Source organism: Hirsutella rhossiliensis (assembly GCF_020360975.1).
Source record: "Hirsutella rhossiliensis strain HR02 chromosome Unknown scaffold00001, whole genome shotgun sequence".
Classification (NCBI taxonomy): domain Eukaryota; kingdom Fungi; phylum Ascomycota; class Sordariomycetes; order Hypocreales; family Ophiocordycipitaceae; genus Hirsutella; species Hirsutella rhossiliensis.
The window spans coordinates 8,094,736-8,230,901 of record NW_025408667.1 but is presented as its reverse complement, the minus strand read 5'-3'; the positions used below and the strand labels follow the sequence as shown (position 1 = coordinate 8,230,901).

At 52.0% G+C, this 136,166-nt stretch overlaps 32 protein-coding genes across 32 annotated transcripts; 21 read left to right on the top strand and 11 right to left on the bottom strand.

The window, feature by feature from the left end:
* Window positions 1-1,258: 1,258 nt before the first annotated feature.
* Window positions 1,259-5,240, bottom strand: HRG_01155 (acyl transferase domain-containing protein; the record flags this gene model as incomplete). Its single annotated transcript, XM_044859626.1, has 3 exons — window positions 1,259-1,286; window positions 1,361-5,073; window positions 5,145-5,240. The coding sequence occupies 3 exons, from the start codon at window positions 5,238-5,240 to the stop codon at window positions 1,259-1,261; spliced, it is 3,837 nt and encodes a 1,278-aa protein (XP_044726026.1).
* A 1,799-nt stretch (window positions 5,241-7,039) lies between these two features.
* Window positions 7,040-8,009, bottom strand: HRG_01154 (polyprenyl synthetase domain-containing protein; the record flags this gene model as incomplete). The annotated part of the gene is made up of 3 exons (XM_044859625.1): window positions 7,040-7,472; window positions 7,536-7,862; window positions 7,915-8,009. 3 exons carry the CDS (start codon window positions 8,007-8,009, stop codon window positions 7,040-7,042), a joined length of 855 nt encoding a protein of 284 aa, XP_044726025.1.
* Window positions 8,010-13,086: 5,077 nt separating this feature from the next.
* HRG_01153 (ubiA prenyltransferase family domain-containing protein) lies at window positions 13,087-13,977 on the bottom strand (the record flags this gene model as incomplete). Its single annotated transcript, XM_044859624.1, has 4 exons — window positions 13,087-13,122; window positions 13,185-13,461; window positions 13,534-13,828; window positions 13,884-13,977. 4 exons carry the CDS (start codon window positions 13,975-13,977, stop codon window positions 13,087-13,089), a joined length of 702 nt encoding a protein of 233 aa, XP_044726024.1.
* A 1,070-nt stretch (window positions 13,978-15,047) lies between these two features.
* HRG_01152 (enoyl-(Acyl carrier protein) reductase domain-containing protein) lies at window positions 15,048-15,910 on the top strand (the record flags this gene model as incomplete). Its single annotated transcript, XM_044859623.1, has 2 exons — window positions 15,048-15,528; window positions 15,588-15,910. The coding sequence occupies 2 exons, from the start codon at window positions 15,048-15,050 to the stop codon at window positions 15,908-15,910; spliced, it is 804 nt and encodes a 267-aa protein (XP_044726023.1).
* A 479-nt stretch (window positions 15,911-16,389) lies between these two features.
* On the top strand, window positions 16,390-17,196 carry HRG_01151 (terpene cyclase atmB; the record flags this gene model as incomplete). Its single annotated transcript, XM_044859622.1, has 3 exons — window positions 16,390-16,619; window positions 16,689-16,907; window positions 16,980-17,196. The coding sequence occupies 3 exons, from the start codon at window positions 16,390-16,392 to the stop codon at window positions 17,194-17,196; spliced, it is 666 nt and encodes a 221-aa protein (XP_044726022.1).
* A 445-nt stretch (window positions 17,197-17,641) lies between these two features.
* On the bottom strand, window positions 17,642-19,079 carry HRG_01150 (FAD binding domain-containing protein; the record flags this gene model as incomplete). Its single annotated transcript, XM_044859621.1, has 5 exons — window positions 17,642-17,671; window positions 17,775-17,936; window positions 18,000-18,370; window positions 18,420-18,703; window positions 18,766-19,079. The coding sequence occupies 5 exons, from the start codon at window positions 19,077-19,079 to the stop codon at window positions 17,642-17,644; spliced, it is 1,161 nt and encodes a 386-aa protein (XP_044726021.1).
* A 3,320-nt stretch (window positions 19,080-22,399) lies between these two features.
* On the top strand, window positions 22,400-24,533 carry HRG_01149 (carbamoyl-phosphate synthase L chain, ATP binding domain-containing protein; the record flags this gene model as incomplete). The annotated part of the gene is made up of 13 exons (XM_044859620.1): window positions 22,400-22,532; window positions 22,598-22,646; window positions 22,698-22,760; window positions 22,823-22,893; window positions 22,953-23,097; window positions 23,186-23,223; window positions 23,283-23,397; window positions 23,479-23,506; window positions 23,573-23,681; window positions 23,733-23,811; window positions 23,876-24,336; window positions 24,425-24,443; window positions 24,506-24,533. The coding sequence occupies 13 exons, from the start codon at window positions 22,400-22,402 to the stop codon at window positions 24,531-24,533; spliced, it is 1,338 nt and encodes a 445-aa protein (XP_044726020.1).
* A 290-nt stretch (window positions 24,534-24,823) lies between these two features.
* Window positions 24,824-26,891, top strand: HRG_01148 (conserved carboxylase domain-containing protein; the record flags this gene model as incomplete). Its single annotated transcript, XM_044859619.1, has 6 exons — window positions 24,824-24,862; window positions 24,928-24,950; window positions 25,031-25,084; window positions 25,142-26,463; window positions 26,549-26,700; window positions 26,769-26,891. The coding sequence occupies 6 exons, from the start codon at window positions 24,824-24,826 to the stop codon at window positions 26,889-26,891; spliced, it is 1,713 nt and encodes a 570-aa protein (XP_044726019.1).
* Window positions 26,892-28,934: 2,043 nt separating this feature from the next.
* On the top strand, window positions 28,935-30,983 carry HRG_01147 (major facilitator superfamily domain-containing protein; the record flags this gene model as incomplete). Its single annotated transcript, XM_044859618.1, has 6 exons — window positions 28,935-29,141; window positions 29,202-29,302; window positions 29,421-29,756; window positions 29,846-30,328; window positions 30,398-30,486; window positions 30,613-30,983. 6 exons carry the CDS (start codon window positions 28,935-28,937, stop codon window positions 30,981-30,983), a joined length of 1,587 nt encoding a protein of 528 aa, XP_044726018.1.
* Window positions 30,984-32,863: 1,880 nt separating this feature from the next.
* HRG_01146 (permease for cytosine/purines, uracil, thiamine, allantoin) lies at window positions 32,864-34,476 on the top strand (the record flags this gene model as incomplete). The annotated part of the gene is made up of 9 exons (XM_044859617.1): window positions 32,864-32,904; window positions 32,984-33,087; window positions 33,149-33,246; window positions 33,306-33,423; window positions 33,482-33,583; window positions 33,637-33,820; window positions 33,892-34,276; window positions 34,331-34,423; window positions 34,468-34,476. The coding sequence occupies 9 exons, from the start codon at window positions 32,864-32,866 to the stop codon at window positions 34,474-34,476; spliced, it is 1,134 nt and encodes a 377-aa protein (XP_044726017.1).
* Window positions 34,477-34,541: 65 nt separating this feature from the next.
* HRG_01145 (permease for cytosine/purines, uracil, thiamine, allantoin) lies at window positions 34,542-35,081 on the top strand (the record flags this gene model as incomplete). The annotated part of the gene is made up of 3 exons (XM_044859616.1): window positions 34,542-34,576; window positions 34,636-34,790; window positions 34,846-35,081. 3 exons carry the CDS (start codon window positions 34,542-34,544, stop codon window positions 35,079-35,081), a joined length of 426 nt encoding a protein of 141 aa, XP_044726016.1.
* A 370-nt stretch (window positions 35,082-35,451) lies between these two features.
* HRG_01144 (putative gas1-like protein) lies at window positions 35,452-36,784 on the bottom strand (the record flags this gene model as incomplete). Its single annotated transcript, XM_044859615.1, has 5 exons — window positions 35,452-36,098; window positions 36,154-36,262; window positions 36,317-36,388; window positions 36,437-36,609; window positions 36,667-36,784. The coding sequence occupies 5 exons, from the start codon at window positions 36,782-36,784 to the stop codon at window positions 35,452-35,454; spliced, it is 1,119 nt and encodes a 372-aa protein (XP_044726015.1).
* A 2,703-nt stretch (window positions 36,785-39,487) lies between these two features.
* Window positions 39,488-40,552, top strand: HRG_01143 (2OG-Fe(II) oxygenase superfamily domain-containing protein; the record flags this gene model as incomplete). Its single annotated transcript, XM_044859614.1, has 2 exons — window positions 39,488-39,676; window positions 39,725-40,552. The coding sequence occupies 2 exons, from the start codon at window positions 39,488-39,490 to the stop codon at window positions 40,550-40,552; spliced, it is 1,017 nt and encodes a 338-aa protein (XP_044726014.1).
* Window positions 40,553-41,226: 674 nt separating this feature from the next.
* On the top strand, window positions 41,227-42,860 carry HRG_01142 (major facilitator superfamily domain-containing protein; the record flags this gene model as incomplete). The annotated part of the gene is made up of 3 exons (XM_044859613.1): window positions 41,227-41,410; window positions 41,479-41,911; window positions 41,966-42,860. The coding sequence occupies 3 exons, from the start codon at window positions 41,227-41,229 to the stop codon at window positions 42,858-42,860; spliced, it is 1,512 nt and encodes a 503-aa protein (XP_044726013.1).
* Window positions 42,861-45,024: 2,164 nt separating this feature from the next.
* On the top strand, window positions 45,025-45,555 carry HRG_01141 (hydrophobic surface binding protein A domain-containing protein; the record flags this gene model as incomplete). Its single annotated transcript, XM_044859612.1, has 1 exon — window positions 45,025-45,555. The coding sequence occupies one exon, from the start codon at window positions 45,025-45,027 to the stop codon at window positions 45,553-45,555; it is 531 nt and encodes a 176-aa protein (XP_044726012.1).
* Window positions 45,556-46,931: 1,376 nt separating this feature from the next.
* HRG_01140 (major facilitator superfamily domain-containing protein) lies at window positions 46,932-48,893 on the top strand (the record flags this gene model as incomplete). Its single annotated transcript, XM_044859611.1, has 4 exons — window positions 46,932-47,213; window positions 47,299-47,651; window positions 47,750-48,146; window positions 48,204-48,893. 4 exons carry the CDS (start codon window positions 46,932-46,934, stop codon window positions 48,891-48,893), a joined length of 1,722 nt encoding a protein of 573 aa, XP_044726011.1.
* Window positions 48,894-52,025: 3,132 nt separating this feature from the next.
* On the top strand, window positions 52,026-53,803 carry HRG_01139 (beta-1,3-endoglucanase; the record flags this gene model as incomplete). Its single annotated transcript, XM_044859610.1, has 6 exons — window positions 52,026-52,154; window positions 52,213-52,478; window positions 52,535-52,797; window positions 52,861-53,393; window positions 53,480-53,595; window positions 53,641-53,803. The coding sequence occupies 6 exons, from the start codon at window positions 52,026-52,028 to the stop codon at window positions 53,801-53,803; spliced, it is 1,470 nt and encodes a 489-aa protein (XP_044726010.1).
* Window positions 53,804-60,551: 6,748 nt separating this feature from the next.
* HRG_01138 (uncharacterized protein) lies at window positions 60,552-61,165 on the top strand (the record flags this gene model as incomplete). Its single annotated transcript, XM_044859609.1, has 2 exons — window positions 60,552-60,702; window positions 60,753-61,165. 2 exons carry the CDS (start codon window positions 60,552-60,554, stop codon window positions 61,163-61,165), a joined length of 564 nt encoding a protein of 187 aa, XP_044726009.1.
* Window positions 61,166-62,225: 1,060 nt separating this feature from the next.
* Window positions 62,226-62,921, top strand: HRG_01137 (prokaryotic phospholipase a2 domain-containing protein; the record flags this gene model as incomplete). The annotated part of the gene is made up of 2 exons (XM_044859608.1): window positions 62,226-62,566; window positions 62,708-62,921. The coding sequence occupies 2 exons, from the start codon at window positions 62,226-62,228 to the stop codon at window positions 62,919-62,921; spliced, it is 555 nt and encodes a 184-aa protein (XP_044726008.1).
* Window positions 62,922-63,384: 463 nt separating this feature from the next.
* HRG_01136 (serine carboxypeptidase domain-containing protein) lies at window positions 63,385-65,298 on the bottom strand (the record flags this gene model as incomplete). Its single annotated transcript, XM_044859607.1, has 3 exons — window positions 63,385-64,701; window positions 64,820-65,001; window positions 65,088-65,298. The coding sequence occupies 3 exons, from the start codon at window positions 65,296-65,298 to the stop codon at window positions 63,385-63,387; spliced, it is 1,710 nt and encodes a 569-aa protein (XP_044726007.1).
* A 5,115-nt stretch (window positions 65,299-70,413) lies between these two features.
* On the top strand, window positions 70,414-72,164 carry HRG_01135 (endonuclease/Exonuclease/phosphatase family domain-containing protein; the record flags this gene model as incomplete). Its single annotated transcript, XM_044859606.1, has 2 exons — window positions 70,414-70,440; window positions 70,548-72,164. The coding sequence occupies 2 exons, from the start codon at window positions 70,414-70,416 to the stop codon at window positions 72,162-72,164; spliced, it is 1,644 nt and encodes a 547-aa protein (XP_044726006.1).
* A 710-nt stretch (window positions 72,165-72,874) lies between these two features.
* Window positions 72,875-74,983, top strand: HRG_01134 (pre-mRNA-splicing factor cwf19; the record flags this gene model as incomplete). The annotated part of the gene is made up of 2 exons (XM_044859605.1): window positions 72,875-72,978; window positions 73,051-74,983. 2 exons carry the CDS (start codon window positions 72,875-72,877, stop codon window positions 74,981-74,983), a joined length of 2,037 nt encoding a protein of 678 aa, XP_044726005.1.
* Window positions 74,984-75,399: 416 nt separating this feature from the next.
* HRG_01133 (alpha/beta hydrolase fold domain-containing protein) lies at window positions 75,400-78,452 on the bottom strand (the record flags this gene model as incomplete). The annotated part of the gene is made up of 4 exons (XM_044859604.1): window positions 75,400-76,331; window positions 76,394-76,695; window positions 76,756-78,041; window positions 78,102-78,452. The coding sequence occupies 4 exons, from the start codon at window positions 78,450-78,452 to the stop codon at window positions 75,400-75,402; spliced, it is 2,871 nt and encodes a 956-aa protein (XP_044726004.1).
* Window positions 78,453-81,171: 2,719 nt separating this feature from the next.
* HRG_01132 (mitochondrial outer membrane protein) lies at window positions 81,172-83,409 on the bottom strand (the record flags this gene model as incomplete). The annotated part of the gene is made up of 2 exons (XM_044859603.1): window positions 81,172-81,472; window positions 81,536-83,409. 2 exons carry the CDS (start codon window positions 83,407-83,409, stop codon window positions 81,172-81,174), a joined length of 2,175 nt encoding a protein of 724 aa, XP_044726003.1.
* A 1,196-nt stretch (window positions 83,410-84,605) lies between these two features.
* On the top strand, window positions 84,606-85,053 carry HRG_01131 (DSS1/SEM1 family domain-containing protein; the record flags this gene model as incomplete). Its single annotated transcript, XM_044859602.1, has 3 exons — window positions 84,606-84,738; window positions 84,814-84,922; window positions 85,014-85,053. 3 exons carry the CDS (start codon window positions 84,606-84,608, stop codon window positions 85,051-85,053), a joined length of 282 nt encoding a protein of 93 aa, XP_044726002.1.
* Window positions 85,054-85,444: 391 nt separating this feature from the next.
* Window positions 85,445-86,816, bottom strand: HRG_01130 (phosphoglycerate kinase domain-containing protein; the record flags this gene model as incomplete). Its single annotated transcript, XM_044859601.1, has 3 exons — window positions 85,445-86,211; window positions 86,276-86,696; window positions 86,751-86,816. 3 exons carry the CDS (start codon window positions 86,814-86,816, stop codon window positions 85,445-85,447), a joined length of 1,254 nt encoding a protein of 417 aa, XP_044726001.1.
* Window positions 86,817-87,615: 799 nt separating this feature from the next.
* On the bottom strand, window positions 87,616-88,757 carry HRG_01129 (mpv17 / PMP22 family domain-containing protein; the record flags this gene model as incomplete). The annotated part of the gene is made up of 4 exons (XM_044859600.1): window positions 87,616-87,681; window positions 87,749-88,293; window positions 88,411-88,501; window positions 88,689-88,757. The coding sequence occupies 4 exons, from the start codon at window positions 88,755-88,757 to the stop codon at window positions 87,616-87,618; spliced, it is 771 nt and encodes a 256-aa protein (XP_044726000.1).
* Window positions 88,758-90,438: 1,681 nt separating this feature from the next.
* HRG_01128 (lysM domain-containing protein) lies at window positions 90,439-92,386 on the top strand (the record flags this gene model as incomplete). Its single annotated transcript, XM_044859599.1, has 7 exons — window positions 90,439-90,821; window positions 90,882-91,100; window positions 91,173-91,454; window positions 91,512-91,571; window positions 91,634-91,696; window positions 91,754-92,130; window positions 92,358-92,386. The coding sequence occupies 7 exons, from the start codon at window positions 90,439-90,441 to the stop codon at window positions 92,384-92,386; spliced, it is 1,413 nt and encodes a 470-aa protein (XP_044725999.1).
* A 3,045-nt stretch (window positions 92,387-95,431) lies between these two features.
* HRG_01127 (glycosyl hydrolases family 18 domain-containing protein) lies at window positions 95,432-99,359 on the top strand (the record flags this gene model as incomplete). The annotated part of the gene is made up of 10 exons (XM_044859598.1): window positions 95,432-95,621; window positions 95,674-95,760; window positions 95,824-96,041; window positions 96,133-96,768; window positions 97,396-97,449; window positions 97,510-97,669; window positions 97,736-98,388; window positions 98,455-98,534; window positions 98,638-98,929; window positions 99,021-99,359. The coding sequence occupies 10 exons, from the start codon at window positions 95,432-95,434 to the stop codon at window positions 99,357-99,359; spliced, it is 2,709 nt and encodes a 902-aa protein (XP_044725998.1).
* A 98-nt stretch (window positions 99,360-99,457) lies between these two features.
* Window positions 99,458-101,141, bottom strand: HRG_01126 (uncharacterized protein; the record flags this gene model as incomplete). The annotated part of the gene is made up of 4 exons (XM_044859597.1): window positions 99,458-99,918; window positions 100,154-100,640; window positions 100,722-100,916; window positions 101,064-101,141. 4 exons carry the CDS (start codon window positions 101,139-101,141, stop codon window positions 99,458-99,460), a joined length of 1,221 nt encoding a protein of 406 aa, XP_044725997.1.
* Window positions 101,142-102,329: 1,188 nt separating this feature from the next.
* On the top strand, window positions 102,330-104,396 carry HRG_01125 (bacteriodes thetaiotaomicron symbiotic chitinase; the record flags this gene model as incomplete). The annotated part of the gene is made up of 7 exons (XM_044859596.1): window positions 102,330-102,349; window positions 102,430-102,860; window positions 102,936-103,022; window positions 103,090-103,446; window positions 103,508-103,606; window positions 103,683-104,111; window positions 104,188-104,396. 7 exons carry the CDS (start codon window positions 102,330-102,332, stop codon window positions 104,394-104,396), a joined length of 1,632 nt encoding a protein of 543 aa, XP_044725996.1.
* A 1,019-nt stretch (window positions 104,397-105,415) lies between these two features.
* Window positions 105,416-108,264, top strand: HRG_01124 (OPT oligopeptide transporter protein; the record flags this gene model as incomplete). Its single annotated transcript, XM_044859595.1, has 6 exons — window positions 105,416-106,640; window positions 106,686-106,906; window positions 106,955-107,005; window positions 107,051-107,614; window positions 107,671-107,808; window positions 107,875-108,264. 6 exons carry the CDS (start codon window positions 105,416-105,418, stop codon window positions 108,262-108,264), a joined length of 2,589 nt encoding a protein of 862 aa, XP_044725995.1.
* Between the last annotated feature and the right edge of the window lie 27,902 nt (window positions 108,265-136,166).

The window sequence follows — 136,166 nt, the reverse complement described above, 5'->3', positions numbered from 1 at the left end:
GGGGCGAGATATCAGGCCTGTGTGTTCCAACATCTCATGGAACCGAGATACCAGCCTTGCGTGCTTTGGCGTGCAAGAGATCGGAGGCAACGAGTCTCCTTCTCGCAGGGTGTCCAGGTTACATCCCAAAGTGCTGAAAGCCTCCAAAATATACGCAATCACCAGGGACATCTGCTTTTGATACACTCCCGAGAAAAATCCTGCGAATCCAGTCTTTTTGGCAAACAAGCTGGTCTCCTGCTTGAGGTGACCGAACTCCAGAGCTGCCTGAGTGATAAATTCTCTTGGCTCTTTGGAGGTATCGTGGCTTCCTGTCGCGACAACGACATGTTTGAAGCCGCCGTTGTGCTCACTGAGGGCCCTGGAGTTTGGCTTGCTCTTTGTGGCTATAACTGACGACGGGCTGGAATCCAATTGGCCAGCTAGGTTTTGACAGAGAACCATCTCACAGAGGTCTGAGAATGTCGTGTTCTCGTCAAGATTCGTCAGGCTAGTTCTCTTGCCATAGATGTTTTCAATGTCTGACTGAAGCTGTATGGCAACCAACGAGTCCAGGCCGACCGCCCCCAAGGGGGTAGATGGTGAGATTCCTTGGGAACAGTCCAGATGATCCTTGAGAAGGCTGAAGAGAGCAGTGGCTTGCTTCTCGTTGGACGTATTCGAGCCAATTGGCAGCAGACTTCGCTTGGAGGAAGCGCTGGAAGAGTCCATGTCCTTGTCATCATCGCTCGGGGTGAGCTGAGATATGCTGGAAAGAGAACCGCTCCGACGCACATTCCCGCTGAGGAGATCAGCATGCAAGTCACCTATCTGTTTCTGGGGGGTGTTTTCAGTATTCTGGGAGCCAAAAGCACCATCGATGGCAGACGTCATGACCGTTGAGGCACTCCATGTGCCTTTCGGCGCCTTCTCGTCCAAAGTCTTCAAAAACAGGCTTTCTTTGGCTTGGCCGACTCCATTCAATCCTTCGAGCGCCCTCTGTAGGGATCTGAGGGGAACTTGTACGAATCTGGCTCCCAAAATTGCTAGGGAGAGTGTCTTGTGGCCTGCCATAAACACAAAGATGTCGCTCACAACAGTCTTGGCATCTTCGCGATCCAGGCAGGAAAGGACTGTCCAATGGTCTTCGGGATATAAAGCCGGGTCTCCAGGGCAAGCTTGGGGAACAATGGCGTCAAATCCGCTGCAGATATATGTGCGACCGTCCACACAGTCCCCCAGACTGCTTGCATGGAGTTCTGCCATAAGCAAGAAGTTATCAAAGACAGGCGGGCTGAGCAATGCCCCTGCACCACATTGTGATGCGACGGCAGGCGCGGCGACATCGCCCACGGCCTCGAGACCCTTTGATGTGATGGACCGAATTCCAAAGTAGCTGTCGGCGTAGCTTGCCACCCGGCCCACGACCTTCTTGACAAACGCGCCCTGCACAACCGAGGCGCTGCGATCCTCACGTAGTTGCTCACACCGATGATAAAGGCCACGAAGAAATGGCCGGCGAGGCCCAAGACATGTTCGACTTTGTTCCTGCCATCCAATGGTTCCTGATGCCTGGAGTTTGAAATTTTGGCCTTCGTCTTCATTATGCGAGTAGCTTTCCACGACAAAGTACCATCTCGAGCTTGTTCGTTTCCGCAAAGTCAAGCGGAGTCGTTTCTGAAGGTCTAGGCCGAATGGTGCATGCAGTTTCACGTCGCCCACCTCCACGGATAGAGAAGAAGCACTGCCAGATGGCGCGTGCATCGGAAGCAGGCTGAAAGCGCGAGCAGCCGATTCTATGTAAACCGAAGCGGGAGCCAGGATACGCCCGAAGACGGTTCTCCCTCGCACAAAGGTGGTGTATTCCTCGCTTTGTTGGTTGATGGAAAACTCGATAACCTCTGCATCGAGATCTTGCATATTTCCATCCAGAGAGACCAACTTTGGAGCCTCCTGCGCTGACTGCTGCTGGTTCGCGCCTTCGAGCGCTGAATTCTTGACTTTGTCAACGATAGATAGCCACTGTCGAGACTTTTCAAATTGATACGGAGGCAGCTCCAACGGCACGAAACAGCATCTCTGGGAGGCATGGTACAGCCAGAATTGCACCCGGACCCCCTCGCGCCATAGACCAAGCGTCGCATCGGCGAGAGAAGTCACCGGCTCCGGGTCGTCAAGCCGGGCCGAGTGAAAGGAATGGGCTGAGCGTTCGGGGGCAGGGCGGCCGGTGAGCGCGCGGCGGGCCATGGTAACGCCGGTAGACCCAGACCCTGCCTCGAGCCATACGCAGGGCCCCAGACGTTGCTCTATTCTGGTTATGGCATCAGCGAAGTAGACGGGCTCGCGGGATTGTCGAGCAATCAGCTCGGGGGTAATGCTGTCCCAGCTCCCCAATGATTTCGAGCAGGGCTCGATGGGGATGCCGGGACGATGCAGGACGAGCCCTTTGATAAGCTGGTGGTACTCTTGCATGATGCAGTCAACCATCTCCGAGTGAAACCCATGGGTGACAGCCAGCCGTTTGACAGGAACGTCTCTGGAGCGAGCGGCGTCCTCGAAAGCGGTGACGGCCGCTCTCGTCCCCGCCACAACATGGTGCGTCGAGGAATTGTAGCACGCAACCTCAACTCTATCACTCCGGGGCAGCGACTGCGCAACGGCCTGCAGGATTGCAGCATCCGCATCCACGCTGAGCATAGAGCCTCGTTCCGGGCCCCATTTGCCCTGAATCAGTGACGCTCGGCCAGAAATCATCTTCAAGGCGTCACGCAGGCTGAGCACACCGCTCACACAGAGAGCCGTCAGCTGACCGAGGCTGTGGCCGACCACGGCCTTGATCTCCAGACCCGCGTCGATCCACGAATGGGCGACTGCGTATTGCAGTGAGAACATCATGCAGTGCAGGTCAGCTAGGTCGTCGATAGGCTCCGAGTCAAATATGCGAGGAAACAGACTTTGAAGACTCAATGTCTGCAAGGTGCGGTCGCATCGATCCAGGTGACGCTGCAGCAAGATGGAGTTGAGGTAGGCAACATGGCTAAGACGAACCTGCCGGCCCGTCTGGCCCGCGAAAACGAGCACGACGGGTTTTGGAGTGCCTTGTGGCCTCTGTGACTTGAATTGGTCGTCTTGAGCCTGCAACGAGAGCTGGCTCTTCAGTTCGCTAATCGAGCTGGCCGAGAACACGGTGCGGTAACAGAGAGTGTGGTTCTGGCGTTGGGCTAGGCAGAAGGCAACACTCGGGGGCAAGGCATCGCCGAGGGCACCATGCCGAGTCTCGATGAAGTGTAAGAGTGTGCGGCAGTATAGGCGCAGGCTGGCGGCGGAGTGAGCAGAAATGAGGATTGGGTACTGGGGAGGCTTTTCCGTCAACAATGTCCGCTCGGATGGTGCTGGCGGAGCCTGACAAACAATCATGGCTGCGTTGGTCCCCGAAGCACCGTAGTTGTTGACCAATGCCGCTCGAAAGGACTCTTTCCAAGGCCCAAGACGTGTGGGGATTTCCATGTTGGCCTCATCCAGCGAAGGTATGGCCGGGTTTAGAACCGAGAAATTGGCCTGGGGCGGAATCAGGCGATGCTGTAGCATTAAGAGAACCTTGACGACAGCCGCCAGACCCGACGCTGCCTCGCCATGACCCACGTTCCCCTTTACAGAGCCGAAGCGGAGAGGCGGCGATCCCAATCGAATTCGGCCTCCAAAAACTTGTCGAATGCTCTGGGACTCGACGGGATCGCCCTTTTTGGTGCCGGTGCCGTGTGCCTCGACGTACGACACATGGAGCGGGCCCATCCCGGCCTTCTGGAGCACGCACCGGTATAGATGGCTTTGTGATTCCGACGACGGCAGCGTGATGGAGCGACTTCCTTTGTTGTTGTTGATGGCCGACGCCGCCAGGACACCGAGGATGCAGTCGTTGTCTGCCACTGCCGACGAGAGCTTCTTGAGTAGAACAAAGCCTCCGCCTTCGCCGCGACAGTATCCGTTTGCGCCCGCGTCAAAGGGCCGGCACTGGCCTGTTGGGCTTAAGAACGATGCCGCGGCCAGGTTTTGATGCGACCGAGACTGCGCGGTCGTCAGATTGACGCCTCCAGCCAGTGCCATAGAGCACTCTCCCGACTGGATGGCTTTGCATGCTGTGTGGATTGCCACTGCAGAAGACGAACATGCCGTATCTACCAGCATAGACGGGCCGGTGAGGCCGAAGAAGTGGCTGATCCGGCCGCTCGCAAAGGCACGCGCTGTGCCGGTGAAGGAGAACGCGGTTGCGGCTTGGGCATTGACGTTGTCCTCGTAGTCACACGACGACATACCGAGATAGCAACCTACGTTGTCCGTCGCCGACGACGACGGGTTAAAATGCCCCCCTGATTCCAGTGCCTCGTAGGCGAGATGAAGAGCGAGCCGGTGCTGCGGATCCATGTACTCGGCTTCGCGAGGGGATTTGCGGAAGAAGGTAAAGTCAAAGGAGCCCGCGGCCGCCAGAGAACTACCCGTCTTCCTGTCTCTGATCGTGTCCCAGAACTCTTGCAGGGTCTCCGAGCCAGGGAACCGACACGATGCCCCGATTATGGCAATGGAGTCATCAGGATATCCGTGGTTTGAACCTTCGATTGGCAAGGGGCGAACGACTTGTAGAGGGCAAAGGGCCAGGGCAGATCGGGGAATGCAGTCAACCGGGCCCAAGACCAGCACTCTTGCTTTGATCTCAACACGTGAAGCCGTAGCTCCCTGGGCCATGGCTGCCACCGACTTCGTCATTGTGGTATACCAGTCAGCCTGCTCGACTAGGATGCACTGCAGAGCCATCTCGTGGAGCGGCACCTCGTCCGTCACCACACGTCCATCGTCATTCCGCCTCAAGGGCACCAGGGGCCGATTTTGCTGAGGAAACTGGAGCATGGGCAGGGTGGCACAGAGATCGACCAACTTCCGGAACGCAGCGTGGTGTCCCTGGTGATGAAAGCGGCCTTGCAGGCCTATTTTCTTGGCCACAGCACCCTTCTCTTCGAGATGTCTCATCAAAGGCGTCGCTGCCCCTTTGGGGGCTGTGATGGTTGCGCTACAGATGTCCATCCGGACGCCCATGTAGGCCTGGTCGCAAGTTAGCCAGGTGTAGCATCTGGGATGCTCGATTGTCTCCGCATGCTTTCGAGCGCTCTTACCTGGGGGTAGCTGTCAAGCACGGCTTTGAACGACTCATCTCCCTCACCTCGCGGCCAGCGCGCACTGAGGGAGATGGTCGATTCTGGCGACTCCATCTCGTCGAGATCTACAAAAGCTCCGACGCACAAGGCTAGCCTCACAGCAATAGCACCATGCTTGGCCACCTCTGTCCTATTTTTTGAGCACGCGAGCGCAATAGCGGAGAGGAGTCCGACACAGAGTCCTTGAATGCCTCCATCGCGGACGTTTCCCAAGTTGCTGCTGTGTGCATCCCGGCGTGCATGCTCGTCGTTCTCGTCCCCGTCGTGATTGTTCAAATAGGTCGTATATTCCGTGATATGTGCGAGGACGGTCAACACTGCTAGGAGCGTGCTCCTCGATGTTCGCCCAGCCGTGGACATAGCGCAAGAGTTGCCACATGTGAGCCATTCAGCTAAGTTTTGAAGCAACGGCGCTGCATCGACATGCTGAAGAGAAGGTTCTTTCGCGACAAGCAACGACCAGAGATGGGGGAGTTCTGCGACTCCATCCCTTAAGTCTGCCAGGTGCGGGTTGTGGATGAGACTTGAGCGTAGGCGAGACAGGTAGGCATCGTCAGGATTTGGTATTATCGAGCCGCAGATAAGCAAGGACGGCAACTCTGCGGGCATGATCTCGGCCAACATGTTGCGAGTATTCGGAGAGAAGCTTGAAGGCAATGCCGTCCGTCTATGTGTACAAGTTGAAGCTTGATGCTACCAGAACCCGCAATCGCCTTTAGCTGTCTATATACCCAGCCTTTGGGGAGGTGAGAAAGAGCCAGGCATCGTGCAAAGCTTACGGCACTTTGAGCATTACTTGATTTACACCGTGCAGTCATACGAGCATGAGAGCCGCGGCCTCTCATCTCGACACGACAGGGGATTCAAGGCTGTGCGGAGCAGACTCAAAGTTGCCGACATCAGCCACTACAACAATTTCCGTTTGTGCTCCACGGCGATGTTGTCAGGTTACATGGCACCTTGGCAGACAGGGGAAATGTTCGGGAAAGCATAGAGGGGATTTGTCCTTTACCATCGCAAATGGGCCGATTGGGTTACTCGCTACGGTTGTAGCCGGGCCCAGGGTGGCGCGACATCTCTTGGTACAACGCCGTGTCCCGATTGCTGGTAACTATTTATGGGTTCGGCGCGTTTCCCAGAGACTAGATCTTTGGAAGTATCCTTCTTGGCAAATGATCCACCCTGCGTGCCGGTGTTGTTAATGTCATCCAAGGTTTGCTCTGAGGCGAAGGAATGATGGCGACGCGCTCCACAGACCCGCTGACCTTACCGGTCAGTATCGCTCTGTTTGTATAACACGATACAGCGCCTGAGTGCTGCTGTTTGTCCCACTTGCTTCAGACTTTGCGGGTTAACGCCCTCTCCTTGTGACAAACGATAGCTACGTGATACGACTGAGCGCCACCGCGGCGGCGAAGGGTGGCACTTGAGCGAGCGCAAAGCGTTGGAGGGAAGTCCTAGCAGGGGGCCAGGGGCCTTTCAAAGGGTATGCATATAGCGAACTGGAATTTGCTGTTTTCTCCGAGCTGTCTTTCTGTTGTAGAACATAACACTTCGTCTTAAATGGACATACCAGGCCGACCAGACGTCAGATTCTAAGATCTCACGCCGATAGGCCGATGGTTAGCATGCTCAAGACTGTATGGTATCACGTGCAGCGTCTTCCGAAGGTTGAGGAACACGCCCTCGTGAAATCTCTCCTAAGATGGCTAGAGGGCAGCAATGCTATTATTTGCCTGTGAAAGAGATGAACCCTTCGTGTAGTTGAGTTCATAATTAAGTACAAGCACGAAATCTTCTGCCCATAGACTGTCCCCAGGTTCTGCAAATACATGTTTAAATGCACTGTCAGATTAGCTGCCTTGCGATGCACCAGTTCTCTGTTGCGGTAGCCCACATCCCTCAAGTCCAAGCATTCCCAAGATGTGGTCAATGACCTTGACATGTTCATCGGAACTGTCGCCCATGCTTTCCACCAGTGCTCTGGCCTCGGCAGTCAGTTCCGCAAGCTTTCGCCGGCAATGATCAAACGAGCCAGTCGACTCAATGTACTCAACTGCAAACAGCTTAACATCGGGGTCCGTTGTTCGCTGCTTCAAGATGCTGGAGAGCTGGATGTTTGCAGGATTCGAGCGGATGCTGTGGATAATGGGGAACGAGAATTTCCCCTCAGTAAGGTCTTCGCCAAATCCCTTATTCTTAATGTACGCGTCGCTCTGGAGGTTAAAGTAGTCATCCCGGATCTGGAAAATGACCCCCAGCACGTTGACTAGGGGAACATAGTCCCTGGCAAGAATGCAGAGACGTCAGCGCTTTCCCTCCCGTTGTCGCCGTTCTGAAAGTACTCACCGGTTGGATTTACTCGCCAATTGCATCAGCCTCACTGCCAGCCTAAACAGCCCCCCCGTCTTATTGGAGACCATTGTGAAGTACTCTTGTTCGGTGGGACAAATGGAGGCATCTCTCCAATAAATGTCCATACCTTGTCCGCGATGTAGGTTCAGTAGCTCCTCGGTGAATACTTCGTACGCTCGCGGGTCTCCCAACTTGGGAAGCTCCTGTTGAACCAGAAAGAATGCATAGTTGGCAGCGTTGATTGTTTGAGCGATTCCGAAGATGCTGTGAGAGACTGGCAGCCCGCGACGGAGCTTAGAGGAATCTTGAATGTCGTCAATTCTAGAGACGGCAGTCAGCAATTGCAGATAGATGCCTTCCGATGCCTACACACAAGAGGGATGCATTATGAAGCAGTGTGACGATGCGCTTGATGACATCCAGCTTATCGTCGGGAATCTGAAGCCACTGGTTGAAAGCTGACATCATCTTGCCCCTAACATCTTTGCCAGGCAGATCAAGAAGATAGTTGAGTGGAGCGCGGATTATCTGCGAGCATGTCCCTTATTAGAACCGACGGAATGTTTCAGTCTCGCCAAAATATGGGGTTGAATACGAAGGCCGACATACTTCTTCGTGCTCAGTACATGACACCGAGTCCACGAGTGGTCCTTGGCTTGTCCAACAGGCTTTCTCCGTGGTTGATAGCTTCTGCGAGTAGACGGGGGATGTTGGTTGGGACCAGGGTGGTTTTCCATATATGGAAAGGTGTGCAATCCATACTGGAGTATCGCCCCACATTTATTGCAAGTATTGCAATACACCTTTCCATTCTTGGTCCGTGCGCATCCCGCAACAGCTCACCTATATGGTCTCGGCAAAACGTGCCAAACACGACATGAATCAATGAAAAATCAAGGAACAGTTAACGTGAACGTAATGACAGACGACCGGTTAAGGGGATGCCAAGCAGAAATTTGCTCCTTTGCAGGAAACAGGCGTAGAAGTTGAGCCAGGATTTTACCCAAAATCTGGGGACCCGCCACCACCCTCGGCCCCTTGCAAGATATCGTTCTTGAGCCAATGCTTTAAGCATTCTCCCTTTTCGACTTGTTTCGCGTCCAATTGGGCTCTTTCCATGAGATTGTGCGACGCGCCCCTGAGAACACCCGCTCAGGTTCATCACTCATCGCCGGCATTGATAGGATGTCTATGGCCATTTGTGATAGCTTGTGCCATCGTTTTCTCTGTTGCTCTTGAAGCCACCATGACAAGGCCGTCGTCGGCGTAATGTCGTACGGATCACATGAAATGTAATCTTCGTACTCGTCCTGGCTTGACGGTCGAGTGCAATTCTGCAGGTTCCTTGAAATGCGATCAAACGCGTCAAGGTCCTCGTCATCATCGTCATCTAGTAAATGTTGCGAGAGGCGCCATCCACAGTGTCTCGGTATGTGAGCCAAAGGTCTTTGACCTGTTTGAACGCAGGTTTTGCCACTTCTTCTTCAATTTGCCTGGATGTATGTTGTGCGATAGCTGGGATGAAGGATCAAGGCAGCTGCATAATAGGGCGATGCTTCTGTCTTGCTATAATATTTGTCAAAGACTTCCCACCCTCGTTTGATCCTAAAGGACAGCTCGGTGTCTGATTTGTACGAGACCTATTGCACCATCTCAGCGCTTGCACAAGGAGATCAGAGGAATGGAAGGCATGGTACCAGGGCTTCATCAAAGCATCGGATCAAGACGTCCATCGTGAAGAGCACTTTGTCCAGGGTCGCATGATCCCCTTGTGTTGCTAATGTCGCTCGGGCGAACGGTTGAAGGATCTTCTCAATTATTCGGAGCCGGGCCCAATCTTCCGGCAATAGAAAATCTGCAGAAAGATCTTCGAAATGATTCTTGGTGTAGGTGTCCAGAGCGCTGGCAGTTTCCTGCTGAGTGGCAACATGCAGCATTTGATACCAGCTATTCCACCTCGTACGATTGTCAAGTGGAATGCCCCTCTCAGCGAGTTCCATAAACTCTCCACTGCGTCCTGATGAACTCCGGATGTTGACAACCAGGTTGTGGAGCTTACCAAGTGGTCCAAGGCGGCGAAATTCGGTGCGCTGCCTTTGAACTTTGCCAGGTCATCTGCGTCTTCGCATATTTCGCCCTCTTTCAAGTCAATAGAATTCTGGAACAGGAAAGCTTGAACTGCCAAGTTGATAACGTGGCCTAGGCATCGGAGGCGGTGAACTTCAGGATCCCATTTGACGCCCTCTTCCTTGAGATACGTGCTCACTGCCCGGCAGAGGTGTCATTCGTGCTCGAATTATCCCCAACGATGCTTCAAGGCGTCGCAGAATACCAAAGTCCCGCAAGATGGGAAGAAGTGTAACGAATTGCTCCTCCCCGGAATGGTTCGCCACAGGCCGAAGTGCAAGGAGAGCTTTCCGTCGTGCTTCTTGTGCGTGGTCAACAAAGTGGGAGCAAACTCCGAGAAGAAGGAGCCGATTGGGGGACGTCCAAATGTCAAGCGAGAGGTGAACCTTGGATTTTGCTGACTGGAGCTTCATTCGCACGATATCCTTGGCCGACTGGAAATGATTGTCGATAATTCGTGGAATAGTCGAGTGGGCGGAAGGGAGATAGTCCTTCGCGACCGGGTTCAAGGTCGAAATGAAGAGGTGAAATTCGCGGGATTCGACAATTCGATAAGGAAGGTTTCGTGCGACGATCAGCAAAGCTAAGGCTTTGTTTATCTTGTCTTGGTCCAGGTAGCGTTTGAAGACCTCCGACTCAATCTCCGTTGTGCGGCCCAAGTCCCGTGCTTGCTGGTAGAGTTGCTCAAACCCCTCAAAGATGGACGATTGAAGAGGAGTCAAATCTTCCACGACTCGAATATCGTGCTTTCCCTCCAGATGTTTTCGAAAGTTAGTGGTAACTGAAGTTCTGTACGGGTTTGTCTGGGGACAATGACTGCAATAGAGAAGGCGATTTCGGCCCTTAAACTCTTCCTCCCCCTCTGCTGCAACGCGAGCATGCTTCCACGTTGCGATAGCCGCTTTGCCTCTTGTATTGCGAGATCTTGATGTCGTAGAGTCCGACAAAATAGATTCAGCATCGAAGAAGGATAACGTACTTGCAGTATCCATAGTTCGACAACTGACTCGTCCGACGCGTTGGTGCAAAATGGTGGGGAAAGCGATTTGTGTTTGTGTGGGAATTAGCGGTGTTCAAGGCCCTCAGACCCCTGGACGATGGCGCTGTAGGGGTCCCGGTCAGTGGCGCAATTTGGCCAATTATCGACTGAGTATTGAAATACTATGGATCCATATCCATACCCTGTCCATGCCATAGTATGGAAAGGGTATTTCCATACTTGGGTATGGAAAACCACCCTGGTTGGGACATGGTGAGAACCTCGCCTAATAGAGTTGAGTCTAACAAATTATCGGCGACGAACAATTTTTTGTTACTCTGGTGTGTCTAAATATCTGGCATTGCTTCAAGTCCTATATTAGAACCAGGATTCCTGCTACACAGCAGCGTGCGCTTGTACGGGAACGATGGGAAAGCGCCTAGGAAACCTAGAATCCCCCGAAGTAACGTGAGTGCCCGTTACCCAGACATTATTTTTCAGGGGCCCAAAGGCTTTAGTAAGGTATGGATCTTTTGGGTACCTCGGCCACTTCGTACAGACCTCACGCCGAGCAGCGTACTACCAGGCTGCTTATGGCCTGATCTCTCTGTACACGTCTTTTGATCTGCGCTCTCTACACAATGCTACCTTGTGCTCACACTTACCATATAGCACTCGGGGTGGTTTGAAGTATGAGAGCATGAGGTAGGCCCATACTTGCAACCTTCGGGCTTTCAAAGGGATGCCTCGACTCAGCCCCATGCTTGGCTTAGGTGGGCTTCCGGAGCTCTCCCACTCGGTGCAGACGCTGAACATTATGCGGGCAGAGGTGCAGACCCATCAGAGCTACAATTGGCCCGCGCGGGCGCGAGACGCAACTGCCGTTCACGGCCCCTGCTCTGTGAACGGGAAACCATATTGTCAGGACAAGAAAGGGCCTATAATACGCGTTAGTAACACCTCTATTGGGGGTGCCCTCATTTTGCATAGTGTAGCGGTATTTTACCAGCTTGACACATATATTAATTATATGGCAACGCTCTGGTTCCTGCTGTTGCACACTACAACTCGCAGTGTGCGGCACGGCAGGTCTTGCTATTGAAGCCACTTCCTGGCCGTAAGAGATCGTCCTAGTAGGAACAGCTTCGCCCCCACCCTCGACGTAGTCGATTCAAACTCCGGCTGCCGACGTCCCTGGTTTCGGCGGAAATTATGTCGGTGGCGCCTCCATCTGACCGGCCCCGTTGGAAGCGCGTCAACGCCTCGAAGCAGGAAGATAAGTCGCCGCATCAGCTGCTGTAAAAGCGCCGATCGATGTAAGCAGCGGTGGGTGTCAGCAATCAAGGTGTGAGACAAGGACCGCGCCTCCGTCGCTGCTCGATTTCACTATTTTTGGTACTTCACCGAAAGATATAGCTGACATTTCACCAAGCGTAATCTTGTACGTATCCCAGTCCTGTCATTGGTTAAGTTAATACTCTCGACGTGTAAATTCCGAGCTGTGCCGTAATTAGTTTCCCGTGGTGATTGAACTTGAGTGAACGAAATTATCCGGTCGACAGAGTCATTGGTAGCCAAAGCTGGGAATAATTTAAAAAGCGCGGGGACATGCTTTCCATTGCCAAACCGCTCGCTTTGTCTGTCAATATCTACCCTGCAGCCAGACTACGTCTGAAAAAGGCAATTGAGCGCCTCACTGAACAGAAGCTGTCGATGCTTCATACCTCTGCGGAGGTGGCTCCTGGCCGTCTCTATTAAACTCAAGGTGCCTACTGGACATGACGTAGAGGCCGACCAACAACTGACAAGCGAGGCAAAACGGCGAGCGTGGGAAAAACGCTAAGCGAGTGATCCTGATAACTTGAGTGTCCTCTCGCAAGAGCGCCGGGGATTGCCTTTACCGGCAATTAGTGGAATTTACGATCTCGTTCATATTAGCCACGGGCGCCCCTGGTTAGTGATGGCGCGCAAAACTTGGTTTACACAAACACTGATATGAAGCTTCTTGGATTTATCTTAGGAGTTCGTTCCTGTCCTGCTAGGACTTGAGAAAGATGGTCGCGCCCCCCAAGGGTGAAGCCTTTGTTTAAAAGAATGCCTATAACCAGAAGTGACCGAAAAAAAGGTTTGGGGATACTGCTAGAGTAACTTCCCTAGGCTGGGCTGATGACCTTCTTAACCAAGTCACTACAAACACATTCTGGGAACGATTATTGTATAAAATAAATATTTTAGAAGACGGGAGAAAAACGCCTCACGTTATCGTTGAGAAATACCTCAATCGCGCACGCGATGATCGTCCAGACGCCGAGGATAAAGTTGCTTTTGTGCAGGGACCCTCCGCTTGCAGGCTGCTGTGGGTCGAATCGAACCAGCTGTACCACCAAAGCCGCGGTCCAAACCCCCATCCAACTTATCCAGAGCCACATAGAGCGGAATTCAGCAAGGTATAGAGGCAAGCACGCTAGGATCGGACTGACGAGCAGCACGAGCAATACATGAGTATGCCTTCCTGCAATGTTGTAGAAGGAATTCACGTTCAACTTTCGATCGTCAACCACGTCCTGATAGCTATATGCCGTGTTCAGGTAAATGGTCCAGAAGAATACCATGATGCAGAGAGGCAGGCACTGGTGGGCTGTCTCGGAGAAGGATTCGTGTTGGCCGTAAATGGCGGCCCGTCCTGGGATGGCGGGCCAGGCGATCGTAAGAGCCAGGATGTACTGTGGGTAGATACGCAGCGTCCGGGCGACCGGTCGTTTACCAAATGGATAAAGAATTGATGCAACCATAACGGGCACGAAATGTTTCCATCTGTTCGCGCCACAGTCAGACCGGCCAATGATTAGAGGGTGGCGCCAAAGGAAATAGAGGAACAGAACTTACACGTCCTTGCCACCGAGAAGTACTTCAAGCACACCCCAAGACAGGGCCGCTTGTAATACCATCCATATCATGGCCTCAGTCGTGGTGACCTTACCCGATGCCAGGGGACGGTCCTTGGTGCGAGAAACATTGGCGTCAATATCTCGATCAATCCAGTCGTTCCAAACCATGCCAGCACCGCAAAACAGGTACGCGGCAAGGAAGCATAAAGTAGTCTGTCGAAAGACGAAGGCAGGCGAAGTTGCCGAGCGTTGATCAGCGAGTTCGGCCGCGCCTGCCAACAACACGGACCACGCTTGATTTGGCTCTGTCAGGTCCGGGTTCAACTCAGTGCAGGGATCAGATCTTACCTCCGGCGAAAGTCGTAAAGATAGGATTGTACTTGTTGAATCGAGATAGCCTGAGGAGATGACGAAATAGCTGCCTATTTGCTGTGGCTGCCATGGTTAGATTCCCGTGTTGCTGGATGCTGCCACTCCAAGCTGCAGATAAACCAGGTTGGCTTTTTAGCAAAGGTCAGATATCAGACGGCCTCTCTTGTATCTCAGAAGCAAAACGCGGTTCTGATAGTGATATTTTGTGTATGATCACTGTCTGATGTCCCGCATTGCCCAGGACCGTCCCCCTCCACCAGCGTTTAGTTTAAGCTGCGGGAACTGGGTTTATGAATCGCCCTTAGATGGAAGTGACCTCGAGCGCTTTTGGCATACCCAAGAAACAAGGATTGGAACTCGGTACTCTTGTTTCCCGGCGACATTGCACTAGAGGCCCACCCTATGAGACTGGACGTGGTGCCATACGTGTAATCGTTTATTGACCTATGACCTGCGATCTCCATAGCATCCGAGGCGTGAAACACCCAGTTTCAACGAGGTAGTTTCCCAAACCAGTTAGCCTGGATGGGATGCTCGTTCACGTCGAAGGAGCAGCCCTGTCACCGACAGAATATAGTATGACTACATGTGGGGTTTCTTTGACCTGCTTGCTCCATCCCCAAGCGAGGCAAGTTTCTAGACGATGTGTGGAACGTCAGAGAAGAGCCATGTGTCGGCGAGTTTATTAAACGGCCGCCATCGCTTACTATCGGTGAATTAGCGTTTTCGATCGGTGAATAAGCTCTCATTGTCGGCGAGTACTGGATGAGTGAGGGTCTTGATACTCATCTCGGAACCGGTCGAAGCCTACGACGCTCGACTGTTTGTCGAGTAGCAAAACAAGGACCCAGCGAGGATTCAGTTCTACAAACCGGGTAATAAAACTCTTTGTTATGTCTACTGCCTACCACCACCTGGGACCCTGTAGATGCATACCACTACAGCCCAGCGTATAAAATGTCACTCTGTGTATTCCCTTTCAAGTAGGCGAGTATACCGTAGGAAACACGAAAGCACCACTGTACAGCTCCCTTTACGTGAACGGCATCAGCACGCGGAACCGAATGATTGTATAACATACAACCTATCTTTCTACCCTGCTCTAATCTTATCGCTATTCTTTGAAGCCACAATCGCGCGATGTTAGTGCCCAGAAGCGAGTCGGCTGCCCTAGTCGGGAAAACCTGTCTTGTCACGGGAGGAGCTGGCGGGCTTGGGAAAGCAATCGCGGCGGCGTTTCTCATCGCCGGTGCCAACGTCGTCATTTGCGACATCAACGATGAACGAATAAAGCAGACTTCGGCCGAGATGGCGGAAATCGGTTCCCTGACCGCCGTGACGGCCGACATTACAAGCCGGAGCGCCATGAAACATCTGTTCGAGGAGATCGCCGGCAAATTTGGGACGTTGGATATCCTGATCAATAATGCCGCCGTCATGGACCGCTTCGAGCCAGTGGGCGACCTCGATCTCGAACTGTGGGACACGGTGATGGGGGTAAACCTAACAGCTCCGTTCCTGCTCAGCAAATTGGCCGTGTGCAGCATGTTGCAGAAACCGAATCCAGATGGGTGCATCATTAACATTGCATCCGCAGCAGCCAAAGCCGGCTGGCTTGCAGGCAAGCCTTCCACTCGCCCGGTATTACGCAGACATGCAGAGGCTAATAGCTTGGTTTAGGGGCGGCGTATACGGCAAGCAAGCATGGCTTAGTCGGGCTGACCAAGAGCACTGCTGCTTTCTACGGTCCCAAGGGCATTCGCTGTCATGCATTGATACTGGGCGTCATGATCGAGACTAACATAAGTGATGCTTTCCGGACTGGGTGCCACCCGGAAGGACGCCAGAAGGTAGCAGAGATCCTCTCGTGCCTGAAGCCACAGCCTTGTGATGCCGAGGAGGTGGCCGCATTGTGTGTGTCCTTGTCCAACGGGCCGGGGTGGAATGTGGTCAATGGGGGTGTGATCGCCGTGGATCATGGATGGACAAACGTGGTGGGCTAGCAAAACCTAATCTACCAGAGTTCCACTGGCCTGCCGATTTTACCGTCCCATGTCCAGGCAAGCCGGTTAGGCTCTATTTCGTGCACAGAGGGCCGTGTTAATAGAGCAACAGGGCTTGCTGCGTGGTGATTTCCGCGCGTATCATAGCCCGGAACTCCGTGGAGACCAGTGTTTGCTCGGGGACGTTTGCCGTGTGGAATACGTCGTATGACCCCTAATGCAGAGTGCGATGCGGTGACTTCGGAGCTCGTCCCACTCAATCGCTCAAAAAACCCCGAACCCTCGCTCAACTTGCCGAGATGACAGAAGGCTTGCCAACAAGTAGCCGGGTGAAACTTTTCCACATCTGCCTTCATATTTGGACAAAGTAGTTGCTACAACTCAAGGCACCCATCTGCAATCCGCACTTTTCTCATTGTTCGACTTCGGAATCACTGTATATCCAAAATCCAACGTTTACTGCAACACGTCTCGCAAACATGAACGTTGCTGACCTATCCCGGGCGCCCCCCGAGTATCATGATGTTGCCTGGATTGCCGACACCTGCAAACTACTGATGGGCGTTGGCTGGACGACCAACTATGTCGGCATGATTTACAAATCTCTGCGGGATCAGACCTACGGCATGGCCTTGATGCCACTATGCTGCAATTTCGCTTGGGAACTGACTTATGCTTTGATCTACCCGTTCGGTAGCGACCTGGAGAAGTGGGTTCATTACACGGGGCTGGTGCTGAATTGCGGCGTCATGTACACCGCCATCAAAAATGCACCGAGAGAATGGGCCCACGCGCCACTGGTACAAAGGAATATCCCCATAATCTTCATTGTCTGTGTTGCGGGCTGGATGTCAGCGCATCTGGCGCTGGCCGCACAGATCGGGCCCGCTCTGGCCCAGGCTTGGAGCGCTTACGGCTGCCAGCTCCTCTTGACTGTTGGAGGGTTAAGCCAACTGATCAGTCGAGGGCACTCGCGTGGAGCATCATACTTCCTATGGTACGTCCAAAGCAACCCCCGTCTACCGTGTTGGAACGAAATAGAAGTCTTATGGGCCAACTTGCTTGCAAGGTTCTCCCGATTCTTTGGGTCCCTAGTTATTGTGCCCCAGGATGTTGTCCGGTACAGATACTGGAGGAGAGATCACGAGTTCATGGCTTCTCCCTTTTACATTTGGTTCGTCTGCACGTTCCTCTTGCTAGACGGGTCGTATGGCATCTGCCTCTGGTACGTTCGTCGATTCGAGCGGGAAGAGGCTGCGGCCAAAAGTTCAAAGAAGACGACGTAAACCATCGACAACTATACTTTTTCTGTCGAAGGCAGACAATCAGGGTTTCTGTGACTGGTGTGGAAGGGCGGCAGATATGGCGTCTTGGGCATATACGAAGTAAATAGGACAATCTAGATGTTGGGAAGAGGAAAAGAGGTCATCACTGGAGAGCAGGGCCGGCCCACTAGCTCAGACGAATACGGCACGGCAGTGTATCTGGAAGACTATGGGCCATCTCAATATAAGCGAGGAGAATTGTTGCGAAACTTGGCATCAAGTCAAGGGATCTTTTCCTCAAGTCACTACCTGTAAGCAAAAAATATTTTCACCATGATCAACAGCAACAACAGGTGCGTTGCCACAATCCAGGGTCCAACCCCAGTCCGCTTGGTCCTATACTTCTTCCAACCCGGAAACGAAGATCGCGGCAAGGGTATAAAATCCAAAGCTGCGGCATCCGCAATCATGTTGAAAGGCCGGCTTTCGAAGTGACCTGCGAAATATGGCATTAGATACCTCCCCACAATATTTGGAATGAGTCCATCTTGCGCATGGACTCGTGTAACAATCCATGACATGCTACAGATATGAGCCACTCTCGATAAGTGCATGTGGTTGAAGCGGCGCAGCAGGGCATCAAGCTCCTTATATGTTGGCTTCGTGGCGTTTTTCTTCCCCAGGCAGTCGCGTAGCAGGTTGGAAAGGACGGCAACGTCTTCAATGGCGCAGTTGGCGCCTTGTCCGAGGTTGACTGTCATCTGGTAATCGGCCACCGGTCAGCATCCATGAATGAGCTTGGGGTCGGGCAAAAGATACTATACCTTGTGCATGCTGTCGCCGATGCATACCAAACGGCCGAAAGACCAAGTCTGAAAGACCTTCTCTTCCAAAGCGACCATGTTGAAGATCTGTTGATTCCGCCACACATGCCCGAATCGGACGTCTTTTGCAATTGGGGCATCCGCCAGTTGCAAGCATTGTGCGGCAGCCTGCTCGGAGGTAAAGCGAGGGGCATCGCCATACTTGTATTTCTGGTCAAGCTTTTGTATCAAGAACCAGAAGACTAGCCCATCTTTGGACGGGATCACCACCAAAGTTCGACCATAGTAGATGCGCATGACTTGCTCTCCGGGCTTGAGCTCAGGCATCCCCGTAGAAATGCCGAAACAGCAGGAGTACTCGACCGACATGCCTGGAATACATCATCAGCCAGACAATTTGCAGCGCAGCAAGGGACTTACTGCTCCTTTCGCTCGCCGAGATCTCAGCTAGTCCTGACGAGCTGGACAAGCGCCACATTTCACTCCGGGTTCTACTATGCACTCCGTCTGCCCCAACAACCATGTCACCCTCGTACACATCTCCGTCTAGGGTCCTGACTCGGACGCCGCTTTTCCCGTCCCCTGTCTGTTGATCAATGCTGGAGACTGTCTTGTTGACCCTGGCTTCGGCCTTATCGGGCAAGGCATCGTACAAAATCTCTAGCAGTTTCCGTCTTTCCAAGAAGGCAATAGGGTATCCAAAGCTGTGATAGGCTGGATTAGTGACGGACCGATAAACTGCAGGAGTGGAGGGGGACGTAGGCACTTTTCAAGTATCTTCTTCGGATAAGGACTGCTAAAGTGGAAGCCATCTTGGAAACGAATATTGGTAGCCCCGAGAGGTGCAGTGGCCCGCTCGATGGCCCCATATAGTCCAAGTTGGTCCAACACGCGAGCTCCGTTTGGTAGGATCCCAATCGACGCTCCTTCTTGCGGTGCAATAGTCGATCGTTTCTCTAGGATTGTGTAATCCACTCCGATTTTATGCAGGCTGTGAGCCAGCGTGAGGCCTGTGACGGAGCCTCCGACAATGATGACTTTGAATCGTTCTTGTGACATCTCTTGGTCTGTTGCATGCATGACTTGGATGGCAACTGGGACGGACGATGGGCCAGGCTCTGGGTAACACGGTGCCTTTTCGTACAATGTTGGTCGACGCCCCCAAATCCTTGAAACTAATGAAATGACCTGCCGATTTTCGGCGAACTGTCGACGACGATTACGTCACAGTATTCGGTTTTCATGTACATGCGTAGAGCTCTGGGCAAGGTATATTGAACTGAACCCTATAGAAGCGGCGTATTAATTAATGATCCTCTATTTCAGAGCCGTGGCACCACGGGATGCGGGTTGCAGTCGTATGACGCCAACCCGCTATCTCATCGGCGCATTTAAAAGGACATGCAGCATATGAACCTGTTATTGCCACGTGAGTAAGTTACATGCATATAATTGATTCTCTGACATAGGTGGGACGGTGGAGACAAATCTTCGCACGGGGAGTTGCTATCTTGACATATCAGACATATTTTCCTTATGCGCGACTTGATGGGCCAAACGGCGTCGCCGTGCTGCAGATTACGCTTCCGGTGGTTTCAAGCATAGCGACACTCCAGGCACGCTGCCGTGCACGAAGTCGTTTGCGGACTTGCCCCTCCCCCTGTCAGGGCGGAGGAGACTCCAGTAACGGTAAGAACGACGTTGGCTGCAAGTGTCGAACTTCTTATGCCGTCTGACCCGGTGACAACCCTATCGGGAACTCTACGGGCTCTTAATTCATAGAAGCTTATGACTATTGGGTTGTATAGTCCCCTTGAAGTGATGACGAACGATAGCGATAGCGAAGAAACGTAGGCTTTAGACTAGGGTACATCCAAAGCATGTGTGAAGTTTGGACAACTTCCGCGACCAGAGAAACGGGGCCCAAATCGCTGCGGGAAGTTTTAGGCCTAACGAATCGAAGTCTGCCCTCGATATGTTATCTAACACGCGTTTATTCTAGAGCTCTGAAGTAATATCTTAATCCCCAGCCCAAATCTCCCGATAGCTGCGTCTTACGGGTTCCTGACGGTCGGCCTCCCTAATAAAAGGTTGGGGGTGCTGCTATTAAGCCATTTTTTTATATTTCAGCCGTTCTTCATCTTTCGGTAGTGCCCAGTATCGTGCCCGGCCGTTCTATTGGACCTAAGGTACCAATAATAGAGAGTGAGGTCGTCTCCCGCAATCAGTTTGGCCGGAGCACTTGCCCAGGGGTGAATGCCTACTGTCTTGTATCTTTGTTAATTGAGAGTGGCCTGGGCTGTCTCCTTGGTAGTCTGTAGGTCGATCCAGTCTGGGCCAGGCTCTTCTATGTCTATTACCCTAGTTTAGTGCCGAGACGGGCTCTGCTGGCCCTTGACTCCGAGATTGGTTCTGTGTTAGTATTAGTCACCTCGAGTGTGCGGTCGAGTCCATCAAGGCTCGTCAGTTTAGCTTCAATCCTAGGCCTTTCGTCATCTTGACCCCCTGACAAAGGAGCGGCGGCACCCAGGAAGACGAAGGAGAGAACAGAAAGGAGCTTCATGATGGCTTAGGAAAATAATATACAGAGTTGTAAGGGATGCTAGCGAGTCTGATGGCAAAGAGACGAGAAAGTCTCTAGATAAGTCAACGATAGTCGAGCTATAGTATAGTGGTCGGAAAGTTGAAGTAGGCTGATAATATATTTAGGAAGGAAAAGCAAGACATTCGCGTTGCTTGATATTTTTATTCCATTTACAAGTTCATGTGTCGATATTACCCCCAAGTCTTAATTCTCGCACTCACAGTTGTACACCAAGGCTTGAAATAAATCATGGGGGCCGAGATATGAGTTGAGATAGTCCTATACTGCGGAATATTAATCAAGCTCATGAGCAAAATATGGTGTCTGGCTTTGGGCGGAGACATGGCCAGGTCAATGTGGTAGACAAGCATAATATAGACGAGTGCGATATTGCCTTGGAAGGTGACGACAGGAAAGAGTGCTACTCCAATCGGGAGAACCCGGCCCGACTAGGGGTCACCAACGCCAGCTCCTGAGGGCGCAATGACTCCGAATGCATTTACGAAAGGCTAGTGATGGCCATTTGGCAATGCAGGTTGTGGCTCCCAAGATTCATTTGCGGTGGGCCTCGAAATAAGTGTGTGTTATTAGGCAAATCGAGTTATTTTACTCATACGAACTGCCTACCGCCTATGGCCATCCGTCGGGTAGAGTAATCGTCAACCTAGGCACGCCTCCCGTGAAACGTGTCAGAGCATCTCGAGCCAGATGGCCGCGCACAGCTCAAGCTAGTTCTTGGGCATGCAAATCGGCAAGATTCTCAATGTGCTCACTCGGAGCGTTGTCTCACCCCAAGGCGGACGTGCCTCACCACACGACCTGGCCGTCTCCGTAGTGTGGTGCCGGGTTGTGGTTTTGCATCTTGGCCAGCTGGCGCGAGATGTTGCTGCAGCCAACCTAGGCATGTTCAATGTACTAAACCCTTTCCCCGGTAGTGGTGTTATACTCGTCCCCTCGTTCAATGAAGGCAGGGAGGTCACAGGGAGCATACCGGCTCTCCGGCGTTCTTGTCGTTACCGAGTATACCTTCTTCCTATTGAATTTCGGACTGAAATATCTCACTCCCTAGCCCCCGCCGCGCCTGCGCCGCGAAGGCCATTATTAGCTAAGCCAGAACTCCGTCCCTCGCGTCTCCAAACCCTTGGTTTCACCTATAAGTCGACTGATTCTGAAAGAGATAAGTGTCTGTCCCCAAAATCCGCGATCTCACTCTACAAGTGGTAAGACCTGCGGTTTCTTTCCCGAGGTAAATTATGTAGAGTGAATGGCATGTAAGAGTGAGAAGTTGAATGCATCAGCCGTTAAAGGCTACAAGAAGAAACTCTGCTGTACATGGCTCGTCTTGATGTAGCTGACATTTGTCGTGGCTCACCGGTGTATAGCACAAATGCACTAGGGCATTATCACTTGCGATAGATACTTCTCCGTATAGATCTAGAATCTCAGTCCCAAATAGAACCCCTGTCTTTAATTCGCTATCTTTGATCGGCAGTGCCACGTCACTGTGAGACGTTGCAATGCGCCCAGTCGGCTTCCCTATTTGAACTTTCCGTGCCGTTTCCGAGGCATTTAGCATCCTTGGTCAAAGTCCAGACCCAAGAGGCCTTCGCTTCTTAATATGGCTTGTTCAGCATGGGTGCGACTTGCTTCACGGCATGATGTCACGTTACTCACGTATATGCACGACGGACCAGCCTGAGGTGTTGGGCCTGCCCAACTGTTTATATACGGCCTGGGCTCCGCAAAAACTGCATTACTTTCTTCAGCTTCGCCGAGCATCTCTGCCTGGTCACTGTATCCAACCACATCTCGCGACATGGCGCACCACAAGGTCCTCGTCGCCAACCGAGGCGAGATCTCAAGTAGAATCGTTACAGCGGCTGGAGAAGTGGGCATGTCGACGATGGTCATTTATTCCGAGCAGGACCGTCTGGCTGGTTATCTCCAAAGTTCGCTTCCCGCTATCAGTGTCCTCTCCCCTTGGTCTCGTGCAGTCAGCTAAAGTGATCCTCAGGGGCCGACGCCTGCTTTCAGATTGGCGAATCTGGCGATTTGGGCCCATTGTATGTCCTGGCCCCTTTGAAACCTGATACGGGCTTAACGATTGCTCGTAGGGAGGCGTATCTGGACGGTGCCCGCATCGTGAACATTGCAAAGCAGCACCATGCTGATCTGGTGTGCGTGCATACACCTGAATTGGCCCAAGCTTTGCCTAGGAGAGACTCTCATGGTCGAGCAGTCATCCAGGCTATGGTTTTCTCTCTGAGAATGTCGAGTTTGCGGCCCAGGTGCGCGAAGCGGGCCTCACATGTAAATCCCGTGCAACCTCAATTGACTGAGACGATTATGCAGCTGATTGGTTCTCGCAGTCGTCGGACCGCCTACAGAAATCATCAGGAAAATGGGCGACAAGGTAGCGGCTCGACAGATTGCTCAGAGTCTTGACATCCCAACCATCCCGGGCACCAATGGCCCATTGAAGGACCTGCTAGAGGCGTACGAGTTTGCAGAGGAGTATGTTACATTCTGTGACCCTTCAGATTGCGCTTTGTCCATCTTTCCCATGCAACTACAGGCAACTGAAATCACAAAACGGGGCTAGACACGGATATCCCGTCGTCGTCAAGGCCAATTTCGGAGGTGAGGCCCGTGGGCATTGACGCGGGTGCAAGGGAGATTCACCTCACTGACATCCGAAGGCGGTGGCCGGGGAATGCGAGTAATCCGTCGGAAGGAAGATATCGAAGAAGCCATTGCCGCCAGTCAATCAGAAGCTCGCGCAGCGTTCGGAAACGGCGCCGTCTACATGGAACGGTCAGTCTTCGCTACATGCATTGGCAATTGAGCGTGGCCAACGTTTGGAGAGTCCAACCGCTAACATTTCTGCGAGCGTAGTTATCTGTGTCGCCCAAAGCATATCGAGGTCCAGATTCTCAGCGATGGGCACGGAAATCATGTTCATCTCTTCGAGCGCGATTGTAGCGTCCAGCGCAATCACCAGAAAATCATTGAATTTGCGCCGGCCGCCAACATTTCGCCTGCCGTGCGGCGGGGCGTTCTGGATGCTGCCATTCGGTTGGCAAAGGGAATAAACTATGGCAAGTGACTGCTTCCTAACAAGCTACCGTGGGTGGTTCTTAACCCGGCAGCAACTGTAGAGAATGCCGGGACCGTCGAATTCCTAGTCGAGGGCGAACAGCTCTACTTCATTGAGATGAACCCTCGCATGTACGTTGGACTTAGGGAGTAATTGGGGACTGACGTCTGCTATACTAAGAATCACCTCTGACAGTCAAGTCGAGCATACGGTCACGGAAGAAATCACTGGAATCGACATTGTCAGTGCGCAGCTGCGAATTGCCTGCGGAGCCACGCTCAAAGAGTTGGGCTTAGCTCAAGACAAGATTCATCGCACCGGGTTCGCCGTCCAGTGTCGTGTCAACACGGAAATTCCCTCACAGGGGTTCCGCCCCGATTCTGGCACAATCCGGGGATGTCGCCTGCCAACCGGCAGAGGCGTGCGCCTTGACCACAGCGAATGCTTCCTGGGCGCGAGCATCAGCCCATACTACGATTCGCTTCTGGTCAAATGCATATGCTCTGGCGCTGACATGGCATCCACTGTGAAACGAGCGATACGTGCCCTCAAAGAGTTTCAGATTCTTGGCGTTCAAACCAACATTGCATTTCTGGTTCGCCTACTCGAAGATCCAACGTTTGCCAAGGGCAACTGCTGGACCTCATTTGTCGAAAGTACTCCGACATTGTTTTATCCGGAAGCCCCGGATGACCAGGCAGAGGGCTTGATGCGCTTCTTGGCGACTGCGGCTGTGAACGGTAGCCAAGTTCAAGGACAAACGGTATGAGCAGGGCCAATCAGCCCCAAACCAATACTTGCTCCATCTCTCTCACAGATTTTTAGAAACCACCCGGGCTCAGGCGAGATATAGACATTGGTCATTTAACGGATCCGGAAACGGGCGAAGCGATCGATTGCGCCGAGCCATGTCGTCAGGGATGGCGTGACATCCTCACACGAGAGGGACCGCGTGAATTCGCGCGCCAAGTTCGAACTCATTCCAACACTCTCATCTCCGATACAACATGGCGCGATGGGCAGCAATCTCTCCTAGCGACTCGGGTGCGGAGCAACGACTTAGAGGCGATTGCTAAATATACTAGCCATGCTTACCGGGAAGCCTATAGTCTAGAAAGCTGGGGAGGGGCAACGTTTGACGTGATGTTGCGCTTCCTGTACGAGGATCCATGGGAGCGTCTGGTTCGTTGTGTCCAGTTCCTTTTATCTATTGCCATGGTCATGATAAAACTGACGGGCCGCTTTAGCGAAAGCTCCGGAAACTTGTGCCGTACGTGCTCATCTCTCAGTTTCCGTCAATCAATTCACCCTTGGCCGGCAACATTTGCTAATCGCTCATACAAACATTAGAAACATCCCATTCCAGATGCTCCTCCGGAGTACGAACGGGGTCGCTTATTCTTCGTAAAGCTGCTGATTCCCGGTTCCACAGAGTTCGGAGACTGACAAAGACGTGTCTAGTCTCCCCGATAATGCTCTCTTTCACTTTGTCAAGCTCGCAAAAGACACAGGAGTCGACATCTTCCGGGTATTTGATAGCCTAAACGACTTGGAGAATTTGAAAATCGGCATCGATGCTGTTCATGCGGCCGGCGGACTCGTCGAAGGAGCCGTTATGTACACTGGTGATATGCTGAACCCGAGAAGCAAATACGATCTCAAGTACTACATGGGAGTTGTCGATTGCCTGGTCGAATATGGGTCTCACGTCATCGCCGTCAAGTCCATGTCCGGTGTTATGAAGCCGGCAGCAGGCCGAGCGTTGGTCCGGGCCATTCGAACCAAGTACCCCGAGATGCCCATCCACATGCACACGCACGACACCAATGGTGCCGGAGTGGCCACGATGCTCGCCTGTGTTGAGGAAGGTGCGGATATCGTCGACACAGCGGTAGACAGTCTCTCGGGGGCCACGTCCCAGCCCGCAGCCAGTGCCATGGTCGTGGCGCTGGAGAACTCGGGCTTTGACTCGAGATTATCACTCCATCAGCTCCAAGTAATTGATGCCTATTGGGCACAGCTTCGACTGATGTACGCGGGATTCGACGCCGACTTGCGATCTCCCGACCCAACGGTCTATAGGCACGAGATTCCAGGAGGCCAATACTCGAACCTCATCTTCCAGGCTCGCCAGAACGGGCTTGGGAACCAGTGGGCCGAGACGCTCAAGGCGTACGAAGATGCGAATCACCTCCTCGGTGACATCATCAAAGCCACCCCGACGTCGAAAGCCGTTGGAGACCTGGCCCAGTTCATGGTCGACCGCAAGCTGTCTGCAGTGGACATACAGCAACGGGCGTCGACGCTAGACTTCCCCAAGTCTGTTGTTGAGTACTTTGAGGGCCTGATGGGTCGTCCTTTTGATGGATTCCCGGAGCCTCTTCGCACCCATGTGCTTCGCGGCCAGAGGGACGTGGTCAAGAAGAGGCCCGGATTGACAATGGACTCGGTCGACTTCGACCGCGTCCGCCGGCACATTGCTGCCATGTTCCCCGGATCTCCTGTAACCGAGTACGATGTGGCCAGCTACGTGATGTTTCCGCAGGTCTATATGGAATTTCGACAGGCGCGGCGGAATTTCGGTGACCTCACCGCGCTCCGCACGCCCGACTTTCTGTCACCTCCGGAGATAGGCCAAGAAGTACGACTGCCGAAGGGTGGTGACCGGGACGTCATTGCGGAGATGGTGGCGATCCGGCCCCTGGAAAGCGCAACAGGGATGCGTGATGTGCTCTTCCGGCTGAACGGAGAGTTCTGCTCAGTAGCTGTTCGAGACGTCAAGGGTGGGTTCTCCCCGGCTTTCCTGTCCTTGACTGCATGATCTCCCGTCCACTGCGCTGCTCACTGTGAGCTGACGCAACGGGTCAGCCACGCCAAGACGAAAGCTGCCAAAGGCCGACGTGCATGCTGAGGGTGAGGTGGCGGCCCCCATGGCAGGGGCCGTTGTTCGAGTGATTGCCCAAGACGGACAAACCGTCAAGGTCGGGCAGACACTATTGACTGTGGGCGCCATGAAGATGGTATGTAAAGCCAGCTGCCGCAGGTCCTCCACTGCCTTCTCGGACGTTACTCAACGAGTCGGATACAGGAGGTCAATGTTAGTTCACCAGTCAGCGGACGGATCGACACAATTGCCGCGGTCGCCGGGGACGCGGTGGACAAGGGCGACTTGCTGGTCCGGATTGCACCATACGCGGTCAACGGACGGTAGAGAGGGCCCAATGCCATGGGACTTTTGCTGCGGGTTCAAGGGGTTGCACCGATTCAACAGAACGCCTCAATCCGTACGTGGCTGAGACATTGATCCTGGGCTGCGGTAAGGAATACTACTGTACGCGTCCCTCTGTGCCGCCTGTGACATCACTCGATACCTCGAGGTCCTTGGAAAGCTGGCTATTATCTTATGAGCTGTCCTAGGTGTCCAGCACGCCATCGGCATATTTAAGTGTACCTGTGCTGTGGCCGTTGGGTCTTTTTCCTGACCGACGACGTTGGAGACTGGCTACGTTGGACATTCGTTTTTTCCAGATGACCAACATGGCATCCCTTCCATTCCCGGCGGCTTTAGAGGGATGAGCATATCGTCTTGCTTTTCACCTGTGTCCTCCCGTGGACTTCTCTGGCCGTACGTGTGTAATGTACGGATACAGGCCAACTACTTCTTGCGTACGAAGTACAAAGCAGGGATGCAAATGGCGTAAAGAACAGCCGCATCAAGAAGTACCAAGGTCAAACACTCCGAAGCTGGAAAACGATGAGTGAGACATGGCGGCCATTTGGACAGCTGTGCCGCCGCGGCTAGTATGCACGAATCCAGACAAGGGAACCAACGAACCATGGCTACTCTAATGCTGTGAGACCTTGAAGTCCCCCAGTTTTCCCACTTCAGTGTTACCTGTCGAGACACCTGGCCAGAGTCATTTTCGTAGGCAGTATCACTAAGAAGTAAGGCAGCGCATCGATACGCCTTACGGCTCGTTAGCGGACCTCGAAAGGCACTGCACCGAGAAGGCGGCAAGGTCGATCTTTTGCCGGTTGTCGCGATACCGAGACACAACACTGCGCCGCGTCAACTTGACATCAGAGCCATGTACGGATGATACATGGTGCCAGCCCGCAGAACGATGGCGAAATTAGGGAGCACAACCTGTCACTTGGACCTTGTCAGGTGGCAGGGGAGGGAGGCACTTCTCCAGCCGGGCTTCTTCTACGTACTATAAGCCCGGCTCAAGAGTAGGCACTCATAAGTTACTCCGTGCATGTAGCCCGCTGTTCCGGCGTGAATCGATTCGTCGCAGATCAAATGGTTGACGAAGCAGTGCCGTGTGGTTCCATTGCACTCTGGCCGATGTAGCAGTCTGCAGCCGTGTCTGGAACAGAAAGCCGCCGCATGGAGACGTCAGAAGGGCGGGATCGACTTGTAGCATAAGCTTCATGTTTGGCCATGAAGAACCCCCGAGTGGGTTTTACTAAATGTCTCGCTCAACCCACTGCCCAGGATACATCTCCTTGCAACACATGGGACTCTGTGCAGGAGCGTGATTCGAGGATCATCACCTAATATGGCGCGAAAGGCCCTAAGCCGATGTAAGACCAACAGCAGCGCTGTGCACCCGGATGGCGACAATTGACGAGCTGATTGGCCAACGGATGGGTCAATGAAGTGTAATACGGCCTCCTGAGTGCCCCGTCCGGGTCGGCAGTCAGCCACGCGGTCTAGACAGTTTGAATGTTCCTTTTCGTGGTCCAAAGAGCCAGGCCTTTCAGCTGACACTTTTTGCCGCTCCTTGCCTGATCAATGTTGGCTCCCGAGTACACATCAACAGTTTGGAATACATTACTTATCCTTGTGTGCAATGTTGGTTACGAGGTGCATTACGAAGTAGATATATATCTCTGTCGACACCTGCCTTGGACTTCCCCGATGGCATCTTCCGTCCAGTCACCGACATCACCAACTCCCACATATTCCTTCTTTTCCTTCCCGTCCCGACCCGGGAGTTAGCGTACATCGCGGATGGGAAAGCGCCACTAATGTATCCGTAGTCGCTTCCTACTTAAAGTGAGGGAGGGATTGACGATCGCGAGGATTTTTCCTCAGCCTAGGCCTCCAGTCCGAGGGCCGAGCATGTCTTGTCGGCGCCTGTAGCGTCCACCTTGGACTACCTCCCATTGCTGCATCATTCATCCATCGGCGTATGCCCAAGATACGCCCATCCGAGTTCCCCTTGAGCCTGACCCGGACGACCTTACAATGCGGGCGAGCAAGCTGGCTCTCGCGACCGAGGAGTCGCCCCTCCTGGGAAATGCAAGCAATGGCTCGTATCAAGCATCCTCTCGCTCTCCAGCCGATGTCGAAGACGGTCGCAACAACGCGCTCAAAGGGACCGATGAGCCCAAAGATGGCGACCCGGTCATGGCCAAGAAGATGCACCTAATACTTCCCGCTGTGGGTGTCGGGGTAAGCTTATGGTGTCCCTGTACACCCGATTATTCACCTGATGCTGACCGAGGAGTCAAGATCTATCTGGTCGCAATTGATCAGCTCCTAGCCGTTGCGACGGGCACGAAGATTGGCAATGAGCTCAACTCGCTCAACAACATAAGCTGGATCGCCACCTCGTAAGCAGTTTTGGTTTCTCACTCTTCTTTAGTGCATACATCCTTCTCCGTCCTTCCTCCTGTCGTCTTGGGAAAGCTTCACAGGCTAAAACAACACCTTCTTGACTGTGTGGTGTAGCTACTTTCTCACCCTCACAAGCTGTCAGCCCTTGTACGGCAAGCTCAGTGACATCTTCGGCCGGAAAGAGTGCCTGCTCTTTGCCTATGCCGTCTTTGGCGTCGGCTGCTTGGGCTGCGGCCTCGCGCAAAACATGCTCCAGCTGTGTGCCTTCCGCGCGCTCGCTGGGATCGGCGGCGGTGGCATGAACTCCGTCGTGGCTATCCTCCTCTCTGACATTGTGCCCCTGAGAGATCGTGGCATCTGGCAAGGCTACATCAACATCATCTTTGCCGCCGGCACCTCGACTGGAGCTCCACTCGGCGGAATTGCAGCCGACTATCTCGGTTGGCGCTGGTATGGTGGCCCGTGATCCCGACGAGAACCGCTCGGGGGAAGCAGCCTGGCATTGGGGCGCGAGAGGCTAATCATCAGACTCATACAAGGTCCTTTATCTTGCAAACGCCGCTTTGCGTGGTTGCATGGCTTGCCGTCTACTTCGTTCTCGACATCCCGCCTACGTCGCACGACCATTGGCTCGCCAAGCTGCGACGAATCGATTTCCTGGGGGCTTTCACCCTCGTCCTGGCCGTCGTCGCCCTTCTCGCCGGGCTAGATTTCGGCTCTAATTTCGGCTGGTCTCACCTCTTCACCATCGTGTCTCTGTGCCTGACCTTGCCTCTGTCCGCCCTCTTCATCTTTGTTGAAACCAGAGTCGCTACTAATCCTTTCGCCCCGGGTCGCATCATCTTCGACCCCAACATACTGGCATGCTACCTCGCCAACTTTTTCGGGTCGGCCGGCTACTTCGGCATCTTATTCTTCCTGCCACTCTATTTCCAGGCTGTGGAGGGCTTCAGCGCGACCATGAGCGGCGTCCTGCTTGTGCCCGCCATGATTTTCAGCGTCGTCGCCTCACTTGGGGGCGGGTGGATTGTGAAGAAAACCGGGAGATTTTACTGGGTCACAGTTGGATCTTATGGCGTGCTTTTCGTCAGCGTGTTCCCCATTATTCTATCGGTCTGGCATAGGTTTACCCCGGGCGAGACGATTGGGCTCATAATGACAGCCATTGGTGGAGGTTCCGGTAAGGGTCCTTCTTCTGCAGCCATTCTTGGGACCAGATATTACTTCACGACGCTTCCCCATTGACCTGGACCAGCGATTGGCTTCCGCTTGAAACTTGCGCGCTCACTGACCATCAAACACTCAGGTATGACGACCACGCTAGTTGGCCTCCTCGCCCACGCACGCCCCAAAGACAGCGCCATGGTCGTTGCCTGCTCGTACCTCTTCCGATCTCTTGGGTCCAGCATTGGCATCAGTGTCAACTCTGCTGTGCTTCAGCAGACCCTTAGACTACAGCTGTTTGCGCGCTTGGATAGCGGGACGGAGGCGCGTGAGATCGAGGAGAGGGTTCGTCAGAGCCTCGACTGCATCAAGGAGCTTCCTGGCCAAGTGGCCGAGCAGGTGAGGGCCAGTTACCAGGTAGCCACACTCGGCGCTTTGATGCCAACTCTGTTCTTTGTTACAGTCAGCTTCATAGTAACGTTTTGGGTGAAGGAAAAGGTCCTCAAAAGGTAGCAATACGAGAAAACTTGGTAGCTAATTACAGGGGTGATAAGGGGGGATTAATAGTAATTGTGACAATCGCAAAGGGAACTCTCGTGACAAGATTGCTACCTAATGATTTAAACATAACCACCGGCTAAAAAGAGAAAGCTTATTGTAGGCAGCGGAATAGTCAATCTGTCGACTTCGTGATACAAGCTTTCAGCCTACCAGAGTAGAAGTAGGAGAGCTTAAACTTCTGGACGTATTTTGTGGAAACTTGGACACCTCCATTTACCCGTTGGCTGGGCGCTGCCTACGCCTTTTCGACTTAACAATAGAGTGAGCAGCAAGTTAGCCCCCCCTAATAAGGCTACCCGCTGAGGGCCTGGCTAATAACGGGTATTAAGCAATAGGCTTCGCGCGCCTGCTTCCCCGGTTATAATAAGCTTTTGCCGTTTGGGTGCTGTCTTAGCACCTGCATGCATTCTACGGAGTACGTATACCAATGTGTAAACACAACTCCTTAAGGACAGACGTGAGCACCAGACCTTTGTGCGCCCCGTCCGGCTAATCGTGACAGCTCCCCCTGCATGCTCTGCTCCTTTGCCCAGAGGACTGACTCTCCCTTCTTACTCATGCGGTCTACCTAGGTATGCGTACCGAAATCTAGCGAGGATCAGTGCAGTGCTCATAAGCTATGTGTAAGTATCATGCTCCCTTTAACTGCGGAGGAACAGCCCCCAGGTCACGGCCTCCACAGTAGATAGAGCAAACCATCCCACGCCTACGGAGTACTTTCTTCGTATCGTGTCAACACGAAGGCCTCTAGGAGCTAGGATTAGGGCCTTGTAGCAGCGGTACTATAAGGCGCCACCCCTACTTCAATTACGATGGCAGTTCAGTGATTAATACTGCTTAGCACGTAGCCATCTAATTCGTCAAAATCCCTGTTCCTCCGCAGTTATGGATGGGCGCTCCCTGTCAGACTACCGGTATGTACATTGTGCAGTCAGCGGCACAAACTGCGGATACGGAGTACCATGTATCAAGTATGGAGTACATGTATGAATACCGGTGCATACATATGAATTTATCAACATATCTACTGTACAATACTCTACTTCCTGTATGGGTGTGGGCGAGAAACGGATCATAGCATGACAAGATCCGCTTCTCAGTGGATTCACAACTGATTAGCGTTTTGAGAAAATTTCTTCCGGCGTATTAGTACATATATGTGCTACCAGTATACTCCATGTGGCCTTGCGTGCAAGCATGCGTGGCAGATTGTACATACGAAGCGGATTTCATACCTCCGATACCCATCTCACGGAACCATGTAATTATGCGCTTGCCCATCTTTCAAGGGATGTTTGGTATATCGGGCAGAACCATTCAGTTGATCACAAATAAGGATGATGACTGCAGTTATCGCACCTCTCAGACCAGAATGCCCGGTCGCCTTCGAAACTTGAGCCGTTGTTGGCCTGGGCCGTAAAGTGTGCTTGATTTGCAGTTTCATGTGAGACAAAGCGATGGGAAGGAAGCATAACAGTTTATACATGCTCAACAACTTGATGCTCTTTATCTCCGGGCCCTTCCGGGCTCACGACGATTGTTCTCCCGGCAGCCACGGCTAATATTTCGTACCCGTATGTACATATCCAACCTCTCTGCCTGGCCCTGTGTCTATTGGTCGCTCGAAGGGCCAGCTCAGTCGGCCGTATAATTAGACGCGCATGATGCAGTGTAACGGTGAGAAGTAAGCTCACTACGGAGCAGCCCTGCGGCGCGCGGAGGAGTGGACCGCCAATGCAATAATAAAGCCCTACGGCGCCGGTTTTGCAAGGCCCTCAACGGTGCGCTTACCCTCATTGAACATTGAAGTTGTCGCACCGCATGTCTGAGCGATGGGCGTAGACTGGACTGCAGCCAAGCAGAAGCTTGAATGGTAGCTTCTCACTCTCATGCTTGATGTGCTTGTGCCCAGCTAATTGAGCGATGCGCAACGCAACGCAACGCAATTAAAGTCCTCGCGACAATGATGCTCATTATGAGAACACCACCTGGTGTAATCGAGACCTGATCCCGATTCCACCGGCGAGGCGAACGTTCGGAGTCTTGTCATATCTCGGTAAGAGGCAGCTTGCGCATCATTGCGCGGCTCAGTCCCCATAGCTCATCTACAATGTCAGGTTACTGGACCGTGTCCGGATCCAACATCTCAGCATGGTCAACGGGGAGCACTCTCCTGGCGTTTGGGCTCAGCCCTCAGCAAGCCATTGGTACCGTGGTATGTCTGCGTATTCTGACATCCGACACTCATGACGCACTCACCAAGTTTCATCAAAGATTGTCGGCGGCTTCATGACGGGATTGCTTGCCGTGGCCTGTGGCTGGATGGGCGAACTCCATCACATAGGATTCACAGTCTGCAGCCGGTTCTCTTGGGGAATGCGTGGCTCTTACTGTCAGTCTGCTCTTTTGACCCGGGCCCCAGCCATCCTTCCTAAATGTCAAGCTTCTAGTTCCGGTCATCATCCGCGTGTTTGTCGGTAGCATCTGGTTCGGCCTGCAGGCGTTCTGGGGCGGTCAGGCCACGAGGGTCGCAATTGGGGCCTTGATCCCGGGTAAGAGGCTCATCCCAGATTCCCACCTCTGTTCATGGACTAAACAATGGCAGGCTTTGCGCATCTTCCCAACTCCTTTGACCCAAACTCTCACCTACAAACGAACGACTTTATTGGGCTGATCGTTTGGATGTGCTTGTTTGTGCCTGGCGTTCTTATTCGGCCAGAGAAGCTGCAGACTGGCTTTGTGATTTGTTTCGTCCTTTTCTGCTGCTCCTGCTTTGGGCTTCTTATCTGGTAAGTCGACTCGGTCCCATGTGACTCACGAGGCGCCCTGAACAATGCTCATCAGTTCCTCGAACTTGAAGGGCTGTATCTCAGGTTCGCGGTCCCGGTACAATGTTCCAAGAAGATGGCACTGCGCCAAACATCGGATGGGCATTCATGTACGGAATCACATCCATCTTGGGCGCCTGGGGTGGCGGTACCCTTGGTCAGTCAGATTGGACGAGGTATGCCAGTCGCAGATACGCGCCGACCGCGTCTCAGCTTTTCGCAAGCCCCATAACCATCTCCGTGACCGCAATCATTGGCATCGTCGTCACCAGCGCTTCGCATGATCTACTGGGAGGAGCGCTTCAGTGGAACCCCATCCACCTCCTGGCCAAGATCCAGGACCACTACGAGTCATCATCCGGAGCCCGCGCAGGAGTCTTCTTTGCCAGCACCGGGCTGGTATGCTCACAACTCTCGGTACTAACACTCTGTCTTTCGCAAGAGTCATGGCATTCGCTGACTGTGATTCAGATCTCGCTGGTACTGAATGCCATGAGCTGTGGCATGGATATGGCTGGCCTATGGCCCAAGTATATCAATATCAGACGAGGTGCATACATCATGGCGATTATAGGAATAGCAACACAGTGAGTGTCTTCCCCCCAAAGCTCATCTAGACAACGAACTAATGGAATGCGGGCCGTGGCAATTGTTGACATCCGCGACCCAATTCTTGGCGGTCATGAGCGGATTCGGTGTCTTCATAGCGCCTGCAACGTAAGTCGTCGTCTCCCATAAACAAAACACCCGCGGGCAGCGTAGTAACCAAAGTTTAGCGGAATTTTGTTGGCAGACTATCACGCCGTTCGAAAATACAAGCTCAAGCTCAAAGACCTATACGTGGGCGACGCATCTTCCATCTACTGGTTCAATCATGGCTGCAACTGGCGAGCCTTTGCAGCATTTGTCGCCGGCGTGTGGCCGCTCCTGCGTAAGTTGCCCCTCAGCGTGCTGCGGACAACAAGTAGGCTAACAGAAGCATCTAGCGGGCCTAGTCGGAACCGTCAACGCAGACGCATCCGCATCTTTCGCCGGGTGGATTCGTCTTTATAACTTAACCTTTCTCGTCGGCCTCTTTATCAGTTTTGCTGTCTTCTGGTTGCTTAATCTCGTGTTCCCCGTTCCAGGGCTTGGCGAAGAAGGGCCTTTTCAAGCAAACGGGTCCAGATATGAGGTCGCGGACCCCGAGTCTCCAGTTGAGGTAGAGAATAAGCATTTGTAGGAGAGATAGTGGCGGGGAATGCAAGACAGAAGACCCACGCAGAGCGAAAGAGACTCCTATAGCCTGGTTGAGACTTGACTGCCAAATCAGTGGCGGCTGTGGAGCTGGTAGCTAACGTCGTTTCGTTGGGGAACGATCCGACGACGACAACGATGACTGGCAATATTTTACTACGCTCTTTATCGAGGGGAAAGGAATTGGACCCGCTGGATAAGGGGTTGAACTAGAGCAGTCCATATATATAACTGGTACGTAATATATGCAGCTTTTGCCGACTTTGGAATCTACATGTACGAGAAATGTGTATCTAAACAGATGGCGTAGGCTTGCTCATGAAGCCCCGTGTATATCCGGTATTGCCGTTTTTGGATTACCACTCCCGCCGTTCCCTCTGCCTCCTCTGCTGATTCTTCTGGTTCTTCTTCTGGTTTTTCTTCTGGCTCTTCTTCTGGTTCTTCTTCTGATTTTTCCCCTGGTTTTTCTGTTGATTCTTCTGTGCGTTGGCCTGCCCTCCTCCATTTCCTCCTTGGTCCCTTCCCCCACCTCCTCCGCGAACTCCTCCTTGCCCGGGGCTTCCACCACCACCTCCGCCACCACCTCCTCCCTGGCCCTTGTTGATGTTGTTGTTATTGTTGTTTTTATTGTTGTTGTTGTTGTTGTTGTTGTTGTTGTTACTGTTGTCGTTGTTGTCATTGTTGTTGTTGTTGCTCACGTCTGGTGTCTCCTGAGGAAACTCTTTGGTCACAACCTTATTCGCAAGGATGGATTCCACGGCAGCACGGTTCTGCTCAGCCTCGTCGGATCCAGCAACCTCGTTTGCCTTGACGGCCGTGCCGAAATCAGCTTGGTCCTGCTGCACTTGATCAAGTACGTCTTCCAGTTTATTTGCTGTGCTGATTTGTGCGGGCGAGTTGTTTCCCCCTTTGGTATCGGTCTGCTGCACTGCGAAACAACCTCCGAATGGTCCAGCCAAAGCGTTATTGCGACAGCGGATGGTGCATATGTTGCCGGTGGATCCTGGCGAAGTTCAGCGTCGAGGGGCATGTCTTTGGATATGATGGCCGAGACTCACCGCCCTCGCACTTGAAATTGTCGGGCATTTGAACATTGATATCGAATGCCTCGGCCTTGGCTTGCGAGAAACCGTTGGTTCCGGGCACGTTGTTTGAGACTGTGAGATTCTTTGTACAACGTCAGCCTAGTTCCGCGTTTGAAATTCCATGTCCGGCTCTCACCGTGAACTCGATGCCGGTGTTGCCGGACTGGTCCATATCGCAAGTGTAGGGGCCAGCACCATCGGCGTTGACCTGGTGAATTGTCACCTGGAGGCTGCTACCTGACTGCACTTGGGTGACCTGTCCAGCTGCCAGGGCATTCTCCGTGTTCTCTCCAACGTCAATGTTTCCTGTCAGCTGCGTGCGACCGCACTGATTGACGACATTGGTCTTGATTTCCTGATCACGGATAATGGTAGTGTCTTGCTGGCAAGGGCTGATGGTGATGCAGTTGCGGGCAATGGAAGGGTCGACTGGGGAGCGTTGAGGTCAGCCATGGTTCAATACACAGACGAGTCATTATTAACAACCTTGAAATCCAACACTGGGAGGAGATCCCTTTTCTCCTTGAGCATTGACGATGACCCCATGGCATCTAGCCAGGGTGAACATCAAGGGAGCAACGACAATAACTGAAGAGAAGGCCATGATGAAGAAGATTTAAGAAATGTGCCCGCACAGATGAGTGAAAGATTTGCGAAGAAAGAAAAAAGAACACGGGCTCGGGTCACTGGGACCTCGAGAAAGAGAAAGAATGGTGAGATGATTAAGGGAACACTGCCAAGAAGAGATCTAGGCACGGCGTGAGCATACGCGCACACATATATATACACACATGGAAGTTTGCCCGCACAGATGATTGCCTGTGTGCAAGCCTAGGGGTTTCGTCTGATGGCTAAACGTCAGCGAGGATCGGATGCTACACGGTTCGTTACATCGTGTTGGCCGACATGCGGGACGTTGTGTTAAGGGGTTGGTGTTTTGCTTCATGACGATGCCAGCGTCGGGGTTCGGGGAATCCTGGGACAGCTCTGTCGAAGACGACCAGGTTTTATAACCCACGGTGGTAAGCTCCCATGGCATGCATGGGGACCAGCATGCAAAGTCCAAAGCTCGGAGACTGGTCTTTTGAATCTTGATGACGAAGGTGAAGGGCCTTGACAGCTTAACGCGGAGTGGGAGATGGGCAACGGCAAGCTCGTGAGTGCTTCAATGACAGCCAGGTCCCGAGATGGAACCTGGCTCCGCCGGGGGATTCCACAAATTGCAAAACGTCACGGACTTGCAGGCGGCAAGTATGAAGACGGCGGAGCTGACCACAGAGTCGAACATGCCGGTCGTCGTGGTCAACCTCGGGACTGCCGGTCCGCATGGCCAGGGTGGGTTCTGGAAGCTACCCTTCTGTTCCGCAAGCACAGGCGGAGCACGGACATGACTAGCAGACGATCGCAAGGAACACCCGCGGTGTGCTCCTTTCCCAAACGGCTGGGATCGACCTGTCCACGGCCGGCCGCAAAGATCGCCTGTTGTTGCAGGCTCCCGTGTTTCATCACCACCCAAGGCCAAGCAAGTCATTCGACTGCGAGGAGCTGGACCATGGGGGAAACGTAGATGGATGGTTCGGTCATTGCGACCGAGACCCGGGAATGAATCGCGCTATCGTCTATTGCCGTGGAGTGATGATTGATGCGTTGCATGGCGGTGATTCAAAGGACGGGGAGGAGCGAAGACGTCAAGTCTGGATCCATTCGAAGACCGAGCGGGTTCAGTCCCACCGCTGGGCAAATCCCACCCGAGATTGAGGTTGAGCAAGTGTTTTGTGTGCGCACGTCTGCTGCACATCCGTAGCTTGCGCCCTTTACAGCCAGACAGTTCGTTGCTCTAGAGGGCGCCGATCCCCTTGGTTGGATCTTCAGACGGCACACCGGGATGTGCCAAACACGGAGGTTGAGCGCCATCTGCATCTTGCCAGACGTGAGGCCGGGCCCGGGTGAGCAACTTGGTGACGACAGGAGAATGCCGGCACCGACATGTTTCTTGGCAGCTTGATTTACGCTGAGAGACCACCCCCTCCTCCTCTGGACTCCTCTCGACTCCTCTCGACTCCTCTCGACTCCTCTCGACTCCTCTGCAGCCGAGTTTTTCTTGTGCCTGGTCCGAGTCATTGATTCAGTTCACTCGGCCCCCTCTAGCCCAATTCTCGGCAAAAGCGCCCGAGGGGCGAGACGGCTGAAGACGAGGGCCCCGCCTCCAGCAGTCGCACTGTGCCCGAGGCTTGGGTCCAAGTTCGCCGATCATGACGACGCCCTTGAACAGATCAGGCAAGTGCCAGGGCATTGGTGCTATAGGGGTAAGGAGCATTTACTGTACAGAGTACGGATAGATAGTATAGGCACGGGACGTTGCCGGGCGCCCGCCTCGGTCCCGCGAGTACGAATACATAGACCAGGTACAGTACGGATACCTAGGTAGCAGTCGATCGGTGACGGGCAAGGCCGGGAAGAGGAATCTTGCCTCGTGGATAATTAAAGGACGTCTTCCCACCATGGGAGACTGGCGGCTGATCTATGCAGTTTCCGGTACGCGTATTCGTATTTCATCCCGAGTACATAAACGAGTGAACACACTGTAGGTAAGGTACCTTGGGTACGGTATGGATCAGTAGAGGTACACACCAAGTACTACCTACACAGTACGGATACATGCCGGTAATATCAATCTGGTACAGCGATCAAGGGTGAAGGCATCGGAATTCTGCCACCTACCATGAACCAATGTACGTCATGTACGTCGGCAAACTTCGTGTGCCGCTCCCTTACGTCCGTACTGTATGTTCTGCACTGCAGCACCGTCTGCATCTCGAGGCGGAAAAAAAATGCATAGTAAGTACCTGTATGCTGAAACTTGGCGAGCAGTCCAAGAGATGATTGGTGGCGTCATGTCCAATGCGGTTCAGTTTTACATAGGCCCGGCCCTTGGGTTCTGGGACAATCAATCCTTGACTTCCGTCTCAACACTTTGAGGCCAGCAGTGGCTTGCTCCACTCCCACGCCTCGGGTTGCCAACTAACCAATTTCACCTCGCGCGGCGGGAACCGAGAGGGCCGGCCCAAGGGCAGATCATCTCATAACATATCATAACATAGGTTACGTGTTGATAAACGGCGGAAAAGACTCAATCTTCCCGCAGGCTAGGGGAAACTCAACGCCGTGACGGACCGGAGCTGCCATCTGAGCCTTGGACTCGGAGTCTTATCTTGCACTGGGCTCGTGAACCCTCACCGCGGCTCGGATGTCAAGCTCGGTTCGCCTGATATTCCAACGTACTCGACACATCATTGCGCCCTTGGTCATGGCCGCATCGACAACGGCCCGGTGCTCGGGCATTCCCATTGTCGACTTGGCGCCCCTCGAATCCGATAGTCCTCGGGAGCTAGAGGAGACGGCGGCAAGGCTCTACGACGCCTTCAAGAACGTTGGGTTTGCCTACGTCAAGAATCACGGCGTGCCGCAGGACGTCGTCGACGAAGCATTTGCATGGGTATGGCGTTCCCGATGCCCACTCGACAGCAGCCTCTAATGTCAGCAGAGCCGCAAGTTCTTTGCCCTGCCGCAGAGCGTCAAGGACAAGGCCCCCCATCCGCCATACGGGTGGCACCATCGAGGCTACTCGGGCGTCGGTGTGGAGAAGACGACGCAAATGATGTTTGACGACGAGGACATCTCCGAGTCACGCAAGGTGCCCGACTGCAAAGAGTCGTTTGAGATTGGCAGTGACGAGAACGCGCGGATGCCCAACATCTGGCCGCCCGAGCACGAGGTACCGGGATTCAGGGAGTTCTTCGGGCGCTTCTACGACGCTTGCTACGGCGTCGAGGTGAAGCTGTTGAAGGCCATTGCCGTGGGCATGGGCCTGGACGAGGGCTACTTTTTGGACTACCACTCCAAGACGAACAACCAGATCCGGCTCCTGCACTACCCGCCGGTGGACGCGTCTCTGCTCGGCGAGGGCAAGGTCGAGTGCATCGGGGCGCACACCGACTTTGGGACCATGACGCTGCTCTTCCAGGACGAGGTGGGCGGGCTCGAGGTCGAGGACATTTCGGACAAGGGCAGGTTCAACCCGGCGCCGTACATGGACGGGACCGTCGTCGTCAACATTGGCGACCTGCTGATGCGATGGAGCAACGACGAGCTCAAGTCGACGCTGCACCGCGTGCGCACGCCGGCGGACCAAGGCAGAGCCCTCGGGCAGCGGATGACGCGGGCGAGATACTCGATCCCGTACTTTGTCTGCGCCGACGGCGACCGGACCATCGACTGCGTGCCGGGGTGTTTCGGACCGGGTCGGCCCAAGAAGTACGCGCCCATCAACTGCGACGAGTATGTGGACATGCGCATGAACGCCTTGTACTGAGAGGGCGGCGGCGGCGGCGGCGGCGGCGGCGACGGCTGGGACCGAGGAGAAAGGTAGGTGGTGGCGAGCGCAGTGGGAAGGGCATTTGCGACCATTGTCCCGGCTAGGTATCCACCTACCTACCTACCTAAGTAATTACCTGCCTGCCTACCAAGTACTGTACCTTTCTTTTTTCACTCCTCCTTTTTATATCCTATATCCGGCGGTCGGAATAACACGCCCGGCGGCCACGTGACGGCCAAGCTTCAAACGCCTCCTCTTCTTCATCGAGAACCTTGCCAACCGCCCTCGCCAACCGCCGTTCGTCGACGGAAACCGTCGGTCGCTGCGCCTTCTCGTCAACATGATTGCAAGCAGCAGCCTGATGCTTAGTAATTGGCCATTCGTCATCTCGGCCCTCCCACCCGTCACCGCAGCAGCCAGCAAATCTTTTCGCCCAACCAGGCAGGCCTTCTCAGCTGGCTTTGCCGTGTCTCGCTCGTTTCATCGCCCGTGCCGTCGCCCGTGTCGTCGCCCGTGTCGTCCTCTTCTGTCGCTTCTGTCGCTTCTAGTCCGCGCCAATGTCTCCTTGACAAACCCTCGCCATCGAAGCTCGACTGTGAGCTCCTCGGGCCTTTGACCACCCCCCCCCCCCCCCCCTTCTGTCTCCCGCTGCCACATGTGTCCGCCTCATGATGGCCGATGACCGAGAGAAAATCGTGCAAAAACCATCGACCCAAAACGGCCCGGCCCACGACGACGGCCATGACCTCCGGCGCCAATCGACCGGTGCTCGGACCATCTGGGCCTCGGAGTCGCTCTCCATGCCCCGGGAGGCCTTCTTCGTCTTTGTGATTTGCATGGCGCAGTTTTGTACTCGTGAGTCCAATTCACCACGTCTCCCCCCCACTGACATTCGATGAGTACCCTGACATGCGATGCAACAGAAGCTGCATTCATGGGCACGCTGGTCCTCTTGCGCATAATCGGGCAAACCTTCAACGTCACCAGCCCGCCGCATCTCGCATGGCTCGTCGCCGGCTATTCTTTGACTGTCGGCACCTTCATCATGTTCTCGGGCCGGCTCGGCGATGTCTTTGGGTACAAGCGCATGCTGATTGTCGGCTTCTGCTGGTTTTCTCTGTGGTCTCTCGTCGCCGGCCTGAGTGTCTTTTCCAGCTTCAAGCTCGCCGTCTTCGCTCGCGTCATCCAGGGTATTGGGCCCGCCATCTGCCTCCCGAATGCCCTCGCCATCCTCGGCACTGCCTACCCCCCGGGCCACCGCAAGGCCATGGTGTTTGCCTTTTTTGGCGCAGTCGCCCCCATCGGCGGCGTCTGTGGCGGTCTGTTTGCTTCGCTGCTCACGCTGGCGTGGTGGCCGTGGGCGCTCTGGGCAATGGCCATTTGGCTTGCCATTCTCGCTGTCGCCGCAAGCATTGCCATCCCGCAGTTGCCACGAAAGACGGTCCCGACTCAGGGGTGCAAGGCTTGGGTGCGAGTCCTGGACCTGCCCGGTGCTTTCGTCGGCGTTGTCGCCCTCATTCTCTTCAACTTTGCCTGGACCCAAGCTCCCATCGACGGCTGGGCCACTGCGACGGTCCTCGTTCCCCTGATCCTCGGCATGCTTCTCTTCGCCGCCTTCATCTTCATCGAAGCCAGACTCAGCCCGATGCCCCTGCTGCCGTTTGATGCCGTCAACGCCGAGGTCGCCTTCGTTTTGGCCGCCGTCGTCTGCGGGTGGGCCACCTTTGGCATCTGGACCCTCTATCTGGTCCAGATCATGCAGGACATTCGACACCTCTCACCCCTGCTGACGACAGCTTGGTTTAGTCCCGTCACCGTCTCGGGCGCCGTGGCTGCCGTCGTGACCGGCAAGCTCCTCGGCCCTCTGCAGGTCAAGCCCGCAGCAGTCATGACGCTTGCGCTTCTCGCTTTTACCGTCGGTGCCATTCTGACTGCTTTCGCTCCGGCTGACCAGACGTACTGGGGGCAGATATTTGTGTCCATTTGCGTTACTCCTTGGGGCATGGACATGAGTTTCCCTGCCGCCACCCTCATCGTCTCAAACGCCGTGCCAAAGGAGCACCAAGGCATCGGAGCAAGCTTGGTCAACACCGTCGTCAATTATGGCATCGCTCTTGGCGTCGGATTTGCCGGCACCGTCGAGTCGCATGTTCACCGCGGCGGACTCACCAGCGCAGACAGGCTTGTGGGATTTCAGGGGGCGCTTTACACGGGCGTTGGGCTTGCCGGCTTGGGTCTCGTCGTGTCCCTCGTCTTTCTCTGCAGAGAGACCTTGATATCGAGGAGAGGACATGATGGTGCCTAATGCTGCTTTTATTTGCTTACAGCGATGCATGTCTAGAGCTGGATCATGATCATGACTGGGGGAGTAGCGAGGGTTGGGCAACCTGTTTGGGCAAAAAGTTTGCATCAAGAAAGATGGGCGTGGGGATCTTTATACTGGTTGACATTAAACGGTTTGAGCCGGAAACTTGAGCATAGATGAGAAAGCTCGTCTTCACTTGCCTAGGTGAATATCTCAACCAGCACTTACCTTCAAGGGAGTTGGAGCGCCCCTTGGTCATCGGGAATATGAGCGATTCGCATGCTGTTTGTGCAATCAGTTACCGGATGACGACAGCTAACACGGTGAGAGGCCTTGCTGCTTGATCCGCCAGCTGTGGAGCTCCGTATTTGCCGAACAACTGCCGCCTGGTAAGTTAGAGTCATTTATGAATATGATTCGAGGCTAAGAGAACAAGGAGAAACTCCGGGTTCCTATATAATTAAACCGTCAGCTGAAACACGATAACCTAAAGAAGGATGCATATTGTCCGAGACAAATAGCCGCATCCAATAATTTGGCTCAACGTAGACGGCTTATACCAAGTCTTGGTCCTGGGTATATGGCAAAAAAGATTCATGCTAAGTGGTTTAGGAGTATACTCTAGGCCACATAAGGAGCCTCTTCTGGTGTTCATCAACCCAGCTTGCATTTCTGCCGTGGCCTGCAACCAACCCCACCACTTTAATCCGCGGTTCAATCGACTCGAGGCATGTAGCGGATGCGTACAACTTGACCGAGTCACTACATGTATGTTTCGGTGGACTCGTCCATCAAGTTGCTATAGCTGCTGCTGAAGAGGCTGAACTTGGTCAATAATCTGCCAACTCCATCCGGCGAGTACTATTGGGAGGTGAAGGAAGAAGTCACTCCGGCTACCAGTCTGCTCTCAAGGACAAGACGCGTTTGAACCATCTCTTCCTGCAGCTGAAATAGGACATAAAGGTCGGGAAAGTCCCTGCAACCCCCCGGATAGTCTCTTGGCGGGCTTGACGCTGTCTCACAATGTTGAGGAAGTTATTTTGAACTCGGGCCTTCTTGAGGCCTCTCGGAGTTGATACTTCCTCGTGGCCAGGGGAGCTATTCCAACAGGCTAGATCAATGCAGCATGCACATCGATTCCGTGGACATCACCCACTGGATCACAGGCAATTTCTTGTCTCATCTCAATTTTGCTTTCCTCTTGCTCTCGGCAAACTGAGTAAGGCGCCACAAGCATCTTGGCTTGCTCTTGACCTCTGCATCTTAGTGTGTCACCATGACATACACCGAGTGTTGGAGTCGGCAGTCAAGCTCGCGATCCGCGCCCGTTTTGGAGAAAGCGGGCATGCGGATTATATATTCCATCCGCATGGCGCTTGCATGACGCTGCGCAACTGTCCCGTGTCTGAAGCAATGCCGCCCTGCCGACCTCTACAACTCCTTGCCCAATCGGATCTTTACCTCAGGACCACGAGGAACATATGCAGAGGGAAGGGGAATCTTAACCCGAGCAGCAAGCATGTGCGGACTGTAAAGGCCTGGAGGCAGATCCGGCGTCGGAGCATCGAATACCGAACACGCTCTCTGCCAAGTACAAAGACTACAATGTAGGATTTACACGGAGTGCCTGCGAACACGCTGGTGGCTCGGCATCACATGTCTCTGCTATTATTTCCGCCTCTCCGGAGCTTCCATCGTGTGATAAATGACTTGGCCGTCCAATGCCAATGCTCTGTTTGACCTGACATGCACTTATCAGGTTGTTGTCAGTTGTGTTTCCCCGCAACCTTGACACGGGTTGCCGTGATTCTGGGGCACGGTCAAGACTCGGCCGCCGCGCCCCACCGATTTATCGACTTCACGCTGCAACACCTTCCGTACTTGGAAATTGGAGCTGGTCGGGCTCGAAGTCATGTCATTTTGCAGCCTCGGCGGCTCGTGCCTCACGCCAGGCGCAAACACAGCTTTTTAAACAGTCCAGCAACTATATAAGGAGTCTTTGTAGGCCGTGGACTCTCCGAATTCTACTCTCCTCACTGCTTTCGGTAGATTCCTTGTCCATTTCAAGTGACAGCAACCAGCTTTCTATCCGCTTGTTTCAAGCACCACCGCTTTCTTTCTGCAAAGGCTTAGAAGAGTCTCCGACCGGTTCGCGCAAGCAATCATGAAGTACTCCGCCCCTCTCGCCCTCGTATGCCTCGCTGCTGGCGCGTTCGCCGGGCCTGTCGTCGAACGCGACATCAAGATCGTCACCGGAGTTTTGACCAAGGTCCAGGCCGACATTGACGCTCTGGTCACCACCGTCAAGGCCTTCAAGGGTGACGTGGGAGGCGTAATTTCAAAGGCCGAGTCGCTCGTTGCCACCATCAACTCCGGCACCACACTTGTCCAAGGCTCTCCCAACCTGGAGCTCGCCGAGGCCCTCCAGTTGTTGCCCGCCGTTGAAAGCCTGCGGGACCACGGGGGTATTCTCTCCAAGGAGCTCGTGGCCAGACGCTCGGTGGTCCAAGCCGCAGGGCAGTGCGGCCGGACGCGGACTCAGATCGACCATATCGTTTCGTCCAGCAGCCAGCTCGTCGCCGCCTTCGTATCCAAGATTCCGCAGGCGGCCCAGGATATCGCCCATCGCAAGGCATCAGAGATCACCCAGGTTTTGCAGCAGGCCCAGGACGACTTTACGCCGGGCAAGTGCTAAATGCCCAAGGCTGACAAGGCAAGGGAGAGGCTCTTTTCGGTCAGTTTGCCGGTTTCGCTGGCGGAGAGCTTCTCAAAAACTTTATGTTGGACTGGATATATGTTCCTAATGCTCCATCAAAGGCTTCATTCTCAAATTGCCACCATGCCGAGCCCTTCACTGGGTGACGTGAATGATGAACATGACTTATGGAATGAAGTCGTGTCCTAGGTTGCATCAACGTGAATGATTATATTTTACTGTATGTCCATTCAATAAACAACTGCTTCTATCTGCATTGCATTTCCTGGATCCTGGTTCGCTGGGCTTTTGCGGAGAAGTGACCGAGCCTTTCCCAACCTTCCCTATATGCACGGGCGTTCGGTCTTGATAATGACGAAAACTGCTGATATGTGTGCGTGTACTATGCTGTGATCATGGCCGAGTTCTATAAATAAACTGTAAGACGAGGCCCAAACAGCCTGCTTGCGGTCCCTGGCCATCCTCGCCCTGCAGTTGTTGACCCACATTCGGGAAGATCGGGTGCGGGTCATGTTTATGCTCGGAAAGGACAGCCAAGACAATATTCCACACTTCACGGCGCAAAATCAGTGCTCTGTGCGAATCGGGTTATAATATTACCGACTTGCTCGTATCGACGGGATCCATTGAGCAACGACGACAGGTCATCATGCAAAAGGGCCCTTGTCCCATCCCTATTCCGAGCTGTGGTCCGGATGGGTATTCTTGGTTCGAGACCAATAAAGCTGGGTGGACCCTTTGCTGGCCGCCGTCCAAGTAAACGAGGGTTTGCCGGTGCGCAAGAAGGGATTGAAACACCCAAACAAATAATTGGCTTCGGGGGGCTTTGACATGGTCAGGTTTGCAGGCGCCATTGCCATTAACATGAGAGTGTGACTTGAGGCTGTTTATACGCGAGTAGTAGGGAGTTCACTCGGCACAGGTAGCCGTGGCCCTTTATTTAGTCTCCATCGAAGCCTAATGCAACCTGAAAATTTATCCACGCCCAGACGACGGGAAGGGTCTTCCACGGGGCAGGGCGGAGCAATACCCCGTTTAGGACCCCGGCTCCAGCCGATTACCCGTCGACGCCGGGACGGATAGCATGACCGTGGAAAGGGTAGCGGAGCGTAGCTCGTATCTTGCATGCACCCTGGCCGGGGCATAAGGAAATAGGTATAAGAGCAACAGGTGCCAACATATATCAGACATCTGCTACGTAGCAGAGATCGACCTTATCCTTGACCTATCCAGCAGCGTGGTCGACCGATCCGAGTCCCCTGCCGGCCCCCGTCTCATGATGCCATCCTGACTCTCGTTGAACAAGGCCAAAAAATGAGCGTTGAGGGCATATATTCCACCAAGCCTACAACAACATGAGCCAATCTGCAGCGCCCCCGCCGACTCGCCCGCTCGACTCGGCCGCAATCGAAGTCAACGATGATCGAGTCGGGAGCTCCAGTCGCCAACGGTCAAGCGAGTCAGAAGAGACGACCTCTCAGCCCGTCGAGGTCGCAGACGACATGTCGAGGAAGAGAGTATTTGCGATTTGGCTGTCGATTATTTTCGGTGTCATGTGCACGTTTCTCGACGAGGGCATCATCTCCACTGCAATACCGCGCATCACGGATGAGTTTCAGTCCTTGAGCGACATTGGCGTATGCCTCCTCTCCAATCGCCCGCTGCAACGGGAAGCTTGTCAGCTCCCAAGTCCCCGATGCGCCTACTGACGGTTCCTTCAAGTGGTACGGCTCGTCCTATCTCTTGACCCTCTGTGCTTTCCAGCTCGTCTTCGGCCGACTGTACAGCGAGTTCAACGTCAACTTCATCTATCTCGTCTCGCTCGCGACTTTCCACATTGGATCTCTCACCTGCGCTCTCAGCCGTTCCTCTGCCATGTTCATCGCGGGCCGGGCCATTGCAGGCTGCGGTGGCTCGGGCCTTTCAAGCGGCACGATTGCGCTCTTTGCGGGAGCTTTGCCGCCCAAGGGCTTGCCCATGTACATTGGCGCACTGGGCATCGTGTACGGCATTGCCGCCGTCTTCGGCCCGGTGGTCGGAGGCTTGATCACAAACAGCTACCTGAGCTGGAGATGGTGAGGAACCCGTCGAATAAGATGGGGGCAGATAAGACGACCATTTGGGGCCTGAAGCCAGTGCGAGAGCTGGAGCTGACCAGCAACCTACTCTACAGGTGTTTCTATATCAATCTCCCACTCGCAGCGCCCCCTGCAATTGCCACACTCTTCTTCGTCAGGGTCAGGACGCCGCCGACAAAGCACGAGACCAAGCCTGCATGGACAAAGGCGCTGCTCGGGATCGACTACCTCGGCATGGTTCTCTTGGTACCGAGCATCACGTCGTTGATCTTGGCTCTCGAGTTTGGCGGCGCCCACTACGGATGGGGCGACAACCGCACGATAGGCTGCTTTGCTGCCGCCGGTGTGCTTCTGGTGTTATTTGCAATCGAGCAATGGTGGATGGGCGAGAAGGCTCTCGTACCACCGCGTATCATCAGGATGCGGGCTGTCCTGTTTGCCTCCATCTTCACCTTTGGTCTCGAGAGTGCCTTTCTCATCCTGGTTTACTACGTAAAGGCCCTTGTCCCGCGCCATCGTATCGCCCAGCTGACCGCCTCGTTTCTCTAGATTCCGCTATGGTTCCAGGCCGTCCAGGGCGTGTCCGCCGAGCAGTCGGGCGTACGCTATCTCCCCCTTTGCATTGCGTTCATTGCCGCCATCTTCAGCAGCGGCTGGATCGTCACCAAGTCGGGCTACGTCCAGCCGTTCATGCTGGCGGGAACTGTCCTCGTGTCCGTCGGGTCCGGGTTAATGTCTACCCTCCAAGCCTCATCAGGTCCCAATAGATGGATCCCTTTCCAAGTCATAGCCGGCCTCGGCATCGGGGCCTCAACCGAGCAGCCGTGCGTAGCAGTGCAAAGCTTTCTCGAAGAGGCAGACGCCCCGATCGGTGTCGCCGTCGTCTTATTTTGCCGGAACCTGGGTCCCTCCGTCTTCGTCAGTGTCGCAAACTCTGTTTTCGCTCGTACTCTGGCGACCGAAATCGGCAGGCTGCTTCCCGGCGTCGATCCGAAGCTCATCACGGGGTCTGGCGCCACGGCTGTGCGTGATCTTGTGGCCCCGGCGGATCTCGACACCGTAATATACGTGTACAACAAGGCGGTGACTCGGACTTTTGTGGTTGCTGCTGCTTTAGCTGCCGCCAGCGTCTTTGGGCTGGCCGGAATGGGAACGCGAAGGATACAGGTGGATTCGAATGCTGCCCCCTACCAAGATGCGGACAATCCGAGCATGGCCGAGACAAAGAATCAGATTTAAGTCGGTACTCAATTAGCGTTCATTAACGTGTATCAGAGGTCTGCGAGCGGTGTTGTTGACGTGAAACGCTTCCCGCCGAGACACGCGTACGATAAACGTTGCAGGTATAACTGTAAATCGGGTGAATCTATTCAGCGGAATGGACTATATGCATGCAGAAAAAAACATACACTTTAAACGAACAATGCGATCAATTTGACTTCAGGGTCGACTCTTCGATCTACCGCAGCAAAAGGTATCTCCGCGAAGGGAGCGACAGACCGTGCCCACTACTAGAAGCTTCAAATTGACTAAGTATCTTGCAATGCAATCAATGTATTTGAACAATTGTTTTATAATTTCATCATCTTTTGAAGACTACTTTCTAATCTTGGCAGAGATCATCCTCCAACTAGAGGGGCTTAGAGAAGCCTCGTACTATCGCTAAAGAAACTTTGAACATGAAACGGGCGGGGTTTCATCTAGCTGTCACACCCGAGGCTGGCTGAGGAATGCGTACTTGCTTTACCGATGAACATGAATGAAGTATAACTTGCTACATGTAGACTTCGCCAAGGATGCACGGAAACTGTCCAACGGCGTACTACCATGCATAGTACGAGTTACCCTCGGATCCGTTCACTATAGGTCTCTACTATTTTTCCGAGCCGGATCATGTGAGCAAACAGGCTCTCGCAAATATCTTATTCTTCATGCTGTTCAATCAATGGGGTTGAATCCAAGGAGGACTCTACCGGCATGAAATCCGTACCATCCCGAGTGTTCTATGCCCGGCCTCTCCTTGTTCACGGTTACCGTCAAGCTGGTAAAATACCGCTACACCATGCAAAATGAGGGCACCCCCGATAGAGGTGTTACTAACGCGTATTATAGGCCCTTTCTTGTCCTGACAGTTACTGTTGTTTGTTCTTTTACTAGCCAATTGCTAGCACTGCGTTTGCAGTTGACTTTGCCGCCCGATGAGTTATACTCATCATATGCACTCCGGAAGGCTATTGTCCTATAGCATCGAGTCACCGACTGCTAGAAAAGCTCCTTCATCCCTAACCTAGGCTGAAGTTCGAGAGTTTCCGAAGCGAGCCATCTTATATTCCCACCCTTATGGATTGGAAAGAAAAAATTGGGTATAGAATTTGCCTCGATGCAAGATTGTACTCGCAATGCCATTGGTGAGCGACTTATGCCCAAGAGCACCTATGTATAGCTTAACATTGTTCCTGGGCCCGACACTCGGTACCGGGACCCTCTGGCTCTTTTCTACGAATATTGACCTTGCTGGAAGTCAATAAAGAGTCTATACGGGGTTGCAAAGGGGTAGGTTGTCGGCACGCCGCCTCGAATGGGTCCCAGGGTCGTAACAGAAATCGGGTTGATCTCGAATCATCGTTGACAAGAGCCACCACCCAGCTTAGGCCTCGCCGTCTTGACATATGTGCATGACTCCGCACGACCAATACTGATCTGAATGCAGACTCTCGCTGTTTCCAAGTTGCCTCAAGGCAGACTTGATTCCTCAATTGAGTTGTGCACGTGGCAATATATAGGTGTGCCCAGCCACCAGGGCGAATGGGTGGGACCCACAAGCGGCCTCTCAGTAACGCTGAGACTTCAGGCTGCGAGCTGGATAATGTAAAATCCACCACGCTTCTATTCGGCAAGCATGCTACGTAGTGCAAGACTGACAGGCTTTCTCTGCATCTTTAAAAGACCACGGCACTTGCTCCGTGATTTGTAATGTATGTACCAGGTGTGCTTAACAACACATGCACGTTTGTCCGGGTCCCGGAGCGATGCTGCTCGTCGTGCCTCTCGACGTTCATCAGGATGGCGAGAAAGTCATACCAAGCGGGCTGCAGCTATTCATATTGATACAGTCAAATTGCAATGTTATAGGACTCGAGAACATCGCAAACGTTTGCGTGTGGCAGTGCGGACAGAAACTCTGTTCTCCATTTACGGAGTCCCTAGACGTTCACGCCAGCCATTAACTTTAATCGTTACGAATTGACAAATATCATTGATCACCCCAGCCTCAAGCAAACACGGCTACGGGATCCGTCAGGGATGCCCCGACAATGAAGCGATCTGATCCGCCAAGAACGTAAAGTATGTAAAAACCAATGTTGCCCCACGCGTCCTTGGCATTGACATCTGACGATATCCTAGCAAGCGCCCTCGAGAATCCGGACGGAAAACCCCCTTTTCATCAAAGCCACTAAACAAGAGGCGAGAATGGCGACCAGCCCTCAAGGGCCGTGAAACGCCCTGAATATTCTGTCGAGTACGTCGCCGTTGTGCTGGAGATGAAGCATCGAAAAGCCTACAAACATGGACGGCTCAGGTCCGAACATGGATCAGTGTAAAAAGGTACAGCAAAACCTGAACTCTAAACGCTCCGCCAAGCCCACCGCCGCACGCAACTAGGAGTCTTTACGTTCCTGAGCCGCGGAAGATAGGCTTTCGCAAACAAGGGTCTCCTATCCGAGCTTCGAAAGCTGCCCTTGTCAACCTCCTCGCCCCCTTCAGACATTCACAACTGACAATAATCCCTGCCGGCTGCCGCTTTCATGCTGCCTGGTGCTCACGGATGGCATCTTTAAGAGTTTATGCGCATACCAAGCCTCTGCCAATGCCATCGAGCTCTTCGCGAACAAACATTCGTCCCTTGTTGTATGTATGTTGCGACACGGCGAACGATCGTAACCCTTTGTGAATCGCCTCGGCATCCCTGCCCTGTCATACCCGTCTTGAAGACGGGAGCAATGCAGCGAGGCTTCTCCACCAACCCACTCCGCCGTTCGCATTCGAATTCGTGGCGGCGGCAGGGACTGCAAGCAGACAATTCTGCTTCACAGCCAGGGGCTTGCTTCATGGCCATGTGGAAACCAACCTCTGGGTAGCCGCCTTTAAAGGCGCTGGTTGTCCAACAGTGAGACGCCATGATCTCCAGCTTATAGAGCACCCGCCTCGCTTGTCCAACCTGTCGTTAACATCGACTTCTGAGGAGGGTCCCACGCTTATCCTTGAATCGTTCTTTACCTATCGGTCTCTTACTCCCACCTGTCATTTTTTTCTTGGGGTGACGCACTCTTCTGGAGATAAGCTGGCTATTATCCTCACAAGACTGGAGTCATGGCTCCGGCCCTCCTCACCGCCGTCTCAGTCCTCCTCGCTTTGGCTGGCGACACAAGCGCCAAGTCATTTCAACTGGCCGAAACAATCGACAAAGACAACTTTTTTAGCAAATTTGACTTCTTGACAGTGAGTGACTCATGTCTTGCCCTGAGAGAGGCGAGTATTGACAGTCGGCGCTATTCAGAAGGGCCGAGGTCATCTTCCATTTGATGATAATGGGTCCTTTGTGAGATACCAAGACAAAACGAATGCGCGCAAGAAGAACATCACCAGGATTCAACCAAATGGTGACATTTACCTAGGGGTTGACCACGAAAATGTCATAGATCCAACGGGACAGGGTGGGCGTGATACCTTCAGGATCGAGTCGCAAAAGTCGTACAAGCATGGTCTCTTCATCGCGCGATTCAGCCATTTGCCTCGAGCAGTGTGCGGCACTTGGCCAGCTTTGTAAGTCTCTCTTGCCCACATGTGTCCATGACATTCTCGATCTTACTCCTGCTTAGTTGGACTCTCGGCGATGGAGCGTGGCCAAGTCCCGGCGAGATCGACCTCTACGAAGGTTGGAATTTGAATACATACAACAAGCCCACGATTCACGTTGGAACCCCATCCGAGGTCGGCAATTGCAATTTGGATCTCACAGAGCAGGGGGCGAGAGTTCTTGCGCAAGATTGCGACAACATTGCCACCAGCCACGCCAGCGGCCAGGGCTGCCAAACGGAAGAAAAGGACAACAGCATCTGGGCTTCGTCCACCGGTGGCATCCGTAAGTTATCTCATCTCGTGCTTAACAGCCAAACAGGAAAATGGGACTCTAACGACCGCAAAGAGGCTCTTCTGTGGACGAATGACGAAATCAAGATTTATACCTGGCCCCATGGCACAGAGCCGGACAAGCTTGACGAGGACGAGATCGACACTGATTCGTGGACAAATCCGTCGATGCACCTGAGATCGAGATTGTGCAACATTGACAAGGCGTTTCAAAGCCAGAAAATCATGTTTGACATTGCTTTCTGTGGCAATCCAGCGGGGACGGTATTCTGGAACGTGCCGGACCACGTGGGCGAGGAAACCTGCCACGCGAAGACTAAGGGACTGACATGCGAGGCCTTCGTGGCCGAAAATCCTAGCGCTTTCAAGGATGTCAATTTTCAGATCCGGGACATTCGGTACTTTGAGCTCAAACCGGAGACCAAGTCGTTGGGTTCTTTAGCGATGAGAATACTTCCGAGCCCGGCTCAGGTTCCTTCCGCCGTCTCGCATCCTGGAAAGTCAGCTTCCAACGCGAGTAGATCCGATATGGAATCTGCCGGTGCGTCTACATATGTTACTCCGCCCTCGAAAGTTGGCAATACGACTGTAGGCAATACGACAAAGGGACCGAGCTCTGTACCAACCTTGGATACTTCAGCTTCGTATTCAAACACCACCTCGACCTCGACTAGCAAAGAATATGGAAGTTCACCAAGCAGAACGGGGTCCTCATCGGCCAAACGCCAACCTTCCGATGCCGGTTCGGCTTCGAGCAAGAATGCCACGAAAACGCTGTCGACGTTGACTCGTGCGCCGGAAGCCAGTGGTCAATCCTCGCTTCTATCATCAACAGCAGGAACAAAAGAAGCCGAGGCTTCGTCGGCACTCACGAGAGGCCCCGCAGCCTCGACGTTGAAGACAAACGCCACGGACGGCTCGTCGAACCTCGCGCGAGTTTCGTGGACCAAACTCCGGTCCTGGAGTTCAAGCTCGGTTGCGACTTCGAAAGCCGCTGAGTCTTCGTCGGCTCTCACCGGAGAGTCGAGGACCAGCGGTCGATCCCCAGATGGACTATCAGCTTCAGCGACGAACGCCACTGCCATGTCATCGTCTCTCGCTCCCTTCTCAGAGAGGGCCACTCCACCCCTCGGCTACGACTCGGCTTCAAGCACGAAAACGATGGAGAAATCGTCAAGTATGCACTCAATCGTTCCTGGTATGAATCCTTCCTTGACTTCAAAGGCGAATGTTGTCTTCACTCCGACGGCCATGTCCCGAAATTCAAGGACGCGGTTCGTATTTTTGAACACTACTACCTCCAGTTCGTACTTGGAGCCGAGTTCGCACGCGACACCAGTCGTTGTTGAGACAAGCCTCAGCCGAGGCTCCAAAGACCCCGAGGCGGCAGCCGACACTGCTCTACCCTCAACGAATAAGGCCCAAGACACTTCGTCTGGTCCCGCTCAAGCCTCAAAGCCTACTGTTGCACCCTCGAATAGTCTCGCGGGGCTCGCAACAGCCCAGGAGGGTTTGTCGGAGAATGAAGCTTCGGCTTCGACGGCCTCTCGTCTCTCGTCGAGTTATCCTCCCGTCTCGGATAGCGTGGATTCGACATCCGGTGTTGCTCCATTCAGGGATTCGGGGTCTATTGATAGCTCGGCGCTCTTGCCTTCAGCGTCGCGAAGCTCGGGGCATAGCGACCCTTCGGCTGCCTCCAGTCTCTCGCCGCACGACCCTGCGGCCTCGGGAAGCATAAACTTGAGGTTTGGCGGTGCTCCGGCCCAAGGCTCAGAACCCATCGGGAGCTTGGCGATGTTGCCTTCGGCCTCGCGAAGCTCAGGGTATAGCATACATTCGGCCGCTGACGGAGCCTCCGTCACCAATGCAGCTGTTGCAGGCAGCTCTGCGACAAGTCCATCAGGTTTCGACCCGACTCCTAGTGAACACTTGACCCCCTCGTCACCGTCCGAGGAAGCCGATCCTGCCGCGGAAGAAATGGCCGCTGTGACCGTGTACAAGACAACCAGCAGCACGATAACAGCCTGCCCGTCAACAATCACGGTATGCCCAGTCGGTCGCGTAACCACGGTGGTGGTTCCGTGGTATGTGACGGTCTGCCCTGTCACGCCAGTCCAGACTCAGGCGCTGGAGACGGGTACAGTCAGCCCGGATGGGGTGAGGAAGATTCCGGTTAGAATCATCAAGATCTTTCGCATCAAGCGATGCCCATCGACAGTTCCAGATTGCCCGCTGGGGAGTGTGGGGACAACGACTGCCACTAGGATCTACTGCGACGGAGAAGACTGCACTCCCCCAGCGGCTACGAATCCATCTCGACCCAACGCCCACCCCGAGAAAGGTCCTGGGTCCGCGGCGAGCGACAAGCAGCCCGATGGTTGGAGCCTGCCTACTTATGCTCCGCCTGGCTCTGATCCATCGATAACCACCTCGAAGGTTACACGAGTCGTTACGACCACTTCCTGCCCCCCGAGGGAAGCAAATTGTTCCATCGGCAAAGTGACTGCCACTACAACAGTCCTCACGAAGACATATTGCTCAGGGCCAGAATGCAGCATCCCGACAGCCCCTGCACAAGATCCATCCCCCAACACCGATGGGCCGGACTCCAGGGGCTCTTCCAGTTCCAAAACGCCTGAGTCTGGCCAATCCCACCAAGAGAAGATGCACGACCCTGACCAAAAGCGCCCAGACAAGGAACGCGGGTCTGGCCAGCACCGCGAGGAGGTGACGTCCGACGGTATAGGGCCGACAAGGCCCAAGGGAACAAGAGTGATTTCCAGTACGCGCTGCTCTCTCTCGGAGCCGAGCCGTTCGATTGGCAGCATAAGCTCCGTAGCCATGGAAGCTCCATGCTCCGGTCCCAGGTGCAGTGTTGCAACGGTGCCTACCCACCCTCCGCCAAGCCATCCACACTGGCAACCTACCGACAAACATCCTGCCGGTGGGTCTAGCACCGACCGCTCCGCTGACCCTCAGAGCGGGCGGCCTCGTTGCCCCAGCGGCAGCTCGCACGGCCAGTCGACCAGCAATGAGGGCCCATCTCCAACAGATACCAAGGGCGTGGCCCCTCTCAGCGACTCTCCACTCAAGGCCTCTGCCAGTTCGGCTGCTCCTGGGAGCCACGGTGGCAGCGAATCACTGCTCAGCGACCCCCCTGCCAGCGAGGGATCTAACCCGACTCAGAAAATCGCCGAAGCCGGCGTCAGGTTGGAGCTCGTCAGTGGGGCGCCTCTCGAGAATTCCAAGCAGGATCCCGAGGAGGGTCCAAAGCAGAATCCCAAAGACGATACCAAGGACAAACCCAACACAGATTCCTTTCCACAGGGGGCCTCTGGCAAAGAGACTCCTCCGAGCAGTGTGGTCTCTCCCATGGAAAACGTCGTGAATGGTCCCACGAAAGATTCCCCAGAGAAGCCCAAGAAGAGTTCTAAAGAGGGTCCCAATGCAGATTCCACTCCAAATGGGAATCCTGGCAAGGAGAATCCACCGAACGGCGGCTCCGACTTCGGTTCACCCACACTGAAGGGCTCCACCACGGGGGCATCCGGCGGCGGAACTCCTGGCGGCGGAGCTCCCGGCATCGCGGGAGGGCCTAGTTATCCAGCTCAGCCTGGCGGGATACAGCCTGGCAGCCCAAGTCTCTCTCAACTCTTCAGCGACGCTACCCAAGTGAGTGTGCGTTTGAAACTTTGGAGTGTTGTCGGGGGAATGGTTGCGATGCTGCTTTAACTGGCTGGACCAGGCTGGCAGTTGTATTTGGTGGTATCTTTCGGTCAATAAGCAAGCGTTTTATATATATTTTTGGGCGATTTAGATGAGGAATCTGGTTTTTTTTTAGTGTTCAGTTGGTATCATTGGGCAGAAGCTGTATTTTCACGTACTAGTTAAAAGGCCACCCCGTCACGCTAAACGGCCACCCAAAAGTGGGTCAACTGTGGCTTGGTCGCCGCGCAGCGCCGATGCCGCAAAGGTGTGTGCGCGCATTCGCTGCCGGCATCGAGGTGCGCGCCAGAGGGCATGTTGAAGCCGCAATTGAAGCCGCAAAGTGAAGCTGGCCGTGATGCAAATTCAAGTACGTAGGGCCATGTTCTTGGGGTCGTAGAAAACACACTTCCGTCAATTCAAATGCAGCGTTAACGCCGGTAGCTATAGTAGACCCTCTGCACACAATTCCTGCTGTACAGACTCCTCCTCATCCACCTGCCGGTCCATCTCGTTAAAATCGGCTAAAGGGTCGTCTTCATCCTCTATATCCTCACCTCCTTGACGAATTGAGGGTATCGGCATTGGCTGCGTGGCACAGCGAATCGTGCCCTGCGTCTCGCCCGGGCCAGTAAGCTCATCGTCAGAGTCAGGCGTGCGGCGTACGGCACGCTGATACGCTCGTGGCATCGCTGTGCCAGGCTCGTACGAATCGCCATTGGCTTGAAGGTATTCCAACCCCGTTTGGTCACATCAGCAGCGCTGCCGGCGGTGTTGACGGTAGCAGCAGCAGCTTTCCTCCAGCCTTGCCCCAGCCTTGCGCTTCTACCCGTAGCCTTCGTCTTCGTACTTTGGAGAGCCGCCGGCGCTGTGGACGGCGGCGGCCTTGTGGCCTCGCTGCGTTCGTCGGATTCCGCGATATCGTGTGCTGACGGCTCTCTCCGCGTGGCCGTTACGACCTCCTGCTGCCTCGAGGTTCAATGAGCCCTTGGGCCGGCCTTTCCCGTGCATAGGAGTGGATCGTGAGGAGCATCGTTAGGGCTTGTGCTCTGCCATGCCAGAGCTCGTCAACGTCATTCATTTCGAAGGGAACGGCGGCGGCGGCATTGGGCCGCTTGAAAATATCGTGACGGCAAGGAAGGCCAACCAAGACTTGACTTGAAGCCGCAGTGATGAAGAAGATCACAGCGGCCGGGCGGCGGCTTTTCTTGGTCGCTTGAAGCGGCATTCCTTGCCACAGCGCGGTATTCGCCCCCTATCTTCTGGAGCCCAAACTTTGCGGTATCGGACCTTGCGCGCGACCAAGCCACAATTGACCCACTTTTGGGTGGCCGTTTAGCGTGACGGGGTGGCCTTTTAACTAGTACCTATTTTCAGGGTACTCGCAACATTGAAGCGTTCTCAAGATCGATCTTGCAGTATGGCATTAAACCTTCACAGCTACGTGTCGGTCTCAATGTGGTCAGTTGACCTTGACCAAGTAAAGAAAATCCAGCTGGAGCTGAGCGTGCGGTCATGAGACACACCAATTAGAATTCCTCGGCACAACCTGGGACGCCTCTCACAAGTTGCGATGAGGCCGCGGCGTGTTTACAAGTCTAGACGACGTCACTCTACGTTCAGCATCCCTTAATTGTAGGCAACGAGTTTATTTTCCTTGCTGATTAGCTCGCAGAAATCTCAAGCAACTGAGCCGAAGTAATCGATGACCTGCCGAAGCCTTGTGTCTATGCTTAACCACTGCCAGTTACGCCTCGCCTCAGGTAGTCAGCATTGGCAATATTGAAGCGAAAAAGCGTTGGCGTATCAATATTTGACCTTTTCTCGTTCTCGATATTACTTCATTCCAGTGTCAGGAATTCAACATGAACCTGGCCGAGGTCAAGGCATATGGCCTCATATTCAATCAGTACAGTCTGGTGTCAGTTGTCGTCGGACAGAATCAAAGGACAGGGAGACGAGAGAGGTGTGAATGCGATGAGAGAGCGGCTCATATACCACAGCATTCGATCTCGTCCACCATGGATCTTCAGTGAAACCTCTCGGAGCTCATTGCCTGCATTGACCTTGGACCTTCTGGTCCGGAGGTTGCGGGGGAGGCCCCTGCTCTTCCAGCGCCTAGTGCTGCGTGATGCCATCACATTGCATACATGAATGCATGATACGTGCGCTCTCCAGCCGCCAATGGCTGCGGTCCAGCGAACAAGGATCGCCTGCATCAAGCATGCACCTCGTTGACTAGTCAATGCCCGACGCAAGCCCCCCCACACCTCGAGGAGATATCCTGCAACTGGACGCCGTGCATGTTCAATCACCGACCAGCTGTAGACCGTCACACGGACGAGAGAGGACGGTTTCATTGACGATCCCTCGGGCCATGCCGAACCGTAGGCAGGCTACGGCGGAGTAGCATCAAATGGCCGCTGCGTATCTGTCAGCGACGAGGCAAGGAGGCAAGGGACCATGGTAAAGTCTTGCGGGGTGCATCCCGCCTGGTTTCGACCGGAATACGACATAGCTAGCATGGCAATGGCCTAAAGCAGACGTCATCTAAGCTTGGTTGAGGCTTGACGAAACTTGAAAGGCTGGGCGCCATGCCCCTTGGACTTTGAGAGCCCATCGCTCATTTGCAAACGCGCGTGGCCTTGGCGGGCGGGACCTTGCAATGCCACCTACCCATTCGGGCAGCATCAGATTGTCCACGCTGGAGGGGGGCTGTTCCATTGGAGATCGAGATCCTACGCTGTCCCGCAAGGGCCTTGGTGGTGGGAATGTCGGGGGTTGTCCGGCGTGTATTCTGCCGATTCTTCGAGCCATGTTCAAAGCCCAGCAGACTGACACTGGACGGTTGGGGACGGGACGGAAGATAATAACCCTTGCTTTGGGGATCAACATGACAGAGATGAAACGGAAAAGATAATTCGATCCGCCCAAAGGACTTCGAACAAAGGCTACAGAGGCATGGCTCACTCACAAATCCTGCCAGTTGGGACCTCGAGGAGTGAGGCAGCGTGGCTGTCTCAAAGGGCACGCGTCGCGTGTAAGGCGTAAGAATATATAAGCGAAGACCCGAAACAGCATGGAAAGCAAAGGAGCTTCCGTAGTAACGTCGGAGCGATGCGTGAGCGCCCTATACTCTGCGGCCTCGACTCGTGACACAAGATGATCTACCCCCGAGTTCCCATTCAGAGCTGCAATACGGGCTATGGCCCGGCAGAGGAGCAACCAGCACGTGTTCCTCTGTTGTTTCGAAAGGGAGCCATGACTAAGATAATGGCATGAATTAGGTAAGTTGCCCCCCTGGCGCATCTCGTCGACCGCCAAGAGTCCACTGCTGGGTCCCGTGGTGATGGCCTCGAGGCTCAAGAGCAAGATATTCGTCTCCACAGCCCCTCTCAGAGTCCAGGACAGGGCACTGGTGACTGAATGAAGACCCAGAAAAATCATCGGACGAACATTGTCAGATTCATGTATGGATACCTGCATATGTGCGCGTACATACAGAATACATGGACGTAATGTTCAGTCGAGCGAGAGGTGATGTGTGGGGGGGCGGGAGGCAGGCGGGAAGAGGGGCACAGCACAGAGGACTTGAGAAAAAGAGACAAGAGTTTCCTTGTTTTGTCTCGCCCTGTCTTGCGGCGAGGACTGTCCCGTGCCCCTGGCAAACCGTCGACACCCCTCTCACACCCCCTGGTTCCCCTTTTCGCGGAAGCAGCCCTAGACTTGCGCTGTAAAGGGGATGCGAGAAAAACAAGATGGTCATTGAGTTTGCTCGCGCGTCTTGCTTCCGGCCGAAAGGCCCAGCGGAGCTCGTCTTCCCGCCTCCGAGTCAACTCGGCCTTCAGCATGGTATGGATCCGCCGGTGTCCCGGCCGCGGCGCCCACTTCTTGGACACCATTTGAGCCTGTTGGCGCGCTATAGCTGCTACTATACTCCTGTCGGGTATTACATGGTTGGCCATGCCCGCGGTTGCCGGGCCTGGGCAGCCGGGCGGCGGCACCATCGCCGCGAACCCCCACCATAGTTTCTCGTCGTCCATGGGCTCGCTGGGCTGCAAAATCAACCCGGACCGCCCCCTCGACTGCGACGGGCTCTGGGTCTCGCTCGCGTACGGCGGCCGCCAGGCCTACCTGCAGCGGCTGGACCAGTCGGCGGGCGCGCAGGACATCGGCTACGACGGCTGGAACTGTCTGCTCACGGCAGCCCTGCAGCCGATGCCCCTGCGGCCGGTGGAGCAGTCGGCATGGAGCTCGAGCATGTCGACGCCTCCCGCTGCAGCCATCGTCTCCTGCACCCGGAGCAGGGGGCTCGCCGGCCGCTCAGCGCCGCCAACCGCATCGGCTTCCTGTCCACCTGCCTGGACCGGCCGGACAGCTGGCTCGCGACGCACCACGCGCTGTACAACACCCTCGATCCCATCTGCACCCTGGGCCACGACGAGCCGTGCCGCCTCGACGACGATGCCGGCCAGCAGCCCGTCTGTCCGCACGTCCTGGGCGAGCCCGCGCGGCTGACGAGCACGCCCGTCTATAACATCCGGTACCCGACCGACGACCGAGTCCTCGCCGAGTCCACCGATGTCGGGGCCGGCGGCGGAGAAGAGAGCGGCGGGAGGAGCCGACGCTTTGACTCGATGGCAGCGCGTGCCTAGACACTAAGCGCCCTCCTCCTTCCGGCTCTTGCTGCGGCCCGGAGCCGAGGGCGGGACGGGTATTCGAAGGTGTCCTTGTTTAGGCAAGTCTCATTAAAGTCGGAGAAGCAACATCGTATCCAGATGCCCGTCATCCTGCGTCGTAGCCCTGTATCTGAGGTTTCGAGACCTTTGGTCGGGCTGTTCCGGATCTCCAACCCATGAGTCCATGACCGCCACACGGCCCCACCGCGATCTGGAGCCGTCTTGCCAGCCTTGTCGACGGCAGAGTCGCCATGGGGAAGTGGCTGGATGATGTGACGTCAGGGGCATCATGTTGTTGATGGAGGCCCCTTTGTATCGCACTCTCCATATCAACGAGCGCCTTGACGATCAGACGATGCTAGCCCGCCTATACATGCGTGTCTCTGTTATGGCGCGCGGCATGCAGACGCCTTCCACGATTCTGGAAGCACCAGACTCGACCCCTGTCCTTTGCATCTCGATCACAGCGGTAATAAGCCGCCGGCATCGCGCGTGGGCGGCATCTGATCAAAAAAGCCCTCGCCGGGGAACATCTCACGAGCTGACCCTCCCCCCCCCCGTCTTGGCGCGGGCGTGCTTATGGGGTTCCCAGAGGATGGCCCGCTTCTCCTTCCTTGACAAGCAGCTCCCAGTCCTCCTCTGCAGATTCCATTGCCCCTGCCTTTGCTCCGCATGTCGCCGATTAGAGCTTTGGGGTAAACTGCCCGACGGCCGGTGGCGCTCCACAGGGCCCCCGGACGGAGCCCCCGTGCTCGTGGTCCTTGCCCTCGAGAGCCAACCAGACATCCATGTCCCTGATTACTGCCCATTGGTGTCTCGGCTGACCCTTTCTGCAGTCATGAATGCTGTGTCTTGGTTGCCGCCGGCCGACAAGATGTGCGCTAGCCCCTGGCTACCGAGCCAGGGAAACTTTGTATATAAGGTTGTGATCCGGCCACGAACCGGTCCAGCTTCTTCAGGGTGCCGCTTGAGTTCGACAGCACAGCCGCTTAATTCTAACTCTTTAGGTGTCGTCTTGTTTCGCCGCACGGCCACCATGAAGCTCGTCGCCGTTATCCTCGCTCTCGTCTCGGCGGCCCTGGCCGTCCCGGCTGCCGTCGTGCCCCCTCAGGCCATCAGGCGTCAGAGCCTCCAGGCCATCACCGACAAGCTCGCGTTTACCTTGACGCTACCTAGCTTTACTGCGCGGCGCAACAGGCGAGATCCCCCCAGCCTCGACTGGAGCTCGGACGGCTGCACGGCCTCGCCCAACAATCCCTTTGGATTCCCCTTCCTGCCCGGCTGTCATCGTCACGATTTTGGCTACCGCAACTTCCGCAAGCAACGGCGCTTCAACCAAGACAACAAGGACAGGATTGACATTCAATTCAAGACCGAGTATGTGTCCCTTGATGCCCTGGCTACTGCCATGCTCTCTCTCTCTCCTGAATCTTGCTTGACAGCTGTCTCACCGGGGTGTGAGACACATTCCGAAACCACCATATCCGAGTTGCTGACATGTCATATTTTGTCTTCAAGCTTGTACTTTCAGTGCGAACAGGTATCTGCCAAGTCATCCTGCGAGAGACTGGCCGATATCTACTACCTTGCCGTCAAGACCTTTGGCGGCTCAGTCGAAAGCAAGCGCGACGCCGAATACAGCCAGGCCTACGCTGAGGCTGTCAAGGCGTACGACGACGCCGTTGAAAAGGCCCAGGAGGAAGGCTTGCTCCCCGTGTTGAACCTGACTTAATTCTTGCACCGCTGGGCCGGTTTCTTGCACTGCAACTCTGCGTGCGGTTTATTGTCTATATTCGACTATTAGTTCCAGAGCAAATGTCAGTTGGCATTTTCATTGCCAAGTCTACAGAGCTCATAGCTGTACATTGCTCCTATTTTGTCCTCACGCATTGTCCAGGTTTCGCGTCCTTGTCCGGCTTCTGGACACTCACATCTGCATAACGGTTCAAGTTCCACACCATTTGTCGCCCTCACTGTGCTCAAAGCAAGTCACCGCATTCATGGGGGACGGGCCGCGGCGAGAATGCTCGACTTGGCTCTGTTGTTGCAATCTATATGCTGCTGCCCACTCGGGTGACGACACTCCATGCTGCCACCCATGCCGTGCCAGCTCATTTTCGTCATAGTCGTGCTCTTCATTCACGTAATACGCATAGCACCAATGTTGCTGCTCCCAGGCCTGTCATGGACATTACTCAACAGCCATTGCCCCGAAACGGAATCTTGACGGTACCCTTGCCAAGCGGCTTCTCCATCTGGGCAATGCTTCGCAGCTCCGGGAGAGTAAAGGGTTCCGTGCCGCTCAAGCTCTTGACCCTGCCGAGGAGCTTCTCGAGGTGCCGAAAGGCTGAGGCGGCCGCATACTCCGGCCCCTCGTGCCCGGCGAGATGCGTCACGACGAGCGTCAACCCGCGCTCGTGGTGCGTGGTGCCCTGCACGCCGGATCCCGCCGGCAGGTTGTCGCCGTAGAAGGTGCTGCCGTCTGAGTTGTTGTAGCCGTACCGCGGCACGTAAAAGGGGTCGCTCGGGGTCGTCTGGAAGCCCAGCTTGCCTCCCCACGTCATGTTCTGCAGGCCCAGGAGAACGCCGTCGAGGGGCAGGATGTAGTCCATGGAGCCGTGGGCGATGATGACGTTCTCGGTCGTGTCTACGACGTTGGGCAGCTCGTACTTGTCTGGGGGCAACGACTGGTCGCCCGTCGACGAGTTAAAGACGCCGTTGACGCACTGGGACCAGGTCACACCGGCGGGCGCGTTGATGGCCTTTTTCACGTCGGCCCGGTCGAAGTAGGGGTCGGTGCTGCCTATCGGATCATATGGTTGCGGGCAGCCTGCGCGGATGTTGTAGATGTTGAAGCACGGGTTGATCTTACGCATGGCTTCGTATACGACGGCAAAGAGCGGCTCGCACTCCTTGTGCGGCACGTAGGAGCCGTTGGAAAAGACGCTGACGCCGGGCGGGAACCGGGGCGCCGGGCCTGCGGGCGGGTATGTCAGATACTTTTCGTAGTAGTCAGTGTAGCCGCAGCTCTCGGAGATGTTGTGGATGCGCTCCATGGTGGCATCGTCGAGCGGCATCAGGTCGCGGTGCTGCTCCACGAAGCTCTCGATGATGACGCCCGACTGCACGACGTCGCTGAACATGATGCCGTCGTAGATCATCAGGCCTCCAAGGTCGTAGTAGCGGTTGTCGTTGGCGTCGACCATGTGGCTCGAGATGTATGGGCCGTAGAAGCCGCCGTAGGACTCGGCCACAACGTAGACCTTGTATCCCTGCATGCCGAAGGTGCTCATAAAGTTCTTCCAGAAGCCGAGGAACTGCCTGGCCACGTCGTCCTCGTCCTTGGCCGTGGCGTTGCCCTGGGAAAAGCCGACGGTGACGGGCTGCTCGACATAGACAATGTTGGACAGGAGGTGCCAGCTCCACGGGTTGGATTCGGGCTTGAGCAGGCCGGGCTGCCAGAGAAGGGGGCCGTTTTCCTGGAGAAGGCCAAGGAGAGACGAGCATCCGGGCTTTCAGGACGCGTTAATATTCGTGTTCCATGATTGTTGATCATTGACGCTCCAGCCGTAACCGTGAAATACGTAGTCGGTTTACACGGCCACGGACAGGTGGGACTGGTTTACTTACGCCTCCGTTGAGCCAAATCACAATCTCCTTGGTCTCCCGGTGCTCCTCGTTCGCCGTGGGAAAGAACCAGAAGAACATGTGGTCCCTCTCATCGGCCTTTTCGCTGATGGGCAGCTGCCCGGCATACGACTCGCCGAGGTCAAAGTCGACGTCCGGGATGCCCGTGCCGTTGACGACGAATTCTTCAAAGCGAGTCAGCCACCAGCGGCGATTTGAAGAGACCAATGCCGCATCGAGTCAAGGAGAGGCAGTGAACATGGAGACTCGCCCTTGGTGGCATGGTTGAGGAACCGGTGCGCCGAGTCGGCTCGACGGTGCATATTCCTGGCCGATGAGAACCCATGCTCATGCCGCGCGTCGAGGCCCGTCGCAAAGCCGCCGTGCAGTCTCTGGAGCAACTGGTCGGCCTGCGTGACGCGCGCCGAGGCCGCCGTCGCCCACAGCGACAGCAGCGACAGCACGAGCATCTGGCTCTTCATGCTGCGGCTGATCTGAGCTGGCTGCGATGGCAAACAAGGTAGGCGGCCAGTCTGTCCGGTGTCGAGGCCAGCGCAAGCCTGGGAGCAGTGAGAGTGAGTATACGAGAAGCGTGCTCCTCCTTTTTGCGGCCGCGGCACCGTCCTCTATTTATTCCACATGGCGGCGAGACGAAAGGGCCCAGATTTCCATGGGCGTGTGTGCGTATGTGTGTGTGTATGTGTGTGTATATGTGTGTATGTGTGTGTGTGTGTGTGTGTATGTGCTGCAGCCCGTCGATCTTGCCGGCGCTATGATCACAGGTCTGCACCCGGATGCACAGACACCTCAGGACTGCTGGGGTCAGTGAATAAACGGACGACGGGAAGATGGGGGGGCCTTGACTCTGCCGGCCCCGAGTCCAGTCGTCATCGCGGAAACTGATACGCCCTCCTACCTTACCTGCATGCATCGGATGGACACAGCACGGCACGCCATCGCATCACGCTTCTCGTCTTCGTCCAGATGGCCTGCCTTCCGTCACGGCTTCTTCACAGACACGTCCTCGTGTCGTGCAACGCCCAACCATTGAAGCTTCAAGTGGGCCTGGACTCTTCCTACTTCAAGTGCCCTCCCGTCCGTCCGTCCAGCGCGCTCGCCGAGAGAGCCCTCCATTCCACCGAGTCTTCGGGCTGGGGCACTCCGTATCATACGGACAGATGAATGCTCGAGTCTATCCCCGCATGCTGCGAGAGGATCCCTGTCCCGCCACTCTCGGTCGAGGCCGTGAGCCGGTGCCGAATGCCGGCATGAACAGGCAAAGGGACATTAATAATGATGGCAAACCGGCACCGCCTTGCCATTTCGCCTCCCATTCTTTAAGCACTTTCCTAATAGAGGTTAAAACAAGCAAAAACCCCTCATGTTTGCCCCGTGGCGGCGCCGTCATCTCCGTTCTCCTCACCGCACTGCAAGCCCGTTGGCTGCTGACGCACAACGACGGACGAACCCACTCTTGAGGCACGATCCAAAGGGCTGCAGTGCTCCCGTGTCGTCACGACATGGCCGGATCGGCGCGGCCATGGGCTCGAGCCACGCCAGGATAGTCGCCCATTCTTCCGGGCATACCTCTAGACCAGACGTGTTCAGGGGAGAACTTGAGATTTACGCCGAGGAATAAAAGTCCAATGCGTGCCTTGAAGCTCGGGAGAAGTCACGTAGAGGAGATGGAAACATGCGTCCTAAGCTTCAATGTTCATAGTCTCGCCTGGGGATTCGCGGCCCAGATTCAGGCCACCCGGTCTTGGCTACGACTGCTGTTGGTTCAACCGGGGGGGCTGGACTCACACGGGTCCATCCCCAACACATGCAAGATGCCGAGCCCACAAAATGGCCGGCGTCGTTGGCGTCGTCTTCATGTTATGCCCCGAAGCTCCAAGACCCATCCGAGGGTGCCAACAATACAGCCTTGGACTACAGGGACTTTGAACAGCCGCAGTAGGATATTCGGGCCTTCAGTAGTACAGCCCCGAGCCACGAGAGCTTCGAACAGACGTACTGGTCGTTCAATGCATCACAACAGAAACCGTCTTCAGTGACGTGTTCTTGCAGGCTGCAGCATTGCTGCAGTTCCCGCTGAAGAAAACACTGGCCATCTAACGGTTTCGTTTGCAAGCATGGGGCACATGGGGCATGAAAGCTCTCGGCCATTTGCCTCGATTCGACACAAAGGGCCGGGGCGAACGACGAGACTCGAGCGACTCTTCCGCCATTGTCCTGCTTGCTTGAGACAGCGGGTACCAAGTACGAATATTATTTCAATGCAAGACCAAAGACCGCTGCTTCGTCCCGGAGGAGTGGTGCCTGGTTGAGACAACTGTGTGGGGTGTGTTGATGGCCGCACAACAGGGGGACGAGGACGAATTTTCCAGGCGCAAGCTTCTTTTTCATGGCGCACCATGTTTTGGTTTTCGCACAACGAGTAATGACGAGGCCGGCCAGAAGCTCTCTAGACTGAAGCCATTGCAGCCCAGCCGTCGCTGATGATTCGACCCTGGCAGGGCCGAGGCAGTTCGCGGCGACGCTTGTAAGTTGTGCCAATTGCCGGGGTCCTTGGCTCTTCCAGCTCTGTCCTCGACCCAAAGATGTAGCAAGCGTTATGCCAGAGCTTCGAGTTGCTCGCAGGAGAGATCAAGTCCGTCCAGACCCGGAGGCGGCGGCGAGCACAGGTCGAGCAGCAGCTGCAACAGGCGCCTCGTCTCGCACCGGACGCCGGAGTGGCCGATGGGGGCGGGCAGCAGTTATGGATAAAACGATGCCAGTGCCCAGATTATGATGCGGCATCCCATGAATGGCATCGTGCCAACCTTGGCTCCATGTTGAGACGACGGCCCCAACAGCGGCTGAGCCGTGTTGGCTACAGTCGAGCGCACAGAGGGAGCGGCTACCCGACGGGATAAATCAAATCCAGATACGATGGGGCACAATCAAGCAAGCCGGCAAACAAGACGATTGCGTCCGTCCTCGCCTTTATTTGCTTGTCCAATCGGGCAAACTCGCGGCATTGCGACGCTGCCCAACCACCAGGCATCATTACCAGTCGCCATAACACTGCTCACCTCTACCAGCCTTGGCCGAGTCTTGAAGAATTCGCCATGCCGCGCTGAACCGCTCAGTGCTCAATGCGCCCCGGTTTACCGTTCCAATGTTGCCGACTTGGAGCCTAGTCGACATGGCAGCAGGGAAACGCTCCACGTTGATGCCCGGTTGATGTTGTCTTCCCGCTTCTCGACGACGTGCATGTGAGCCGAAGGAAAAGCCGCAAAGCCGAGTTACTCGCTCCTGTCCAGAGTCGTCAACAGACTTTCCATGGACTGATGGGGTGTTCGGTGTTCTTTGACCAAGCGGATCCCCCTGGGACTCATGCAAATGGCGGAGAAACGACGCGCATACACTTATGCGCGCACACCGATTGCATGCAAGTCAAGCCTTGAGAGACCTCCCAGACCCGCGCAGTGTCCCGTGGGGGCGGCAGATGATTGCCGCCACGTGGTGCTCTCAATGGCTGTCGAAACAGGTTCGAACAACACATGACTTAGATACACATGGATATCCTGCATCCTACATGCCACTATTCGGTGGCAGTGGGAGGTGAAGGACGCAGTCGTGCGGCAAAGCAACCGCGGCTCCGTGAATGGGTGAGTTATCATATGTTCGGCGAGGAATGCCCGTCAACTTCACCGTCCGAGGCAACGCCGAGTAGCACCACCTTGGTGTTGTTGACTTTACTTCTCCTCTCGCATACTGTACAGTAGTGTTGTCAAGACCTTTGTCCGTCTATAAACGTTACCCGTCCTCGTCCGTTTATGGATGTGCCACTGCAGCCATGCAACCTCGATGTTGGACGCATTGAACTGTGCCCTGCATACTCCAAGAACCTCACCACCCCGTCTATACAGCCATGGCGAGTGGATCAGACGTGGCCTGCGACTCCTGTACTGTACACACGTAAAGCAAGAGGTATTCATAGTAGCCCACGCTCCAGTCACGGCCACCCGTGCTCAAACAGGCGCGCGGCTCCCACAAGCTGGAGCACTGGTGCAGTGCGTCGCCCATTCGCCCTCGGGGCAAAACAGAGTCGTCGCCTGCGTCTACAGATTGATGCGAACTGCAGGCACATGTCTCCTCGCAGCCCCGAGCTGCCCCCACGCGTAGGCGGCTGTCGTCAACCAAGTGTGGCGGCTTGTCTCGTCGTCCCGTGTCGCAGAGTGCAACGCCCGCTTCACCGGGTCCCAGGCCCAAGTCCAGTACCATCGGGCATCCAAGATAGGATAGACGGCGCTCCCAACATCTAATCTAGGGCCACGCGGCGATCGGCATGTGGGGGGGCTGGCCGTCTTGGAGCCGCTCCGGGCGCCCGCCCGAGTCCACACCGGCATCCAAGGGGCCCTGGCCGGCAATCCTCCCCTCCCTGCCATCGTCTCCTGCATGCATGCACGGCACCGGCGATATCGACCGTCCACAGATTGATGCCACACACCGCGGGCCGTCACACGATGACATGGCCAAGAATGACCCCCCCTTCGGCAAGACAACCACCACCGGCATCACGTCAACTTGACCGGCCATGTCGCGTCAATCACCGCACGCCTCCACGCGCGTGGCTGACGGGCAGATGGCGATTCGCCAGGAAGCTGCACAACGGGCGGCACAACGGGCGGCTTGTGGGGCTTGTGGCGGCCTTGACGGAAGGGCCGCCAGTCCAAGGCCGCCTTGACTGTCATGAATCTGAGGCATGGCGACCCCTTGGAACAAGCGCCTTGAAGCTCAGGGCCTCGTCGCTGAGCCGAGCGCGTTTCATCTTCAACCCACTCTCTCGGCTTTCCTTTTAGCCTTCGTCTTGTTTTCCCCCCTTCCCCAACCCCCCGGTGCAAAAAGGCCAATCAGGGCCGACGCACAACAAGCCTTTATTTAAGGTGTCTGGAGGTGTCTGGAGGTGTCTGGAGGCGCCGCTGTGGCCCCATGTCAGCCCTCCGATGCAGCGTCCGGGGATGGCGCCCGAGCCAAGCCGGGCTAAACGCCTGTGGCCGTGGCCCATGACTTCACGTAGGACACACACGCACACACGTGCATGTCCATGTCGCTCTCTTTCGCCAGACGGCAGAGGCTTCTCTGGACCTCTCTCGGCAGCACGTGGGCTTTTCCCGTCATCCGCCCGGTTCATGAGCCATTGTCGAGATATTGCTTCTTCCGGCAAGGGAAAGAAAGGGGGTGGGATCTGGGTAGCGTTGGCGGCAACTCCGTGCTCCGTAATATCCAAGCCGGGTCGTCCTTTGGCGAACACGTGGGCGCGACTCTGGTCGAACCTAAATGACCCAGATAACTACTCCCAGCATGGCTATTGCCATCCGCTTTCCCCAGTCAATCTTCTTGTGATCCGACCTTCTGGTGGGGCGCTCCCAAGCCCCCTGTCGCGACCCTGCGGCAACCGCAGACGCGCGACTCAACGGAGCTGGCTCGACGGAGCTGGCTCGACGGAGCTGGTGGCGCCAATGAGGCAGGTTGCTTCGGCTGCAAGTCATAGCATAGAGCCAAAAGGCTGGCTCTGCGGTCTTTTAGTGGGCCCTGCCGACCCCATCATGGGATGCCCGGCCGTCATGAGCCTGGTCGGAAGACCATGGCCCCCGGTAGTTGAAACGGAGAGAGGCTGGCCGGCTTTAAAAGGACCCTGGGCCGCCTCGACTTCCGGCCAAGCTCACGGGACGAGCGATAGACCAACCACGCTCTCTTCTTTCGGGACCAGACCACTTCTGCCCAGCTCGAGCCCATATCCAAGACCATCCTCGCCCTTCCCATGTTCTCTCTCCGTTCATCCCTCGCCGCGGCCACCCTTGGCCTTATGGCCTCTCTCTTGGCCGCCCCTGCCGCGGCCGAGGACAGCACGCTCTCGGTCGCCTCGGGCAAGCCCCCCTTGACGTTTAATTATTCCACGCCGAGCCGCGACTCAACCAACTGGGTCGGCATTTACAACCCGTACTTTGGCGCCCCCGACAACGGCAAGTGGGTTGCCCGGTCCTTGGCCTGGGAGTACGCCCCCGACAGCAAGGGCAGCGTCCAGGTGTCGGCCTCGAACCTGGAGCCAGGCACTTATAACGCCTACCTGCTCGCAAAGAACGAGTGGGGCAAGCTGGCGGGCCCCATTGATGTGGTCGTGCCCGGTCAGGGTGCCATGTCCTTCATCGTCCAGAACTTCACAACGCAAAACGCCCGCGCGGGCGACAAGTTTGAGGCCAAGGTCAAGGGCCTCATCGACAACCAGCCCGATGCCAACACCAAGTTCGCCAAGGTTGCGTCCGAGGGTGACGTGGCCAGTAACTGGGTTCAGGTGTCGACAGACGGGATGCTCTCCGGAACGCCGAACGCCGACGGCGAGACGCGCGTGACGGTCGAGGCGACGGGGTCCAACGGGTCCAAGGCACAGCTCAAGGTTAAGATTCCCGTGCGCAAGACCGGGTCCCCGATGGTGGACGAACTCGGTGTGCTGTCCTTTAACATTTGGATGGGCGGGAGCAACGTCAACGACTCGCATCGCAAGCACGTGCGGTACCTCAGCGGCACCGGCGTCGACATCGTTGGGTTCCAGGAGAGCAACGGCGGGCAGGCGACGCGGCTGGGCCAGGCTCTGGGCTGGAACGCGTGGCAGGGGCCCGATGTGGGCATCATCAGCCGCTATCCCATCGCCGAGGTGTTTCCCGCGACGGCGGTGGCCGGGGCGGTGCGGGTGGCTCTCGATGGCGAGGAGAGCCAGGTGATTGTGTGGAACGCGCACCTGGGCTTCAACCCGTACGGGCCGTACGACTTTTGCTTCGACAAGAAGAGCGTGGACCAGGTGCTGCAGCGGGAGAAAGATTCGGGACGCACGGGGCAGATAGTCGAGATTGTGGACCGGATGAAGGGGCAGATCGCCAACGCCGACAAGGTACCGGTGGTGCTGACGGGCGACTTCAACTCGCCGTCGCACCTCGACTGGACCGAGGCGACGCGCAACATCCACTGCAACGTGGGCAACGTGCCGTGGCCCAGCTCCGAGGAGCCGACCAAGGCGGGCATGATTGACTCGTTCCGCGAAATGCACCCGGATCCGCTGGCCGAGGCGGGCAACACCTGGTCGCCCATTTTTCTGCAAAACGAGAACCGGCCGGAGCCCATGGACCGCATCGACTTTGTCTACCACAAGGGCCTGAAGACGCTCGACTCCAAGACAGAGGTTGTGGGCCAGCCCAAGGCCGAGCCGAACCACAAGGACAACGAGTGGACGTCGGACCACGCGGCCGTCAAGACCATCTTTCGAGTCGATTCCAGGCGCGCGAGGCGCGCGTTCCGAGGCTAGACTCCGGCTGTGCAAGCGAGCTCTGGAGGATGCCGGGTCCACCTGTGGACCGTGGAGCGATCTGAATATCCAAGAGCGGGGTTCGTCCGGACGGCCACGACGCGGACAGGACGGGGGAGCTGTCTTTTGCCCCGGTCATCCGTCGTTGGCCAAGGCGTGGCAATCCTGGCGGATGGAGGCATCGTCGGCAGATCAAGAGGCTGAATGCAACGTCGCAGGCCGTGCAGGAAGAGAGGGGGAGAGTCGCATGGCTTGGGCAGCGGACCAACAGCATCCGCGCTCTGAAGGCTTGGGGCAAAGTCAAAGTTGAGCTGGAGCCGAGGCTGGTCACGAGAAGCGAAAAGTCACGTGGCAGGGACAAGAGGTGGGAAAATGAGGATTAACGACACGACACGACATCCATTTGTTTCTTTACACTTGGTACATACCTTGAGTATTACGTCAAATCTCTTCCATAGTATTTCATTGTATTTCATAGCATTTCACAGTATTTCATAGAATTTCATAGTATTTCATAGGTAACCTAACTGCAGCCCTTCAGCGCTCTTTTCGCCGCCAAAGGTTGGACGACCAGCACCTACTAGTACGTACATGCTGACAGTGGTAGCCCCACCCGTCTTTCCAGTCAGCCTGACTCAACCTCAGCCTACGTCTCCAAAACCACCAGGCTCGTCTTCCTCCCAACAGCCGCATCCCCAGATCCCCACACCATGGACGGGCTCGACGAGTTTGAAAAGACGCTCGCTGCCGAAAAGGCCGACCGCGAGCGCCAGGAGCTCCGCAAGCACCGGCACCACCACCGTCGTCACCACCGGCACGACGACTTGGATCGGAACGAGGATGGAGACAAGGGCGGGGACAGAGACCGCCATCGCCGTTATTCGAGACAGGACCGCGACGACGACGACGACGACGACGGCCATAGACACAAGCGAAGCCGCCGTTCTCGAGACGATGCCGATGACGGCCACCGACGACATCACCGATTGCGGCACACCCATCGACACGACAAGCAATCGGATCCAAAGCAAGACCTGCCGTGTCCCGACGACGAGAAGCCCCGGACCCAGGACCCCGTCGGCCAGTCCAAGTCCTCTGAACCACTTGTGCGCGATGCGTGGATGACGGCGCCCTCGGCCCTGGACGTCGAGCACATCCACCGATCCAACCGCAGCAAGCCCAAGCCCCCGACCGACGAGCCCAAGCGCGTCATTCACCACCGCGAGCTCAACCATTCTCTGCAAGCGCTTGACGATGAGGCACATCCCCCGCTCCCCTCCAAGCGGACTGTCGACTACACATTTGGCGACGCGGGCTCCTCGTGGCGCATGACCAAGCTCAAGACCGTTCACAAGACCGCCGAGGAGACCGGGCGCTCAGTCGAGGACGTGGCCGTCGAGCGGTACGGCAGCCTGGAGGAGTACGATGACGCGCAAGAGGAAAAGGCCGAGCTAGCGCGGAGGTGCATTTATGGAACCGGCTACAAGGAACGCGAAAAACCGACAGGCGAGCTCTCCCGCGAGCGGCAGCGGAAACAGCCCGCCGAGGAGCAGAACCCGGGCTCAGACCATCAGCCAGAGCAGGGAGCCGTCATCCCCGACGAGATGGTGGTGGCGCCCGCCACGGACAGGACGGCGCTCAACAGGCTGCGCGCCCAGACGATGAAGGCCAAGCTGCGCCGGGCGCCCGACGCCGCCCAGCTTGAGCAAGAGTACAACCGCGCCGCCGCCGCCCAGGCATCGCAGCCCGTCGCGCCCGAGGCCGTCGTGCTGGGCGTCATGGAGAGCCGGCAGCTGGCGGGCCCGCGCGGCGAGGTCAAGGCCGTGACGACGCGGCGGGGCCGGGAGCGCGGCGCCGTCGAGGAAAACGACGACATGACCATTGACGACATGGTGCGCGAGGAGCGGCGGACCAAGGGCCAGGCGGGCGGCGAGGGCATGCGGCTGGCAGAGCGCATCGCCAGGGACGGGCGGTTCGCCGACAGCCTCGAGTACATGGACGACAACGCGGCGCGGCTGGCGCGGCGGGTGCACAAGAGCGAGATCAGCCTCAAGAACATGGCCGTGGCCGAGGTGCAGCGCGCCACGCGGGCGCTCGACCGGTGCCCACTGTGTCACGACGAGGACGCCGGCCACCCGCCGGCGGCGCCCGTCGTGGCCCTGGGCACGCGCGTCTTCCTGACGCTGGCGACGCAGCCCGAGGTCAGCGAGGGCGGCGCCGTCATCGTCCCGCTCGCCCACCGCGCAAACCTGCTCGAGTGCGACGACGACGAGTGGGAAGAGGTGCGCAACTTCATGAAGAGCCTGACGCGCATGTACCACGACCAGGGCCGCGACGTCGTCTTCTACGAAAACGCGGCTCATCCACACCGCCGCCCGCACGCCGCCATGGCCGCCGTGCCCGTCCCCTACGACCAGGGCGCCGTCGCGCCCGCCTTTTTCCGCGAGGCCATGCTCGCCGCCGACGAGGAGTGGGCGCAGCACCCCAAGGTCATCGACACGCTGGCCCGCGCGCGCGACGGCGGGCTCGGCCGCGCCGCCTTTCGCCGCTCGCTCGCCCGCGAGATGCCCTACTTCCACGCCTGGTTCGCCCTCGACGGCGGCCTGGGCCACGTCGTCGAGGACCCGCGCCGCTGGCCCCGCGGCGACCTGTTTGCCCGCGAAGTCCTCGCCTCCGTCGTCGGCGCCGAGCCCGACGTTGCGCGCCGCCAGGGCCGCTGGGTCCCGGGTGCCGACTCTGCGCGCGTCGAGGCCTGGCGCCGGGGATGGCGCCGGTTCGACTGGACCAGGGCGTTGGTGGACGAGGGCGGGGGGTCATGAGTGTTGGAGAGAAATGAAGGCTTGTTGTAATTAATGGTAGGCCCGACGGGGAGAGAACGATGAGATAGAGATGGCCCCGACGCAGGCGGTCGGAAGCCATGTCGCCAACCTCGAGCGTCATCCATCAAATGTGATGAGAGAAGAGGGCAAAGGAATGGACACGGAAAGGGTGTTCTGCCAGTCATTTCCTCCATTTACTTGGCGGTAATATCATGCGATAGTCAAAAGTCGATTACATTACAAGACGCCCACTCCTCGCCTGACCCATGTCGATTCTGGCTCGTACTCTTCATCTGTAAAAGGCCGACAACACTTGCGACCAACCCGCGGATCTAGGCGCATGCACCTCCCCCGAAACAACAGCACCACCCGTAACGCCTCAAAGCCGCCTTCATCCACCGACAGCGCCCGGGAAATCATCTAGCCACGAGCGTCGCGCGCCTGGCCCGGTCACGGTCCTTCCTCCCATCCGCCCCCGTCGCCCGCATCCAGTCCTCCCACTCCTTGCTCATTTCCATGAGCACCGAGCCCATGACCCCCGCGCTCGCCATGAGCCCGTGGCCCTCGCCCTCGAGCACCCGCACCTCGCACCGCCGCATCGTCTTGCCCAACCACTTGACGTTGTCAACGGGCACGCGCGTGTCCCGGCTGCCGTGGTGGATCACGACGGGCCGCGTAATGTCCACGTAGCGGAACCCAATCGTGTGTCGCCGCTCGAGGCACACGAGCAGGTCGACGGCCGGGTTGGCCCCCGTCGTCGCCAGCTCCCAAATCGCGTGCGTCAGTCGCGTGTCGTACGTCATCTGCCGCTCTCGGTCGGCCACCGGGGCGAACGTCGCGCCAATGGCCCCTTGAGGAGGCTGCATGCGGTCCATGTTCTCCGTCGCAGTCGGGGGCCCTGGCACGCCCTCGTCATCCCTTCCATAGGCCCCTTGTCCGAGGCTGTCGGCGTCGAGCATGGGCGTCGCGTTACGGCCCGGGGCCGCGTTGAGGTCCTTGCTGAGCGTCGCCTTGCGCTTCGTCCGCCGCGGGTTCTTGGGCAGGGAGCTCGTGATAGAGCTACTCGTGGCCGTCATGAAGCTCGAGTTAGCCGCCTTGAGGATGGGAGTCGGCAGCGCGCGCAGAATCTTTTGGGACGTCGGGATGGCGTTGGTCGGGGGCATTGCTTGCGTCGAGCCAAAGACGTTCATCTGAGAAGGCGGGATCCAGGGCGCCAAGAGGTGGATGCGCCCTCGGATGTGCTGAGGCATGCGTAGGGCCGTTGCGAGCGCATAGATGGCGCCGGCCGAGTGGGCGAGGATGGAAAACTTGGTGATCTTGAGGGCCTGGCAGATGGCATAGACGTCGTCTGCGGAGCAAGCTTCCGTTAGCCCAAGGGTCCGAGGCAGGGGACTTGGCAGAGCTACTCACCTGGCCAGCTTAGGGGCGTGGCCGTGCCGTCCGAGTATGGGTCGCTGTCGCCCACGCCAGGCCGATCCGGGGTGATGAGGCGCAACTTGAGCGTCAGGGCGAGCTCGTCGTAAAAGGCGGTAATGTACCGCGTCAGGCCCATGCCGACGCAGCAAAAGACGGCGGACCCATTGGCGTCGCCGACTTCGGAAAAGGAGATGACGCGGCCGGTCTGGGGGTGCCGGATCTTCTGGGAGAGGCGCGGGGAGCAGAGATAGGACTCGACGGCGTCGTCGACCGAGTCGGCCGAGCCGGGCCGCTCGCTGCCGGTAGGAGGTGATGCGGCATGCGAGGGTTCGGGGGAGGCGGCGCTGACACGCGACTCGCTGCGGGGGCTCAGGGGCCCGGCCGAGAGCCGCTTGAGCTTGGAGCTGCTGCGCTTGAGCTTGAGGGCGTCTCGGGGCGCAGGGCTCTGCCTGCCCGAGACGCGGCTGCCACTGCGCTCGGTACTGTGCTCGGCGCGCCGGCGTCCACTAGAAACAGAGGGATAGGGAGCGCTCTCGTCGTCGCGCTCGACGGCGTGCTCCTTGGGGCGGGTGCGAGGGCGGGCCTGCCTGCTCGCCGCCGGGGTGGTCCGGGGCGGCGTAGGAAACTCGTCCTCGAGCCCGAGGAGAAACGACTTGTCGGCCATGGCCGTCATTTCCGACTCGAACGGGTCATGCGCTCGGGCGCGCGAATGCTCGTCATCCTCGAGAATGGCGTCGCCCCAGGGGTGCTCGCCGTCCCTGGTGGAGTGGCGGGGGCCGAGACGCTTTCGACGCGAGGTCGGGGTCCGCAGACTCGAGTCTCGTGAGGGGATGGGGTTGGGGCTAGCCATGCCGCGCTGGTCGGCGGCGGAGACGCTCAGCTCCCCGCGGATGGCCGTCTCGGCGAACAAGGGGTCGGGCCTCGGGGCCTCGGTGGGGCCGTCGCCGGGGCTGAGGACGATGCCGGGGACCTGGCCGGGGACGGGGCTGCTCCCGGCCGAGGCGCGCTTCCTGTCTAGATCCCTCTCGCGGAGTCGTTCCCGGGAGGTCATGTACTTGAGCCCCTTGGCGCCTCGGGCGGCCTTTCTACCCCAGCTGTCGAGGGAGCGGCGGGGCTTAAGGTCCGGGGTCAGGGCGGAGGCGCGTTCTATCGAGAGGTTGCCGATGCTGTGAGCATCGTCATTCTTGGAGACTGCGGAGCCCCGGGAGGAGGGGCGGGAGGCGGTGGTGCTGCTGCTGCGGATGAAGGAGCGCAGGCCCGAGACGCTGTCGTGAGAGCTGTGGCGGGCGGGGGCGGCGGTGAGGGGGGAAAAGCCGCTCGGAGGCTTGGCGGTGCGGATGACGGGGGGACAGGCGGCGAGGTCGTCTAGGGAGAGGGGCTCGCGGGCGGGGTGATCGAGGCTGGGGCGGTTGTAGGCGCCGTAGTCAACGCCGAAGCTGCCCGACGAGGGGAGGGGACTGGGGCAGGCGGCGGGGTCGGGGAGGATGAGGCTGGCGGAGGAGTGACGAGAGTCGAAGTAGCCGCCGGCCGAGGGGGGGGAGACGGCGGCAAGGCTTGTGATGAGGTTTGAGATGACCTCGGGGCTTGGGTGGTGGTGCGTTGCCGACGAAGGCGGGGTGCAGGCGGCGGAGGGGGCGGCGGGCTGTGGGGAGCGATGACGGCGGCGACGAGGATGGGAGGTGCGGGAGGGCTCGACGGGTACGGGTGCGGCTGAGGGTGAGGGTGATGGTGATGATGATGATGATGGCTGGTGGTGGTGGTGGTGCGGCTGGTGGTGGTGGTGGTGGTGCGGCTGCTGCTGCTGCTGCTGCTGCTGTTCGAGGCGGTGGGCGGCGGCGCGACGATGGTCGGTGCCGTAGGCGCTACTGCAGCTGCTGGTGGAGGGGCTGCTGCTGCTGCTGTTGCTGCGGCTTCTGCGCCGGGGCAGGAGGGCGGCGTCGATGTTGAGGTTGAGGTGGCGGCCGAGGCGATGGTTTTGCTGCCGAGGGCGACGATGGCGGGTCGACGTTGGGGGGAAGCCGGCGGCGCTGGGGGGCGCACAGGTGACGTCCATGGCAGTTGGTGCTAACCGCTCCCTAAAGCCAAGACTATTCCTGCACCCGGCCGCTGCTTTGGGCGAGGCCAAAAAACGCACGTACGCAGCCCGGGCGGGCGTGTGTTCCTTTTCCTTTCTTTCTTGCTTTGTTCGCAGCTGACGCGCGGTGGACCGGCAAGGTGTTGTTCTGCGTTGATCCTATTCCTCTCTCCCTTCTCTCTCTTCCCGTCGTCCTCCCGTCGTCCTCCCGTCGTCTTCCCGTCGTCTTCCTCGTCGGCAAACAAACAAGTCGCGCGCCCGGACAGGGGGGCGTGCCAGAGGAGAGTTTGGCCTTGCGTCGTCGGTCGGCTGCACCGCCCGGTTGGGAGAGAGGTCAAGGATTCTCAGGTTCAGGGCGGTCTGGGCGATGGAGTCTGGCCGGGCACGGCACCCCTCTTTTTCTTCGCGCCGACTGCTGCTTGGCGATGACGGAGCTGTCGAGATGGATGGACGACGGATGGGCAGACGGACGGATGGGACGGATGGGACGGATAGATGGAGGGAGAGTGCGAGGGAGGGAGGAGTTCGGTGGATGCCGACGAGATGCCGTCGTTTGACCAAGATGGGATGAATTTCCCCTGGCGTCCAAGTATCGTCTACATGCGCGTGATGGAGGCGAGCCAATTTGGCGCCCTGGAGAGGGTGGAGAGTGGGAACGGCCGACCGGGTCCCTGGGGCGCTCTCCCCTGTAGGCTGGGGGGCTCCAGGGCGTGATGGGGGGGGGGGGGGGGGGCGTGCATTACTGACTCTGGGCGGTCCAAGTACCGGCTACTTGTCCTGTCTGTCTGTCCGCAAGGCGCCCACTGCCCCGTGACAGCGCTTACACGAACAGCGCTTAATGGCATGACACGACGGTTGGCGAGAGACGGAGAGGAAGACGCCGGAAAGTCGAAACGAAAGGCAGCGCAAATACACCATTGCTGTGCCGGCGAACAGTGACGCGGCAAATGCATCGACAAAAGAGTCGAGCGCAGGGGCCGCTCGGGCGCCAGGGTGCTCAAGAGACGCTGTCACCTGTCATCTCTCCACCGTCTCGGCTCGACACCCCTTTTTCTCGAGGCTAAAAAAAGAGACTTTGTTCTCGCCATCTTTCATGAGTAGATATCTGGACAAGGGTCTCGTACTGTGCCGTCTCGCCCTGTACTATCTATGTATATGCATAAGCTCAGGATGAGGTGACGTTATGGGTGGAGAGACAGAGGAGAGAGCGTGTGACGCCGGAAATGAGGCCCTGGGCAAACCGCCGCGACAATTGGGCGCCCGGCGAAATTGCCCTGACTCACCACCCACCCTTGTCCGGGCGACTTCGTTCGTCCCGCCACTGTAACTTATTCATTTGCTTCTTTTTTGTCTGCTTGGTTTACCTATACTTCGCGATCCACGATTCATGTCCATATCCTCACCAACCTACATACCGGTACCCTGATGCTACCCGCGCTCCCTTGGGACTCACCAGCGCGTGGCGCCTGCACGGCACGGACAGCGAGTGGGTGAGGCTCTCCTTGTTCGAAAGCACAGCAGGTCTTGGGCGGGCGAGACCGGCTTTCGGCTGCTTCTTCTGGCCTGGTCGCCCGTACTCACAGACTGTCGATGCCTCCTTTTTTTCCCTTCCTTGCTTCTGTCCCGAGAGGAACCCACTTCGGCTTTTGCAGGCCCCATCGTCATCGCCACGGGAGGTCGCAGCGATGCCACCCACCCACCCATCTGCTGCTGCTGCACCTGGTGCTCCCGCATGACGACTCTTGCCCCGGCGCTATGCCGCATTTCAAATGTCCGCCCGCATCTGGAACAGATGCCGAGCCTGGGACCAATGCCACCCGCCTACTTTGAAGCCGTCTCTATAGACAGGCAGGTGGCCATGATGCCAGCTTAGCAGGCGCTGATTTCGGCACCCGGGTCCCCCAAATTGGCCCGCAGATCCCCGTTGGCCTTGGAAGCACAAACAAAAAGATACGAGCCAAAGGGGGGGAAAAGAACCGAGTCTGGATGGGGAACAATGACGACTTGCAGCTTCCACAGGCAAACCCCTAACATGCACCCATAGAGACGCCCCGCCCGCTCGCCGAGGCCCGCGCCGCTGCGCCGAGATTCCCGGGCCTCGGCGGCGGGCCGGGTTTCCGGGGGCATCGACCATTTCCTCACCCGAATGCACAGCACACAATGGCTTCCTGCTCATGCTTACCGAGTAGTGATGCTTTCTTTTCCCCCACGCCATCGGTACGTCTTGTAGGGTACAGTACATAAGCATATGCACGATATAGTGCCCATGCCCAGACATGCCGTGCGTACATACATACATACATGCATCCAATCCATACTGCCTTCTGGCAAGTTGGTAACTTGGACTGTCTCCCTGCTCGAGATTGCATCATGCCGCCAGGCCGCCGGCGAGCCGTCTGCACAGAACAGTCGTGCGCGAGCACATCCCGGGCCAATTGTCTGTGCCCAATCTCCGCGCCTCCCGTGTCGCCAGCAGGCCGCCAAGGTGTGCCTTGTATTACGAGGTGAGCCCATCGCATCTTCGGACCGTCTCTAGACCCTGCCATCTTGCAATCAAGCATGAGACATTCTCCCCGAGTAGTCACATGCATGTTCTTCGTCTGTACATGCATGATATCCACGCGGCCCTCGTCTATTGATCCTCTCCGTGTTTCCCGATTCCATTGTCTATTAATTATCGGATACTCTATGTTACTACCTATCCCGGACCCGTCCCGTCTCCCTCCAGCTTCGGCCGTAGCCACCGCACCGTCTCGAGCCCGCACTGCACCCGCATCCCCAGACGCGCCTCGAGCGAAAACGGCTCCCACCCTCGCGCCTTGTCCAGCTGCGCCTGGCACTCGTCGAGCCGCTCGCGCCGGTACGCCGCCATCTCCCTCGGCGTTATGCTGCTGTCCGGCGGTGGCGGCCGGCAGCACTCGGCCCACGCAATGACGCCCAGCTCGTGCGTCGCCGCCGGCACCAGGTAGTCTTCCTTATTCGGGCCCTTGAAGACAGATCTGTTCGGGCCGTGTTAGTCAAGAGCCATCTCCTCCGGGGGTCCTTGACGAGAGACGACTCACCGGTCATGGGCAAACACCTTGTCCTCGAGCACACCCCTCGCCTCGTCCAGCTTGCCCTGCGACCGCAGCAGCACCGCCATGCACACGGCCCACACGGCGCCTTCGTCCTCCTCGGCCGAGATGCGCCCCGCCGCCTCCCCGCCCGCCGTGCACCGCTCCCAGCGCAGGTATCCGACGGCCCGCTCCAGCTCACCCGCACCCATGCGCCGGTGCCCGCTCCACACGTAGCACAACTCCAGCGCCGGGCTGGCCCCGACGGCGTCGGCCAGGTCCACCCCGAGCAGCTTGGCCCGCTCCTCCCACTTGGCCACCTTGCGCTGCAGAAACGTCTCGATGGGCAGCTGCCGCGCCATGACGCGCTTCCGGCCCGCCACCTGCGGCGCCTTGCGCAGGTACTCTTCGGCTTCGGCTTTGAGCGCCGCCGTGTCCTCCCCCCGCTGCACGGCGTCCCGGTACAGCTCCAGGGTCGCGCACCCGGCCGAGTAGTAGTACATGGCCGGGCTCCAGTCGCTGCTCTCCTGGCAGCGCAGGAACGAGTCGCGCATCAGGACCCAGTCCTGGGCCACCATGGCGTACATGGCCAGGTCAAAGTCTTCGAGGGCGGCCAGCTGCTTCATCTGCGACTTGTCGCTCCGGCGCAGCACGTCGATGGCCTCGCCCAGCCTCTGCCGGCTGGCCAGCAGGCGGGCCTCCTCGACGCGCCACAGCTGCGACGCCGGGTACCGCGCGCGCATGTCCGCCAGCAGGGCGGCGCACTTTTCGCGCGGCGGTCCCACGCTCTCGGCTGCGGCGTCGTAGTCGGCGTCGGCGGGCACAATGTCGACGGCGCCCAGCAGGCCGTTGTAGTAGCCGAGCAGCATCATGCCGGACAGGGCGCCGTGCACGTTGTGGTGCGCGGCCGACCGCCACAGCAGGCGGATGCCCTTGGCGCGGTCGCCGCGGAAGCCGACGACGGACAGGATGCGGGAGAAGGAGGGCGGGACGAGGCTGAGGACAAGGAGGAGGAGGCCGAAGCACATATTGGTGCCCGAATGGATGAACTCGTCGATGGGGTCGTCGAGGTCGGGGGGGCTGTCGACGGCCGCCGAGGACCGCGGTCTCAGGGGAAGCGAGGAAGTCGCGCCGTCCGGGCCAGAGTTGTCGCCGTTGGGCTCGGGGGTCGTTGCAATGGACGACGACTCGGCCCTCTCGACGGGCGGCGACACGATGGCAGGTGGCGATGTTTCTTGAGCGTCCACAAAGGCCTCCGAGTCGCCGGAGCTCTCAGAGTCGTTGACTTCTGTCTTCAGCTTGCCGTTGCTGCCCCCCGCGGGTGCCGGAGCCTGCCCGGCGGCAGCAGAGTCGGCAGCCCTGGCCTCGATGGCGACAATGGCGTCGAGAATGACAAAGGCCTTGCGCAGCTTGTAGAAGCCGCGCATGGCCTCGACGATGCTCTCGTTCATGACGCTGACGACGGCGCCCATGAGGTGCGTCTGGGCGCGCACCAGGTCGTACTCGGTGCCGGGTGGGTACAGCCTGCCGGAGGCGAGGGCCGTGGCGTGGCGCTGGACCGTCTTGCTGTCGGCGGCGGCCGTGGCCTCGCAGTCTGCCAGCTTTGCGACCGTGTCCGCCATGACCTGACGCTCGGAGCCGAGCATGGAGCGCATGAAGAAGGTAATTGCGACGCCGAGGCCGTGGAAGGCCGAGCGGCCTTTTTGCAGGCCCGCCCAGGCGCCGTCAATGTCGTCGTTCATGATGAGGGCCGTCCACTTCATGGCGTCTTGGAGGTCGTCGCGCTGCTTGGTCCGGACCGCGGCAGCGGCCTCAGCTTGGCTGCCCTTGGCCGCGCCGTCCTTGCGGGCGCCGCCGGGGCGAAACCACGAGGTAAAGCTCATTGCTGATGGAATCGAGTGTTTTTTTCCTCGATCAGCTGTCGTGCTCGGGTCGGGGAAACGGGGGGGACCGCGGGAGTGGTTATGCTCCGCACCGGCGAGGGCGGTCTCCCTCGAGATGACTCGAGCCCGTCACGATTGCGAGCGCCTCTCCCCAATTCTGCCTCTCGCGTGAGCTGCCGTCAATGCGTAGACCAACCGGGCCGTAGTTGCCCAAGACCAAGCCACTCGACCGAATGGTGAGCAATCAGGGCAATGACGTCGTCGGCCCCGGCGGAGTTTGATCCGCCCACGACGACGTCGAGGACGAGGACAAGCGGCGGGCGGCTTGGAGGCGCGACGACTTGGCGGGATGCCCTTGATTCTGTCGTGTAAGAGTCCGGAGAATGTATCTGGCCCTTGCAAGTGAATGGATTCAGAATGGACCAAAGACTTGTCGAGACTCGGGGTTAACAGTCGAGGTGCGGTGCCGTCGGAGGGCTTGTACCGGTACATGCCTTGCTCGTCTATTTTCAGAGCCCAACGGTAACGGCGCCTGCCAAGCGCCTCCAGAGGGCGCGGACCAATCCTTGAATGGAAGCTGTCCGTTGGCGGGCATGTCTCTGTACTTTCATGCATGATCCGCATCAACTCTGCCCTCACCGCATGTGGACGAGGCGGCGCTCAACTGTCTCGTCTCCGTTTGCGTCCGTGGCCGGCCATGTTGCCGGGTCGGCATTCGTCTCAGTCAAACCCGTCGTTCCTCCATCGGCCAGTCACAAGTCCGATCCGCCGGCATGGTCTTCGGCTCCTGGGCCTCGACGCACGTCCTCATTCAACCATGGCAAGAAACGCCCGAACCCATCGAGAAATCAACAAGCATTCTTAAACAACACGTGAAAGAGGCTCAGTGTTGTAGATAGAGCAGTACAATCCATTCTCTACCACCCCATCCTGCAGCTCATCGCTTTGCCAGTCTTCTTTGCTTCAATCTTGGCCAGTGCTTGACCAGGCCTCCTACCCTAGACCCCGGCGCCGGCCCCGTAATTCTTCCGCCCCGACGCCATCTCTCGCCGCCTCGCCATCAGCCAAGCATCCAAGCTCCAGGCTCCAGCAGACCATCACCGTCCTCCACGATAGTCCCCCCCAACGCAAGCCAAGCAACGCCCACTTTCGCTAGCCACCTGCACCTCCCGGCTGCGAACCAGCCATCCGCAGCCATGGCCTCGACCTCAGACACCAAGCCCGCCGGCGCCACCACCGACGACAAGCCCACCGAGCAGAAGCCCACCGAGCAAAAGGCCACGACGGCCCTCGGCGAGGATGACGAGTTTGAAGACTTTCCCGTCGACGGTGCGCCCTTGCCTCTCACCTTCTCAGTCCCGTCGCTCCCCGTCCATATCACTAACCACCACCGCCTAACCGCAGACTGGCCCGAAGACCAGACCGAGGCCGCCAGCGGCAGCGACCCCAAGCACCTGTGGGAGGAAAGCTGGGACGACGATGATACGAGTGACGACTTTTCCGCGCAGCTAAGGTTGGTTTTCATCCAAGGCACTCGTGGCTATCGATGAGTTGCCCCTCCGACACAATTTCGATGCTGACTGTTTCTTGCTCTCTTCTTCCAGAGAGGAGCTGAAAAAGGTCGAGGCGGCCAAGCCGAGGTGATGGTGCTACTGCTTGCGTCGGTCGGGAAGAGCGCGGTGGTGTGCAATGGCGGTAATAGAACAAACGGCTACAGTGACCATAGAGTCGGCACTTATGAATGAATTCTTTACGTCACCCACACTCTTTACTAGAGACGGAGACCAGGCACGCACTGGTGGTCGCGCGATGATGATCCGATCAAAAGATTATAGGACGACATTAGCCCTGACACAAAGCGACCCTTTCTTTTTGTTCTATACCCATGTCATGCGGCTCCGCCGAAACGGCCACAGTTGCGCATTTCACTCTGCTACACTGCAGTTGAGCCATTCCTTGACGAGCTGTCCCCTCGGTTATTGCCCGCCTTTTCCCCATCCAGTCACCATCCGGCTACACCTGGTGTCGCGGGAATCTACTTGCTCGATAGAGCCACCACGCCCGGCAGCTCCTTGCCTTCGAGCAGCTCTAGGCTGGCGCCGCCGCCCGTCGACACGTGGCTGAGCTTGTCCTCGACACCGTACTTGGCCGCCACCGTCGCCGTGTCGCCGCCGCCGATGATGACAATTTTGCCCTTCTGGCAGCCCTCGACGGCCGCGTCGAGCGTCGCCTTGGTGCCGTGGGCAAACTTGTCAAACTCAAAGACGCCCGCCGGGCCGTTCCACAGAATCGTCTTGGCCTCGTCAATTGCCTCCTTGTACAGCTTGATGGATTTTTCGCCGCAGTCGAGGCCCATCCAGCCGTCGGGGATGCCGGCGGGGTCGGCGGCGCTGCCCGTCTTGGCGTCCTTGTCGAACTTGTCGGCCGTGATGAAATCGACGGGCAGCACGACCTTGACGTTCTTGCTCTTGGCCTTTTCCATGAGCTTGGGCACCGTCTTGGAGCCGGCCTCGTCATAGAGGGAAGCGCCAATGGCCATGTTGTCAATGACCTTTTTGAAGGTAAAGGCCATGCCGCCGCAGATGACGAGCGTGTTGACCTTGTCCAGCAGGTTGTCGATGAGCTGGATCTTGTCCGAGACCTTGGCGCCGCCGAGGATGGCCAGGAAGGGGCGCTGAGGCGACTCGAGGGCCTTTGCAAAGTAGTCGAGCTCCTTCTTCATGAGGAAGCCCGCTGCCTTTTGCGGGAGGTCGATGCCAACCATGGAGGAATGGGCGCGGTGGGCAGTGCCAAAGGCATCGTCTATTGCCGGGCGGCGGCGGTGTTAGCTACTGTCCGGCGCAGGGAAGAAAGGGGGCCAACGCACTGATGTAGACGTCGCCCAGAGCCGTCAGGCCCTTGCGGAACTCGTCGACCTTTGCCTTGTCGGCCTTTGTCTTGTTACCGTCCTTGTCCTTGGAGCTGCCCTCCTCCTCAATGTGGAAGCGCAGGTTCTCGAGCAGCACGACGGCGCCGGCGTCGGCCTTGTTGACAATGGCCTCGACCTCGGGGCCGACGCAGTCCGGGGCAAAGGTGACGGGCTTGCCCAGCAGCTTCTCGAGCTCGGCGGCGACGGGCTTGAGCGAGTACTTTGGGTTGGGGATGCCGTCCGGGCGGCCGAGGTGGGACATGAGGACAACCGACTTTGCGCCATGGTCGAGGGCGTGCCTGATGGTGGGGACGGCGCCGACGATGCGCTGGTTGTTTGTGATTTTCTTGGTGTCGTCGAGGGGTACGTTAAAGTCGACCTATAACCATCGTCAGTATTCGGCCTTTGCGGGCGGAACAGAAGCCGGACTCACCCGAATCAGAACCCTCTTGCCCTTGAGGTCGACATCGGTGATGGAGAGCTTGCTGGCCAGAGACATGGTGGCGGGCAATGCAGGCAGTCGGCGAGTAGTGGATGGCAGAGTCGGAGATGTAAGACGAGAGCAGCGCAGGCGGGAGAAGTGTCTCGTGGTGATGATTATGGAGAATGACGGAAGAGGGAGGATGAGGTTTTTGGGGCAACGAGGGGTGGCGGGGTCGAGGTCGACGTGGGCAAAGTGGGGGAAGCTGCGCTCTCCCTAAGCGGCCTGTAGCTTTCGCGCCTCACGCAACCCTGGAGTGTCTACGGAGGAGTATAGATACTAAGAAGATCTATGAAGAGGCATCTTTGTATGTAAAGCCATGGATATGCTCATGTTGTCCGATCTAGGCAGCCGGACCATTCCAAGTCCGGCCAGCTTTGCTTGTACGCTGCCCTTGCATTCACATCTTGACGAAAATGCTTGTTTAAATTGATCCATCCCTCCTCCCGCGACAAAAGGCGAGACAAGGAGAACTAAGACCGCTGACGAGGACTGTCTACCGAGTCAACACCACATCCATAATCACTGCTTGGCGCTGTTTCAGGCGGCCCGGCCTGCCCTCGTCAACAAGCAGTCCTATCAAGTCTCGACACCTCCCAAACACAAACATCATAGACTCCGATTCTCCAGACGCCAAACGGTGCAAGGTCTGACATGAAAGCAGTATGTTTTGGCAAGGACTAGGAGCACAGGGCGTGCATGGAGCCCATGGGTCGATGACTGGACAGTGCTCGCCCCAAGGCCTCATCGTGGGTTGCGTGTACGCACTTCTATTCCATCGATTGCTCCAAAAAAAGCCAGGTCCGTCCGAGTCGCGTCAGTCGGAAGAGTTTGAAAGCGACAGGTAAGCGGTCCATGCGATGCCAATGGTCGAGACAAACGGCTGGTTTCAGATCGCAAGTCAGCAATAGTCCTCTCCAGAGTATCATTGAGCGGTCGAGAGATCCTACCAGCTGGTACTGGACCGGCACCAAGCGGAAGTTGACGATCTGCACGGCCGGCCAGACGACGTAGTTGGCCTTGAGCGTCGGGACGTACATGTCCCGCAGCTTGGCGCTGACGGCGCGTTTGCCGCCCCCCTCGGCCACCGTCATGGCGACAAAGAACAGGCCGACACCAAAGGGCGCGTAGACAAACTGGTCAAAGATGACGCGCTTCATAGCCGGACCAAAGGCGCTCGTCTTGGTCATGGGAAAGGCGCGCTCGAGGAAGCGGAACCACTTGAACTGGAGCGGGGCGACACAGAAGCCGTAGGCCATGAAGCGGGTGAGGCGCTCAAAGTCAAAGGGCGGCGGGAGCGCCTTGGAGTCGGGTATCAGGTCGCGGTCGAGGAAGGACGTCTTGCGGTCGAGGTCGTGGATCTCGATGGCAAAATCGTCGTCCTTGGTGACGCCGCCGGGCTTGCGCAGGGCGCGTTGGCGGATCGACGTGATGCCCTGGGCGACGGTGTCTGCGATGCCTCCGAGGATTGCGTTTGTGACCATCATGGTCATGACTGCCAGCCAGAGTCAGCATCGCGAGAAGGGTGTTGGTTTGTTTTCTTCTCCAACGAATCCTGCTTGAGTCCTCTTTTGCTCGTCCAATGCATCATATACCGAGAAGGGAGACGTACGAGGTCGCTCATCGTAGTAGGTGTTGAACCTCGCCGTCAGCCGGGCGACGAGGGCCATTTCGATGAGAAAGATGATGGCGTGGAGGAGTGGCTTTTGATGGAGAGTGGTTAGCGACCAGGAATCACAGTTGGGCGAAAGCAATCGAGGAAATGGAAATGGAAATGGAAATGCAATAAAGAGAGGGATACGGTGGAGCAGCAGGCTGTGGTCGGGAGAGGAAGCATGGCTGGTTCCGAGGTTCCACAAGCATCTGGACTGGCAGTGGGAAGGAACATACGATGCGGCCAAAGATGAACTTGCCGTTGATGGCGCGCGAGAGCCGTCGCCTGGAGAGTTCCCAAGCCATGATGGGCGATGGTTGTGCGTCTACTCAGCAACGAGGCGGTGGCGCGCAATCAGGTCGGTCCCTGCTCGGGGGCGCGGGCGCACAAAAGGGGGGGCGGCCAGTGACGGACGGATGACGATGACGACACGTGGTGGCTCGCTCGGACGAAAAGAAGAAGCAACGGCCTGGCCCGGGCGCTGCGAGACGGCGGATGAGGGCGACGAGCAGAGGTGAGCGACGATGGCGGAAGAAGAAGAGGAAAAAGGTTGACGATCCAGATGCTGGCTGACCAGCCGGGAGGGGAGATGGAGGGAAGGGGACCCGAAACCCAGCACTGTCTGTGTACCCGGTGCCGGGCTCACTGTACCAGTCCGCTGTACGAGTCGCCGTGCAAGTCGCTGTACAAGTACCCGAGACCTTTGTCCGTCGACCAGGCGGCACGGAGTAGGAGTCCTGTCTACCTGGGGCGTCGGATGGCGTACAGTCGACCGTTGCGTTCGACACTGTACGGAAGGCATTCGCCGAGGAGGAGTCGACATGAAGCCAGGGTTCGTCTTGATGAAAAGAGTGTGTATGTAAATGCACTGCAAGTCGGTATTTAGGCGTTCGTCTTCCACAAAGGAGGGAGGTCGGGAGGTCTATGGTCTAAGCCGATGCGCCTCTTTGTCCTGGTATGCATTGAGTGTAGGGCGCACAGTGTTGTGCATTCTTCGGCACGGCTGTCGTGCGACTGCACAGTGCGAGCTGGCGCTGGAGTTGCCGACTATACTGTACGTTAACGTTAACTAAACGTTAACCTGCCCAAGAGCGGCTTAGACGCTTTGGCCCGCGAGGAGGAAATCTCGATGAAGATTATTACGGAGTGAGTACACGAGACGATGTGTTTGTGATGGCCGCCGCGTGAGGGTCAACTGCCAACTTACAGTACATGTCAAACGAGTCCACGAGTGCTGCTCGCGCCGGCGCATTGCTGCCCCCGCCGGCCATCAATGCGGCTCGGACACACTTGGCCGTCAAACGACTCCTCTCAACGACAGGCACAATAACTGTAGACGCCCACTGCCGCCGACTAGTAACAATAACCAGCATCCAGCAAGGGGGAACAAAGACTAGGTACGGATATGTACAGTGAAAGCTTGGTTCCCGTCTCGCGCAGAGTCAGAACTTGGCCACCAACAAGGATGCCCCGGGCTCGCCGCGCCTCGATTGAACGTGGCGCATCCGCCAAAGCAGTAACCCCCCCGGTCGCTGCGCTTTGTGCTTTCCCCTTCTTCTTTCGGGACTTTAACTTACGACTCTGTACGGATACCGCGCGTCCCTCAGAGCACCGGACGCCCGCCGGAAGCCGCGCCCCGCAATCGGGTCCCGCCTCCGGAGCTTCGGCTGCAGGGGCCCGGAGCAGGTGAGCGGGTTGGGTCTAGGCCGATGGGCTTGATCGTCGTCTTCCTTGCCAGCCCTGCGGTAGAGCACCCCCATTACTGGAGAAGATGTCGGTTCCATCGCCGAGACTTGGCAAACCATGGCCAGAGCGGTCCGCGCTCCGGCTTCCTCGGTGTCGTGACCGCGGCAAGTGTGTGAGCATATGCTGCCTGAGCCCCCTCGAGAACTGACACTGCTCGCTCGCTCTCGCAAGTCTTGGAGTCATCCCAGCGCGACCTCCACGCCATTCGCAAAGCCGTAGCACCATTTCGACGCCCGGAAAATGCTGCACCCGATGCTCCAGCTGGCAGCCTGGCTCCTCTTCCCCCGGGCCGCTTCCGCCGTCACTCTCTGGCCCTCTGCTGAAGCCATCCCGGCCGACGTCCCGCCAGCATGCCGCCAAGCGCTCGCCCGGAACCTCACCTGCGACGACGACCTGGTCACGGCCGCTCACGCCATGGGCGGCAGAACACTCCCAGACGAGTTGGCGGCGCGCTATTGCACCTTGGAGTGCCACGACTCGCTTCAAGAGTTCCGCATCCATGTGGACAGGCATTGTGGCAACGCGCCGTACCGTATGTTTCACGATAGCGCCTGGGAGCAGTCTGGTGCCATGTTGGCGGGCGGGCTGTTGTGGGCGTACGAGCTGAGCTGCCTTCGGGACTCGTGAGATGGCAGCCTTTTCCTTCGATGCGCAAATAGGCCCTGCTAACATGCCGGGCCCAGATCTGGCTTCTGCTTGGTCGACCTGTACGCTGGGGGGAAAGGTGCTTGCTCGGAATGCTCGCTCGAGTACGGTGTTGTCATGGCCGGCTCTGACTACGGACAAGGGGCCGTCAGTCCAGACGCGCTCTCGTCGCTGCTCTATTCGTGCAGCGCAGATCCCACGCGCCATCCATACATGTCCTCGCCGTTAGCAACGGCCTCGACCGCCGCAGCGTACTCGTAAGGGGGCCCCTTCCTCTCAAGCCTGCCCATGTCCCCATCCATCGCGGGCGATGAGCTGAATATTCTTAGGACATTGACCACCGTCACAGCCCCGTCGGCTACATGCTCCGGCACCAAGTACGTCGTCCAGGCGGGGGACTCATGCGAATCCATCTCGAGCGCAGCAGGCGTAGCTACGGACCGCATGATTGACCTCAACCACCTGGACTACAACTGCACGACCCTCACTCCCGGCATGGCGCTTTGCCTGCAAGACCAATGTGCGGTACATGCCGTGACATCCAACGACACTTGCTCCAGCATCACCCGGGGGACAGGCTTCTCCAAGATTCAGCTCACGTCGTGGAACCCGTGAGCCGCCCTACCCTTCGACGTCCAAGGCGAGGAAAAGCTGACCCGGGGATCTAGGACTATTCATTTCGACTGCGGCAATCTAGATGCCATGGTTGGGCGGAGCATATGCCTTTCGTAAGTGACCGCACGTATATCTCGGCTCGCTGCTTCTCGCAGCTAACCCGCGTCCCCTTCAGCCCACCTGGAAAAGCTGCCTTTGATGTCGGCACGAAACCCTCCAAGCACAACCGACCAACGCTGTAAGTTGCTTTTCTGCCGGAAACTGAACCAATGCCCATGATGCTCATCCGCCGCAGGACCTCACCAATGTTCTCCAGCTGGATCCCAACCACGGCGGCGGCCACCTACTCGGCCTTCGCAACGTCTTGGTACACGCCGACCGTGGATCTCGAAGTCACGCCCCTGACCATGACCAATTCGTATAACGCGACGCGGGCATCGCTGATAGCCCAGCGCTCCAAGTACTGCTGGATCGAGAGCGACGCCTGGGCCGAAGGCTTGAGTCCCCAGGACCTCCCCAGCGACTGCCAGTCCCTCGTCGACACGTACTGCTTCCCGCGGCCAGAGGCGCTGGTGCCCACGTCGCCAGCTCACATCCCGGCCGTGTGCACCCCGGCCGCTGCAGTCTCGTATAGGCTGCCGTTTCCGGCGAATCCCACGCCAACGCAGCCGAGTGCGAGAAGCAGTGGCCACAGGAGTGTTCATCTTGGGGACTCCATATCATTGGTGATTTGTGGTCTCTTGGCATTATCATTCTTTTTTTGATGCACCTTGGTTCATTGCGAGAGTTGGTCACATGTACATCTTCTTGTTATTGAATGGCTTTTCGATGAGAGAAAACGACAAGTTGCGCGTCTCACTCCTATGGCTGGCTAACCGTATCAACTCGCTTGGCCTCAGTCGACCTGGATCACTTGCCAAGTGATTGAAAGTGGATACCATATAATTACAGCTTCCCAGACGATTACTGCCCCATATATCATACGACTTTCAAGTCTTTTCAACACAGATATAGGAACTAGCGCTGACCACTTTTTGCTTGAAAAGCTGAGCCTCAGTTAATAAGAGACGGGCAACGCTGCAAGGCCCCATGATCATGCATATTGCCCCTTGAACTGTAGGAAAAGAGTGATAATCATCTCTCCACCCCATGACACGCTGCAATGCTACCGCGGTACTCGTTAAACTTACCCTTAGAACCCCATATTTACCCGAGCTCAGTCTCTGTCGGATCGAGCTGCAGTGCCAGACATGAGAGCTCCTGGGCGTCATGTCGGGAGCACTCTGTGCGCACCTACCAGTGCATATCCACTACTGAGCGGTTTGTGCTTGGAAAACTGCGAAAGAGCTGGCTAGCCGACGGCCGAGCGGGCTTAAGAGGTTGAAGTCAAGGGTTCCTTGCCGTCCTAGCTTCATTACAGGCAGATCCCATGTGTCCGCCGCTGGCTCCCGTTACCACCCTCGGGGAACCCTTTTGTCGGTTTTTTTTTGGCCGGATATATGCTGCTCCATTCGCTGCTGATTCGCCCCAGCCGGGCGGTGACCAAGCCTTGAACAACCCATCCTTCACATGCATCGGCGAATCAGTTGCATCCCACAGCTTAGGCTTCGGGGTCTCTTGCGGCGCTCGAACCAGCTAGAGGGATTCGACTGAACACATCAAAACGACTAGACGCTCGCTATTACCGGGTTCCAGGAAGCAAAAGAGTTCTCAAAGCCAAAAGCGCCCGGAAAAGTCCCGTTTCCGGCAAGCTGAGAGTTAACGTATGCAGCCCTCGACAGGAATTTTGGCAGACTAGTCTTCAGCTTAGCACGATAGGTCGTGGCGTGGTTCAAAGTCAACGAGTGTGAGTGAGGTTCAGCAAAACGAATCAATGGCAGCAACTCGGCCGACACTCTGGAGGAGTGTCCGTCTGTGTGCCAAGTGCCATCAACCTCGAGCTTTGGCGCCTACACATCTCTTGCCGTCGCCCGTCCTGGGCAGATAGGCTTAGTGAATGCGTTTGTGGACCTGCGTTCCTCGAATCGGGAGCAAAGGGACCGCCGAGAGCCTCAGCAAGTCGTGGTTTGACCCGGGAGAACGGGGCCGGATCTCGGTAGCGATATCGTATCGAGAGCAGCTTGCCTGCGACCTTCCTTTACGGCCTAACGGCTGGCTTTTAGCCGAAATTACCCCCAGTCGTAAAAGCGTCACTGTGGTGTCGGCTATTGTGTGCCTCGTGCGAAAGTTGAGACGCATAATGCTCAACCCGGCCAATTTCGGGTACTTCCGCACTTACTATCTATAGCTCTATATATGGACTCAACGCCCTCTCTACATATGCCTATAGACTAGCCTCGTAATATAGGCAAGTGCTATTTTCATCACGTTCTCATGTCTTTTTGCTACTGTCTTCCACCTGTCCGATCACTAGATAGGGGAAACATGTCCTAAGCTCGATCGTCGTCGTCGGCCACCGAGTATTTAGGATGTATAACGTGCGACAACGGACCGGAGACAAATCAAATACTTGGAGACACCACGAGGCCGTGCTTATAGGTAAGATGTGGCGATAAATGGAGGTACATGCTTGATCCAGCATGGTCTCGGAGCATCCAAATCGTGGGTGGACTTCCCCCATGCTTGGCAAAGAAACTTGCACCAAACGACTCACGACTTTAGTCCCAACTGAGTCTATGCCGGACCCTGGCGGGACGTTGCCGGTGTCCCATGTCCATGCCACATATACCCTGGCGACCATGATTTTGACCAAGACAGCCTATAGTTCAGCTCACGATGCAAACGTTTGCAAAGCTCCCTCAAGTACAAGTATGACACTGGGGCCGAACAGCTCGAAGTGGCAAGGCACAGTGGAACAAAAGGGCAATACGTGGACAGATTGTCGGGCTGCCTTCTGATGCTCTGATATATCGTCGCAACAGGAGGTAAAACCATCGAGACCGTCGTCAAAATCTCCACCTAATAAATTTAACATTTCGATTAGGCTCATTCGCCTAGCATCATCTGACAATCAGCCATCCGGGTTGAGCCCTATTCAGACCGAGAAATAACGTCCTGCATGTCGTATACATATATACCCCCGATAGTCATCGCAACTCTGAGCCTCAAGCTAGAGTGAGAGCATGGCCCTCTATGCCCACTCTCGTCGTTGCGATATGGGGTTCCTGCAGCACTTACCCTGAAACCTCTCAAGCACGCGCAGCTCCTTGTATCCGGCACAGTGGATTTTACCAAGCTCGGCCGAGGCTTCGTGGTCTTCGCTCCGGCCTTGGTTACCCTGACTTGCTCCCTTACTGTCTAGACCCTCTCGAGGCGTACGATTTCTCCCGATGACGATCATATAACATGACGGAAGCTTGATATAGGCTGAAATTTTGAAGTCTTATGCCCAGAGATTCGACAAGTTATACAACTAGGTCCGACTACACGCTGTCTTGTCCTATTCCATCGATATCTCTCCAACTAATGCCATTCTTTCAGTAATCACTCACTATGAGGTTCGAAGGGGAAAGGAATCCCCTCGCCGGCCGCCAAGCTCTTTCATGCCTCCTTCTCATTGTTTTTCTCTTTTCACTGCAATCTAATGCCGAATATACCCTGGATGGTGCGTGCGGCGGCGCAGATTCTGACTCCTGCGGAAAGGGTCCCCCCTGTGAGCTCACCCTTGAGAAATGTCGACACCGCCGCCAGAGCAACTTCAGGAACGGCTCCAGCACGCAGGAGACTAGAGCCAACTGTTCTGAAACGGCTGGCCAGGTCAAACACGCTACACTCGACCTCGATTCCCTTCCGTGAGTCACTGGAATCCCAGGCGAGACTGCCGGCGCCGGCTTCAGCCCAGCTGACTTGAATGTGAAGACATGAAACATGCCGTGCCACCACGAACGCTCTGGAGTTTAAGCGGCGAATAGGATACTATAACCTATTCAGCCCTGGAGGCTCATGCCATCGCATCGAGATTGATGATTTGCAGATGACACCGCTCACGGATTTAAACCTTGCCTATGTCAACTTCGACGAGAACTTTACGCTCACCAGCCCCAGCAGAGATCTTCTGCTCAGGGCCTCTTTTCTCAAGATGAAGCATCCCGGTCTTCGTGTGGCCATGTCTATTGGAGGCCATGGCTTCAGTTACGGGCCAACTTCCGGCTATTGGTCCGACAGTATGTGCAACTTGGCCATTTATTTACGAAAGACGTACCTAACTTTTTGTAGTGGTGAGCACCGAAGCAACCCGCCGAACATTTATTCATTCTGTTGTAGATTTTCTCGTCGAGTACGGGTTCAACGGCGTAGACCTGGGTGAGTAGACAGAATTGATAGGACTGTTTGTCCTTTGCAGATCATAAGCTGACTAGAAACAAGATTGGGAGTATCCTTCAGCGTCAGAAATGGGCGGAAGACAAAGCGATGCAAGCAACTTTGTCCAACTGCTCGCCGAAATGCGCGGTTATTTCAACTCCCGTAACCCTGGGTGGACGATAACCGCCTCCATCCCCACGAGTAGCGAATATCTCCAGGGATTCAACATTGAAGGCATGGGAGAATACATCTCCTGGTTCAATCTCATGCCTTTTGACCGGGTAAGCGCTTATGCAAAGGCATTGCCTACGTACAATACGTGTGCATTATGAGGCGCCTGCTGACGAACGCCTGTTCTTGGAACCATTGCAGCGCTGGGTGTACAGTAAGGAGAAGAACTCGCCAGTCCCATATCTCCAGGGCCACACGGACATCTCGGAGGTTGAGACTGCCCTCCAGATCCTCCGGCACAGTCACATCTCGATGGACAAGGTGGTCATGGGCATGGCCTTCCAAGGACGAGCGCACACACTTGAAGACGTCGACTGCTGGCAGCCTGAAGGCGTCTGCAGGTTCATGGCCGAAGACGTGCCAATATCGTGTTCTGATGCAGAGGGACTGTTGACATACGCGGAGGTGATCGCCCGGAATGGAAGCACTGAAGCTCAAGTCCATTACAACTCCACCACGACGGTAAAGTATAAGGTCATCGAAGGCGATGAATGGATATCCTATGACGATGAGGAATCTTGGCGCGACAAAAAGTCCTTTCTATCAGAGAACTGCCTGAGTGGTTTGTTCATCTGGTCTCTAGACCAGGATAGTGGTCAGTTTGATGCGATGAGCCGTCTCATGGGCGACTTCTCAAACTTGCAGCTGAAAGGAGGCGGTGCCAGTCCCAGCCAGCCTGTATCCTCCTCACACGACTTGTCTTCATTCACCGGGCAAAACTGCTTCGTCACTCCACGATGTACCGACAGCACCGACGGCGAGCTCGGCCCCGAGCAGGTATGCCCCGGCGGATATCAGTCCGTCTCGACAGCCCACTCGCCGAAGCAAGACCGCAGCCATCCTCTACATGGAGAGTGTGCAAAGGGCTGGTACCGACACATCTGCTGTCCCAAAGATGCCATGCCCAAGAACTGCAAATGGTCTGGCAGCCAAGATGCCTTTGGATGCCACGGGCAGTGTGGACGCGGGCAGTTCGAGCTCAACACGGACGGCCACAAAGACGCCAAAGGAGGACACGGTTGCTTCCATGGCCGACGTACTCTCTGCTGTGACTCGACAACCGCCATTTCTGACTGTCACTGGACCCACTGCCAGGGGCCTCTGACGCTGGATGAAGTCCCGACATGCCCGGATGGATATCAGTACCAAACATACCGGTTCGACAGGCCTGATGGTCTGGGAATTTGTTATACCGGAGAGAATTCGCAAGCGGACAGAAACCTCGACCGTGCCCAAGCCAGTTTATTCAAGAGCGCCCTTTGCTGTCCCAAGGGACGAGGATTCTCGCAATGCAGTTGGTCCAACGATCCAAGAACCGATTCTCTCACCACCAAGGACAAACCACAGCTCTGTTTACCTCGCACGTGTGAAAACGGCAAGACTGAAATTGTCACGGCCCTAAAGCCCCCGACATCTTCCAAGCTGGAGAATGGAGGCTCTGGGTTCAGCTGCAATTGTGTCACGGCGGAGCTAGGGCGGGATAATCGCTTCTCATATTGCTGCTCACCGCCCGCAAAGCGCAACGATAAGCTGCCGGTTGATCCCGAGAAGCTCTGGAAGATTGACAAGACGAACTCAGCGGAGCAGTCTGATGCTCTGTGGTCTTACAGCACACAGCCCTCCAACAACGATAGTGAGGATGAGGGCGAGAGTTTGGATCCGGACGAAGATTCCTTTGGCAAAGATGCCTACGGGTTTGTTATATTGGACGGCCCCTTGGGTTCAATTGATCACACCTTTACAGACACTTACACGATAGTCCGGAAACAGCGCCAAATTCCCCGAGTCAAGCGGTCGGCACTCACAAGCAATCAAACAATCCTGGACTCCGTGTTTGACCACTCAGAGGAGATTCTGCACATCTACTGCAACTATTCGCCAGGGTCGGAGGAGTGCGACAGGATTTGGTTGGATGGAGCCGAAGACACAATCATAAATCTACCGATGCACGTAGGAGAAGGACCGTTTGCTCGCTTGGTCTCCATACAAGCGGCACACAAAGACTTTGAGCTCCCGAGCCACCATCTCGAGCACCGCTCCCTTGAAGGCCTGTCGGACCCGGTGTATGAGATGAAGATAGACTACAACTTCCATGCTATCAAGCTCAAAAGGGACAGTGAACCGGTCCACATTCGCATCGACCATAGCAATCTGGCCGGCTACAGAGACGAAATGATGGGAGCCGAGCCTATGCGCAAGAGAAACGCGGACGAGACGCCTAAAAGACACCCAGACTGGCATGCCAGGGTTAATAAGGCCGTTGCTCGAGACAACACCCTTCGAAAGCGCTCGACGCTGGTCAATGTCACGGTGCCGATGAGCAATAAGCAGGAAACAGGGCAGCATGACCTCAACAAGCGCTGGTGGGGATCTTTCGGAAGCTGGCATTCAAAGTTGGTCAGTCTTCTATTGCCCCCCTTTTCGTCCTAAAACAATCGTCCAACTCTGAAATGCGTGACCTAGAATATGGTGAAGAAGTCGACGCTTAGGGTCCTGCCACTCGCTTGGGCGGACACGATTAATCTCTTTCGCGAGCAGAAGGGGTAAGTTAACGGTTCGAGGAGACGTTCAGTCGAAGCTTTTCGCCTTGCTCAAACCAGTCGAGACCCTGAAAGTGCTCTTCTAAAATTCGGAGTTCAATTATAGATGTGTGGGTTCGGGTTCCTCGGCGAGTCTGGAGATTGACCTCGAGGCTTCTGTCAACATGGACATCACCTATGCCTACTACTTTTCAGGAACCATCATACCGCCCAATATTCCAGATGCCTATGCTTATCTCGCCATGCAACCGAGAGCATACGTCGGGCTTAGCATATCTGGTCAGGCAGAGATGCAGTACACGTCGGAGAGGGCGAAGATCATCCCCACAATCACGTACCCAGGCCTGGCGATCAAGGGTCTCGCTTCTATTGGGCCATCTTTGGACATTTACGGCCAGGTGCGTTGAGCATCCGGGACACGAATAAAATCGGAGCTACCTGATGTAATATCTGTGAGGCATTGAGAATCGCTAATATATACGTGCGCAGATCGTAGGGAAGATTACGATATCTGGCAAGGCTCGAGCAGGGGCACACTTCGACTTTGGAAAAACTGAAGTGTATTGGCCGCAGAACGATGAATCCAGCAGCAAGTACCAAAAATTGCTAGGGATAGAGAGCAACCCATCGGTTCCTGACCAAGGCACTTTGAAGCCGGTCTTCGAAGCAGACGTGGAGCTTGACGCTGCACTGGATGTCACCAGTGATCTTGTTGGACTGGACTGGACTGGATTTCGAGGTCGGATCCAGTCCAGTCCAATGCACAGCGCTGAGGACTCCAGAACCGCCAATGCAAATCCAATCCTTAAATGGATTAGCTCAAGGTAGTCGATATTCCGTATTTTATAGTCATCGCGAGATTACCACGGAGTCGATCCTTGTTCAATGCTGTGCGGTGTGTGATTGACATCAATAACGCTGGTTAACTACCGCAAGCCCTCCTGGGGCTGAGGAGTATTATCATGGAGGTAATCATCTTGATCCACGATCCGAAGGTCCTCGTCGTCCATTTTAGCTTCAGATCCATCCCCAGCTTTGTAAGCCTCCTGCAGATCAGACTCCCCTTCTAGTCTCCCGATGTTGATATCCTCAAAAGTATTTCGTGCAGGTGGGCCGTACCAGGACCGGAGGCACTCGCTAGCTTCAATGATGTCGATCTTAAGCCTCGACCTCCGGTCAGAAAGCAGGATCTTAGCGCTGCTGAATAACCGCTCGCATTCATCCGACATTGGTGGAACAGATAGAACATCTAGTGCCATGCGTGCTAGATCAGGTTGTGTATGATAGCGATCGTTCCAATACTTGATAACGTCAAAGCTTTCCTCCTCACCAAGCCGGATAACATCTGTCTCCAGGAACTGATCGAGAAGGTCGATGGCGGGCAGGTCTGTTGATCCGACCTCGTGACGAAGCTTCAGTCTTTTATGGCTCTTAACAGCCGCAAAGGCTTCTCCTTCCTAACTGAAACAGACGACGTTGGACCGGGCGAAGCGGAGACCGAAGCCTGCTTTGTGGAATGCCTCCCCGATACTCCTCTAGCCAGAGTTCTCTAACAAGCCTCGTAACGCCCGGGATCCATAACCGTTTTTCTTCGTCTGTCCAAGCCTCGACGTACCACTGACTTTTGAGAGTCGGATTCAGCGAAATGGCGGTATAATATGCCGGTGTCTCGTCCACTTTATTGAAATACTGCTCGGCCTTACGCCAGGAAGCTTCTGCCGAAGCGGCAAGAAACGCAAAGTTGTCGGCTTCAGCAGCGGCAGCTCCACGACTGGTCTTCCTTCGAACAGCCGCCCTGTGAAGTTCCTCGAATTTAATCTTGGCCTGCTGGATCTCATTTAGCAACCAGTCGAGCGTCTGAAAGTGATCTGCTAGCGTTGAATGCCTGCCTTCCGTCGACAGGGTTCCGTCGTAGAACGTCTCCAGCTGATCATGAAGGTGTGCAAGCTCGTTCCACTGCTGCTCAGACAGGCGGTCTTCAGCGAGACTTTTCTGGCTCTGGCCAGCCTCATACTGGTCACAGAATATCTGAATTCTCTCCTTGACATTGAGAGCTCTGCCGATTGACATGAAGTATGAGTTCCAGCGCGTTTGCTGGCTCTGGATAAGCTGGGCTAAATTAGTCCTGATCGATCTGCTGGTTCCCAGAGGGTACAAAGGCAACTCACCTCTAAGCCATCGAACTCCGACAGTGCTCCCCACAGGCAATTGATCTGAAAACTGACGGCGCTGAGGACTGGCTCGAATATATCTGATGATATTATGAAGCCTGCCGATGGCGCCGCGCTTCCGCCAGAGCTCCCGGATTCGCGTCATGTCGCCTTCTTTGTATGCAGCGTCTAGATCTTTGCAGATCTTTTTGGCGTCCTTTCCGATCAGGAAAGCCTGCGCGCAGAGATTCACAATATGCCCAAAGCAGCGGAGGCGCCTGCGTCTTCGCTGCTTGTCCGACATACTGGGGTAAACGGCGCGCAGCACCGAGTCAACGCACACATCGTTGGCCGTCGCGTTATCGGCCATGAAATAGCCGACCCGGTCCGTAATCTTATAATCTTTGATGACCTGTAGCAGGACATCGGCCATGTTCTCTCCCGAGTGTTCCCCTTCCATTTCGCGCAGCGCTAAGACAGCAGTTCGACGCAACCCAGATTTGTCTATGAAGTGTGCTACTACCCCAAGCACTGCGAGGTAGTTTGGCGACGTCCATAGATCGAATGACAACGAAATGGAACTCCGACTGTCGAGCATGTCCTGCCGCAATTTCTCCTTCCTCACCTCGAACGAATTCATCACCCACTGTCGAATAGTTGACGCTGCCCTTGGGAGAAAGTTCGTCAAGGGCGGGAACAGGTAAAAGAGGAGATCGCGAAAGTAGTCATTCTCAACCTGGAAGAAGGCGATATGGCAACCGACCAGCCACCGGACGAGCAGTTCCTTGAACCTATCTAAGCGGCGGGAGAAGATGATCGACTTCACGTCTTGGTAGTCGGATATCGAGGGCTGGCTCGAGTCAACCGAGTCTCCTCGAAAGCTCTTGTGTTCCCCAGTAGATTTGTCGATATCATGTTTCGAGTGGAGGTGGTCAAGCGCTGTAGAATTGCCACTTGAGATAGCTGGGAGGTCTTGTTGACGACGCTGCTTCTCGCAGAGATAGCAGTACCAGACACGTTTATCATCTATTTTTGACTTCAGGTCCTCACCGTATAACCATATGACGGATGTACGCTTCTTTGTTGATTTAGGGCCTCTTGCCAGCACGGCACAGCGAGTATATTCCTCTCCCTGAAGCCTGAACTCATCTGGCTGGATCAGGGCCTCCGGATCGCGACGACTGTTGATCGATTCCGGAGCGAGAACAACATTATCTGACCTAGAGGGCTTATTAGAAGCGCCAGTGAAGAATTGGGTGATTGTCGATGCGGCCATTTGGAACGTTGATCAAGTTAAGGTTACGGTGGTTACCTTGTTGGCCAGATGGAAATATGGGATTCCTGCTGCTAGTTATACCGGCAGTCGGTCACATCTCCCGTCTGGCGAATTTCTACGTTGGTAGTTACCACTGCTCGTCATGAGCACGCTGTATTCCAATCAATAACGCGTTGTTGTGGTAGCCCTGAAACGAAAATTGGCGTTGAGGTTTTCTTCTTTCCTAATTAGGCATGGTCCATTGGAGCTCCAGGAGCCTCCAGACCTCTCGATCCAGTCCAGTCCAAATTTTTGAAACTGCAAATCCAGTCCAGCCAAATCCAGTCCATCCAAATCCACTCCAATGCTAGTCCAGTCCAACAAGATCACTGGATGTCACCGTACAGCCAGAGGTAAGTCCGCGCCGTTCCCAAGGATAATGAATGGCCAGAAGAGGAACGGAGGTAATGACACCCTTCGTGACATAGGCAAGCTTTGGCATCAAGATTGGAGGTGACAAGCTGACTGGAGGCCTCTCCATCGCCGAGGCCCAGCTTACCGGCTACCTGATGGGAACCCTGTCCTTCCAGGCAAGTAGCCATGTCAATCCATCGTCCGATGAAATCCAGTATTCCTACGGAGTATACCTATTTTACAACCTTGGGTATAAAGCCACGGCCTTTATTATGGGCTTGGTCAATTGGGCGCTTGAGCCTCGCGAGGCATATTATCCCGCCAAGCGCGTCAACGTCTACGGACCTGTGACTGGATCAGTTCCGCGCAAATTTAGGGGCACACGCGGCTCCGAAAAAGAAGAGGCAGGTTTCGATTCACGTAGTGGTTTACCAAGCTTCAACACGTCAACATATCTAGATGAGACTGAGCTCGAAACCCGGGCTTCGAAACGTCAACCCGGCGGACAAAGTGAGTCTCTAGACACCTTGTCTTATGTCTCGGGTGGAACGCTTGAAACGACGCAAGGTGCTGATGGTTATTAAGACAAGCGACTCTCTGCATCCACATTCAACAACTTTATTGCTTGTCCCACTGGAGGAAAACGAACAATCAAGCTGCCAGAGCTCCGGTGTAAGTTCTCTTGCCTTGAGCACTTGGGGTCCCAAAAAAGACGGAACTAACTCGACTCATCCTTTAGACAATTGTGATCTACTTGGCCCAACAAGGGTCGCTGGAAACAGCAACTACACAAAGGCTGTCGTTCCAGGCATATGCCAAGCGTGGCGAGGACTCGCCGGGTTTCCTACCGCCTTGACGTTTTCCGCCGACGAGGAGCGCAAGAGAAAGAGAAAAGCTTTTCACTGTCGAACCGATGCCTGCAAACACGAGAACCATAAGTACTGGACCAAGACGGGACGAAAGATCACGACGGTCTGCAGCGATGCCCCCCCTGCGTCGGCTGAAGAGGGAGGCGACTTTATGCCCGCCTCATCACGCTCTCAGCTTTGCGTTCCAGCCTTTCAGGCCTTCGCCTGGACAACCGCCAGTTGCCAAAGTCCGTAGTTGCCGTCTCTGACTTAACTTTGTCCCCGTGCTGACTGCTTGGGTGCGTGTAGAACTGATGCTTGACCTCGTCTCGAACTGGGGCGAGTTGGAGCCGGAGCCACCTGTGAGCGGCCGAGTCGACAATTGGGTTGGATGGGGGGATAGTTCGAGTGAGAACCCACATGAGCTGACCCATGCGATGCTCTGCTTCGAGATAGTTGTAGCTGCTGACTGAAAATCATGAAGAGTGGACAACGGCGGGCAAACAAGGAGGCAACGTTCAGCGCGCAACGACTTATCCGAGCAAGATGCCAGTGCCTGACGGTATGGCCAGACGGCCAAATCTACGGACATCGTGGATGTTTCGGAGAAACTACACGTGGTCTGCTGTCGACAACGCTGCCACTTCGAGCAAGTGGTGGCACGCAACCAATTACAGCTTCGAGCCCTCAAATGTTGGCGAGTCCTCCTCCCGCGGCGGCTGGGGCTCTGTTCTGTGTGCAATGAACACGTTCGGGCAGGACCGCGCCTACAAGTGGAAAGGCAAATACAACGCCTATTGCCTCCGGGGCCGGCGGTTTGATGCAGACGGCTTCCAAGAGGTGCAACAGGTTGCGCGGTGTCTGGTCACGTTTGCAGAGTCGGGGGCGGCGAGCCGAGACTGGGATGTCAAGGGTGAGTTTTGACCTGTGTCGTGCTGAGCTCGGCTTGCAATGGTGATCTAAAGCTGACTCGAGGTCATTTTGGCTAGACGTCGAGTATGCAAACGACCCCGAGAAAGACGATCTGCTTGTGACAGAGGCTACGGGTAGCGAGATCGAGCTCGACGGACAGAATGCAGAGGCCGACTCGTCGCAGTCTTCCGGAGTTGATGTAGCTAACATTGCTGGTGAACAGGGCGAGCTCGACGAAGAGGACAAAGAGGCCGGCCAACCTAGAGGAAGGAGATTGAGAAACTGAGTCCTTGAGCCCGCTAACAGAGCCAGAGGGCATAGGGCCACCAAGAGACTTGCATTTCTTCCAGGGATTATAGGAGGCGCTTCGCTCGGCACAGCCTGCTTGTAAGGGTCTTCACCCTTGGTAGCAGTTTGGGCGTTGGCCTAAACCATCAACGTCACATGTGCGGACAAGGGGTAGGCTGCACACGCACATGCGAATTTAGCAGCAGCCAGTAGGGCTTATAGCTAGATTCTTTATAACTTGTATTTTGACGGGGGCATCCGTACTCCAACCGACAGCCCGCGCAGCAGAGTCTTTGGCCGGGTCCCTGGCAGAGTCTCGAATCAAACTCTTGATCGGACCCAAGGCTACCTCGGAAAAGTCCAACGATTCCTCAAGGAGTCCGCTAATGAAAAAGGAGGAGATCGTGTATAGTCGTGTTTATCCCTTGCCGAAACGGGGCAAGTTTCCCCGCGCCTTCCAGCGATACAAAACGCCCACCTGCCTTATTCTATATGGCTGCTTCTAGACTACTGTGCTATGCACTCCTCTATCTCACTCCTGTTGGTCGAGCTTGTTGTCTAGCCCGGCCTAATCAGATCGAGATGGCCTTTAGCATGCCGATAAGCGTGCCGATTGCCGAGCAGGCGGCTTTCTTAATTAGTAAGGTGAGTTTGATATTAATACCAGTCTATACGAGGCTTAAGTAGACTAAGACTTTATGGTACGATGGCTCTTGGACATAAGTTCCCGATAGGCGTTTCGTCCTTGTTCTTGTACATAAGCGGAAGGTGCTGATTAGAATCTCGACCTCGTGGGCGTATAATAGCCTGGCCGAGCTGCCTCGTACAGCCGCACGGAAAGTATAACTTGGCCACCTCGGCTGCACTGCGCTCTCCTTTCTTTCGCGCGCCTCAAGTCTGCTCACGCGACACACAACCCCTTGTCCTCGGATCGCTGCAACTCTTCGCCCTAAAGTCTCCTATCGGTCGCATCCTCAGCCAAGCACCTGCCCAGCGGCAGCCAAGGAAGAAGTCACCATGACCTCGCGGCGTCCTTACCCTGACGACTCAATCGAGATGGACTACTCCACGCCGGGGCGAGTCGTCAACGAGAAAACTGGTACCCCAGGTACCGTTCATGACGCCGACGTCATGCGCCTTTCCCAGAAGTTGGGCGGCAGAGACCATGACATGGCACCAATGGACGACATTGAGTACGTTAAAGACAAGATTGACTCCTTGACCATCGAGGAGTGCAAAGACATTATCGAAAAACTACTTAAGCACCATGAGTACGACTATAATTTCTCTGCCATTCAACAGGAGAAGCTCACGGCCTTGATTGAAGGGCCTCTTGAGGGGCAGAGCACTAAAGAATGGGAGTTGGAACTCAAGACCCAGGCGGCTGTGAATAAGTTCTACTCACCGTACCCTGAGGTGCGCGCCGTTTCTACCCCTACGGACGACGTCAATACTCCCTGCGAGACTATCCGCGCCCACCTTCTCGGCTACACATGGGCCATTCTCGCACAATTCACCAATTCATTGTTTAATTCGCGCTTTCCTGCCATCACCATATCATCTGCCGTTGCGCAAATCCTGCTCTATCCATGCGGAAAATTTCTTGCATTGGTTCTGCCCGACTGGGGCTTCACCGTCGGCGGCAAAAGAATTTCGCTTAATCCCGGCCAATGGACGTACAAAGAACAGGTGCTTTCCACCGTCATCGTTGATGTTGGTCTTACGTCTGCCTATTGCTTCTGGAACATCCAGACCCAGACCGTCTACTACAAGGACAAATGGCTTACCCCTGGCTACGGTATTCTGCTCCTGCTGTCTACCCAGCTTATGGGCCTTGGGTTTTCCGGTCTGCTCCGCCGCTTTGTTGTCTACCCAGTAGAAGCCTTATGGCCCAACATTCTGCCGACCTTGGCACTAAACAGAGCGCTATTGGTGCCCGAAAAGAGAGAAACAGTGCACGGCTGGAGCCTGTCACGGTATAACTTCTTCTTCATCGTTTTTAGCTGCATGTTCGTCTACTTCTGGCTTCCCGACTTTATTTTCCCCGCCCTTAGCTTATTCGCCTGGATGACGTGGATCTCACCTAACAACTTCAAGCTGAACGTCATCACGGGTTCCCAGATGGGCCTTGGATTCAATCCCATTTCGACTTTCGACTGGAATGTGCTCTCCTCGTATTCGTATCCTCTCGCGTATCCCTTTTTCGCCTTCACGCAACAGTTTATAGGCACCATCCTGGCTGGTTTGATTATCATCGCACTATACTTTACCAATACCAAGTGGACAGCCTATCTCCCTCCCAACTCGTCTAGCATCTTCGATAATACCGGCAAGCCATACAATATTACGAGGGTCGTCAATCCTGATAATGCAATCCTTGATGAGGATGCCTACGAGGCTTACTCTCCCGCTTTCTATAGTGCTGGAAACCTGGTACTTTATGGTGCCTACTTTGCCTTCTACCCGCTCACGATGGTATTCATCACCCTTGATGCTTGGCGGCCACTTGTTAAGGCTTACAAATCAATGATGGCTGCTGCTCTCTCATCAATTAAGAAGCTGTTTGTCGGCCTAAAAGGTGCAATCTCGTCACTTTTTAGGGGTGACGTACGCGCGGCCGGTCGGCACTTATACAACATGCTAAATGACGAGACCTCAATCTATGACGGGTTCGATGACCCGTTCACAAAGCTGATGCGCAATTATCCCGAAGTTCCGGACTGGTGGTTTCTGATGATCGCCCTCGTTGCCATCATCTTCGCGGTCATCATCGTATGTCACTGGCCTCAGCTCGATACACCTGTCTGGACAATATTTTTCGTGATTGGCCTCAACTTAGTGTTTCTTATTCCCATGTCGTACCTCTACGCAATCTCAGGCACAACTGAAGGTTTGAACGTCGTCACGGAACTCATTGTTGGTTATGCTTTGCCTGGACACCCCGAAGCACTCATGTTTGTCAAGGCTTTCGGGTACAACATCAACGGCCAAGCAGACAATTATATTTCGGACCAGAAGATGGGCTTCTACGCCAAGGTGCCTCCTCGCGCCATGTACCGTGGTCAAGTACTGAGTGCTATCATTACGGCCCTTGTTGCCTACGGGGTCGTGCAATTCGCCGACAACCATATACCTGGCATTTGTACTCCAGACCAGCGCTCCAAGTTCAGCTGCGCAAACGGCTCACAAGTGTACTTCTCGTCGTCTGTCGTTTGGGTAAGATGTCACTTTTATCAGCTTCCAGTGGTATCAGAGTACTGACATTGTCGTAGGGCGCTATCGGTCCAAAGAGAATATTCGACCAGATCTATCCGTCCATTAAGTATTGTTTCCTGCTGGGTTTCCTCCTCTCCCTCGTGTGGTGGACTACCAAACGTTTCGGGCCACACGTCCGCCAGACGTGCAGAGCTGTATTGCCTGCCGCCATTTTCGAGCCGGTCAATGCGGTCATCTTCATACCCATTTCTTGGCTCAAGCACGTCCACCCTTCGCTCGTAATCAACGGAATGCTGCAATGGGCACCCGTAAACCTCACTTACTTCACCGGCGGTTTCTACTTCTCCTTCGCCTTCATGTACTACCTGAAGAGATACAAGACCGCGTGGTGGGAGAAGTACAACTATGTTCTCTCGGCCGCACTCACCGGTGGTGTCGCGTTCTCAGGCATCATCATCTTCTTCGCCGTGCAATATAACCCTAAAAAGATCAACTGGTGGGGTAACGATGTGCTCTCGAATGTCACGACCCTGGGCGCCAGCGTAGAGCCGCCAGCGCAGCACCTCACCAGTGTCACGTGCCCAAGCAGCATCACGTGCCCACGCGCGACCTCGTGTCTATATAAGGGCCCGCTCGGTCGTGTAGTCTAGTCTTCCTTTCTTGCTCCTTAGCTTTGAGTCTTTGTTCATAGTGCCAATACATCTTTATAGCCGTCAAGGCTCGTATGTGCCTGGCCGTAACACTACTCAAAGCTCTATATTTGTTTCGCGGGGCACGCGAAGATTGAGCTTTGAGTAGTGTTACGACGAGGACGGATAAGATGTATTGGCACTATGAACAAAGACTCAAGCAGGAGCAAGAAAGGAAGACTAGACTACACGACCGAGCGGGCCCTTATATAGACACGAGGTCGCGCGTGGGCACGTGATGCTGCTTGGGCACGTGACACTGGTGAGGTGCTGCGCTGGGCGCTGTCACGACCCTGGGCGCCAGCGTAGAGCCGCCAGCGCAGCACCTCACCAGTGTCACGTGCCCAAGCAGCATCACGTGCCCACGCGCGACCTCGTGTCTATATAAGGGCCCGCTCGGTCGTGTAGTCTAGTCTTCCTTTCTTGCTCCTTAGCTTTGAGTCTTTGTTCATAGTGCCAATACATCTTTATAGCCGTCAAGGCTCGTATGTGCCTGGCCGTAACACTACTCAAAGCTCAATCTTCGCGTGCCCCGCGAAACAAATATAGGCAACCTTCGCGTGCCCCGCGATAAACAAATAGGCACCCACAACCTGGTCCTTCGCGCTGGACTGAAAACTCGTGCACTCCGACCGACCGTTGACCCGTTGCACTAAGGACTGTGCCCCGACTCAACACCGACCGACCCTCCTGTGTGTGATCAGGAGCCCGACCGATTCGCTTCGTTAAGGACTGCGTTGCGAATCACTTCCGACCCCTCTGTATGTGATCAGAGGGTTGACTGTCCGTGAGGACACTCGACCAAGCCCTCCGAAGGTACTGGAGGCACCTGTCGACTCGTCTGCGTGTGCAGCTCGGCTCGGCCTTGACCCGCGCACGCACTAAGGACTGTGCAGCGCATCGACCCGTTCCCTCTTCCTAAAGACTGGAAAGGAACAACCTCCGCCTGTCGACTTGACCCTCCTGTGTGTGATCAGGAGGTTTGGCCCACCGATTCGCTTCGTGTTGGATTCGACCCCGACTCGCCCTTGACTAGGTGATGCCGAAGAAACTCGACTACGGACCCCCGACAAGGAAGTCAGTCCGTACGGCATCGCAAGTGCCTGATCAAGGCCCCTCGACCCAAGACCAAGACCAAGACTCGACCCCGATTCTCCAGCTGCAAGAGGAGACGTCGGCCTCAATCGAAGACCCGCCAACGATGGCCCAAGTGACGGCTCAGCTGGCCGCCCGTCAACCTGCAATACTGGATCGAATGTGCTGCAGCGGAGGAGGGCTGCGAGGAACGAGACGATGACGACACAGCAGAGAAAGCCGTGAAACCAAGAAGCCGCCGCCACGACTGACTACCTTGATACGCATATCAAGGCCTTAGACGGGGGGCAGTGTCACGACCCTGGGCGCCAGCGTAGAGCCGCCAGCGCAGCACCTCACCAGTGTCACGTGCCCAAGCAGCATCACGTGCCCACGCGCGACCTCGTGTCTATATAAGGGCCCGCTCGGTCGTGTAGTCTAGTCTTCCTTTCTTGCTCCTTAGCTTTGAGTCTTTGTTCATAGTGCCAATACATCTTTATAGCCGTCAAGGCTCGTATGTGCCTGGCCGTAACATCGAACACAATTGACGGCGGGGCAGGCCAGACTGCTCTGCTCCCTAACCTGCCTGCGAAGGGATACTTTGGTCCCGACTTATGGTACTAGGTTAAATCACTTAAAAATGCTATCGAATATAAGAAGGCTGTGTATTGACGGGGCCTAGTTCGTAGCCCAGTCCTCTCTCTTAAGTCTCTCCCAAGAGTTTTGCTCCTATAGGTCTTCTTCGTGAGAAGTGTTGCGCCTCTATACTGAATCTAACCCTGTAAGACTAAGCCGGGTGTAGAGTTAGGTACCGTAAGAGATAAGCATTTCGTGCACAGTATAAGGCAATAGGGATAGCAGTAGGCATACGGATCGAGAACTGAAAAGGTCTTGATTCTTCTCTCTAAAGGGAATGCTATTGCTTATATAGTTAGCTTACAAACTTATTGCTATATGCTATTTAGTAGCAAGAAAATATTTTAATAAAGAAAGATAACACCCTATAAAGTAGGTCTATAATAGCTGCCTATAGTTTAGGGCTCTTTTCTCCGTTAATAGAGAGATTATTTAAGCGTCCTTCTTTTCTTCTTATAATTACTTACTTCTGCTATTGTCTTTAAAGTATAATACATTGCGAGCCAGTGTTTATATAGGCGTGCCCGATTAGCACTATTTAGCACGGAAGAGCAAGCGCTTGCCGTCAACGCGATTAATAGATCTATCTACTAACTAGAGCTTAACTCGCCTTTAACTATAATCCTTTGCATTCCTAGTAGCTAAATATAAAGCCTCTTGCTCCCTACCGTCGGTCTCTATTCTCCTCTAGATATCTTTTACGCCTCTTCTTATATTAGCTAAAAAAATCATCTCCTATCTCTTAAGCTACCTAAGCTTTAATTTGCTTATCCTCGGCCTTCCTCTAGCCTAAATACGCTATCATCTAGTCTTCGTCTATTCTACTAATCCTATTAAAGTAATATAAGGCTAAGACACCTTCTTATAGTCTAGACACCACTTAAAGCTCTACTTCTTAAACCTAAGTAAAAGCCCTATCGCCTATAAGAATCTATACGATCGCCTATCCTTATACTTCCTCTCGCAATAGATACGCCCTCGCTAAGCCCGCTAAGATTTAACTCCTTATAGGCTATATATATATTAAAGATATATCGCAGCTAGAAGCGTAAGGTATACTACGAAGCTAGCCGGCTATATTAAACGCCTTTTCTATAGCATCCTCTATAGCTATTTCTAGAATACTAGTAGTAAGGAACGCTTATATAACTTTGCTATTAGGCGCTTATATAGTTATAAGGTCTATAATAAGAGGGGCTATATCTTATACTAGTCTTAGCTTTAATATTAATAAAGGAGACTATTAAAGAGAGTAGGTATAAGAGGCTATAGTTATACTTAGTAGACCTAATAGTTATATATAAGGAAGCTTGCCTAAGTAATATAACTCCCCTAGCCTAAGGATATTATATAGGCTTAAATTAGGTATAGGAATATCTTAATGCCCTCTTTTAGCTAGCTATATATATAAGCCCCTCTCTTATCCTAATAGATAGACTAAGATATATATTACTAAATTTACCTTTTTATACCCCTATTTCTTCTACTATACTCTTAAGCATCTACTTAAGAGTTATAAGCCCGGTCTATATAAATAGATTATCTTTTGCCCGCTAATATTACTTTTAAAGCTATTTACGAGCTATTAACGTTATTATAACGCTATTATAACGCTTAAACTATAGTATTAAAGTAAGGAACCTAGCTATATTTCTCGTAAAGAGAGATATAAGAAGTGCATAAAAAATATACGAAGGTAAAATTAAAAGTAAGGGGTCGGATAGGCAGGGCAGAGAGATTTAATTCTTACGGGGGCAGCAATTATAGTAGGGGAATAATTATTATATTGCCTTAATTCTCCTTCTTTCCTTTATCTAACGCCCCTCTTTATACCTATCTAGCATCTTAATTAATAAAGAAGATCCTACTTAAAGAAGCTACTAATATCCTTTCGACTACCGAGCTTTTTGCCGGGTTTTCCCCTCTTTTCTAGCCGTTGCCGGCATATCCGTCTTATCTTTCGCTACCTCTATAGGAAGCTATCGCTACTTTTGCTTCCCCTCTTACCCTTACCCTCCTCTCTATACCTCCTTTTAGCTCCTTTCTTAAAACCTGTTTTTTAGCTTCCTAGGTCCCTCGTATTAAGGGATATCTCTAAGAACTACGAAATTAGGCTATACTTCGCGATATACCCCCTTAGCTATAGCCTGCCCTTATAGAAAGGGTAAAGCTAAAAACCTAGGCCGGTAAGCGTATAGAGGAGGTCTTAGTCTATACTTATCCCTTACTTAAGAAATCTAGGTTTTAGCCCCGGGCTCTTTTAGACTTACTTTAGGAAAAGGGGCCTTAAAGAGGAAATTAAGTCCTATAAGAAAGGGGGGCTTCTCTAAGGATAAGTCCCTAAAAAGGGGGCCTTTAAGAAGAATAAGTCCTAATTAAGCTAGGGGCCCTCCTTTAAGATAAGTCCTAATTCCTCTCTTTAGCTATAGACGTCTCCTTCCTCCTACGTGCTATTAGCTCCTCTCGTAGACTCTTAAGGCGGGCTTCTAAGGATAGCTTCTCTTAAACGTCTTCTAGCTTAATTTGCTATAAAAAGATAGCTAGCTTCTACTTTAGTAGGGGCTTTATAAGACCGTCGGCTTTTATTAATACCGTTAGAACCTAATAAACGGAAATAAGTCCCCTTTAGACCTCTTAGCGTAACTAATGCTAGTAGATATCGATATACTATAGCCGGGTTAATAGCTTACTATTTTCCTCCGTAAGAATTTATATAGTTTACGTGTTATCGCATTCTATAGCTAATAGGGTCGGAATTTATAGTCGTAGAGATATTAGTAGCTAGCTAAGGAAAATCGCTTCTTTTAACGCTTTTAAAAGAGCTAGTAGCTCTGCCTCTATACTAGAAGTCGTAACGGTAGCTTACTTTAAAGCTCTCTAAGTAATAGTTCCTCTAAAAAGGGATATAATATACCCCTATAAGCTTATTCTATCTAAGGAATTATCTATAAAGGACGAATCGCTTAAATAGAGGAAGATTTCGGTAGCTAGTTTCCTTCTCTACCCTCCTAGGCGTAGACTATATAATCTTGTTAAATAGAGATAAAGGATTACTTAGTCTACTACTTTTTAGTGCCTAGGGCTAGGATTCTAGTTATACCTAGCTAGCCGGGAGACTATAAAAGAGATATCTAGTCTAGTAGAAATAGCTAAAAAAAGTAGGGAGCCTACCTTTTATTAATATTAGTGTTTCTCTTACTTCCTAGCTTAAAAGGACGGATTAGGCAAAAGCTCTTCGTTTAATATAGACGTAAAGGGAAGCTTCTTATCGAGGGAATTAAGGAGGAATTTATAAGCGACCTTATCGATATAGGCGTCCTAGGTAAGCTAGATAGTCTATTAGGACCTATTCCGAAGGATTCGTATCCCTAGAAACTACTTTAGCTCCCCTAGCCTAGTTATCTTATACCTTTATTATAGGCCTTTTATAGCCTCCTTAGTATTTACTTCTTCTTCTTTAAGTAGGCCTAGATAATATCGTCGATGTAAAAGAAGACTATAACTTTACCCTTCTATATTATATACGGTTCCTAAGGGACTTTCTTAAAGCCTAGGGCTTTAAGGGAACCTATTAAATGTTATTGCTAAAGAAGGGGTAATCTTTATAGTCTATATAGAGCTTTCCTAAGCCGTAGAACCTTTCTTAGCTATTAGAAGCCTAGTAAAAGGCGTATATAGATAACTTCTTCTTCCTTAAGTAAGTAGTTAACGAAGGCGTTAACTATATCTATCTAATTAAGCTCGAGGTCGAATTCTACTACTATAGCTATAAGGGTCTAAAAAGACATCCTTACTAGGGTGGTTGCCCTAGTAGGTAAATCCCCTTTTTCCTATTAATTCCTATAAATAACTAGCCGGGCTTTATACTTTTAAAGGAAGCTATATTTATTAGTCTTATAGATAAAGACCTACTTATAGCTAAGGACCTATTTTCCTCTTGCTTTTTCCTTAAGGACCTCTTTAAAAGACCCTATCTCCTTATATAAGGCTAGGTAGTCTTTCTAGGCCTAGAAAAACTAGTCTTTAAAGGGGTGTTTTTCTAGCTGCTTCTAGTTTCTAGTAGGTCTAGGAGGTCTCTTTTATATACCTTCCTTGCTAATAGCTATAGCTTAAAGAGCCGGCCTACTATAAATACTCCGTAGGAACCGTCTTCTATAGGCGTTAGATAGAAGTCGGAAAAACGATCGAAATAAGGGAGAGGTTAGTCTTCTTTAGTAACTATATCGGGCCCTATACCTTCCTTTACTTCTCGAAGTAAGGATAAAAAGGCAGCCGTATAATCCTTTAAGAGAGGTGCCTTTCCTACCCCCTTAAGGGTCGAGATAGGAAGACTAACTAAAAAAGCTACTTTTAGATCTTCTTCTTATTCTATAAGAGGAGGCGTAGGAAGGTAGGCGTATTCTAGCTCTACCGCTTTCCTATAGTCTCCTTCTTCGTCTAGATTATCTAATCTAGTAGCTTCCTCTTCTTATTTAAAGTTAGCGTTATCCTTAACTACTTCGACGTTAGTTTCTTCTTCCGTTTCCTTATCTAGGGCCTCTTCTTATAACTATTAGGAAGGGGGAATTTAGATCTTCTAAATTAGCTAACGTTATAAGAGTAAGAGGGGCTATTAATCCCTCTTTCTATCGAAGAAGCTAGATTCGTCGAAAATTATATCCCTAGTTAAAATAACCTTTCGTAAAAGAGGAATCTAGATCTAGAAGATATTTATAAAATTATAACTAACGAGGTAACTAATAAAGGCTCTAGGATTAAGCTTTCTTTTCTTCTTTCTTTTTAGCTATATATTAATAGTTATAGCGTATGCCTTATAGCCGTAGGTATAAAGGTAGGCTAGCGAGGCCCTCTTCTTTATAAAGAGCTTAAGGGGGGATTCCTAGTCTATTCCTTAGTTTAGTTCCCTAGGGTCCTTAGGGTCCCTAGGGGCCCGGTTCTAAAGGTAATAGGCGGTCTTAACGACTTCCCTTTAAAGGTCGTATAGAAGCTTTATAGTAAGTCTTATTATACGGGCCCTTTCTATTATAGCACCCCTTAATCTTTCTACCCCTCCGTTCTAGGCTTAGGTATTCGGTGCTAATAGGAGGGGTAAAATGCCCCTTTTTTAAAGCTAATTTAAGATATCCTTTATAAATAGCTCTCTATTAGACCGTATCTTCTTTACCTTATAGCTAAAGTAGGATTTTATCTAGTTAACGAAGTCCTAAAGGGTAGACTAGTTATACTTACTTAAGTAGGTCCGTAAGAAATAGGGGAAAACTATCCTTAAAAAGGCGTCTATAAAAACATTACCCTAACGAAGCTTTCTTAGTTTTTAGAGACGTCGGTCTAATCGACCTAAATTTCCTTATACGGCTGGTCCGGCCGTATAAGCGTTCGTCTAGAAATTCGTCTCTTAGTCTTTCCTTAGCTATAGTATTCGTATTTAATAGTCTTTAGGCCCCTTATTTATACGCCTTATTATTAGCCTAGCTTATATAAAGCTAGGGGGCCCGGGTAACTAAGTCGTGCGTACTAAAGAAGACCGTCTCCTTAGGCTACTAAAAGAGGGTCCTTAGAACCTACCCTCTTAATAGGGAAAGCTAACTTCTTAAGAGATTCCTTCCTAAGGATAGGTCGGAATTCGAGAATAAATTAACCGAATTTCTCCTCGATAAGCCTAATAGTCTAATTCTTCTAGACTAGCCTCGTAGGCTTAGACGTTATATCTTAGAAGATTCCTTCTTCTTAAAGAAAGCGGAAGGAAATTAGGCTCGTTAAAAATCAAGGGCAAAAAGCTACCCTTTTTTATCGAAGAATTCATATAGACCTATTAGGTAATTTTATCGTGAAATTCACCCTTCTATATCCCTTTATCTATATAGTTAATTCCCTAGTAATAAGAGATTCCCTCTATGCCTTCTTAAAGGACCGGAATTATAAGAGTATATTATAGATATCGAGGGAAGTACTAAAGTTAAGGATAGCTAATTTTCGTAAGGGGTAATTAGAGGGCTCTAACGGTTTGTTTTAGCCTTATTAATCCGTAGGGAAGATAAAGGCTAGATTTACTATAGTAACGATTTTTCCTTAAATTTACGGCTCGAATAAGGGCAGCGGCGTTAGTTACTATTTCTTAGTAACCCGAATCTCGTCTATCTTCTTCTATAACGAGGGGTCCTCCTTAAGAGACTATTATATCGTTTCTTATAGCCTTTTTAAAGGGTTAAATCCTTTAAGTCGGTTTTCCTAAAAGACCTACTAGTATTATAATAACTAATAGCCTAGGGATTTATAGGCTAGGCAGTCGTTTCGTTTAGTCTTTTATTTCTTCGAGGAATCCTCGTCCCGATCTAGAAGGTCTACTTAAAAACCCCCCCTTTTTACCCCTTATTGCTAATTTTAACGAAGAGGTTCGATTTCGACTAGTTCCTTAATTTTTCGACTAACGGACTAAAAGGTCTATTAAGGGACTAGTCGGGCCGGTCTAACTAACGGGACCGGGGCCGGGCCCGGAGTAAGAGGCGGAGCCGGGGCCGGGCCTAGGGCAGCCGTTAAAGATAGTATTAATGCTCTCGAGGGAGGAGGAGCTAGAGGGGCAATAGTCGTAGCAGCAGCAGCGGGAACCATAGTAATAGGGGCTATAGCAGCTATAGGGGCAGTAGGTCGAGCCGTCTAGGTCGAGTTATTACGACCACGGCTACTAGGCTGCTAACGGTCGACCGCGTTAAGTACGTAACACGGTCTAACGGATAAATAGTTAGCACGACTATCTAATAGATATAGGATCGAGGAGATCGTAGAGATCTAAGCGATCTAGGATTAACGAGATTACTACGCTCTATACGATCTAACGTTAGGGATTATAGCTAGGCCTATAATCTAAGGATAGTCTCTATAGGTATATATAGCTACCTACTTTTACTCCTTTAAATAGATAGCTCGATAGCTTTTAATATAGATCTTTATTACGATTTTATCTTTAATTTTAATTACTTAGTTATAGTCTATAGTCTACGACCTCTAACTTATTACTAACGTAATATATATATTATTACTTAGACCACGCCCTATTATATCTACTAATATAAACCCCTTAATAGGTTTATCCCTTAAGAATAATACTAGTCGTTATACGTTAAAAGCTCTTATTTAGTATAATTATCGGAAAACGCGGTTGTTAGTTATATATGTTAATTGCAGCGCACCTGTCGGAGCGCGTTCCACTTTTGCCTGCGTAGCGCAATGGTCTTCGCGAGAGTTATGAGCCCGGGAGGAATAGTATTCCTGTACCTTCCGGCTGCTGCAAAAGGCACCCTTCTTGCATCCCTCGTGGCTCCCTTTTACCCCTCTTACTAGAAAAGCCGATTTTTAACCGACTTTTCTGCCCCCTCTTTCCGCAACGATAATAAAAATCGACTCCTCTGCCGTCCCTACGGTCCGTAGGACGATTCTTATAGAGCCCTAAGATTAGGATAAGTGGGTAAAGGAGCTACGGGCTCGTATAGACAGAACTATCTACAATTTAGTCTTCTCTAATAAGCAGGACCCTCTCGAGCCCCCTCTTCGTCCTAGGGCAACGGACTTTGCAGAGGGAGCTACCCTCTTCTCTGAGCTAACCTCTGCACAACAGAGAGCTTTTTCTGCTACCTTAGGCGACTACGAGAGTCACCGAAAGGAATACCTTTACGAGACGAAGTTGCTAACGGCTGCTCGTACGGCGATAACGGAATCCGTTAGTGCCGTAAAGCTAATCTCTCTTCGAGAAGAAGAGACTCCTAGGCAGTGGCTTTTAAAGCTCGAGACCTCAACAGCTCCCTTAAGAGGTTATATAACTGACCGTATTAGGAAGACCTATACGGCCTACCTAGGAGCCTTTTCTGCTAGGAACCTACTAGCTTCTTCGTGGCTAGCTAAGTAGGAAGAAATCCTCGAGGAAGCTAACCAATACTTCCTTATAGAAGCTCTTTCCGGCTAGTAGCTACGGGATATATCTCTGCTAATAAAGCCTATTAGTGACGGTTACTCGACTATCTTTCGAGAAGCTAGCCGGGAACTAGACGAAGAGGCTACTAGAGTATAATAGTAAGCAGTCTTATTCCTTCGTGGCTAGCACTTAACCTAGACGGCTCGACCTATAGCTGCTGCAGCCCTTGCTGCTGCGGCTCCCGCTGCTGCTGTTGCGGCTGTTGCTCCTTCGGCTCTACCTCCCTCGAGAGCATTAACACTGTCTTTAACGGCTGCCGTAGGCCCGGCCCCGGCTCCGCCTCTTGCTCCGGGCCCGGCCCCGGTCCCGTTAGTTAGACCGGCCCGACTAGTCCCCTAATAGACCTTTTAGTCCGTTAGTCGAAAAATCAGGGAACTAGTCGAAATCGAACCTCTTCGTTAAAATCAGCAACAAGGGGTAAAAAGGGGGGGTTTTTAAGCAGACCTTCCGGACCGGGACGAGGATTCCTCGAAGAAACAACGTACGAGGAGGAATCGACCTACCTGCTAAGCGTGCAAAAAGCCCTATCGGCTAGAGGACTGCTAGCAGGTCTTCGAGGAAAACCGACCTAAAGGAATTAACCCTTTAAAGAGGCTACGAGAAATAATATAACAATCTCTTAAGGAGGACCCCTCGTTGTAGAAGAAGATAGACGAGATTCGGGTTGCTAAGAAATAGCAACTAATAACGCCGCTGCCCTTATTTGAGCCGTAAATTCGAGGAAAAATCGTTGGTATAGTAAATCCGGCATTCGTCTTCCCTACGGATTAGCAAGACCAACCGTTAGGACCCTCCGACTATCCCCTACGAAAATCAGCTATCCTTAACTCTAGTGCGTCCCTCGATATCTATAATACACTCTCACGATTCCGGTCCTTTAAGAAGGCACGAAAGGAATACCTTATTGCCGGGGAATCAACCGTACGGATAGAGGGATACGGAAGGGTAAATTTTACGATGAAATTACCTAACGGATCTATACGAATTCTTCGAAGAAAAAGGGTAGCTTTTTGCCCTCGATTTTTAACGAGCCTAATTTCCTTCCGCCTTCTTTAAGAGGAAGGAATCTTCTAGGATATAACGTCTAAGCCTATAAGGCTAGTCTAGAAGAATTAGACTATTAGGCTTATCGAGGAAAAATTCGGTTAATTTATTCTCGAATTCCGACCTATCCTTAGGAAGGAACCTCTCGAGAAGACAGCTTTCCCTGCTAGGAGGAATAGGTCTACCACAAAGGACCCTCTACCGGCAGCCTAAGGAGACGGCATTCTTTGGCACGCACGACTTGGTCACCCGGGCCCCCTAGCTTTATATAAACTAGGTCAACAACAAGGCGTACGAATAAGGGGCCTAAAGACCGTCGAATGCGAACACTACGGCTAAGGAAAGACTAGGAGACGAATTTCTAGACGGACCCTAATACGGCCGGACTAGCCGTGTAAGGAAATTTAGGTCGATTAGACCGACGTCTTAAGGGACTAGGAAAGCTTCGTTAGGGTAATGTTTTTTATAGACGCCTTTTTAGGGATAGTTTTCCCCTATTTCTTACGGACCTACCTAAGCAAGTATAACTAGTCTGCCCTCCGGGACTTCGTTAACTAGATAAAATCCTACTTCGGCTACGAGGTAAAGAAGATACGGTCTAACGGAGAGCTATTTACGAAGGATATCTTAAATTAGCTTCGAAAAAGGGGCATTTTACCCCTCCCGTTAGCACCGAATACCCAGGCCTAGAACGGAGGGGCAGAAAGATCAGGGGGTGCTATAATAGAAAGGGCCCGTACGATAAGACTTACTATAAAGCTTCTACACGACCTTTAGAGGGAAGTCGTTAAGACCGCCTATTACCTTCGGAACCGGACCCTAAGGGACCCTAGGGGACTAAGGGACTATAGGGACCTAGAGACCCTTTTTAAGACCTAAGGAATAGACTAGAAATCCCCCCTCGAGCTCTTTACGAAGAAGAGGGCCTTGCTAGCCTACCTTTGTGCCTACGGCTATAAGGCATACGCAATAACTGCCGATGCATAGCTAAAAAGGAAGAAGAAAAGAAAGCTTAATCCTAGAGCCTTTATTAGTTACCTCGTTAAGTATAATTCTACGAATATCTTCCGGATCTAGATTCCTCTTCTACGGAAAGTTATTTCGACTAGGGATATGATTTTCGACGAATCTAGCTTCTTCGACGGAAAGAAGGATTAATAACCCCTCTTACTTACACAACGTTAGCTAATTTAGAAGATCTAAATCCCCCCTTCCTAACAGTCTTAAGAAGAGGTCCTAGACAAGGAAACGGAAGAAGAAACCGACATCGAAGCAGTCGAGGATAACGCCGACTTCGAAGAAGAGGAAGCTACTAGATCAGATGATCTAGACGAAGAAGGAGACTATAGGAAAGCAGTAGAGCTAGACTACGCCTACCTCCCTACGCCTCCTCTTACGGAATAAGAAGAAGATCTAGAAGCAGCTTTTTTAGTTAGTCTTCCCGTCTCGACCCCTAAGGGGGTAGGAAAGGCACCTCTCTCGAAGGATTACCCGGCTGCCTTTTTTTCCCTGCTTCGAGAAGCAAAGGAAGGTATAAGGCCCGATACGAAAGAAGACCAGTTTCTCCCCTATTTCGATCGTTTTTCCGACTTCTATCTAATGCCTATAGAAGACGGTTCCTACGGAGCATTCACAGCAGGCCGGCTTTTCAAGCCTCTATCAGCAAGGAAGGTATATAAAAGAGACCTCCCGGACCCACCAGCAAACTAGAAGCAGCTAGAAAGATACCCGTTTAGAGACTAGTTTTTCTAGGCCTAGAAAGACCACCTAGCCTCACACGAAGAGATAGGGTCTTTCGAAGAAGTCCTTAAGGAAAAGGCAAGAGGAAAACAGGTCCTTAGCTATAAGTAGGTCTTTATCTATAAGACTAATAAACACGGCTTCCTTTAAAAGTGCAAAGCCCGGCTAGTTATATACGGGAACTAGTAGGAAAAAGGGGATCTTCCTACTAGGGCAACTACCCTAGCAGGGATGTCTTTTCGGACCCTTATAGCTATAGCAGCAGAATTCGACCTCGAACTCGATTAGATAGATGCAGTCAACGCCTTTATTAACTGCCTACTCGAGGAAGAAGAAGTTATCTATATACGCCCTCTACTAGGCTTCTAATAGCTAGGAAAGGTTCTACGGCTTAGGAAAGCTTTATACGGACTATAAAGATTACCCCTTCTTTAGCAATAGCATTTAATAGGTTCCCTCGAAGCCCTAGGCTTTAAGAAAGTCCCTTAGGAACCGTGTATAATATAGAAGGGTAAAATCACGGTCTTCTTCTACGTCGATAATATTATCTAGGCCTACCCGAAAGAGGAAGAAGCTACTGCTAGGGAGGCTATACGAGGCCTGCAATAAAGGTATAAGATAACTAGGCTAGGGGAGCTAAAGTGGTTCCTAGGGATACGAATCCTTCGGAATAGGTCCTAACGGACTATCTAGCTTACCTAGGACGCCTATATCGATAAGGTCGCTTATAAATTCCTCCCTAATTCCCTCGATAAAAAGCTTCCCTCTACGCCTATATTAGACGAAGAGCTTTTACCTAATTCGTCCTTTTAAGCTAGGGAGCAAGAGAAACACTAATATTAATAGAAGGTGGGCTCCCTGCTTTTTTTAGCTATTTCTACTAGACCGGATATCTCTTTTACGGTCTCCCGGCTAGCTAGGCATAACTAGAATCCTAGCCCTAGGCATTAAGAAGCAGTAGATAGAGCTATCCTTTATCTCTATTCAACGAGATTATATAGTCTGCGCCTAGGAGGGCAGGAAAGGAAGAAATTAGCTGCCGAAATCTTCCTCTATTCGAGCGATTCGTCCTTTGCAGACAATTCCTTAGATAGAAAGAGCTTATAGGGGTATATTATATCCCTTTTTAGAGGAACCATTGCTTAGAGAGCTTCGAAGCAGGCCACCGTTACGACTTCTAGTATAGAGGTAGAGCTACTAGCTCTTTTAGAAGCGTTAAAAGAAGCGATTTTCCTTAGCCGGCTATTAATATCTCTACGACTGCAAATTCCGACCCTATTAGCTATAGAATGCGATAACACGCAGACTATACGAATTCTTACGGAAAACAGTAAGTTATCGACCCGGCTACGGCATATCGATATCCACTAGCATTAGTTACGCTAAGAGGTCTAAAGGGGACTTATTTCCGTCCGTTAGGTTCTAACGGCATCAATGAAAGCCGACGGTCTTACGAAGCCCCTGCCGAAGCAGAAGCTAGCTGTCTTTTTATAGCAAATTGGGCTAGAAGACGTTCGAGAGAAGCTGTCCTTGGAAGCCCGCCTTGAGAGTCTACGAGAGGAGCTAATGGCCCGTACGAGAAGGTGACGTCTGCAGCCGAAGAAAAGGAAGAGGTTTTTCCCTTTAGAGGGCCCCTTATTTTAATTGGGGGACTTAATTTCCTCTTTAGGCCCCTTTTCCTTAAGTAGGTCTAAAAGAGCCTAGGGACCCGAAAGGGCCCCTGCTTTCCTCGAGTATAGGGAGAAGTATAGAGCTAAGAACCTCCTCTATACGCTCACCAGCCCGAAGCCGTATTAGCTATGCCCTTAAGGGGCAGGCTATAGCTAAGGGGGTGTGTCGCGAAGCGTGGCCTGATTTCGCAGTTCTCAAAGATATCCCTTAGTAAGAGGGACCAAGGAAGCTAAAAACACCCGGTATAGAAGAAGGAGCCGAGAAGAGGTGCAGAAAGGAGGGTGGGGGGATAAGGGAAAGCATAAAGTAGCGAGAGATAAGACGGATATGCCGGAAACGGCTATAAAGGAAGGAAAAAACCGGCAAAAAGCTCGGTAGTTAAAAGGACATTAGTGGCTTCTTTAAGCAGGATCTTCTTTATTAATTGAGATACTAGACGGGTATAAATAGGGGCGTTAGATAGAGGAAAGAAGGACAATTAAGGCAATACAACAATCACTCCCCTACTGTAATTGCTGCCCCCGTAAGATTTAAACATCTCTGCCCTGCCTGTCCGACCCCTTACTTCTAATTTTACCTTCGTGTATTTTATATGCACTTCTCGCAGCTGTCTTCGCGAGAGTTATGAGCCCGGGAGGGGGTGGCAAACTACCCCCTACAACTTCCGGTGACTGCGCGTTGCGGGGTAATACCCGTAGATAGCCGTGTACCCCTCTCTCTCTTGGATTTCCCTGGGTAATGGGCGCGGTGCTTAGTGTTCGACTCCCGCGTCGTGGGCTTAGGTCTAGGAATCCCGGCGGAGCCGCGATCCCTGAGGGGGTGTGTCGGAAAACGCGGTTGTTAGTTATATGTGTTAATTGCAGCGCACCTGTCGGAGCGCGTTCTACTTTTGCCTGCGTGGCGCAATGGTCTTCGCGACAATAATACCGCGTTACTCTAAGTAATATCGTAACTATTAATATACCTATATAGTAAGCTAGATTAACTAACTCTAGAGCTACTATATCGCCTTAGGATATAATACGTAAGATTATTACCCTTCGATATAAGGTATAGTTACTTAGAAATAAAGGAGGTAATAGATAAGTTAAGGACCTTAGAGAAATAGTTAAACTAAAATAGCTAAGACTATTCGATAGTACTTATAGCACGCTTTAAGACTTTCTTACCTAACTTAAGGCCTACTACTAGTTTTACCCTATTAAACTCTTAGACCTAGTTAAAAAAGTACTCTATATAGGAAATTATTTATTTAAAATAGTACTCGCTTAGTTTAGACCTATTATAAGGGATTTTCTCGATAACTAACTAGCGCGATAAGATAATAAGATAGACGAAGTCTTTACTAGTTTCTAAGGATTTAAAGAAGCTATTATAAAGGTATTTAGAATAACTAATAAGGAATAAGAAGCTAAATAAAAACTTCTAGAACTCTAATAAAGGATTTTAGTATTAGATTATACTATAAAGTTCCGTTAAGTTACTTTAAAACTTAATTAAGACGACGAACCTCTTATATTACGATTCTACGACGGGCTTAAAAAGGAAGTTAAGGACGAGCTCTATAAGGAAAATCGACTTAATAACCTCTCGAACTATATTACTATAGTAGTACGAATCAACGATAAATAGTATATATAATACTAAGAAAAGAAATAAGAAAGAGGAAACTAAAACCTTTTTTATAGGAATAACTTTAACTAACGCGCTAACTATAAAAAGAAGCGCGAAACTCTTATTACCTACGCCTATATAACTAACCTAGGTAGGATAGATCTAGATATAATATAAAAAAGTAAAGGAAAGTATTTTAACTATAGGAAACCTAGATATTACTTTAAAGAATATAGATAACCTTATAAAGAGAAGAAAACCTACTAAGTACTAGCCTTAGAAGGTAAGAAATACTTAAACGCTATTAATAAATAGGAACTAAAGTATAAACTCCTTAGTTAGACTATATACTACGACGATAAATATATAGTATACTTAAGCGATAAAAATAGTACTAGATAGTTCCTAAAGCTACTAAAGAAAACCCTTATAATAATATAATAAAAGGATCCTAAAATATAGAAATAAGTTAAATTTATAGAACTAAAATACCCTTATCTTAAAAGAGTCTCTTAAGACTAAATTAAGAAGAATAGTAAACGATTCTAGGAAGATATACGAAATAAAAATTAATAATAATAATAGGTAGTTTATAAATAATATAATAAAAAAGATATAAATATAGCCCTTATACTTATAAAACTTAGATAATAACCTAAGGAAGAATAACGAAGTATCGATAATATAAGCTTTAAAGAATAAGAAATACCTAGAGAAACGGAAGACGAGAACGAACTTATACTACTACCCTTACTACTAAGGGAAAATACTACGATTAAAAAATACGCTTTATACTTTAAAGAATTTAAAGAAATACTTAAAATTAAAACCTAATAAATACCTTAAATTCTTACGGAAAACTAATAAGCTATATTAATTCGATCTTAACTAGCACTATATAAAGGAGACTATATTATAGCTATCGCTATAGTCGATACCTTTATAGCTCTATAATAAGAATAGTAACTATAAGGAGAATTTAAAGATAATCTATAAATACTACTTACTTATAAGTACTATAAGTATATTTTATAGATATTATATATCTACCTAGATTATATAATATACTTTTAGATAAAGGCACGATATAACGCCTTCTTAGTTAGGTTTAAAGGATAAGTACTTTTAAAACCCTACCTAAGTATAGAACTAAACTATTAGAAAATCGATTAACGCTACCTAAATAATTAAGTTATATTATTAGGACCCGATTATAGTATACTATTTAAATACCGCGATAATTACGGTTTATTAATAAGATATCTTTTAGAGATATATAAAATCTATAAATATACTAAAATAAAGGAATAGTATAATACTACTCGCTTTAAGGTATTTAAACCCTTAATCTTTTAAAGACTTATATAATAAGTTAAATATAATAAAGAAGATTATAATAAATATATATACTTAAACTATAGAGTTTATAAATATAAAAAAGTATAAGTATAGTATAAATAATATAACGGTATACTAAAAGATTATTAGTAATATATATAAAGGCTATAAGCCGTATTCGACTAAGGAAAAATCGATATAAAAACGCTATATAAAAAATAGAAAGACGCTAAACGAAAACTTAACCTTTAATATAAAAAAGAATAGAATTATAAAGTATAGTATATAATTAACTACGAAGTAGTATAATATAAACGATATAGCGTTAAGAAATAAGAAATCTTTAATTAGCTATAAGAAATTAGTCTCTTAAGCCCTAATATAATACTACGCGATAAAAATATAAAGAAACGATATTAATAATAAATTAAAGAAGAATACCTAAATAAAATAAATAAGGACTAGGTAAAAAATAAGGTACGCTATCTATAAAAGGGCTATAGACTAGTATAATATAATAAGATCTAAGGACCCTATATATAGTAACGGTAAGCTATAGTAACTAAATAGTATTAGATATCTAAATTACGGGATATTATATATATATACTTTTAGATTATAGCGCGATAGGTAATTACGTTTTACTTAAAGTTATTAATCGTTACCGACTTATATAGAGATATAAGTAAGATCTATATAAACTTACGAATATCGAAGGAGAGGCCTTTAACTATAATAACGGAATTATTAATATAGAGATTAATTACCTTAATATTAATATCTAGGGCTACGACGAACGAGTTAACTTTAATATTATAGATATTAAAGAATATAACCTTATATTAGGACTTCTATAGCTATAGGAGAGTAACCTACTAATTAACTAGAAAACTAGCTAGCTATATTAGAATAAGGATATAAGCTTTTAGGACTAGTAGATTTAAGAGAAAGTAAAATTTTATAATAATTTAGCTACTAAATAAGATAAAAGGGATAACTATTTAAGTAAATTATTATAGGCTTTAGCGATATAAACGAAAATAGTAACTAAACTAGTAGATATAATAAAATCGACTAATAAGACCTATATACTAACTAATATAGCTATATAACCTAGTATCTAATATAAATAGAATAAAAGATACTATATAAAGATCTAAAAAGTTATTGCTACTCTAAGGAAAGACCTTAAATAAATTAATAAAGAGCTTAAGTTAAGAGAAACTAGCTCTTAAGAAAAAGAATAAAGCCTATAAGATAGAATAAAAAATATCCCCTAGGAATACCGGAAATATAATAAACTCTTTAAGGAAGAACTTAAGAGGGTTACCTAAATATAGCTAATAGGACTACGAAATTTATCTTAAGGATAGAATAACGCTAACGTTTTATAAGATCTATAACTTAAATAAAAAGTAACTATAAACGCTATACGACTACCTTAATAAGAATCTACGAAAGGGATATATATAAACGTTAATATCTAAAGTAAGCTACCTAGTTATATTTATTTTAAAGAAAAATAGTAAGCTATAACTAGTTATCGACTATAGACGCTTAAACGATATTATAATAAAAGACCGAATACCATTACCGCTTATATTAGAACTATAAGATCGACTATATAGTAAAAAATAGTTTATAGCCCTTAACCTTAAAGGCGCTTATAACTTAATATATATAAAAAAGGGATATAAATAGATAATAGCCTTTAAAATAAAGTTCGGACTATTTAAATATCTAGTAATATTATTTAGACTTATAAATATACTAGCTACCTTCTAATAAATAATTAATAATATCCTATATAAATACTTAAATATCTTTATAGTAGTATATCTAAATAATATCTTAATCTTCTTAGATACCCTAGAAGAATATAAGGAATATATCTATAAGGTACTCTATATACTTTAAAATATAAAGTTACTAGTTAAACTATAGAAAAGTAAGTTCTATATATAGAAGTAGACTCCTTAGATATACGATCTTACTAGAGAGATATAAATATAATAAGATAAGATTAACTTAGTTAAAGAATAGCTAACGCTAAAGAACGTTAAGGACGTATAAAGTTTCCTAGGATTTATAAATTACTACTAACGATTTATTAAAGATTTTAGAAAGATTATAGTACTACTATATAACTTAATAAAAAAGGAAAAAGAATTTATATAAGACGATAAAGCTAACAAAGCTTTCGAATATATTAAAACGATAATTATATAAGAACTAGTCTTAACTACCTTTAATCTAAAACGATAAATCGAACTTAAAACCGATATATTAAACTTTACTTTAAGAGTATAAATTAAATAAAAAGATAATAAAGGAAGACTATAACTAATTATATTTTACTTAAAAAAGCTATATAGCGTAGAACTTAATTACCCTATCTATAATAAAGAATTCCTTATAATTATTTAAGCTTTTAAGGAATTTAAATACTACCTTCTTAAAAGTAAGTATAAAGTTAAGGTTTATATAGATTATAAAAATATCTTATACTTTATAATAATATAATAGTTAAACGGACGATAGATTTAATAAGCTAAATACTTATTAGAATTCGACTATAAAATAATCTATAAAAAAGGAATAGAAAACGGTCGAGCTAATACCTTTAGTCGATAAAGTAACTACGATATAGGGGCACCTATAGTAAAAGGATAGCTCCTAGAAATCAACGAAAATAAGAACTACTAATAATAATAGCTAAATATAATATTTAAAGTATAACCTAATAACTTAATATACTAAAAGATCCTAAAATAGATAAAAGAATATAAAGTACCGAACGGATATAATATAAGATATTTAGAAGTTTTAATATATAAAAATAAAATCTAGATACTACTAGAATTATAAGATAAAGTTATATAAGATATATATAAATATTTAATATATAAATACTAAGGAATCTAAAGAATAATAAAACGGATTAAACGATAATATAACTTTCTATAGCTTAAAGAAGTAGTATAATAAGTTATTAAAGAATATAAATATTATATATAAAGTAAAGCTAAACGATATAAACTATATAGAGAATTATAACCGCTATTAATACTAGAGAAACTATAGGATTCAATAGCTTTCGACTATATTATAAAGCTACTACTATTAAAAGAACCTATAACTAACGTTAAGTATAATAGTATATTTATTATTATTAATAGATTAACGAAGTATAGATACTTCTTACTATATAAAGAAGTAAGTAATATAAAAGAGCTAGTTTATATATTCCTATAAATAATTATTAGTAATTATATACTATTAAACGAGATTATCTTTAATAGAGAAAGTATATTTATAGCTAAGTTTTAGTAAGCTCTTATAGTATAATTAAGGACGAAATATAAGCTTAGTATAGCTTATTACCTATAAATAGATAGATAAATAGAATAACTTAACTAAACGCTTAAATAATATTTATAATACTATATTAGCTATAAATATAACGATTAAGTTAAATAGCTACTAATAGCGTAACTAGCTTATAATAGCTTAGTTATAGAAATAACTAAGCTCTTACTAGTATACGCTAATTATAGATATAACCTAGAAGTATTTAAGGTTACTCGATAAGGACTATAAGTAAAATAAGCGATACTATAAGTAGATTAGCTATAAAAATTATATAAAGAAATATAATAAGAACTTTAATTTATTAGAGAACGAATATCTACTTACTATAATAGGAAAAGATTATAGGGACTAATCTTTCGAGAGGGAGATATAGTTTACCTTATATAATAAAATATTAAAACGAAACGACTAAGTAATAAATTAGATTTTAAGAAACTTAGACCGTTTAAGGTTAAGAAAACTATTTTTAAAGTTAACTATAAACTTTCGCTACTAATAATAATATAGATATACCTAATATTTTATATCTTATTATTAGAACTAGCGCTATAAAACGCTAAACTATAGGAAAAAATCAAAGTTAACGATAATTAAGAATATAAAGTAGAATAAATACTAGATATAAGAAAATAAGGTTAGTAATAAGAATACCTTATTAAGTAAAAGGGATATAGACTAAAGGAAAATACCTAGGAACTACTTAAGTACTTAACCTACTATAGCTCTCTACTTCGATAATTTTACTAGAAGGTTTAGGAGGGATTAAAGGACTAAGATCTATAAACTCCTCGCTAATACTAAACGAGGACTAATTCGCCTTATTAGGAACGCCTAACGATTATAAGTTATTTACTACCTAATACTTATATATATTAAGCGTAGGTAAAACGCTATCCTTAGTATTTACTTCTTAGATATTACGACGAAATAACTTAGAAGTCTTTTACTTTATATAATTCCGAATCTTTTAGATATAAGCTAAACGATTAACGGCGATAAATATTTACGACTAAAGGTTTATAAGCTATACTTAAAGCTCTAATAAGGCTTCCCTAGCTTCCTCCTCTTTAGAATATAGCCTATACTACTCCGCTAATAATTTAGTTACTAAAAGAAATATATTAGCTACTATATATAAAAAGAATTAAAAGATACTTATAAGAAGAGGCTATTAAAATACTATTATAATAGGGACGACTATTAGTAATATAATTATTATAGCGCAAAGAATTTTCGGCTATCCGATAATTTATCTTCTTCGCCTTAAAGTATTAAGTGCATAGTATATTAATAGGATCTCTACTTAAGTCGATATATTTAGTAAGAGTAGCGCGCTTAGAGGCTTTTTAGGAACGATTTTTTAGTATACGACTAAATATACTATTAGTAGTATATCCTAAAAAGATAAAGAAATAAAGAACGATATACTTATATATAACGCGATAAGGGTATATTTATATATAGCGGCTAAGGTAGCTATAGTAGGTCTTATAGATAAGACTAAAAGGAGGGGAGATATTATATTACGACTATAGCTACTAGGCCGCTAACGGTCGACTACGTTAAGCACGTAATATAGTTTAATAGATAAATAGTTAGTATAACTATCTAATAGATATAGGATCGAGGAGATCGTAGAGATCTAAGCGATCTAAGATTAATAAGATTACTATACTCTATACGATCTAACGTTAAGGATTATAGCTAGGCCTATAATCTAAGGATAGTCTCTATAGGTATATATAGCTACCTACTTTTACTCCTTTAGATAGATAGCTCGATAGCTTTTAATATAGATCTTTATTATAATTCTATCTTTAATTCTAATTACCTAGTTATAGTCTATAGTCTATAACCTCCGACTTATTACTAACGTAATATATATATTATTGCTTAGATTACGCCCTATTATATCTACTAATATAAACCCCTTAATAGGTTTATCCCTTAGGAATAATACTAGTCGTTATACGAGTACTAGCTATAAAGAAATAAGACTACTTACTATTATACTCTAGCAGCCTTTTTATTTAGTTCCTAACTAGTTTAACGGGGGCATCTATACCCTAAGGAATATATATAGCCCGCGTAGCAGAGTCTTTAGCAGGGTCCTTAGTAGGATCCTTAGCAGAGTCTCTAGCTAGCCCTCTTCTTAATTAGATAATCCCTTAGCCCCTATTTATCTAGGGAAGAAGGAGGGAAAATTCGGTCTATAAAAGAGGTCTCTTTTCCTCCTTAGCTAGCAGACAGCATCTTCTCCTATTACTATTATCTTCTTCTATATCCTCTTTTACTAATATACCTTTTTAGCCCTCTTTGTCTTTACCTTGCCTTGCTTAGTACTTTCTCGTTTCCTTCGTCCCCCTTAGACCCCCTCGTCCTTCGGTATCTAGCTGCTACTATTGCCGTTAGCGTAAGTGTGTCTTTAGGTATATACCGCAGCTACCGTTAAACTAGCCTCTCGAAAGATAGTTAAGTAACCGTTACTAATAGGTTTTATTAGCATAGATATATCCTATAGCTATTAGCCGGAAAGAGCTTCTATAAGGAAGTATTAGTTAGCTTCCTCGAGGATTTCTTCCTACTTAGCTAGCTACGACGAAGCTAGTAGGTTCCTAGTAGAAAAGGCTCCTAGGTATACCGTATAGGTCTTCCTAATACGGTTAGTTATATAGCCCTTTAAGGGAGCTATCGAGGTCTCGAGCTTTAAAAGCTACTACTTAGGAGTCTCTTCCTCTTAAAGAGAGATTAGCTTTATAGTACTAACGGATTCCGTTATCGCCGTGCGTGCAGTAGTTAGTAGCTTTATCTTATAAAGGTACTCCTTTCTATAACTCTCGTAGTCGCCTAAGGTAGTAGAAAAAGCTCTCTACTATATAGAGGTTAGCTTAGAGAAGAGGGTAGCTCCCTTTATAAAGTCCGTTGCCTTAGGACGAAGAGGGGGCTTAAGAGGGTCCTACTTATTAGAGAAGACTAAATTATAGATAGTTCTATTTATATAAGCCTATAGCTCCTTTACCTACTTATCCTAATCTTAGGGCTCTATAAGAATCGTCTTATAGACTATAGGGGCGGTAGAGTCGTTTTTCGATATTATTATAGAGAGAGGAGGGGTAGAAAAGTTAGTTAAAAATCGGCCTTTTTAGTAAGAGGGGTAAAAGGGAGCTACGAGGGATATAAGAAAGGTGCCTTTTATAGTAGCCGGAAGGTATAAGAATTCTATTCCTCCTAGGCTTATAACTTTCGTAAAGAGAGATATAAGAAGTATATAAAAATATACGAAGGTAACATTAAAAGTAAGGGGTCGGATAGGTAAGGCAGAGAGATTTAATTCTTATAGGGGCAATAATTACGGTATAGGATTAATTATTATATTGCCTTTATTATCCTTCTTTCCTCTATCTAACGCCCCTCTTTATACCTATCTAGCATCTTAATTAATAAAGAAGATCCTACTTAAAGAAGCTACTAATATCCTTTCGACTACCGAGCTTTTTACTAGGTTTCCCCCTCTTTTCTAGCCGTTGCCGGTATATCCGTCTTATCTTTCGCTACCTTTATAAGAAGCTATCGCTACTTCTACTTCCCCTTATACCCCTACCCTCCTTTCTATACCTCTTTTTAGCTCCTTCTTCCTTCTTCTATACTAGGTGTTTTTAGCTTCCTTAGTCCCTTATACTAAGGGATATCTCTAAGAACTACGAAATTAGGCCACGCTTTGCGATAAGCTTACTTAATAGCTTTCTAGTTAATTAGCCTACTAAGGAGTAGGAATACGTATCCTTATAAGGACTTCTTAGTCTCTAGGTTATTAGCGTATAAGGAGTCGGATATATATATTAGCAGCCTTATTAGGTTTATCGCCGTAAAGTAAATATAGCGGTTTCTTATATAATAAAGGTAAGCTAGGTACTTATATACTTTATACTTATAGCGCGGCCTAGGGTTATAATTATATTAGGCTAGCTTTCTAGCTATAAATACGATATCTAGCTTAGTATAAATTACTAGATAAATAAGCGACCTAATTAAAAAGATATATTTATATATCTCTTCCTTTAAGGCTTACTTCTCGTAGGGGATAAGCTCTTTTATTATTAGTAGGATCTTAAGCTTATAAAGGATATTATTATTAAGGATATAATATTTCTTTACGGTCTTAGAAATATAAGAAGCTTATAAGAGCTATATCTTCTTAAGATCCTTATCCTTAATAATCTTAATACTAAGGAACTAGCGTAGCTCTCTTATATATATAACGGTATATTTCTTTATAATAGCCTTATATAGCTCTTCTTACTCTTATTTTTACCTTTTAGGATATATTATAATAATATTATCTATGAAGATAAAGATAATAACACCCTTATAAACTAGTATATAGGCGTCTTTTACTAGCTACTAAGCTCTTAGTTTAGTAAAGAAACTAGATATCTCTTTAAACTATAGCTTTAAGGAGATATAGAGCCTATATAGTACCTTTAATAGCTTTAGGCATAGCCTAGGTATTAAGAATCTTAGTAAAGGCTAGTAATAGACTTCTTAGTATAGGATTATATATAGAAATACTATTTTTACGTTGTATTATTCTATCTTAAAGTCCTTAAGGTAGTAGAAAGCTATTAGTAGTTAAAATATTTATGCTTATAGCGTAGCTATATATATATCCTTATTACCTTTAGGTTATAGGTCTCTATAAACTATAATACGTGCTTTAAAGTATATAATATACCCCTATTTATCGGTCTTATATATAAAGACCTAATATAAGGGGATTAGGAAGTAACCTTTCTATTTAATAATAGCTTTTAAGATAGTCTTTTACGTGCCCCTTACTAGGTTTTCCTTTATTTCGCGGTCTATAGCTTCCTTCTACTTATATACGAATTCTAAAGCTATTACTACGTTAAAAGAGGTAGAGGGAGGCGGTATATCTTTAATATAAAGGTTATACTTACTTACCTTTACGATAATATTATTAATAAGGGATCTCTTAGGCTTATAAGCCTATTTTCCTTTAATAATATTACTTAGGTTAATCCCTTATAATATATCCTTTCGTTTACGTTATTCTTATATTTATAATATCCTTAAGCCGGCCCTATTAACCGCTAGGTTAAGGGTATAGGGTTCGGACTAAGGATTATCTTCTTAAACCTATACTATAATCGTTCCTTTACCCCCTAGGTTAAGAGGTATATTATTATATTCGTCTTAAGGAGATAAGTCGATTAATATAGGTATTATATCTTTAAGCTATCTCCTTAATAAAGTATAGGAGGGGTTACTAGCTATAGTATCTATTATAAGCGTAAGATATATAAAGCTTAGTAACTCTATATTAAATATAGTATTAAGTAAAAGGGGTAATAATAAAATCTCTATCCCTAGGCTTACTATTTCCGGAAGGAAAAGATATATATATCTATATAATCTTTTTAAGGGCGTCTTTAATCCCTAATCTTCTATAGTATATAAGGGCAATAGGTCTTATAAGAGGGTATTTACTTCTTCTAGCGTCTAACCGTTATTTATATTATTATCGGATAAACTTAGTACCTTAAAGGTTTTAGGTTCCCCGCTATCTATAACGTTAGTTATAGCTATATCTCTAAGAATATTATAGCTATATATTTAGACTAGCTAAGCTTACTTTTTTCTTTTTATATTATAGCTTATAAACTTATTAAACTATATATTAGCTAATACTATTAGTTTATTCTATATAATTAATAGTATTTATATAACGTATTATTAAGTAGACCTATAGCCTACTAGGTAGCTAATATAAGCTCTTTACTTAAGGGGTAATTACGTCTTATATAACTTAATATATTCTAATACTATAATTATTATTAAGAACGCTATATAGCTAAAGACCCTTAAATATATAATATCTAGTTTAATATCTTTAATATAGTAATATAGTAGATTATTTTCTTTTATCTAGGTCTATTAACGCTTATATAGGCTCTACTAGCTATAATTATATAATTTAAAGGGTATTATATTAAGTAGGTATATCGCTATATAGTATATCTTTAGCTATAGCTCTTTTAAAAGTTTTAAGTTAAGCCTTATAACCTTTACTTTTTCCTTTACTATTACCCTTAATCTCTCTATATAACTATTTTATATAGGCGTTAAAGGGGCTAACTATATAACTTATATCCCTTTATTAGTTATATAATCTATTTATTCTATTATTAAAAGAGCCCTTTCCCTATTAGTAACTAATATAGTTATTTTAACTTTATACTAAGTCTTAAGTAATACTATAAAGTTATTAAAGATATCCTTAATACCTATTTTTCTTTCTATTAGGTAATAGAACCTTATAGATATATCTATATAAGTAAATAGGGCGAAGTTCTTTTCCTTATTATATACTATTATAGGGCTAAGATAAAGGTCGAAGCTAACTTATACCTCTAGACCTTTAGGCCTTAAGGATAGTATTTTTCTCGAGACTTCCCTCTTAGCTTTCCTTATTATATATATTTAATAGCTATATATTATAAGGCCTTAAAGCTTAGTACTTAGGCAAGCTTTTAATAGCTTCTTTAGTAATCTTAGACTAAGATACCTAAGGCGGCGATACTATAGGTTACCTACCCCCCTAGTTAGCGGCTTAGGCGCTTATATAACTACGAATACCCGCTTACGCTATAGGAGTATTTTTATTATAAATTAACCTTCGAAGTTAGTTAGTTTAATATAAACCTCTTTTATAGGTTCTAAATAAAGGTATCCTAGGAGCTAGTTCTAGAATATCCCTACCGTTATCCCTAGCCTAGCTAAGAAGATACTTATTAGTATTTCTAGGATAAAGTAAGTATCTAGTAGGGTTATCTTTCTACTATTAATTATAGGGATAACTACTATTCCTATTCCTTATACCCTAAAGGCTTAGTCTTTAACCTAGACTTTATTATTAGAACCTTACTTAAAGGTTCCTTCCTAGAACTAACCTAGGTTATTAAAGAGGTTAATATCGGCCTCTAAGTTATATATTAATTTATCGGTAAGTAATAGTATTCCCTTAATAGCCGTGTTTACCCTAGATAGAGTAACCGTGTTAATAGTCTTTCCTAGCCCGTTATTACTAATAATAATATCTATTAGTTCTCTTCCTTTAAAGTAGGAATTAAGGGTCTAGGGTATATATTTTACTTTCTTATTTAAATAGTCTTTTAGCCGTTTTTCGATATTCTATTTAGCTAGATTACTATATTTCTAGCCTAATAAGGGCTTCTTATTATATATTACCTATAGTAAATAGTAATTTTCCTACTAGCTTATTAAGCTATTAACGTGCTGCTTATAGCTAGCGTATTTAGCTTAGGTATCTAATTTCCTAGAGATTTAATTAGCGCTTCCCCTTTTTATAGGTAGTTACGACTTCTTC